The 105,579-nt window shown below is 36.8% G+C and overlaps 12 protein-coding genes across 12 annotated transcripts; 8 read left to right on the top strand and 4 right to left on the bottom strand.

Annotated features, from left to right (window-relative positions):
• Positions 1–8,519: 8,519 nt before the first annotated feature.
• Positions 8,520–9,350, bottom strand: LOC145596137 (uncharacterized). The gene is made up of 2 exons (XM_081652561.1): positions 8,688–9,350; positions 8,520–8,588 (listed from the first exon to the last, which is right to left on the bottom strand). Exons 1-2 carry the CDS (start codon positions 9,348–9,350, stop codon positions 8,520–8,522), a joined length of 732 nt encoding a protein of 243 aa, XP_081508687.1.
• A 4,186-nt stretch (positions 9,351–13,536) lies between these two features.
• On the top strand, positions 13,537–17,391 carry LOC145596135 (uncharacterized). Its single transcript, XM_081652560.1, has one exon. It carries the CDS (start codon positions 13,537–13,539, stop codon positions 17,389–17,391), a length of 3,855 nt encoding a protein of 1,284 aa, XP_081508686.1.
• A 528-nt stretch (positions 17,392–17,919) lies between these two features.
• Positions 17,920–19,560, bottom strand: LOC145596134 (uncharacterized). Its single transcript, XM_081652559.1, has 2 exons — positions 18,988–19,560; positions 17,920–18,057 (listed from the first exon to the last, which is right to left on the bottom strand). Exons 1-2 carry the CDS (start codon positions 19,558–19,560, stop codon positions 17,920–17,922), a joined length of 711 nt encoding a protein of 236 aa, XP_081508685.1.
• A 2,599-nt stretch (positions 19,561–22,159) lies between these two features.
• Positions 22,160–33,750, top strand: LOC145596133 (putative sugar phosphate/phosphate translocator At3g11320). Its single transcript, XM_081652558.1, has 8 exons — positions 22,160–22,317; positions 22,432–22,660; positions 22,772–22,811; positions 27,687–28,020; positions 29,790–30,264; positions 30,792–30,895; positions 31,013–31,241; positions 33,186–33,750. The coding sequence occupies exons 1-8, from the start codon at positions 22,250–22,252 to the stop codon at positions 33,330–33,332; spliced, it is 1,626 nt and encodes a 541-aa protein (XP_081508684.1). The 5' UTR covers positions 22,160–22,249; the 3' UTR covers positions 33,333–33,750.
• An 811-nt stretch (positions 33,751–34,561) lies between these two features.
• Positions 34,562–37,069, bottom strand: LOC145594762 (DNA sliding clamp PCNA-like). The gene is made up of 4 exons (XM_081651097.1): positions 36,751–37,069; positions 35,767–35,919; positions 35,566–35,663; positions 34,562–35,448 (listed from the first exon to the last, which is right to left on the bottom strand). Exons 1-4 carry the CDS (start codon positions 37,067–37,069, stop codon positions 34,792–34,794), a joined length of 1,227 nt encoding a protein of 408 aa, XP_081507223.1. The 3' UTR covers positions 34,562–34,791.
• A 2,383-nt stretch (positions 37,070–39,452) lies between these two features.
• On the top strand, positions 39,453–40,349 carry LOC145596132 (protein FAR-RED IMPAIRED RESPONSE 1-like). Its single transcript, XM_081652557.1, has one exon. The coding sequence runs from the start codon at positions 39,453–39,455 to the stop codon at positions 40,347–40,349; it is 897 nt and encodes a 298-aa protein (XP_081508683.1).
• Positions 40,350–40,382: 33 nt separating this feature from the next.
• Positions 40,383–41,252, top strand: LOC145596131 (protein FAR1-RELATED SEQUENCE 6-like). Its single transcript, XM_081652556.1, has 2 exons — positions 40,383–40,584; positions 40,738–41,252. The coding sequence occupies exons 1-2, from the start codon at positions 40,383–40,385 to the stop codon at positions 41,250–41,252; spliced, it is 717 nt and encodes a 238-aa protein (XP_081508682.1).
• Positions 41,253–58,353: 17,101 nt separating this feature from the next.
• Positions 58,354–67,350, top strand: LOC145596128 (leucine-rich repeat receptor protein kinase HPCA1-like). The gene is made up of 19 exons (XM_081652551.1): positions 58,354–58,435; positions 59,411–59,531; positions 59,640–59,711; positions 60,316–60,390; positions 60,500–60,571; positions 60,730–60,891; positions 60,973–61,047; positions 61,856–61,927; positions 62,016–62,087; positions 62,213–62,281; positions 62,435–62,509; positions 63,684–63,755; positions 63,870–64,001; positions 64,146–64,606; positions 64,685–64,825; positions 64,929–65,053; positions 65,724–65,943; positions 66,222–66,454; positions 66,592–67,350. Exons 1-19 carry the CDS (start codon positions 58,354–58,356, stop codon positions 67,072–67,074), a joined length of 2,814 nt encoding a protein of 937 aa, XP_081508677.1. The 3' UTR covers positions 67,075–67,350.
• Positions 67,351–68,373: 1,023 nt separating this feature from the next.
• On the top strand, positions 68,374–69,948 carry LOC145596127 (ubiquitin-ribosomal protein eL40z fusion protein-like). Its single transcript, XM_081652550.1, has 5 exons — positions 68,374–68,524; positions 68,793–68,879; positions 69,491–69,611; positions 69,733–69,799; positions 69,898–69,948. Exons 1-5 carry the CDS (start codon positions 68,422–68,424, stop codon positions 69,946–69,948), a joined length of 429 nt encoding a protein of 142 aa, XP_081508676.1. The 5' UTR covers positions 68,374–68,421.
• A 2,573-nt stretch (positions 69,949–72,521) lies between these two features.
• On the top strand, positions 72,522–73,246 carry LOC145593809 (18.1 kDa class I heat shock protein-like). The gene has a single exon (XM_081650176.1). It carries the CDS (start codon positions 72,557–72,559, stop codon positions 73,139–73,141), a length of 585 nt encoding a protein of 194 aa, XP_081506302.1. The 5' UTR covers positions 72,522–72,556; the 3' UTR covers positions 73,142–73,246.
• Positions 73,247–75,311: 2,065 nt separating this feature from the next.
• LOC145596126 (leucine-rich repeat receptor protein kinase HPCA1-like) lies at positions 75,312–89,183 on the top strand. The gene is made up of 18 exons (XM_081652549.1): positions 75,312–75,451; positions 75,565–75,636; positions 76,091–76,165; positions 76,249–76,320; positions 76,597–76,758; positions 76,847–76,921; positions 77,241–77,312; positions 77,387–77,458; positions 77,568–77,636; positions 77,767–77,841; positions 78,647–78,718; positions 78,871–79,002; positions 79,131–79,585; positions 79,703–79,855; positions 79,946–80,070; positions 80,873–81,092; positions 88,133–88,365; positions 88,603–89,183. Exons 1-18 carry the CDS (start codon positions 75,312–75,314, stop codon positions 89,011–89,013), a joined length of 2,685 nt encoding a protein of 894 aa, XP_081508675.1. The 3' UTR covers positions 89,014–89,183.
• An 894-nt stretch (positions 89,184–90,077) lies between these two features.
• Positions 90,078–92,876, bottom strand: LOC145595064 (LIM domain-containing protein WLIM2b-like). The gene is made up of 6 exons (XM_081651419.1): positions 92,720–92,876; positions 92,335–92,587; positions 91,367–91,466; positions 91,196–91,245; positions 91,014–91,103; positions 90,078–90,512 (listed from the first exon to the last, which is right to left on the bottom strand). Exons 2-6 carry the CDS (start codon positions 92,467–92,469, stop codon positions 90,273–90,275), a joined length of 615 nt encoding a protein of 204 aa, XP_081507545.1. The 5' UTR covers positions 92,470–92,587; positions 92,720–92,876; the 3' UTR covers positions 90,078–90,272.
• Positions 92,877–105,579: the final 12,703 nt, after the last annotated feature.

Below are 105,579 nucleotides of genomic sequence, written 5' to 3'. Positions count from 1 at the left end.
TTACAAATAAATGATGAGAAATGCATTAAAAGACCGACTGATGATTTACTTATGGCAGTTAAGATCATCTTTTTGCTAGTCATTTGAAGAGGCCACCATATACTCCCTCCGTCCCCAAATGATAGTCCCTTATGGCCTATTTTTAGTCCCAAATTGATAGTCCCATTTGCTTTTTTCAAGTACCATTAATATCATTTTTTTATCAAAATTTCCTCTAATTACAACAATATTTGTGCAAATTTAAGTTTCCCATGTAAATTTTGTTTTTCAATGTACTTTTATTATTTTCTCTCTCTACTATTTTACATTCTCAATGTAAATTTATCCTTTCAATGTAATTTTACTATTTTTATTTAAGTTTCTTAATTCCCGTGATTTTTGCCCATAAGGGACTATCATTTGGGGACGGAGGGAGTATGTATAATAGTAACACTCCTATGCAGGTAAATGAGGTCGTGCGGAACAAACCATATTTTTCTCAACAAGAGAAATTTTAATTTACTCGTACAATACTATCTAATGAATATGAACAAAAACTAGTTAAATGGTCATACTTAATTTTCGTTTTTTTTTTTTTAAAAAAAAAGGTCAAAAGGGTAAAAAAAGGGTCAAAAGTTAAATACTCGTACAATACTATCTTATTATTTTCTATAACTTATGTAATGTAAGTGTGTAACCAACTAGATCACCGGTAGTAGCGGATGTTAGATTTTCGAACTTGTAAAGTTGTAAGTAGAGCTGTCAAAAACTAACTCGACCCAAGAACTCGTCATGAACCGGCAATAATCTGAACCCAACCTGTACTCGGATAATGGGGTGAAACTAGTGACCTGTAACCCGACCTGAACCTGACCATATGTTAACCGACAACCGATTTGATCCAATACTTTTTGACCTGAACCCGAACCTGCTCCCGACCTGAGAGTAACCGTCAACCGATTTAATCCGACCCAACAACAATTTGAACCCAAACTAGTACCCAACCCAATTAGAACCTGTACTCGAGTCATGGAAGGCTTAATAAAATTTATATGCCTTTTGTTCAACTTATATACAGATACAAATCTGTAAACTCATAATCCGATTCAGCTTGTATATCTTTTGTTCTCTATTACTCATACATAGGTTTAATAAAATCTTGATAAAGCTGATCAAATTATAGAAGGCATAATTATATAGGTTCAACTTGAGCACATCAATATTTATTAGAATTGAACTTGAACTAAAACCTTACTCAACACAGCAACACTAACTCGAACCTGAATGTACCATCTATTAACCCACTCAAACCTGACTCACACACAACCTGAACCTGAAATTGAATCCGATCTGAATTTGGTTGGAATTGAACCTGACATATATCCGAAAAAGTTGAACGTTCTAGAATAAACTGAACTGAAATTGACCCAACCCGAACTTGAACCTGATAGAGGCTAGATTGACCCGACATAACCGTATCCTAATTTAACCCGAGACATAATTTGGCCTAACCCAAATCCGACTTGAATACCTGAATCGACAACTCTACTATAATACACGAAATCGGAGCGATTTAGGAGGTGTCGGGAGCTGGTATTGGAATTTTACGGAACACTACGAGATGAATCCCGAGATAATAAAATATTTGTGGACCTATATATGACCATTATCAGACGACGTAAAGGCCCCGTGAAAACTTATAGCCAATACAAGAGGCATGTACGAAAACGGGTAAAATGACCATCTAAAAGTAAATTGGATGGTTCCACCTACCCAACTAAACTCTTGGAGGGTATTAAGGACCATGGTAAACATCTCGACAATTTTTATTTCAGGACGAAAAAAGGTCAAAATATTACAAAATTGAAAGCTATGTAATCCACATTTTTGAGAAATTTTTTAGGTTTCGGGGCCCGGTGGCAAAAAGTGTTGAGAACCCTAAAGTTGTCAAAAACTGACCCGACCCGAAGATCAGACCTTAACCAACAATGATCTGAACCCAGCCTGTACTCGAACAATGGGGTGGATTATAGCCTTCAATTTTGCCACTTTTCGCCACAAGGCCCCAAAACCTTAAAATTTCCTTAGAAAGCGTGGATTATAGCCTTCAATTTTGTAATTATTTGACCTTATTTTCACCTGAAATACAAATTGCTGAGATATTTACCATGGTCCCTAATACCCTCCAAGAGTCCAATTGGGTTGGTGGAACCATCCATTATGCCCTTAAACGGTCATTTTACCCGTTCACAACTTGTAATGATTTCGTAAACTCAAGTCTACCACGGACGTTTAGGACAATATATAATGATCATATGTGGTTTCAAACGGAATTATACGACCCCGAAATGAATCCCTTAGGATCTCAATGCCTTTTGCCACTGGGCCCCGAAACCTCAAAATTCCTCAAAAAGCGTGGATTATAGCCTTCGATTTTGTAATTTTTTGACCTTTTTTCTCCCAAAAATAAAAATAGCCGAGATGTTTACCATGGTCCCTAATATCCTCCAAAAGTCAAATTGGGACGGTAGAACCATCCAATATGCCCTTAAATGGTCATTTTACCCGTTCACAAATTGCAGTGATTTCGTAAACTCAAGCCTACCACGGACGTTTATGACAACATATAATGATCATATAGGGTTTAAACGACATTATTTAACCCCGAGATGTATCTCTTAGGGTTTCAAGGCTTTTCGCCACCGGTCCCCGAAAACTCAAAATTTCCTTAAATAAACGTGGATTATAACCTTCTATTTTGTAATTTTTTTTACCTTTTTTCGCTCGGAAATAAAATTGCCGAGATGTTTACCATGGTCCCTAATATCCTAAGGGAGTCAAATTAGGTCGGTATAACCGTCCAATGTGCCCTTAAATGGTCATTTACTCGTTCACAACTTTAAGTGATTTCAAAAACTCAAGCCTATCACGTACGTTTATGATGACATATAATGATCATATATGGTTTCAAACGGCATTATAAGACACCGAGATATATCCCTAGGGTCTCAACACTTTTCGCCATCAGGCCCCGAAACTTCAAAATTTCCTCAAAAAGCGTGGATTATAGCCTTCGATTTTGTAATTTTTTGACCTTTTTTCGCCCGGAAATTAAAATTGCCGAGATGTTTACTGTGGTCTGTAATAGCCTCCGAGAGTCCAATTGGGTTGGTAGAACCATCCAATATGTCTTGAAATAGTCATTTTACCCGTTCGCAACTTGCAACGATTTCGTAAACTCAAGCCTACCACGGACGTTTATGACAACATATAATGATCATATGTGGTTTCCAACGACATTATATGACCCTGAGATGTATCCCTTTGGTTCTCAAGGCTGTTTTCCACCGGACCCCGAAACCTCAAAATTTCCTCAAAAAGTGTGGATTATAGTTTTCAATTTTGTAATTTTTTGACCATTTTTCGCCGGAAAATGAAAATTGCCGAGATGTTTACCATGGTCCATAATATCCTCGTGGAGTCAAAATGGGTCAGTGGAACCATCCAATATGCCCTTAAATGGTCATTTTACCCGTTCACAACTTGCAGTGATTTCGTTAACTCTAGCCTACCACGGACGTTATGACAACATATAATGATCATATGAATTTAAACGGCATTATTTAACCCCGAGATGTATCTCTTAGACAATGCTTTTCGCCACCGGGTCTCGAAAACTCAAATTTTTCTCAAAAAGAATGGATTATATAACCTTATATTTTGTAATTTTTTGACCTTTTTTCGTCCGGAAATAAAAATTGCCGATATGTTTACCATGGTCCCTAATATCCTACGAGAGTCAAAATTGGTCGGTGGAACAGTCCAATATGCCCTTAAATGGTCATTTTATCTGTTCACAACTTTAAGTGATTTCATCAACTCAAGTCTATCACGTACGTCTACGACAACATATAATGATCACATTTGGTTTCAAATGGCAATATATGACACCGAGATATATCCCATAGGGTCTCAAAACTTTTCACCACCAGGCCGCAAAACCTCAAAATTTCCTCAAAAAGCGTGGATTATAACCTTCGATTTTGTAATTTTTTGACCCTTTTTTGGTCGGAAATTATAATTGTCGAGATATTTACCGTGGTTTGTAATAGCCTCCGAGAGTCCAATTGGGTCGGTGGAACCATTCAATATGTCCTGAAATAGTCATTTTACCCGTTCGCAACTTGCATCAATTTCGTAAACCCAAGTCTACCACGGACGTTTATGACACCGTATTATGTGGTTTCAAACGGCATTATATGAACTTGAGATGTATCCCTTAGGGTCTCAAGGCTGTTTTCCACTGGACCCCGAAACCTCGAATTTTCCTCAAAAAGCGTGGATTATAGCCTTTAATTTTGTAACTTTTTGATCATTTTTTGCCCGGAAATGAAAATTGCCGAGATGTTTACCATGGTCCCTATTATCCTCCGGGAGTCAAACTGGGTCAGTGGAACCATCCAATATGCCCTTAAATGGTCATTTTACCCGTTGACAACTTGCAATGATTTCGCAAACTCAAGCCTACCACGGACGTTTATGACAACATATAATGATCATATAGGGTTTAAACGGCATTATATTACCTAAGATGTATCTCTTAGAGTTTCAAGACTTTTTACCACTGGACCCCGAAAACTCAAAATTTTCACAAAAAACGTGGATTATAACCTTCAATTTTATAATTTTTTACCTTTTTTCGCCGGGAAATAAAAATTGGCGAGATATTTACCATGGTCCTTAATATCCTACGGGAGTCAAATTTGGTCGGTGGAACCGTCCAATATACCCTTAAACGGTCATTCTCGTTCACAGCTTTAAGTGATTTCATAAACTCAAGCCTATCATGTACATTTATGACAATATATAATGATCATATTTAATTTGGTTTTAAACGGCATTATATGACACCGAGATATATCCCCTAGGGTCTCAACACTTTTCGCCACCAGGCCCCGAAACCTCAAAATTTCCTCAAAAAGCGTGGATTATAGCTTTCGATTTTGTAATTTCTTTGACCTTTTTCGCCCGGAAATTAAAATTGTCGGGATGTTTACCGTGGTCCCTAATAGTCTCCGGGAGTTTAATTGGGTCGGTGGAACCATCCAATATGTCCTGGAATAGTCATTTTACCCGTTCGCAACTTGCACCGATTTCGTAAACCCAAGCCTACCACGGACGTTTATGACAACATATAATGATCATATGTGGTTTCAAACGGGATTATATGATCCTGAGATGTATCTCTTAGGGTCTCAAGGTTGTTTGCTACCGGACCCCGAAGCCTCGAAATTTCCTCAAAAAGCGTGGATTATAACCTTCAATTTTGTAATTTTTTGACCATTTTTCGCCCGGAAATGAAATTTCCAGGATGTATACCATGGTCCCTAATATCCTTTGGGAGTCAAACTGGATTGTGGAACCATCCAATATGCCCTTGAACGGTCATTTTACCCGTTCACAACTTGTAGTGATTTCGTAAACTCAAGCCTACCACGGACGCTTATGACAACATATAATGATCATATATGGTTTAAACGGCATTATATAACCCCAAGATGTATCTCTTAGGGTTTCAAGGCTTTTCGCCACCAAGCCCCGGAAACTCAAAATTTCCTCAAAAATCGTGGATTATAACCTTCAATTTTGTAATTTTTTGACGGGAAATAAAAATTGCCGAGATGTTTACCATGGTCCCTAATATCCTACGGGAGTCAAATTTGGTCGGTGGAACCGTCCAATATGCCCTTAAACGGTCATTTTACCTGTTCACAACTTGCATTGATTTCGTAAACTCAAGCCTACCATGTTCGTTTATGACAACATATAATGATCATATATGGTTTCAAACGGCATTATATGACCTTGAGATATATCCCCTAGCGTCTCAACACATTTTGCCACGAGGACCTGAAACTTCAAAATTTCCTCAAAAAGTGTGGATTATAGTTAGAGGTGTCAAAAACTGTCAATTTGTTTTTGATCTACTCTAAATTGTCAATTTGTCACCATGTTAATTTCAATGAAAATGTGATTGATTAATGTCTTGTAAATTACTTAAATATATGTACAATATACTTTCATATCTTCCTCAAAATCATCTAGCTATTTATCTAAAATTAGGTAAAACAAAACCTCATGGCTCATGCTCTATGCCACTATATGGATATGGGATTTGTTAATATTAGTACCATTGATCGAATGACTAAATTAAAATATTACAATGGACAAGCTCATTCTTATTACATGGTCCAATGGCCTATTATATTACCAATCAACTATACAAGCTAAGTATATGAGTGTGATCCTTGATTTGAGTTGCGACAATGCTCATTGCATTAGCCTCGACTCTGTTAGTTGATTGTCAAATATACAAGTGCATGTACTGCATTATAGAATGATACATGATATAGCAAAACACCATAAAAAAAAAAAAAAAGCTGATTTTATTCCATCCAGGTAAATCCTTGCAAACCCAAATTTCAAACTCATAAAAAAAAATAAAAAGAGATGATATTGTCATCCTAGACATATTATACTAGTAGTATGAAATAGCCAACATCGAAAACTAGTTCTTTGACTTCTTTCCGAGGAATACAGTGGTCAGCACAGCTTGGGTTTCCAGGGCCGCTTTCAAGATTGCTACCCCCTGCATACATAAAATGTAATATATAGCAAACAAGTCACAATAATATAATGATAACAACTTAATAATTAAATTTCTTGAATGAAATCAAGCAAAAGCATGCGGTTGATTACCTCTTGAAGATTAAGTTGAACCTCTTTTTCAGCAACAGAAGCAATATCACTGATATCGAACTTGTTAAGGAGAGTGATACTAGAAATGGTAGACATAGGCTTAACTTCTAAATTATCCATCACCATGTATGTAACCACCTTCTTAACATATCCATCAGTTTTGCTACTCCAAGCCACTGGCTCCGATGATATTTCCGGGGCAACATAGCTTACCTCAGTAGACATTTTGTTGTTACATTTCGGACAAGTTGCTCCAGGATCGTCAGTAACATACTCACGATGACACTGATTCGGATAAGCAAACCGAGATGAATAACCGTAACTATCACAACGAGAGCAGTAGTTAGCATTAGGTGAGCAGCACCTGTAGTAGTAGTGCTTTCTGGAATAAGTTGTTGGTGCATCATTGAGCGACAAGAAAGGGGCACTGGCAGCAGTTTTTGGGTTAAGAACAGAATTTATATCGAAATTAGGCTGTAAGTAGTCACTACTTAGGCCCTGTTTGGTTTGATGTAAAATGTTTTCATGGAAAATGAATTTTCCATTTTTTCCCATTTTCCTTTGTTTGGTTTGTTAAGGAGTGGAAAACAATTTTTCAAGGGTGGAAAATTCCATCATTTAATGATGGAAAACATTTTCCTTCCAAAAACAAGGGAAGCCACATTTTCCTCTCTCCTCCTTACCTTTTTTTTTTACTTCCCTCTCATTCATCCTTACATTTCCACTCTTATTTTTTATTTTTCTTGGACTTTTCTTGTATGCAACCAAACAAAGGAAAACTAATTTGCAATTGTGTTTTTCCTTGAAAATATGTTTTCCATGAAAACTAGTTTTCCATTGAAAATGTTTTACATTAAACCAAACGGGGCCTTAAAGACCCGATGCTTTCATAAAGCGATCCAAGGCCACCAACCATGACTTTTACACCAAGGAGTTTGACAATGGTTCCTACAGGTAATGACATAATGTGGTACAAAAAATCCACAAAATCCTTATTGGCTTCAGCAAATAAAACTTTGTTTGCATTTTTGTCTATGAGGAGCTTCAAACTTACCTGGCTCTTTGTTGCCATACTAATTTCGAATTTTCGAAGATACAGCTAGATCAGATGGACAATTTATAAAAGGTTTGAGATCATATTTATACACTCGTACTTAATAGAGACATAATACAGGGAATTATTCATGATTCATCTACCCTTGAGATATGTAAAGTCTGGAAATAATAATTATAGGCAGTTTCATCTGCAATATGCCAACCATTTGAAGAGTATGCATTAAGTCGCACTACATATTCATAACTTACGTTGTTTGAGTTTCACTTCATAATTACATGTACACGAAAAGGCACCACCCAATTTCATAACTAGGTCACTTCATACTTAAAATAAATACTCTGTAGTACCGCACTTAACTACTTTATTTGTACTGAATTAGTTGAATCAGAGTAGTAATTAATCCAGTAATTAGAGGTTGGAAATATTATTGTGATACAGAATAAACGCAGCATAAAATGGAAAATTTGCGTGTCAAATATTATGAAAATAGCAGAGAGACCAAAGATTTATTGTGATGATACAAATATACAATAATCCAACATATTATCAAAAGAAGGTCATGGATTCATTCATACTAATGATTCACCAAACAAGAAAACATAAACAAACATAAACATCAGGAGATAACCAAAAGGCAAGTTCTTAGCTAAGCCAAAAAAATTAACAAAACAGTCCTGCTTCGAGTGACGTCATCAACAGTGGCTAATTGAAGTTGGTACATCTTCTATGCATTAAGGAAGACAGTGGTGAGCACTGTGTTAGTCTCCAAGGAAGCTTTCAGCATAGCTAACCCCTGTAAAAAATAATTAAAACACAACAAAATCAACTTTCAAATTTCAACCTTTTCTACCAAACAAAATTACAACAGTATACAATTTTCATTTTTACATACCTCATTAAGGCCAACTCGGACCTCTTTCTCCTCCAATGCAGAAACATCCTTAACACGAAACTTAGAAATAAGAGTTATACCAGAAATGGTAGACATCGGCGTAACCTGCAAATCATCCATTACCATATATGTCACCACTCCCTTCACATAACCACCACTTCCATTGCTTGACGACGGTGTACTTTTCTCTGAACCCATGTTCCGGAAATACTTCAGCTTAATGCTCATCGTATCGCCACACTTTGGACACACTGCACCTTTGCAATCAGTAACATAGCCACTAATACCATCCCTATAACATGAGTTACACAGAAAATATTTTATACTACTAATACCAGCTGCTGATGGTGCAGCAACATTATCATTTGGTAACAATAGTAACGGAACATCAGTAGCAGCTGTCTCTGCCTGTAGAACAGAGTCTTTGTCAAAATTCGGTTGAAGGTAGTCGTCATTTAAGGACTCGATGCTCTTGTAAAGCGATCCTAGACAACCAACCATGCCAACTTTACCGTTTAAAAGCTTAATGACAGTACCAACAGGCAAAGACATAATATGGAACAGAAAATCCACAAAGTCTTTGCCTGCTTCAGCAAACAGAACTTTTTTTGATTTTGTGTCTACTAATAGTTTTATGCTTATTTTGCTCTTCTCATTTTTCATTTCACTCTGGTTAGTCTTAACACTTCTCCTTCTTTTTAATTTTTTCATTTTGAGTAAGAGATGCAATGCTCTAATTTCATGTTGATTAAGGTTTATGGTGTGAATTTATATATGGATTATTGGTATATTACAATGGCAGATGAGTAATTAATGTTGCATAGCATGCATGCGCAATAGTAGATTTGAGTTCCAATACTTTCCCACCTATAAACTTAAAAGTTTTTTTAGGGAATTTCAATAGCCTGTTTGCTTTTTTTATAATTTTCTTTTTAATTATAATACATTTACTAGTGTTACAAATAGAGTACTCACTCCGTCCCTAAATTACATTCCTCTTTGGAAATTTACACAGGAATTAAGGAGGGAAGAATAAGACAAATAACAATAATTAGATAATGCAATGGGAAGTACAAAGATAGATTAGTTATTACTCATGACAAGTCATCAATCCTTTGCAAAAAAAAAGGACCAATCACATGCTCCTAATTAAAAAAATTTAACCAATCATATTCATTGTAATTTGGCACAAGGATTATAAGTGAGATTAGGTAAGGATGAGTAAGAAAGCATTAAATATAAAACAAAAAAGATAGTTAATTTACTAAAAAAACTTACCAAAAATAAAAAGGAGGAATGTAATTTTGGAATACCAAAAATAGAAAGGAGAAATGTAATTTAGGGACGGAGGGAGTAGATTATTTTTGTTATAGATAGCTCTATAGGTCGAAAGTGTTTGATATTGTGGTTATTAAATTAAGTCAAAAGAATAAGGAAGAAATAAATAAGTGTGTTTGATAAGGTATAGTTTGGAAAGTTTTTCTCAAAGGTTTTTTTTTTCTCTCTCTAGGAAACTAGAGCATCTCCTTGGCACCTTCAATCTCTAGACAAATTAAACTTTCCTTACTTCTACCCTAGAGTATAATCACTGATGAGTAGAGGTATGAACTTAGAACCTTCAGTTTTCTTAAATCCTAGAAAAATGGGACCTGTTTTCAGACCAACTCAGGAGGAGGAGTCCAAAGCACTGAATGATAAGAGAATTATGGTTATTGGAAAATTCAAAGATTGGAGAGGGGTGAAATTCACGGCAGAGGAAATACAGAGTTGGATTTATTCGTATTGGAGGTTTAGAGGATTGATTGTGGTAGAGAAGCTGGATGGGCTATTCCTCTTAAAGTTCACAAGGGAAGATGATTGTTCAGCATTACTGAGATATGGTCATGGCAACTACAAAGGAGCTTTAATCATCTTTAAAAAGTGTCTAATAGGGCATTCGCTACGCTCGATGAATTTTGATGGGGCATATCTTTGGGTACAAGTGGAAGGACTACCAGTACATTACAGCTCTGTGTCTGTTGCAAGTAGGGTCTTAGCAAGAATTGGACGTGTTCTATGTTTTGATAAAGAATCCCTTACACCACCAGTAAGGGGCGCTTTCAGAGCTAAGGTTTGGCTCAGTCTTAATAGGCCTCTAGTGCCTGGATTTTATTTCGAATTCGATCAAGGGAGCTTTGAGTGGGTGGATTTTCGATATGAGGGAGTATTTGTCTTCTGCAGAACGTGTGGTGTAATTGGTCATAAGGAGAAGTGCTGCAGGATCTGCCCTCAGCGAAGGTGTAGAGAATTGCAAGCGGCAATGTATGCTGCGTGTGACAATAATGGGGAGATTAGAGTGGATCCTACTTACTTACCATTATACACGAATAAAATAATAGGGCTGAAGAGAGTGGAGAAAAACAGAACTTCGAAGATTAACTTGATTGAAGTGCAGAGTTCAAGGGATCAAAAAGGGGATAGTGAATCAGAGGAAGATTGGGTTCCAGAATCTCCAGATGAGGTGGAAAGCGGTTCGTCTGAGAACTCCAAAGAGGAAGACATTGGCAGTGAGGAGGAGGATAGCTCTAGTTCATCAAACATGAAAGATGGGGATGATGATGATGATGGGAATGATGATGGGGATGAGGGGAATGACGATGGTAAGGATGATGGGGATGAAGATGATGGCGACAACCAGAATGGAGGAGATAGGAGTGGAGCAGGCGGAGGGAAGGGTAACCAGGAAAGTCAGGAAGACAGAAAGAGAAAGAGAGACGATGATGAGGGTGGCCGGAAAACGCTTTTTGAGAGACGGGGGATAAAGATTTCTTGTATAATATGCCCGAATAAGAAAATTCAAGGTGGCGCGTTGTATGAGAGCGGTGGCGAGTGGAGTAGACCATTTCTGAAGAAGGTCAGATTGTCGACCCATGTCATAAGTGTGGGAGACCAAGTTGGTTTGAACGCGGCCGACTGGAACCCGGTTGGTTTGAACCCGGTTTGTTTGGGTAATCCCTTGCATTGCTCATCGAACAAAAGAAGCAGAGGGGACATGGATATTAATGGTGAAGCAGAGGGAGACTTTTGTATGGTTGAAAACAGAGGAAAGAGAAGGAGAGTAATGGAGAGCAGAACATTTATTGGGCAAGCTGTGAATATACAATATCTCACCTAGGTACCTACTCACCCGTGTTATATGGGGGTTTTTAATCAATCTGGGTACTACTTCAGGTTAGATTTATCTTGTTTTCTATTGGTGGACTCCTTTTATTCTCTTGTTTATTCGAAATGGACCCCTACTTCACTCGAAGTTATACCCATTTATCCGTTTAAGTTCAAGCTATTATTCCTTATTCTGAATATTCTATCAACGAATAGTCCCACTTCCTTCTTTTATAGCGCTGACTTTCTATTTATAAACAACTACCCCCTTTCTTTATTTATCATTTCTCTTTATACTCTTGTCCTTTTCAACTTACTTTTCTGGTACCTTTTCACTTTAAAAAATAAAAACACTCGTGCTTCACACTTCTCTTATTATCCTATTATGGATAATTACCAATCTTTAGCCGACATTCTAGATGGTGAGGATTCATCCCCAGATTTCCTCTCTGTCGCATCTTCACCGTCGGTTTTTGAAGATGTGGTAAATCCATCTGACTCTTGTTTGGAAGGGGTGGAGCCTTTTTCCTCGCTAAGCCCAACTGATCATGCATGGGGACCCATGCCAGACTCACCCTTGTTGAGTTTTGCACAAGCCTTGCTAGACTTGGGCCTATCCAGTGATAGTGGAAGTGATACTCAAGAAGTTGGTAAGCAATATGGTAAGGATGATTTGGACAAGGAGGTAAGTGAAGATAAGCATCAACTTGGGCCATGTGACGAGTTGGGGAAAATTTGTGCGCCTTACTTAAAGTCAGATATTGGGCCTAGGGAAACCCATAACCAAAGCCCAACAGAAAAACCCCCAAACCCAACCAAACTATTTCCCACTATAAACCTTATCGCTGAAGAAATTCCGAACCCACCAAACTCTCCCAGTTCACCCATTGCACCTGCTTCGGTCGAATCACCACCCGTTTCTCCTCTTTCGGATCTTGTGGTAGCCCAAATGAAGAAATTGCAAGATTTAAACACAGATCCAGCCCAATGGGAAAGCGAAGAGGCCCGAATTTCCAAATCTGCAAAGGAGGTGAATGCGGATAAAGGCAAGCAAGTAATGTTGTGTCCAAGCCCAATTCAATCTAGGCCCGCTTTCAAAGTTTCATTCAGCCCAGAGATTGTGGAATTGAGCTCGGATTCTGAAAGGACAATAGAGGACTTCGATTTAAATCAATCACCGAAAGAGAAAGATTTGGAGATCTCAAGCGCACTCAAGGTGATTGGGAAGAAAAGGAAGAAAAACACGACAGTAGACAAGGGGAAGAGAGTGAAGCTTGGCCTATCAGATGGTGATAGTGGGGAGTCCTCAGAAGATACGGGTGAAGGAAGACCTCAAGCGAAAAGAATGCTAAAGCAGGCAAGGAAGGGACCGAAGGCAACAAGGAAGAAGTTCCAAATTCCGAGGGGGTGTCGATGTTTCTGTGGCTGTGTTCGAGGCTCAGTGGCTGGCCCTGAAAAGCCACACGAAGACAAATGAAGCTTTGGAGCTGGAATTGCAGAGGCTTGAATAATAAGGATCACTCTGCAATTCCTTTTATTAGTAATATGAGTAGTAAATTAAATGTAGATGTTGTTTTCCTTTCTGAAACCAAGTGTTATGTTAGGAACTTAGTCCCAATCTTTAGTAAGATTGGGTTTAGAGAATGCTTTGGAGTGGATGTCTCTGTAGAAGGGTCGGGGGGGGTTATTTCTTTATTGGTCTTGTAGGATGGAAGTAGTATCATCATCACCCAATGCTATCTGCTGTAAAGCTTGGGATGAGTTTAATGATGTTATATTTATTTCGTTTGTGTATGGTTCGCCTTACTTAGAATTTAGAATGGGGGTATGGGATGATTTGAGTGTGTTTATTCGAAGTTCTGAAGGGAACCACCTTCTAATTGGGGATTTCAATCAAGTAGAGTGGAGCTCTCAGAAAAAAGGGGGGGTGTTACCTATTAGAGGAGCTGCAACTTTTACAAGGTGGAGAATCAACCATGATTTAATTGAAGTGCCATACAAAGGGATGGATTTCACTTGGACGAATAATAGAAGTGGAGAGGATAACATTATGGAAAGATTAGACCGGGCCTATTGCAACTCGTCCTTTAAAGATGCTTACTCGGAAGCGCTAGTTTGGAACTTCTCATTCTTTGTTTCTGATCATGGACCAATCCTGTTTGACTCTCTACCAAGAAAGCTGGAACGGAAGAACAGGCCATATAGAGTGGAAGCTTGGGCTTTAAACTATTTGGAGGCGTGTCAACTCATTTATGAGGCCTGGAAGGAGGAATCAAGAGGATCAAGGATGTACTGCCTTCAACAAAAAATTAAAGCAACAAGGCGAAGTTTGAAAGCCTGGTGTCTGAATTTCAGAGATGAGCGCAAAGTGAACTGGGAGAAGATTAATGTCTCTTTAGCAAGCTTACAAACAGCAGACATGACAGAGGAGGAATGCGTTCGAGAAAAGGACTTGAGAAGTCAATTTGAGGAAGAGGTGAAGATTAAAAATTCCTTCTGGAAACAGAGAACTCGGGGGAAATGGGAGATTCTAGGAGATAAACCAACCTCTTTCTTTTTTAGGGCAGTCAAGGGGAGAAAATTGAAGAATGAAATAAGAGTGCTGCAGCTTGAAGATGAAATTTGGTGTTCCGACCAAGATCAGATTAAACAAGAATTTGTTAGGTTCTTCAAAACAATCTACTGCAGTGATAAAGTGGACGAGCCAAGGTCATTGGATGAGTCCATTGCTTTAACTGGGGAATGGCTCCGTCACCTCCCTCAACTGACAGATTCGCATATTGATCACTTGAATAGGGACTTCTCAAGAGAGGAGGTAAAGAAAGCAGTGTTTGGCATGAAACCGTTGAAAGCCCCAAGTCCGGATGGTTGTCCTCCAGTACTTTTTCAGAAATGCTGGGATATTATGGGAGAAGATCTTTTTCAGGCGGTGAATAGCTTCTTCTCTGGGGGATATATTCTGAAAGAATGGAATAAGACATTTATATGTCTAATCCCAAAGGAGGAGAATGCTAAGAAAGTGGATTTGTTTAGGCCAATCAGGTTATGCAACACAGTCTACAAGGTGATTGCAAAATGCTTAGTGAATAGATTGAAACTGATCCTGCAAGAGTTAGTAGGAGAAAATCAGAATGCGTTTGTTCCAGGAAGGCTGATGAGCGACAGCACACTTATAGGACATGAACTTATTAGCTTTGTGAAAGGAAAGAGGAAGAAGGATGGGAATTTTGCAGGAGTAATGAAAGTGGATCTTAACAAAGCGTATGATAGAGTGCGCTGGGACTTTATCTTTGACATTCTGAAGACCATGAGGTTCCCGGAAAAATGGATAAAGTGGATAGAACAGTGTGTTACAATGGTCAGTTATGCAGTCTTGGTAAATGGTGACCAGTCGGAGTGGTTTACCCCGAAAGCAGGCTTGCGACAAGGAGACCCTTTATCTCCTTACTTATTCATCCTATGCATGGAGGTTCTTTCCCGGAGATTAACCTGGCTTCAGCAGCAGGGAAGACTTAGGGGAATCAAGGCAGGCAAGAAATGTCCTACTATTTCTCATCTTTTTTTTGCAGATGACGCCCTGCTGTTCTTCAGGCCAAGCTTGGAAGTATGTAGAGAATTGAAGAGAGCCCTGGATGAGTTCTGTGAGATCTCGGGTGAAATAGTTAGTGTAAAAAAATCCTTTGTCATGTTCAGCCCTAATACGCCGTCGACCTTTGTGAAGATTTTTAGGAAATCACTGGGCATGTCGAGTAAGAACTATTTTGGAACATATCTAGGGTGCCCGATGGATGTGGATGGCAGAAACCTTTCCCAGTTTGATCATTTGGTAGAAAAAATCTCGCGAAAATTGCTCTCATGGAAGTTTACAGCGTTATCCCAAGCAGGAAGATTATTACTGGTCAACTCAGTACTAGTTGCCTCACTATGCCATATCTTATCGGTATTTTTGCTGCCTAAGAAAACCCTGGGGAAGATTGGATCACTGTGTTTAAAATTCTTCTGGGCGGGGGTGAAGGATAAAAGGCCGATATACTGGAAACGAAGGGAGGTACTGGAAAAGCATAAAGTGGAGGGGGGCTTAGGATTGAGAAATGTAATGAGGCTTAATCAGGCTATGATCCTCAAACAAGCTTGGAGGGTACACAATAACAAGAGTAGTCTAGTGGGAAGACTTCTTACAGGGAAGTATGGAGGTTCTCCTATAGAAAGAGGAATGGAGAGCAAGATTCCGAATAGATGCTCCTGGGCGTTTCGAGGAATGACAAAGACTGCAGTCCTCATGAGGGAGGGATTCTGGTACAGAATAGGGAAGGGGAACAGGGTGCGACTTGAGGACCATAGGTGGACAAAAGCTGGACCAGTACGTATGAAACCAGGAATTTCAGAGGAAGATAGGAGAACGTTCACCAAAGTCTCTGACTTAATTTCTGAGAGAGGAGAATGGAAGAATGGGATTATCTGGAGACTCTTTCATGCTGAGACAGTGAATCAAATTCTATCCTTATCCCTGAAGCCGGAATTAGAAGATGAGATTCTCTGGGGAGAAACACAAAATGGGGAATACACAATCAAATCGGGATACAGATGGCTGCAGGGGCAACTCATGGAAAGGCGAGGTGACTGGTTCTGGAAACGCTTCTGGAAACTGGGAGTCCCGACAAAATGGTTACTGCTGGGATGGAAAATCATAAATAATGCGATCAGCTGTAGTGCAGAGCTTGCCAAAAGAGGAATTGGTGTACCCATGAATTGTGCCCTGTGTGACAAAAAGCATGAAACAGCTGACCACCTCTTTAGAGATTGTGAGATGGTTAAGAGAATCTGGGCATGTAGCAATCTGGGAATAAGGTCTGACAGGGAGTTAATTGGAGTGGATGCGTGGGTGAAGAATTTCCTGACTTATGCTTTTAAAAGGGAGAATGAAATTCCATACTTCCCTGAACACTTTCTGGCCACCCTATGGTGTGTATGGAAACACAGGAATGAAGTCCTCTTCAAAAAGGACAAAGCTTCTCCAGATCGAATAATGAGCCTGATAGGAACTGCATTGGACACGTTGTCAAATGAAGAAAGGAAGAAGATCACAGTCAAAGACAATCAGGATCCCCTGGAACAGGTTAATGGAGGGTTAAATTACTGGCATCGAGGCACACCCATTTCCCAGGAGGTGGCAATTGTAACAGTTGATGGGGCATGGAAAAAGGCATCAGGGAAACTAGACTCAGCAGGCATTGGGTGGGTCATCACTAAGGATGGTTCATGTACGCAGAAAGGGTATAAGCGAGTGATAAGTGGGTCGGCCTTGCAAAGTGAACTACTAGCGATCAAGGAAGGTATCAGTAGAGCAAGTCGGCATCACAACCAAATAGAAGTCAGAACGGATAGCCAAATATGTGTGAAGGTTATCAGGAAACCATCACAAGCACCTAAGGAACTACAGAGATTGGCGTCGGATATCCTTAATATTAGTTTGATTTTTTCATATTTTTGCTGTTGTCATGTTCCCAGAACTGCTACTGCTATAGCCCATGATCTGGCCGTTCAGGCCAGGAAACAGGGCTAGCTTTTAGCAGTCAGTTTATTCTTGTTTCCCAGCTGTCAAAAAAAAAAAAAAAGGTTTTTTTTTTTGGCATTTTAAAGGTAGCGAGTAGCACGTGTTTGCGTGGTTTTACAACTTTTGGTTACTTTAGTTTAGACAATACTCTCTTTTAATTCAAATTTAAGGTAAGTTTAGGCAAAAACACTCAGCGTTTTAGCTTATTGCGAAGTGTACCACCATGTGACAATTATGCATTGATATGACGCATATGATGACAACAAGCAAAATTAAAATAAATTTTTTAGGATGAAAAATATTATTGAAGTTTTATATAATTTTTGATAAATTTCAATATTTCATTCATATATATTGTATGATTTTCAATTCTTATAATTTTGTTGTTTTTGCATAAAATAATTTGAATTGTTTTAAAACGTACATTAAAACAAGATACATATATGATAGATTGCGGGAAATTCCACGTGGCAAGTGCAGAGGAAGACCCCGTTTTTGAGGTTATACCGACATGTACAATAATGCATGTTGTCACTTTTATTTGAATAAATGCCATCTGGATCTTCCTTTAGATCCACTTCCTCTAGATGTACTCGGGTGCAAGTCAATACATTCGAGGAATACATTGGTCAAAACAGCTCGAGTCTCCAAGGATGCCTTCAAAATTGCTACTCCCTGCGAGCATAATTAATTAATAAATACTTTAGATACTCATTCCTTAAATCTTCCATTTTTCATTTGCCATAAAATTAAAAACTCTTTAGCACATACTCATACTTCGTGTTCTAGAAATCACCTCATACAGAGTAAATATTAAGTATATCCCCTATTGTAGTTATGAACTTTTTACTAACGTGACAAATCAGAAGGGTAGTATTTAGAATGACATTGTAACTAGAGTAATATTGGATCGTGCATTGTACAGTTTTAAACGATACGAATATTTAACAAATTAAATTTGATACAGATCAAGGTTTGTGGAACAAAAATGTAGGTTTAGTACTTAAAATATTTAACAAAAATATACTGTAACTCAAGTACTCCCTCCGTCTCAAAAAGAACGACCCATTTGGGTTGATTACGCGGGTATTAAGGAAGTTAAGTAAAAAGAAGTAAAAGTATATTGGAAAGATGAATTTACATGGGGTTTGTAAAAAAATAAAGAGAGAAAGTAATAAAATAACATGGAAAATCAAATTTTTATATGGGGAAGCTAATTTTGCACAAATATTGTAGTAAATTGGTGGGTGTTTTAATGCATATGGGTCATTCTTTTTGAGACAAAGTTTTGGCCAAAAGGGTCGTTCTTTTTGGGATGGAGGGAGTATCAATCAAATAAGCACAATCAATTTAGAGTATCTAGAAATTAAAAGTTTTGCAGTAAATGTGTGTGGAAAATTAGTGTAGAATCATATTATCGTGATTCATAGTATATACGAGTATTTAATATAGATTTATTTAAATGGTGAATGAAGAATTCATGAAAAGTTTCCATGTGGAAATCAATGATAAGGTTAGTGACTTTTGTTTTAGTACTCCGTATTAGTTATAGATAGATAGATCGTAATTGTAATCAAAATTTGAAGTATATATATGGATGAGTACCTGATTAAGACCAACTCGAACATTCCTCTCGATCAATGAAGAAGCATCCTTGACATGAAACTTTTTCATAAGAGTAACAACAGAAGAGGTAGACATAGGTTTAACTTCCAAATTGTCCATTACCATATAAGTTAATACTCCTCCCATCACATATCCAGCACCAGTTTTATTGCATGGTTTTTCAACATCCTCAGAATTAACCGGGGCATCATTATTATTTATTGACAATGAAGGAACACTAACATTGCTTAGATTTTCAACCTCATCCTCTGAATTAACTAGGGCATCATTATTATTTATGGACAACAAAGGAACACTAACAGAACCTCTTGGCTTCAACACCACGTCTCTATCAACATTTTCTTGCAAGTACTCACCATTGAGAGACTCGATACTCGTATAAAGTTCGCCTAGGCAACCCGCCATGTTATCTTTCGATTTGATGAGCTTCATAAGGGTGCCTAATGGAAGTGACATGACGTTGAAGAGGAAATCTACGAAGTCTTTACCAGCTTCCGCATAAAGAACCTTTGCCTTATCCCCCTCCATGTTTACCAACAGCTTCAAAGGCATTGTTACCTCCATTTCTTCTTTCATTCTATGCATTCTAGCCACATTTAAAAGGTTAAGCCAGGCCAATGATGAGTACTACATCTACAAAGCTAAATAGTACGTAACATATTTAATAATGTTTATACGTCTTGACTCTTCATTATCATCCGGTATTTGTCTAGGCCTAGAATAAAAAACTCCAGCCAATTAACTATCTTTCGTAGTTTCTTTCTAGGGTTTGGTAATATGATTTTACTTCATATAATTTATATATTGATGGCAATATACAGATTATGACTTCTCATTCTCATTGGAATCGATTGCAATTAAATCGATCTTTAATAAATATTTTTGGCTAAGTGCTTTTTTTTTTTTTTTTGGTCATGTTATATAATTATTCTTCGCGTAGCACCACATTTTCTCGTTTGATATTTCTCGTGACTAGGGTTTTGCATTTTATACTTTTCTTTTATCAAACTATAATATACATATAAAAAAAGAGAATTTTCAATATTCCATTCCATGAAGCTAGGGTTTTAATTTCCATTGTATAATTTTCTTTATCAAACAATAATATATAATTAGTGAATTTCCATGAAGCAAAACCGCAAAAGATGATTAACATTTATGATTATCTTCTTAAACAATGATCATTATTAGATTTTATACAACTATAAAGTTAAATGAACATGCATGAATTTTTTAGTATTATTTTCTCCGATCCGTTTGTATCAGTTCAAAGTTCAATAACGTAGTGTAAAGGCTCACAAAAGTAAAGTAATCAAACACCCTACACGTAGATGATACATTGATACTAAAAGTTAATAGATTAGAGGAAGATGATGTTGCATTAATAATATTACTCTTCATAATCTAAAACAACTAAATTAGATCAAATTTATTTTCTTGGTTGACTTTAAAATTGGAAATCCATTATATGTGCTAGTCATGCTAGAAAACAATGTACCAAATACCAATAGACCCTCAATAGTCAATACTCCTTGATCATCCATTAAAATAAAAATACCTCAAGTCTTCAACCACGTACAGGAATGCGGTGCTGCAAATTAAGACTTCGTATTCACGTTCTCCCCTTCTATCCCTACCAATTAAGAACAATGACACAACTTTTTAGCCTTCAAACCACAATTGATTTGAGATCCCCCAATACAAGTATATATTATAAAAGATAAAAATGAACCTATAATGTTTGAAACAAAAAATCAATACAGAATATGATTTACAATTATAAGAAATAAAATTATAAACCAGTAAAAAAAAAAAAAAAAAAAAAAAAAAATTCACCAACTAATCCCTCAATTTTAACAAATGAAATTCAATCAATTTAATTCACAACATGGTATAATAGCTTGCAATATATTTTACACAATTAATTAATCATTTGATTTTTTTTTTTTTTAAAAAAAAACCCAAAATATGAAAACCCAAAATACTTTGAATAAAACTTAGACAAAGAATGATTGAAATTAAAAAAAAAAAAAATAGAGCACATATAGATAGTTTTAATGGAAAAAATGGAATACAACTAAATCACCAACCAAAACATCAATAAATCAACACGGTAGAAAGAACAATGGATAGAAGGGTGCAGGTGGTGATTTCGAAGGAAATTAAAAGAAAAAAGAGAGGAGAAGCCTTCATACCAACGATACGAGCATTATTTTTGGCTTCTATTTTTTTAAAAACAAAATCTTTAAAACTACTTTAAGAGGTTTTAGTCTTTAAATTTTTCCGAAAAAGTTGTAAAGATGTTTTTTAAAGCTATTTTGCCACATTGTTTTGTTCTATTTTGAGGAAAAACTAAAACAAAAGTCTAAAAATGACAAAGATGCGCTTTGAATAAAAAAAATTGACAATAATGCCTAAAGCGGTAAAGCCCCTTATGTTAGTTGGCATCCACGGTTATCTTGACAATTAGAGCTATTGATACAAATATGTAATATGAGTACAAAGTATGGATGTACATCAATACATGGAAGTCAACCAATCAAGGGACTAATTATCTAGACAGTAAAAACACAATGTAGTTGATAAAAATGACTTTCACATTTTTCTTATGAAATACTTGTGGTATAAAGGTTATAATGCATTCATCCTAATCTATTGTCTATACTTTTTTCATAGAGTAAACTAAGAATTTAAATTTAATTGCGTGATAAAATTACTATGTAATAATGCTTCTAAAATAACTACATTAGTGGTTAGTCATACACAAAATGGATTACATCAAATTGATAGTCGCCAAAAATGAATGTCTAACATCGAGCATGAAATGAAAATTTTGAATGGAAATGAATGTGGAGAAGGACCTGCCTGACTCCATTTGTTTTGAAAATGTAATTTCTTCTACTCATGCAATTTGTATGTAGATCCTCTATCAATGATTCTACAAAATAACTCAAAATGGTTAGACTCTATATGTAACCGAAAAAAATATTACCAAATAGGAGTATTGTTTTTTGTTAAAAACCCGAACCTGGCTCGAAAAAAAAAAAACCCGAAAAGTCCGGTTACGCCCTATGTAACTCGCACACCCAAATAGGCCAAATGTATAAAACCTACCTAATAGGCCCAAATCAAAGTCCAATACCCTAATTAAACCCTAGCTTCGTCACCTCTTAACCTTTCACCCCCCTGCCTCTTTCCCCTTCCCCTGCAATCTCAAGCTCAACTGCCAGAAAACTCAAAAATGGTGAAGGGTCGTCAAGGCGAGCGCGTCAGGCTCTATGTCCGCGGATCAATCCTCGGCTACAAGAGGTAATAACCCAGATTTCTCTCTTCAAATCTTCAACTGGGTATTCTTTGATTTTCTCAATTCATGAAAATTTGATCTGGGTTTTGATTGTTGTGTTACTTGTGTACTGTAATTAGGTCAAAGTCGAACCAGTACCCAAACACTTCTTTGGTTCAGATTGAAGGAGTTAACACTCAAGAAGAAGTAGCCTGGTATTTGGGTAAGAGATTGGCTTACATTTACAAGGCTGAGACTAAGAAGAATGGGTCCCACTATCGTTGTATTTGGGGCAAGGTTTGCAGACCTCATGGTAACAGCGGTGTTGTTCGTGCTAAGTTCACCTCCAATCTTCCTCCTAAATCCATGGTATATATATTTTTATTTGTTTTCTTTGCTTTTTGATTCAAAGTTTTTTGAAAAGTTGATTTTTTTTTTTTTTTTTTTTTGCTGATTTAGTGATTTATATTATTGTTTCAGGGTGACAAGATTAGGGTTATGATGTACCCCAGCAACATCTAAGGTATTTGTTACTGTTAATTACATTTAGTACTTTGTATAATATTGCAGTTTTATCCATTTTGATTGTAATTTATATTGGCGTGATATAGAATGTATAGTTGTATACATGCTATGTGAATGAAGTTATAGCCTAATTTTTTGAAAGAATGTGGTTAGAGATACTTTGGTTGTGAGTTTGTGACTGTGGTGGTTAGGGGGAATCAATAGCAAATTGCTGTTTAGGGTAATGAAGCGTATAGATTGTTGATTTTTTTGGTGTAATTGGCCATAGCAGGTTTTCTCTAGAGATATTAGGGGTATTAGGGGGTGTTTGGTTCAAGCATATTAGGTATAAGGTATGGGTTTGGAATGACCAAAACCCATACCTTGTGTTTGTTTCTTGAAATTTCATTTTTCAAACCCATACCTCAAACCCCCAAGGTATGGGTTTTTGAAACCCAAGGGGGGAGGTGGGTATGGCTCATACCCATACCTTTAGTTTAAAATTAAAAGGAAAACTATCATTCCTAGATAAAAACCAAACACATGAAATCAAGTATCAAGTTCCAACCCCATACCACCCAGGTTTCATTCCTCATTCCAAACCCATACCATTGTTTGAACCAAACGCCCCCTTAGTAGGGTAGTGCCAATAAGGTGATAATGCTTATAGTTTTTGGTGTGGTTGGAGCTTGGAGAGATTAGTGCAGTTCAGGATTGAAATTGTTTGAGACTGATAGAGTGCTAAGCTTGCATTAAGTACTTGGATATATGAGGTGTACCATATAAATCTGTTTGAGATACACTGAGATGCCATATAATATCTTAGATTCTTAGTAGAAAACTCGATGTCGTATATTAGGACTTGGGAGCTTAATATGTTTATGTAACTAGGCTCTAAGTAATGGGAGTGTCATTGATTTAAATTACACTATTACAGAATGTTAATTCTATTTTATTTGATTTTAAGTAGAATGGGAATAGTGAGCTGTTTTGCCCTCCAATTGTAATTGTTGTTTATAGTTAGGAACTCAAACATTCCTAAGCCAGGATGGTTGTAACAAGGATTGTAATGATAATTATCATTTTGGTTGATGAGCTAAGTAACCTATGTTGTGCTTATGGATAGTAGTAATAAAGAGGGTAATATGTCATTGTGTCTATGTTCTCTTTTAGGGTATTGAAGCTCTATTTTTTGTTTATTGGTTAAGTACATAGAAAGAAGTTGTGGCAGTAACGTGATTTTTGTTACAAACCTTTGTTCATTGTTTTAGAAATGCCAATGGACTTTCTAAAACACACTTCCAAAAGTCATGGAATGCTGATTTAATCCTTTGCGATTGTCAAGTAATGATAATAAACAGAGGTGTTTTTGAAATGCTATTGTTGTGCGAGCTGGAAACCAAACTTTCCTGTTGTAATAAGAACTATAATGTGTGACTAGTTATTTTTGGTATTATGCTAAGCTTCTTTGTTCTTCAGAGGATGACTGTTTGTGAAACCCGGGCTTGCTTTCTACTTCCATCTTTCTTGACCTGTACCTACTTGAAAATTTTTACATCATTGTTGAATTTTTAAGCCTTCTCTGTTAACATGATATTCCCGCTTATTATTTGTAAGTAGATGAACAAACTATTGTGTGGTATGATCTTTTGGTAGATTCATTTCAGCTGATAAACATCACAATTCTATAGGCTAACTACTTGTTTACTACTGTCTTGCAGGAATTAGCAATGAGAGATGAAGTGTGGAATTGTTGGAGGAAAGCTATTCTGTGAAATTCCAAGAAGAGCCATTTTCTTGACATTTCTAACTTGTAGTAAGATGGTGTTATTATCTGGTCATCTTTTTTTGCATTAGAATGTATTGAATATTTACATGACACCTGAAATTTTGGATCTAATCTGATTTGTTTAGTATACTACTGCTGGTTGTCTGGTGTTAAAAGAAGTTACTTGCTCATTCATGATCGCGTCCTCTGGCATTACAATATTCATGATTGTTCATTTTGTTATGATCTACATAGTCTCTCTTTGATACTTGCTGTTTTATGTGCTGAAGCTACTGGTTTTGGTTGATTACTGCTAAACTGTAAGTTGGGTGTATGTGTCAATGTGTGTAGCAATTAAGCGCTGTAGAACTTTAGAGCACTCGTTTACAGGTCTGATTTGAGAATGATCCGACCAAGTTACATGAACTTATGTCTGATCTTTACGAATATATTGACATGGCATTAGTCGCATTACCCAAATGTTGAAGTGATGACCTAAACTCCAGCAGCATACCTTATTTTGTTGACTCATCTAACTGGAGAAACTAGAGTCATGAAAGTTGAACATGGCCTCTGAGAGCATTCTGTAAGCCTTGTAAGCTGTATCCAGAGTACTCCTATGGCTGTAACCTTTGTATCTAGTTTGTAATTATGTTATGCGTTTCATGTTAAAAATAAACTTGCTCGTTTCCATGGTGTGTCAATTGTTTTTCAATGGCACTATAATCGTTAGCATGTGTATTTGAGTGACATGTAAAACAGAGTTTGGTTATAACTAAGTCTGTAGTTTTAACGCTTTCAAAACTGGTTGTCACACTTCTCACTACATAAAAGAGCAACTGAAATGACTAACTGAAGTTGAATGGGAATAGTCTCACTACAAAGAAAGAGCAGCAATCAGCATTATTATATGGGGGAGTGAGGGCTAAACTGTCAGGTGTGAAAATATACTACTACCCTTTTTGTTTACCCCAAATTCCTCTTTGGGTGTCCTAAGATTGTTCAATTGCCTTGTTAGTAGATCCCTCAATGGAGCAATAAGAGAAGATTGAGGGAGTATATGATTCCTGCAAATTGAGTGAGCATGTCTAGCCAGCTTGATAGTCTGGTACTCTGGTATAACGTGCAATTCATGCATGCATGTTACAATCAACAAGTATAATGTGTGCACCAATTTCAATTTGTGTAGATTGCATGCCTCTTTTAACAAGTTCACGTCAAACAATGGCATGTTCACATCATTATTTTTTCTAAATTTTTTAAAAAAAAAACCAAGGACTATATGAGAACTTACGTATATGACATTTATATATTATGAATTATGATCATATGATTAAAAACTCCAAAAGTGAAAGAAAACGTACGTGATTCACAACATGACGATGCGCATGTGTTCCTTGTATCGAATTTCTGTTTTTTCTTGATTTAATTTTAAGAAGGGTCAAGTTGCATCTTTGTAAATATAAATTCTATATTCCTATACCTTCGTACTAACTATACCCCCTTATGCGAATTTGACCTTTCAAAAAGGCTATATTGATATATATTTAAAAGTTAGTTGATGGGTATCTTTCATGACAAACAATATAGAAACTAAGAAAAGCTTAGGTAGGTAATTAGTTAATTTATATATTGTAGTAAGTAGTTAGATCTTAGATTTAATAGATTATACTCCCTTTGTTCCAACTTTCAAGGTTTCAATATACTTGTCATTATCATTGCTTTTACTACTCACCAAACGAATTGAAATGAAGCGATTTGTTTAACATACTTCAAAAGTTTAAATCTAATCCTTTTGCCTATCTTGTGCAATTGTGATTTGATGCATTCATGGGTGATGGTGTAACGTAATTGAACATTCACCATCGAAATCACAAAGTGGAAATAAAAGCAATCATTAGTTGCAAAATGTAATGATGAATCGGAGGTAGTACTTAATATGTCATTTTTGGTAGGAGTTTCAAGTAGCTATAAATTTGTTAGTATTTGAATTTCTTAGAATTATGCTCTTTTTTAAACTGAGTAATATTTTATACTTCTTTAAAATTGATGTCTCTTTAATTTTTAAAATAAAAGGTTATGACAAGAAAATATTAGACCCTCATTATATATTTTATTTGGAAGTAAAAAAATAATTGGGTGCTTGTCATGAGCCAAAAAATCTAGAATAGTTTACAGTATTTCTTGGACATACACCTAAGCAATTTGAATGAATTATAATTCATGAAGATCGGACTTGTTGAATTGTTCGAAACTGATTTCCCTCTTTATGGTACATGTAGTGTGCATATGACTTTGAGTGGATCATCATCTTCAATCACATGATTTTTGTAAACAATAAGGTAAATTATCACTAAAGCAAAAAATTAGTTGTAAATCCACATGGTTGTAGACCCATAAATTGATAGTGGAAGAATAGTAGAAAACTTAAAAAATTAAGGCGACTACTTTTTTAGTCATGGTACCTTCTTAGATAAGACTCCAAAAATTGTTAATTTTCCACATTTGCTTGGTCCTCTCTAAATCTCTAATTCCTTAGTTGGGTGAGTCACTCAAATAATGTTCAGGATTAAAATAATAAATGAATGATGAGATAATTACCTTTACATTTTTCAATGAGTTGGAGTATAATACTATTAAATCCAATATAAAGACATATATTAGACCATATGTTGACATGTCTTAGCTATTTCCTCCGTTAACAGTTATTTGCAACATTTACTAAAAAAGGATGCTACCTATTATTTGCAACAAACTTATTTCTTTCCTATTTTAGTAACTTTTTTCTGTCAAAATGACTAAAATACCCTCACTTAAAAATTATTAGCACATAATACTACACATAATTATAAAACATTATAACCTTAATTCAAATTACTTATCTTACCCTTCCCACCCTAATAGTCAGAATAATCTGTATTTGTCAAAAAAAAAAAAAAAAATCAGATTATTCATCTCCCCATTATCTTTCTCTCTCCTCCTTCATCTCTCAATTCATCTTCTTCATCTCTAATCTCTTTTCGAATTCTAATCCATCCTTATTTGTGGGTTTCAGATCTGGTTTTTTGTGGGTGGTTTGATTGATTTGTGGTTGGATTTGGTGGCTTGTGGGTGGATTTGCAGGTTGTTCGTGGGTAGGTAATTGGTTTTTGGTTCGTCGTTCTTGGTGGTTCGTCGAAGGGTTTAAGTGGTTCTTGGTGGTAATCGAAGGTTTTCCGGTGTTCGTGGTGGACTGGTGGTTTTCGGTGGTTTTGTTTCGTGGTGGTTGTGGGTTTTCGGTTTTGATTCGTGGTGGTTCTGGTGGTTCGTTGGGTTTTGCGGTTCGTTGGGTTTTGCGGTTGGGTTCGTGGTTGGGTGTCGATGGTTTTGGTGGTGGTTTTGGGTCATGGGTTTTGGAGGGTTTGGTGGTTCCGGTGGTTTTGGTGGTGGTTTTGGGTCATGGGTTTCGGTGGTTCCGGTGGGTTTGTTGGTGGTTCTGGGTTTTGTTTAATTTTTTTTTTCTTTTTTTTTTTCATGTAGGATTAATACTTAATCACATACCCCTATTTTTCATTAATCATGCTTAAAAACTTTTGCCTAGGAGTCCGCGCATGTCGCTTTCGTTGCAAATAACCGTTAACGGAGGTAGTATTAAAGTTCAATATTTTAGATATAGTCAAATTATATTTGGTAGGTCATGGTGGATTGGTGGAAGTTCATTCATTCTTATTGTGCACACCCAAAAAATAAAAAATGTATCGAGGAGAATAATTGCAAGGTGTTAATTTCTAAAAAAATTATTGAGAAAGTATTTTATTAGGTTACTACTTATTTATTTATTTATTTATTTTTTTGACAATACTACGTATTGATATTTAAAATAAGTAGATGTCGATATGAATGATAGTTTTATAATCTTCATGAATAAAGAATCAAATTATCGACTTGATGATCTATCTTTCTATTACCATGAGACTATGTATTGTTTGTTGGCAAGTTAAGATCAATCATTTAGTTGAAATTTATATGAGCATGTAATTTTGTATTTTAATTTTTATAAGTTAATTATGTATCATTGGAGAAAATGAGGCGCATGTTGCTTAGAGCACGGTTAGAAGTTGCTTTTCAAATAATCAAATGCTAAATCTCTTTTAAAATCCATACTTGTTCCCTTACCCAAATGCTGAATTGCATAAGTACCTTATCCATCCATTACTCATCTCACTCATTTGCTTCTAACACCCACCAAATTCAATTATGCAACACCAAATCAACATTTGTAATTAGGATTAGCTCTAAAGTGATATTACAAAATTATACCTATAGTTTACCCAAAAGACACATTTGAAGCCCGCTTACCCTACTTTACCAATCTTCCTTTTATCATAGTGGTGAATCACATGTAAACAACAACTTAAAAGATCATTTATAAACAAAAATACGAGTAGTTGTATTCAAATACTTGAATATGCTGGGTAAAAGTGTAAAACGCATGAGTTGATGAGTGTGGGAAAACTGCACAATTTTTTACTCACCCCCACTCATATTCGATTCTCTACCTTAATTAAAACAAACGTGGGGCACAATATCCACAAACTCGCCCCATTTCACACCATTTAATCCTTAGAGAACACAAACTAAACTTCACTATCTCAAGTGTTTTAAAAATTTATAAATTTTCAATTTTCATGACCAATAATTTTCCAAAAATTAAAGGTAGAGTAATTGAGTAAAGGACAAATAAAATAAGCAAAAATTAGAAACAGAAAACGACTCTACTATTAAATCTTTTCCTTTTTTTTTAAAAAAATCTCTTTAATAGAAACGACCGACGACTCACCCATCATCCGCCATTGCTAATATCTTCAATCTCTCTCCTCTTTCTCTCTCTTCAAACACACAATCAACGTGTTTTCACCTTCGAACTTTCTCTCTCTTCCCTCACCTTCTTCTCACATTCCCATTTCACAAACCCTAAATTCGTCGTCTTCTTCAACCTACGAAATTCCAAATCCTCCATTTTCAATTCCTCCAATTTTCTCTCTCCTCTGATTTTCGACTTCATTGATTGGTTGATTAATGTGATTCGTACAATTACAGCAATTAAACCTCTGTATTGTTCGATTCACTTTTCGAATTTTCGATTCCCTCAAAAATGTCAGATCTCTAGCAAAAATTGAAGATCCACATTCAATTTCTAGGGTTTTGAATTTGTTCGTCGTTTTTCTGGGCCTTAATTAATCAATAATACGAGGTTTCGAAAATTCAGAGGAAAACTAAGATGAAAACGACGAGCAGATTCTTCACAATAGGGCTGGTAACAGCATGGTATTCATCGAATATTGGGGTATTATTGCTGAACAAGTATTTGTTAAGCAATTACGGGTTCAAGTACCCGATCTTCCTTACTATGTGTCATATGACTGCTTGTTCATTGCTGAGCTACATTGCTATAGCTTGGATGAAGATGGTGCCAATGCAAACTATCCGATCTCGAGTTCAATTCTTCAAGATCGCAGCTCTTAGTCTTATTTTCTGTGCTTCTGTTGTTAGTGGCAATATTTCATTGAAATATCTTCCTGTTTCATTTAATCAAGCAATTGGGGCAACTACACCTTTCTTCACTGCTGTTTTTGCTTATCTTATGACGTTTAAGAGGGAGGCTTGGCTTACTTATGCTACCCTTATTCCTGTTGTTACTGGAGTTATTATTGCTAGTGGGGTAATCTCTTATTTCCTTATTTTAACTTCAATTTCTGTTTATTGCGAATTGTTGTTGATTTTTTGGAATTGGGTTTTTTTTGGGGTTGTGTTTTGATTTGTTTTGTCCTGTAAAGATTGTGGCTTTCGGTTATATGTGGATTTTGGGAGATTACATAAATTTGTTATTGAACAACAAAAATAGGATGTGTAAGGTTGATTTTCCTTTCATGACTAGAGGAAGTTAATGTATTTGTTTAGGGGTCCTTATTGTTTTATTTGAATATCAATGAATCTTATATGGGAGGTTGAAGGAGGCATTAGCTGTAGCTTTACTGATTTAGTGGTAATTTTGCAAAATTTTGTCAGGTATTAAGTGAAATAGATTTATAGATGTTAGTTTTTTGATTGATCTGATGAAGTTTCTATAACAGTTTTTGCTTTTGGGGTTGCCTTTCAATGTTTAGATGTTCTAATTGCTGTTTATTGATGACACTGTGTATTTTTGTAGTGTTTGATGTATTTTTTTGTTGCTGTTGACTTTTGTAGAGTGAACCGAGTTTCCACCTTTTCGGGTTTTTAATGTGTGTTGCTGCAACTGCTGCCAGAGCTCTTAAGTCAGTGGTTCAGGGAATTTTGCTGTCCTCTGAAGGGTAATGATCATATCCTATTCATTGTTTTGTAGTTTATTCTTTCTCATTTTGATGAGTTGCTCATTTGCTCCACATTTGTTCGTTGGAGACTAATTATAATTTCTCATGCTTACTTAGGGAGAAGCTCAATTCTATGAACCTCCTCCTTTATATGGCTCCAATAGCTGTTGTTTTCCTTCTCCCTGCAACACTGTTCATGGAAGAAAATGTGGTTGGTATAACACTGGCACTTGCAAGGGAAGACGTCAAGATTGTCTGGTACCTATTGTTCAATTCTTCTCTGGCATACTTTGTGAATCTGACCAACTTCCTGGTCACCAAACATACCAGTGCTTTGACCCTCCAGGTATGCAAATGAGATTTTATTGCCATTGTTTGGTAGGAGTGTTGTATGGTGTGTTTTGCATGCTTCTATGAAGTGACTCCTTGTGTTGTTGCTTGTTTATGAATTCCATGTTGTGTTTCTGGACGAAGATTCTCTCATGTTTAGTATGGTAAAATCCCCCCTTTCCTCTTTCTGAAAACCACTCCCTGGAGATCTGAACCAACAGTAGCTAAACATGCCCTTTCATGCATTCATATGTTTTAATGTACCTGAGCTGCAAACAAATTGGGTGTCTTATTTGCAGTTATGTTAAGAACATGATAGTTTGGGACGGTGTTCAGCTTACTTTCATCTACAGATGATGAGAAAACTTACATACTTAGCTTATTAGATTTGAGAATGAACATTGTTGGAGGTGCCCGCCTATTCTTATAGCCGTATAGGTGTTCTTGTGATACTTGTCAATGCATGGATAATTATGAATCATTAAGTTTTTCATTTAGGAGTTCTCTTTGTTGTATGTTCTTGATAATCTCACTGCAACCATGCCACTTTAATTCTGACATGTTTACTCATTTATAAGTTGGTTAAGATTGTAAACAAGTGCTATAACGGATACGAGTAGAATATCTAATTTAGCAGAATAGTAAAATCCATTAATCCTTTTTCATTTAGCAGTTGACGAAGCTGTTTCTGTTTATAATATCTAATTTTAAAGCTTCATTTTTGATACTTTATCTAGATTATGCAATTCACTGTAGCCTGAAACTTTGAGTTGGTCTTACTGTTGGACTATCAGTTTGCTTCTTTGAGTCCTATACTCCTCCATTCATCCTGAAGTCATTATTGAGATGATGTTAATGATAATGCTGAATACTTATGAGGCATTTACCTGTTTGAATTTCAGTTTTATCAAGTCATTTATAGCCAGTCTCACTAGAGTCAAACCGACCCACTCCTCCTTTTATTTCTTTTTCTCTAATAGAAGTTCATAAGAGAGGCCAAGAGGGAGATATGTTGGGATTAGACTTTAGGGGCAGTATACAAACTACAAAGATGCTCAGTGATCTTTCGTAGCTTTTAGTTATTTGCAAGTTGACACATTGAGGCCTGAAAATTGAAGTGAATCACTTTACTGCAACATTTCTGATATGAGGACATGAAGTTATGCTGCTACTTCCAATTAAAATGTTATATACCTGTGCATTTTACAAATCTACTTCTGTGTGAATTCTGGATCGATCACTGCAGCTGTGATCTATACATGTTATTTGTGAATACCTTTCTTTCTTTCCTCCGTGTATTGGCTATTCTTTTGTTTTAAATCATGATATTGGCGGATAATTGGTTATTCCATCATCAGATGAAAGGAGGGCATTAACCTTGACCCTAAAGTCAATTCTTAAGCTTTGCTTGATATTTTTATTTTGTAAGTGGATGTATAAGAGGTTTGATTGGTAGATATAGTTATTGGAGCTTGGAAGTGGGTGGAGGAGCTAAGAAAATATTTTGATGGCAAATTACAATGTACTGATCAGTTGATCTGCTCACGAAATGCAATATGGTTCATAAAAATGAAAGTGTTTGGTGATCATATTACCAAATTTGAATTGTGGTGCTTGTCTACTGTTTGCTATCTTGTAATCCAGTATTTACTTTGGCAATTGGTGATTGTTGTGTTTGGATATCACTTAATCTGCACTTTCATTCTGTGTTGGAACTTGGAAGTAGAAAGCTTCCCTAACCTCTTAAATACCTTGTCATCCATAAAACATCCTGTTCTGTTAGAATATATGAATGTCATTAGTTAGCAATTTAGCATATTGTCAATATCTCATAAGCTTCTGTTGTGTTAATCTGCAGTTATGTTTGTAGTTGTGGTTTTTTTTTTTTTTTTGTTTGTCTACGTTTATTATACGGTTATACCAGTACAAGTCAATAATAGGATTTTATTCATTATGCCAGGTCCTTGGAAATGCAAAGGGAGCAGTTGCTGTTGTCGTCTCAATTTTGATCTTTAAAAACCCTGTCTCAATTACCGGGATGCTTGGTTATTCCCTCACTGTCCTTGGGGTCATTCTTTATAGTGAAGCAAAGAAAAGAAGCAAATGAACGAGTTGAGATAAATGATAGGACATAGCTTTGCTCTTATTATTCCTACCTCCGAGGAACATAATTGACATCATGAAGCGAAGGGTTGACAATACACTTGAAATTGGAGCCAAAGGTTCAGCATTTGTATTTCAGATTCTCCCCTGTAAGTCAATGGGGATGGATTTTTGCTTGTAATATCAACACCACAGATGAGTTAGTCAACTAAATATGTAGGGGTTAAAAAGAGAAAGGAAATTGAAAGGCAATTAGCATCTGCTGTTTCTTTATTCTTTGCTTATATTGGGTTCTGAGGGGGGAATATTTTGTATTCTTTTAGCAAAAAGTTGTAGAATTGCATTCTCTATACAGTCTGTCCTTTTAACAGTTCAAAATTGAGTAATTAATTAAATACATTCATCGGTTAAATTTCTTAAAATTTGCTGGTATATCTGCTAGTGTGGTGTGATTCTATCAAGAATATACTCATTGAGTCATTGTAATAGGTTACTTAATCCAGATCTCCAGGTTTGTTATGTCTGATCGCTGGGATATGTCTGCCTGCCTTTCGCTTGTGTTTTGGTCCATGATTATTGGTTCTTCCGTTGCTTGGTTCAGATGTAAATTCCATACAATAACGAAGGACGTGCTATTATAATCAAGGCAAGAAACAGTTTGCTGCTTCACAAATTTTCAACAAGAAAGCAGACAATTTAATCAATTATCCAGACAGGAACAGTTTGCTGCTTCACAAATTTTCAACAAGAAAGCAGACAATTTAATCAATTATCCAGACAGGAAATGTTTTCACTTCATAAAAAAAAAAACGTAGAAAATGGTTTGATTCATCTTGCTCTTCTTATCTTACAGGTACTAATTTTATGGTTTGTTTGATTCATATCTTTAGATGGACAACCCGTTCCAAGGTAGGCAAAACGGTATTCTATAATTTTATGGTTTGTTTGATTCATATCTTTAGATGGACAACCCGTTCCAAGGTAGGCAAAACGGTATTCTATAGTTTTGTTAATCATAAATTCATTGGTAGAATTCAGAAATACTACCTCCGTTACACATTATTTGCAACGATTTGACATAAAGTAGAGAGGAAAAATGTCTAATCGTTGCAAATAATGTGTAATGGAGATAGTAGGTAAACAAATAAGAATAGTACTAGTAAAAAGACCATTTAATACAAAAACCCTTTGCACCAATTTCTTGTTTTTCTGGTAGCGCACAGCAACTACAAAAGTGAAGGGAACTCTTGGAGGAAAGCCCTAAGTTTCTACTTCTAACCAACCAATTACCGATTTACATCAAAATGGTTTCAGGACCAAGAATTATCAAATCAAATCAAATGCCAAAACGGTCCTAAGAACCTACCTAGCCAGATAAAATGCTGCCGAAAATCTCTACTAAGTCTACTATGAACACGTTTTAAGAGATCAAAGATAAAGGTAGGTGATTCAGCTCAAAGAGATCACTCCACTTCCATAACTTCAACTTCCGCCTTTGTTTGGGTTGCTTCTGCCATAGGCTTTATCTCAGCCTCAGAATCAGTTTCCATCTTGAAGTCTTGCTCCATAGCTAATTCTGCCTTCACTGGCTTTTTCTCCACTTTAGGTTTCACTTCAGCTCCACTTTCAGTTTCCATCTTAACCTGAGAATCTTCTACAATTTCATCATCAGCTCCATTTTCTTGCTTGGTGCCCGTTAAAGTCAGAGGCACAGCTTCTTGAGCTTCGGTTTTAGCTCCACCTTCAGTTTCCATCTTAACCTGGGAATCTTCCGCAATTTCATCATCAGCTCCATTTTCTTGCTTGGTGCCTGTTATGGTCAGAGGCACAGCTTCTTGAGCCTCGGTTTTAGTGTGGTTTTCTGCAGCAGGCTGTGTTCTAGGCCTGGTTTCAGGCTGAGGGTTGGTCTCTAACTCTTCTTCTTCAATCTTAGGAGCCAGGTAGTACCTGACATGGCCCATTTCAGCAATCTTATATTCCACCACCACTGGCATATCTGAGGATAAGCTAATGGTCACTTGGCTGGACAGTGAGGTTGCTTTGGTGAAGGTAGTGATATACTTGAGAGCAAATGTCAAACAAACTGGTTCCTTCATCTCAATGATGGTGGCTTCCTCTGGCTGCCAAAACAACAACCAAATAATGAAATCCTATAAGCGAGAACACTTTCCTCATTGACCTAGATAATGCCTAAAGGCTAAAGCACAATAATATTTGCAAATGAAGTAAGGACCAACCTTCTCTGTTGAGGAATTCTGTCTGCAGGTAATGTTCCCAGATCCAATGTCACCTTTAGTAGAGAAAGTTACACCTTGCTTTGACACAGTGATAGTAACTGCAACCATAAGTGGGTACAAGTTAGCTAACCTTCCTCTGTTGAGAAGGGCAGTAGGAGAAAGCAACACTATTAATATAAAAATGCAACTAGTCCATCTTACCGGTATCACCAATCGAGGAAAGACTTGAACAAATACTAGAAAACTCCGATGATGGCATTCGAACAATTGCATCATATTCGGCATCTGGGATGCCCAGGTGATCGCTGTCAATGTCCATCAGCTTCATTTCGATATCTGATATCTTATCTTGTGCTGCACATCAAAGGGTTGATCACCAAAGTCAATACTTTTCAGATAGCAGTTTGAGCAAGACAAAAACTTTTACATTTAATGTAGTCACAGCAACAAATAGCAAGTGGAGATACTTTGGTAGTTAAAGTCACATTCATCACATTGCTAGCATATGATAATTAGAATTTATAGTGCAAATTGTTACAAGACAACAAGAAAGAAAATCAAATTACATCCTACTTAAAACACATGCAAAACAATTGATAAATCAACATTGTGGTGATAACACAATCAAACGAAAGCAACTGAATTCAGACAAAGATCAAAGATACACACTCGAGGAACTAATTCAAACATAATGACTTTGTAAACTACATTAGTAGATGAATCGACCGATAACTTAAGACAATGAACTAGTGTAGCAATGGTTGGTAACAACAAAATTAGAGATTAACCCCCAAAGCTATAATCATTCAAGCAGAAGATTTTTATTAAACTTGACATAAGATTCTTCCCACACTTATAAGAAAATCTAATAAAGGCCAACGATATTATCTCACTATACATTATCATACAATCAACGAAAAACTATTTTTCAAGAAATGAATGAAAGAGGCAACAAAACCCTAAAAGAGTACAATTTGCCATTATTAATTAAAAATTACAATTGCAAATTAAGTCATTTCCCTTATATCAATCGCCAAAATGTAATCCAAGAAAAACCCTGAATCAATTCATCATTCCCAAAACCCTAATCCAATTTAAACCCAATTGAGCCCAAAAAAATAACTATATTAACACCCAAAATTGAAACAAAAAGAAGCTGAATTTAGAAAAAGAAGCAACACTTACAAGGGCTCTCGAACATGAAGGTGACGGTATCAGTGCCGTCATCAGCCTTGATGGTAATAATATCATCATTAGAAGCACATCTGAGCATCTTAGCCATATTAGCAATGCTCATACCCATGGAAAAGGTTCGGTCACACCGGAAATGCTCGAACCCCTCGGACCGAAGAAGGAGAGCAACAAGAGCGACATGGCTAGAATCCATGGCTTGAAGAGAGAATCCGGTGGAAGAGCAGTCGAAATTGGCGTCATTGACAAGATCTTTAATGGCGTCAATTACCCTCTTCAGCAAACTGCCTTGTACCAGCCTTAATTCAAACATTTTTCTAGGGTTTTAGTAGAGGAATTGGGGATTTTCTTGAAGGTTGAAGAGAGAGAAAGAGGAAAATGTGGGAACCCTGGAAAAGTAGTGTGCTTTATATTTGTGAGGGGAGTGGGGTGAATTTGGCGGGAAATGGTTCCCGCCAAAATTGATAACAGTGTCAACGGTTCAACGGTGTCGTATTGGGTAAGCTTTGGATTTTGTTCTTATTTCTCACGGTAATTTTGGTGTTTCATTTTTTTTTTTTTTGTCAATTTTGGTGTTTCATTGATGATATTGGGAAATCGGCATAATTTTTGTTTTAATAAATTGTTAATTTTATATTTTAATACTTTTTTTTTTTAATTTTGTTTTAATAAATACCTTCATAAAGTAGTAAATTTGTAGGTCTTAAAAAAAATGTACAGTTGTAAATTTGTGATAAATCAACATAAAAAATCTCAATTAGTATTCTACATGACATTGAAAAGTTGTTGATTTATATACTAAATTGTCATTTGCTAACTTTTTTTCATCAACTAGATAACCTTGTAAATGAGGTTTGATTGTACACGTTTTTATACCATTTTGTAAAAGTGTAAAACTGTAAAACTACAACCATTAACCAACATACGTACTTCTTGATTTGACAACTTATTGTATACCCTTTCTACTAATTTATTCATCATCTACGATGGTGAGTGATGATTAATCAACTCTTTTATCATTCTTAATTTGAAAATTGTTTTCCTTGTGATCGTATACTCCGTACTGCTTTAAAATTGACGTACTAATTTTTTTTGAAGCCACAAAGGCCTATTGACATACTACTTGATATAATAGTACGGAGTATTTTATAAAGAAAATACAAGTTAATCACAATATTAAAAATTCAAAAAGTTTGCGACAATTTCTAAATTAACATTTTTTTATTTGATTTTCAAAACGTCATAACGACGGGATAAATTGTTGATTTATCCATAAAAATATCATTTGATCCTGCTATAGACGGGGCTTCATAAATTGGGGCCTCCTCTCTCATCTAGATGCCTAGTGCCTTAATTCTATAATTGAACAAAACGAAAAGCATTAGGAGAAAGAGTCAAGGGGCTCAAGCTCGATTAACCCTTGTCGCATAGCTTCTATATGTTTCTAAACATATAGGATGGCAATGCTGTGATTATTGTGAAGTTGGTGTAAAGTAGTGGGCCCAATATTGCCAACATGTATGCTTACATGTATAACGGAGCTATTCTTAGAACGGGAAACGAAATATTGAGCGGGAAAAACAATAGGCAAGAAATAATTTCCTCAGTGTGTTTGTTTATTTTTTTATTTTTTCTAGTTTTGTTCGAATAATTCAGAAAAGGGGGTGGAGTCAATTGAGGAAGGTGAAACCAGTATTGAATTCGGTCGTTGGTGAAGTTGAAGTTGATTTGGCGGCGATCAATTAATTTTATACTCTAATTGAGAAGATGCGAAATCGTTTAGTGGATATATTGGGTGTCGATTTAGCTGAAGCCATGCATGAGGAAGGTGGTCAGGGCTGCGCGAGGGAGCTACGGTTTGATACTGAAAATGTGAGTATTTGTAATTGTTGTTGACTATCTTTGTCATATGCTGTTATTTATCAATTGAATGAACGAATTTGTCGCTAGGGTTTGTCGTGTGTTCATATTGTTGGTGGATCTGTTGTTAAAGAGTAATGGGTGTATAATTGTGGTCATTGTGTGTTGAATGTAGCTGTATTAATGTAACAAATTGCTGTTAATATGATGAATTTGTATAATTAATTATGGTAATTTGAAAGTTATTGGTTTTAATAAAAATATTGGATATGGGAGCTGCTTCTGTGTATTTATAGGGGCTTGAAATATCAAACACATTAGAATTGGTTCATGATCTGGTATGTTATAGTTTCAATCTGATTCATATGCTTAATATCAAAGACTGTAGAATTGATTTTGTGATTTTGTTTGTTAATGGTGGTATGTGCAATAATATGTGATCAGTGTGGTCGATTTGTCAATGTGTATTTATGTATAGTTTGGTTTATTGATATGTAGGGTGTATGTGTTGGACTTGACTTTGAAGATTATGAAGAAGAAGAAGGTGTTGTTGGTATAGGAGTTGAGCGGGAATTGAGCAGTAGTGATGAAGAAGGTGAAGGAGTATTTGAGTATGTAGATGAGGTTGAGAGCGAGGGAGATGCTCAGGGATTAGACCACGACGAGTTTGAAGAAGCAGAAGAGGTTGTAGGGGATGTAGGTGCAAGTGGATCAGGGTTTACAACTCCCAAAAGGACGGGGATGGTTCAGACTGTTTTTGGGGAGGAGGAGGAGGAAATACCACCCCCTGCGGTGGGCATGGTATTTGGAAGTTGGGAAGAGGTAGATACCTATTTATGAGATATGGTAGACAGAGGGGGTTTGGTATTGTTAGGGTAGCAGCTGGGTGGGGGAAGGTGAAGAAGGAATTGGGAGAAGGAAGGTGTTGTAAGCAGAAAAAGAATGCAAAGTGGACATGTGAGTGCTACGGGAAACCCTCAAGGAAGTGTAAAGTAGATATGTTAAAGGAAGGTTTGGCACATGATGAGGAAACAGCTGTGAAGCGGAAATCCAGAAAATGTGGTTGTCCAGTTGAGATATATGCTAGTGTGAATGAGGATGGGAACTGGGTAATTAGAAAGCAGAATTTGGAGTATGATGGTCATATTGTTACACCTAGAAAAGCGAAGGATGTATCGATGTTTCGGAAGCATGAGTTGCTGGAGAAGAACAATCACTTGGTGAAGCAGGTTCAAAATGCGAACAAGTCTAGGGTTAAAACATCCCATATGTATAGTTCTTTTGCACGTGAACGCAATGGAGTGGAGGAGATGGGTTTTACTCAGAAGGACTTGGAGAATGCAGTGGCGGAGAAGAAGAAACTTCAGCTTACGGAGGGCGATGCTAATGGGATGATTGAGTACTTTAACAAAATGAGTTCAGACAATCAAAATTTTTTTCATCTTTGTAGATTTGGGAAGGATGGTGCGTTGCAGGATGTTGTATGGGTAGATGCGCGTAGCAGGGCAGCATATGAGGAGTTTTGCGATGTAGTGTGTTTTGATAGCACCTACTTGACTAATAAATTTCATCTTCCTTTTGCGGTATTCCTTGGGGTCAACCACCATGGGCAAAGTATATTGTTTGGGTGTGCCTTAATCTCTCGGGAGACTGCGAAGACGTATGCGTGGGTTTTCAGAACATGGTTGCACTGCATGGGGGGTAAAGCTCCTTTGGCTATCCTTACCGATTAGGATCCTGCTATTTCAAAAGCTTTACGCGCGACAATGCCTGATACGTGCCACAGGTGGTGCATATGGCACATTCTTCACAAGTTTGGGAAGTACCTAGGGAAGGTTGAGGATTATGACGCAATAAAGGATGAGTTGGAAAATATAATCTATGGGAGTTTGGAAGTTGATGAGTTTGTTGATCGTTGGGAGGAAGCAATTTTGTACTACGAGTTGGAAGACAATGAGTGGCTTGAAGGTATGTGGTGCAAATTGTATGCTACATGTTATTGTTTCAGCTTGTGTGACAATACGTTATCATAGTCTCACTCACACACATAGTCACAGTCAGATTCACCACTTGAGATTGTATGTGATTGATACTCGGATACACCATTGTTTGTGACAACAGGGCTGTATGAGGAGAGGCACATGTGGATCCCTGCGTACTTGAAGCATTTCTTTTGGGCAGGAATAAAAACAACGCAACGATCCGAGAGTTTCAACCATTTTTTTAAAGGATATGTTGACAGTCACACGACCTTGTCTGAGTTTGTTGTTCGGTACTGTGATGCTATGTCGATTAGAGCGGAAGCTGAAAGAATAGCCGACTCAAACACACTGCGTTATGTCAGGCCAGTAATCACTGATTTCCCAGCGGAGTTATTGTTCCAAAAGTGTTATACGGACGCCAAATTCAAAGAAGTGCAACGGGAGTGCACTAAGATTTTGTATTTGCGCTACTTGGATCAAATCGAAATAGGGACTACTATGGTTGAGTTTGTTATTGAGGATCGTATTTGGATCAAGCCTAAGTATGCAAGGAAAGAGGAAGTGACGAAAGCACGGAGATGCTATAGGGTGTGTTTTGACAGGATCACATATGAAGCTGTATGTGATGTAAACACTTCAAGTGTCGTGGGATAATTTGTAGGCACATGATCCTAGTGTATGACCTCAGTGGAGTGACCATTGTTCCTGAGAAGTACGTTTTGCGTCGTTGGCGGAAGGACGTGCAACGGAAGCACACACGAGTTAAAGTGGCATACCACGATCCATTGAAGACAGATGAAGTGAGACAGTATCACAAACTTATGGGTACTTATGAACCCATTTGCTCCAAGGCTTCCACTTGTAAGGAAGTTGTTGAGGCTGTGGCAGAGCTTTTGCAATTGATGGATGTCAGAGTTGATGAGGTTTTAGCAATGGTAGCCAAAAAGCGTGAAGAAGCAGCAAAAGCAGCAAGGGAGAGTACTAATGCTGCCGAAACTGAAACAGCAGCTGCTACTGACCGCACACCCTCATCAGTTGGACAAAATAGTAGAGGTGAGGGCTTACACAGACCTGGGGTACAAGGTTCAGGATTGCCAAACACTAGCACACCTGGTAGTGCTTATGTAGGCAATTGTGAAGGTTCAGCCCCCGGTGTGATTAAAGACCCACCCTTGTCGAAAAAGAAGTCACATCGAACCACGACTGTAAGGTATCCCTCTTGCACAGAGAAAAAGGGAAAAGAAAAGGCTGCAACCAGAGAAAAAAATGCAGCAAGGGCAAGAGCAAAGAAGGCGGCAGCTGTTGCAGCTGCCCAAACACCTATGTCTTTGTCACGAAATGAATACATTAGATCGGGCGGAGGAATTCAAATGAGGGATGTTGATGGGTCATTAGGGTACTTCACTAGTAGGAGTGGTAACTCTGGTGGGGTTTTTGCTAGTCTGCTTGGAGTAAGTCCTCCTTACAACAGTATGGGTACCCCAAGTTCCCATCCCCTCTTGTAATTGTGTCTCAAATAATGACTGGATACGTATTTTTTCAGAAAAATTGAACCCCAGAATTCTGTTATTTAGATATATCTATTTCTCCTGATATAAGGAATGAGGATTTGTAATTTACTCTTTCTTAATATGTTGTTTGAAGGGATTGCTAGAAAAAGGGGGTATGTAGTAGTACTTTATGTATATCAATATTGTACCACTCATCCTCAAATGGCACAATTGTTTTTGATACATAGTACCAAGTATACTAGTTTGAAGTAACGAGTTCTGCTACTCCATATGAATGGTATCAATTTAATTTAAAACCCAATAATAAAGAAAACAAAAATGAGTAATGGGATTAATTGACAACAATCAAAATATGACTTAATTTGAGTATATTACATCAGAGTTAAAACATAAACAACTTGTTCAACAGTACCATACTGAAACTAATAGAATGTTCAAACTTGTTACCAACAAACACTAGATGATAGTATTTGCAACATAAATCAAAAGGCATATACACTAGATGATTAAGGGCTATCAGTCGAATTTTTCTATGGTGGAAGTTGAGTGACCGTAATCACCAGATCCTTGGGCAGATACCTCTGGCGACCAACGATCACGCACATGATAAGGAGCATAGGGTAGGACGTCTTTGGGGCTGTCGGGGCTCCTCTGGCGTACTTGCCATTGTCTTGGCCTCGGCTTGTTTGGTGGCACGTCCTCCACCGGTGGCTGCACTCCTCTGCCAGTTGCACCACCAACCTCTGTGGGTCCCTGTCCGGCAACCGTAGCCCCTCGTCCAGCACCTCTTCCACGGCCTGCTGCACCACTACGCTGAGACACCCTCTTTGTCGCTGCAGACTTAGCAACCTGGATGGGTCTTTTTGTTCCCCCCAACCCGAGAGGGCTTTTGTTGACGCTTCCGGTCTGTGCGACGGGGATCTCTGCCTTCGCCTTCTCAATTCTAGCAATGGCCGTCTTAACATCGTTCAACTGAGCCTGCAATGCACTACATATGAACTGATGATCGTTTAATTGGTCTGTTAGCAACTTCTCCTTAAGTTGGAGGAATTGTAACTCTGTGTATTTTGGGGTTTCAGACTCTACCATTGGTTCTTTGCCTTTGTTATTCTTCACCATTGTTGAGAAGAAAAGAAAGTGTTTTGACACTGAAAAAAAAAACAAAGACAAACGAAGAGAAGAAATTTGAAAGACCTTTGAAGAAGAGGAGGGAAACAGACAAAGAACACAGAGAAAACTAATGGGAAATAGATTGTTGAAATGGGAAATTGGAAGTTAAATAAATAGAGTGGGATGAGGAAGTTATTGGATGATGTCATAAACTCTTCAACTTCCTTTTTTCAGTTTTCCCTATGTCTGTCTTCGCGCCATTTGATGTGAGGCAATTAAATACGTACCATTAATGTACCCAATTTCAAGATGGCACATTATTTCGTAAGTTAAGTACCACTACAATTTTTTTTAAAAAATAGGCTACATACATTGTTGACGTGGTTCATCAAATGGACGGTTGATTTTCCAAAATAATCACATATTAAGTGTCCCTATTACTATGTGTTACATGTTGTTTTTGTACATCATTTTAAGATACCCTGTTACAGTAGGGGAAAAAAGAAAAATGTTTACAAAATTAAAAAAAAAGGACCATGACATAATAAACCAATCAGTCAACTTCCCCCAAGGACAAGCGTGCGTCACTCATATATCGTTCATCCGTTTGTCGTACATCATAGACGTAAAACGCGCAATGATTCATTACTAATCCGCAATGTCGATTGAATGTTCTGATAGGGATGTACTCCATGTCAACTTTGTGCTTAAAAACTCATCTACAAGTACTTAACTTACTTGCAATTGATCAAAGTCTAACTTGTGAAATTGATGAACGGGCTCTTTAGTATTTAATTTCCCAAATAAAGTACCACTAATTATCTAATGGGATATTACTTTATTAACTAACGTACCACTGTTTTGGATATACTCTAGGGTACCACTGCGCAATTTATTACTATTGTAGGGTACCACTAGAGGAAATTACTAACAAATTAGGGTACCACTGCGTTGTTATGGTACTGATTAAGATTAAGTCACTTGAGCTCGCCATTTTTTGAATTTTTTTTTTTGTTTTTTTGAAAGGAAGGGATTAAGATTAAGTGGTACATCTTTCTATGGGCCTAGGGTACTTATTATAGAGAACTTCCACCATATTTCTTCTCCATCTGTGGTGTCTAGGTGAAGATGACATGGTTGAGAAGTTTTGAAGATTGCATGTGTTTAAATAAGAACTTCAGTAATAATAGAGTAATAATACGCTAATTTTTATTAATTTCAACATTATAAGGGACCATTACATTACTTAAAAAAAAAAAAAAAAAACAACCACAAACAAATTAAAAAAAAAAAGGCCCCAATAACAACTGCTGCAAGGACAACATCCAACAACACCACCCCATACACTAAAAAGAGGGGGGAGGGGGGTTGAAGGTGCTCTCGTTGACCTGTAAAAAATTCTCCAGGGCCAAGTGTGCTGCCCTCACCTTCACTGGCCGCTTATCGGAGCCGTAAGCAATGCCGTGTGCATGTTGGAGAAGAGACACGTACGTGTAGTACCTGATCTTCTTGCCCAAGCAGAAAGGGCACCTGAACCCCGCCGCGGTCTGACGCAACTTGGTGGTGCCGTGGACAAGAGCAATGTATGGTTTCTCCGAGCACTCCTCGAGCTTGGAGTCGCTGTACACAGATGAGTCACTTGAGCTCGACATTTTTTGATTTTTTTTTTTGAAAGGAAGGGATGAAAGGATACTTGTTTTTCTTTTGTTTGGTTTCTCTTTGTTGATACGTTCTGAGTTTGTGAATGTTCACTCCCTACTTGATGTGTATTTATAGTAGGGTAAGGGTGGGTCAAAGTCTCGTCTGAATTAATTGGGTCAAATATTGTACCACTGAATGCTGTTCTGTTTTCCAGTGGAAGTTCTAAAGGTGCATCATAATTTTTTGGAATACACTGTTCACACACACCTAGGTTTGACCATGATTTCCAAAGTCATTGGTAACCCGCTATTCCGAATAAATGTACAACTACGTACACAAATGTACCACTAGAAGCTCAATAGTATATGTTACTTGCCTGATTTGTACTACTAAGAATAAAAGTGGTGAACAATACATTGCATAGCTTAATGGGATTCCCATGCATTGAACGGTACAATATCTTTTTCAGTACTTTGACCTTTTGTATGACTCATGTTATTTAAATTTTTTTTTTTTTGGAAAACGTATCACTGAAATCTGAAATGACATGTTCACACGCATTGAACGGTCTACTCTAACCTACAAAAAAGTCTAGTCTACGCTGTTCGCTGTTCACACTTTGGTTAGAGTGGAGTGCAGGGGAGTGGTCAAATCGTTAACAGTGGTATAATATCTTGTAAACTTGAACAATAAATCTGTAGATGGTACATTCATTAAGAAGACATTGTACCACTGCATGATAGGTGGTAAATTAATCTTATGATGTGTGTTTTCGGAGACCCCAAAAACATCATTCATGGGTCCAATCAAGGTCAAGTGTGGGAAATAGCATGCATGGGTCTTAGTCAACCACAGGAACATAGAAAATAGGCCTATTTAAATCCCAAATTGGACATTACTCGGACATTGATCTTCCATAGATAGAAACGCTTACTCGTTGTGCTTATTTCATCTTACAAGACTGTAGTATTCATAATTGAAGAAGATGGCATACGAACATTGTGTTTGCACGACTATTACTTTCAAAAACCATATGAGGACGCATCTGGTAAGATATACTGTCATTCGTTCACGGTCTATTATTTCCTTTAACAATGAAACGAAATATAACATTATTTTGGTAATTCTAATCGTTGTTATTGTACAGCATCTCCCTGCGGAATGGAGGCCGTTACTAAAGCGAACTGCCGACACCGTTCGGATAATGCGTGGGAATCACGGTCGATCCTGGAATGTAACCGTACTTGGTCACAATCTCCCATATTGTCAAACTGTCACTCTACATGAAGGGTGGGAGACGTTTGTAACGGATAACGAAATAGTTGCTGGTGAGCTGTTGAAGGTGTACTATGCTGGATGTGGAGTGTTTTATGTTCAAGTTTACACACCGGAAAACCAGGAAAGACTTCCACATGGTGGTGCACCGTGATGGTGAAAGAGCTACCTACATGTTTAATTTTATTCCTATTGTGCTAAGTTGTATGTTATTGTCAAACTAACCGGTATTATGACAAGAGCTTCCTTTAATTTTATTCCTATTGTGCTAAGTTGTGCTCCATTTTATTGTCAATGTTAACGTTATTATGTCAAGATTCAAATTAAAGTGCTTGAAATGTATCCACCACGTTTCTATTTGCGGCACTAGTATTGACTTTTTTAGGGTACCACTGTTAGTGTAGGGTACCACTCCACAGCGGTAGTGATCCTGCCATATCAATATATGTACCGTTGTGAGTTAATAAGTACCACTAAACTTAAGATGGTACATACGAATAACACTTTATGTACTGCTGCAGGCCATATGGTGCATAATCTCATATTCAATACAATGACCTATAAAGAGGCATGTATTCAAGGACCATTAGACATTCTTCACTAGTTGTGGTGTCCCAAAAGTAAAATAGGGTACCTTAAAAGAATTTCGGTTTTCGGATTCAGTAATGGACTGCTAGAATTATATAACGTAGAATTGTGCTCTACCACACTGAGTGGAGTGTTAGTGTTTATAAGTCAATCTACATGTGCTTATATTTGTCGCAATGCGTTTGCTATAGTGTTGTGGTATTGAAAGCATGTCGTTATTTGTATGGGATTCATTGTAATTATATTAAGCAAACTTAAAACTTATTACTAGTCCATGATAACGATTTTGTTAAATTGATTGGAACATGTTAACTACAAAGCATAGACAATAACATGTGATTAGCAGTCCAAAATTCAGTGGTACCTTCTTATTTGTATACATGTACCATTGGACAGCAAAATGTTACCCCGTCACTATTTGCGGCACTAATATTGGCTTTTTTAGGGTACCACTGTTAGTGTAGGGTACCACTCCACAGCGGTAGTGATCCTACCATATCAATATATGTACCGTTGGGAGAGAAGAAGTACCACTACACTTATGATGGTACAAACGGATAACAGTTTATGTACTGCTGCAGGCCATATGGTGCATAATCTAATATTCAATACAATGACCTATAAAGAGACATGTATTCAAGGACCATTACACAATCTTCACTAGTTGTGGTGTCCCAAAAGTAAAATAGGGTACCTTAAAAGAATTTCGGTTTTCGGATTCAGTAATGGACTGCTAGAATTGCTATAACGTAGAATTGTGCTCTCCCACATAGACTTAGTGAGTGCAGTGTTAGTGTTTATAAGTCAATCTACATGTGCTTATATATGTCGCAATGAGTTTGCTACAGTGTTGTGGTATTGAAATCATGTCCTTACGTGTATGTGGTTCATTGTAATTATATAAAACTTATTACTAGTCCATGATAACCATTTTCTTGAATTGATTGGAACATGTTAACTACAAAGTATAGATTATAACATGTCATTAGGTGACCAAAATTCAGTGGTACCTTCTTATATGTATAAGTGTACCACTGGTTTTTAGTGGTATTTTCTACGTACCGCTGGTTGTTATTATTATGTAGTGGTTCATTTGTGTGTAACATGGTTTATTACTATGTAGTTGCTCAAGTACGGGGCCCCTTCGGAAATTGTGGCGCGTAAACTGCACTAAATTTCCTGCCATACAAACACATGGACTCCACGTTGCTCACCCTTATATATAACCCTAACAAGATGTGTTTAGTGAGTATTCCAAACAACACTAACACCTTACCAATCTTACGGGAATGTCAACTATGTCTTCCGCCTCGTCTGGTAGTAGATTAATTCGACGTGCGTATGCTTCTCCGGATGTCTCTTGGATATCAGCCAAGATTTGCAACTGCTTGGGGGATGATTCTACCCTCGTCGAATTTCGAATCTCCATGTCCGAAATGAATCCGAAGTGGCCGTATTATAAATGTCGACATTGCGGGTACTGGGAATGGGCACTGGAATCAGACCTCGTCAAGGACGGCCCACCAAACAACATCGGCGCCGTTGTGCAAAGGGTAGGCATGTTAGAGAAACAAAACGTGAACATTGTTAAGATTGGGCTTACAATCTTCGTTGTTGTTGTGTTCCTTTTTATGAAATTTTAGGTAACTCTTGCTAAATATATGAAATGACTCCTTCAACGAGTAGCCCTGTATTCAATTTCAAATTAGTACAGTTTATGAAATATGTATTCTGTTTTTATTGTGGGTCAGATTCAGGATTATAGCCAATATGACCTTTTGGTGTACTTAGGTTTTTTGGGTTTTTTGTAATGGTACAAAGATAATGGGGAAAAAGTCCCACTAAAATGATAAAATTACTTAATATAACAAAGGGTGGTTCAACAATGTACCACCACATAATGGATGGTACATGCAATTATGTACCTAAACAAATACTAACGTTACTACTTGACGAACAGTAATTAATAGTTACAAACATAATAGGCATATCAATAACTGAAACAGAATTATAAATCAGTAGGAGCAATATGGAGCAGATTAGAGCATACACGAAGACATTTAGTCATTGTCTAGACCGAAATCATGGTATCCTGCCCACGGATCCACGTATGGGTCATTGTAATCGGGCTCATGCCCATCCCAAAAATCACCGGAATCTGGATTGCACTTATCCTCAAACCTTTGCTTAGCCTCGTTCAAGCGATTGACATACCATGATGGGTAGTCGTCGTACTCAAACGGCTCCCTGGTGATGAGATCCAAGTGTTGCATCTCGTCATACCCATTTTCCGCCAACATCTTGCTCTTAAAATACATGCATTGCTCCTCACTAGAATGGATCATATCAAAAGGATCTTCTCGAGAGAGATTCATCCACTCGACCGTCACATGAACCACGTCTTTGTCGTAGTCAGACGTGAAATCATGGCCAAGTAGCAAAAGTGCATATTCCTCACCATCCTTACATTGGTGTTCTAGCACGTATTCCACATTTGCGATCCAATCATAGTTGCACATAAAAAGCTCCCAAAAACGCAACCAATGCCTACAATACCACCCTGATCGCATACAATCTATAATTGTTTCACGGAATTCCCGAAGGTTAACACTAATAGCAATCTTGTGAGCATCAACAAGGTAGTGCATAAAACAATATGCCTCTTTCCTAAAGTGCCCGGGACCACCCATTTTAAACGGCATAAGGAATGGGTAATCGGGGTGGAAATCAATCCCGCTTATGGGATTTTCAACCCCCCCACGAGCTATTGTGGCTGATTGGTGCGAGAACATCAACTCTCTACCTCTTTTAGGGAGGTAAAAGTCTCGAATGACTCCATTCACATCATGGTAACCATTTTTCTTCATAAACTCTAAGTGCTTCATAATTCCCCTAGGAGTCTTTTTTTAACCACCTTGTTTTCATCCACCACTCTCTTTCCGGCCATCACCCTCTTGCTTCTTTGGCCTGCCATTTTTTTTAAATTTTTTTTTAATTTTTTTTAATTTTGGGTGTGGCTAATTTAATTGGAACACAATGCAATATGAAGTTATTTAAGAGGGATTTGTCTCGTCTACAAGTATTGGTTCACCTTATAAATGATCTCCCCAACTACTTTGTGTTTGTGTCTGTATGACAGATTCCTCGGTGGTATATCAGGAATACCATTGATGTATACATATGTGTAAATGGAACATGTATTGTACCACTTGATCCAAACCTTTGATGCTCTAAAGCGTATTGAATTGTTTCCTGTTTAACGTAGGAGTAAGTCATATTTAGTTTCTTGGGATATTAAAGAAGAAAATAAATAAAACGTATGAGTAAAATGTTACATACCCTTCAGTGGCACTTTAAAAGAACTGTTGTACTTAAATTTTTCGTAGTGGTACATATAAATACCTTTCAGATCTACTTGTGTTTGTTATGACGGGACATCTCTGTGAGCTAGTGATAGTAGCTGAAAGAACCACTGCAACGTAGGGGTAGGTTCCAAAACCTAGGTGATGGTAAAACACTGTAACATGGTAAATGGAAAAATTTCAAAAGTGAAATTTTTCCCTCCCAATGAACTAGTTGGAACTAGTTGTATTCTATTTTGCTATTATCTGAGCTCACCCTCAATCACCTCCAATTGCTATATTAAAATCATCCATGCTCTGAATATTCTTCCATATTTGAGCTTTCTTCAACACAATGGAAAACCTTCATCCACTACTCGTGTCATATGTTCGTGTGGTACCCCACCCACCGTTGCCTATAATGTACTTCCAGAAATCAGAGCGGGAATACAATGAGGTAAACTTAAATGTTGTGCATTTTTTCAAGTCCACTAACCAATTAGTAACTGGTTCTTTCCACCCCATCCAAAACTTGAGGGCTCGTCTTCTACAAGGAATGTCCTCCCCAACTCAATTTATGCTGCTTGCAGATGGCAGTCCTGTTCTTGGCCATTTACCCCTTATAGAGGATTTAGTGGGGTGCTACAATGAAGGAGCAGTTGTTCTGATATTTTGGCTGCTACAAGCATTTTATTCCTCTTCTTCGACGTGCACGATACCCTCCGAATTGGCTGAAGCTATTGATTTGGAGCCCGTTCTTGACATATTCGAGGCTCCAATTTATGCATTCCCTATGATGTGGCGTCATATATTTGTTGGGTCATACACGGATACGCTCCATGTGTTGAAGATTGTTGATGGACATACCCACATGAGGCTCAATATAGCGGCTTGCATGATTAAGCCCAAGATTCACCACATTCTGCCTATCAGAAAGAGATACCACTGTGTTAGTTACACAGGGGAGTATCAGGCCTCAAGCCGCGGCAACCAGACTACCATAAGGATTGGGGCCTTCGCTTTGTGTTGGAATGCAAGAGGATGCACAAGGCCTTCTTTTGTTCGTAACTTCACAACCATGCATCAACATTATAACCCCATTTTACTAATCATTTTGGAAGGTCGTGTAGGCAATAACTTTGACAAGGACGGGCTGTTGGGTGATCTCCCAGGTGACTATGAAGTCGAGACAGCTGGTCCAGACAGCAACCCGGGGGGAGTATTGGTTTTTTGGAGGCCAACGGCACTTACTGCTAATTTCTTCTACACATTAACACGGCCAGAGGGACTGCTTTTGGATGCCGTTTCTCGGGTATGTCCTGTTCTTTTAATCACACATGAAATTACACCACTTCTTACATTTACTTAAAACATTTTGTTTATGGTGTAGTAATAAAATTTTTTATTGATTTGAAGCCCCCACCTCCTACATGGAATTACATCCCACCCCCTCAGCAACCGCAGCTCAACAACGACCCATGCAGCTCAGACGAGGAGCCTGACATAAACAGCCACTGGTTCGCATCGGGCTTGGCTTTTGATGGGTCACACCACGAACAATTCGGGAAGGACCTTTGATGCTGGTGTCGTCGCGGTATTGGTTCTGTGATATTGGGAAGGATCTTTATTTCTTCAGATATATGTTAACTTAATCCTTGTGTTGTTCATCTATTTTAATCTCATGTATTTCTTTTGTTAAGACTAAGATCAAATGTTGGGAACAATCAAGCTATTGCAGTACGAGGGTATTGCTTTGTTTAATGAAGTTTATACCACATGATTCTTAGTGGTGCGAAATTATTTGTTTGGCACTTACATTGTGCCACTCATGCCTACTTATTACGTTTGGCAGTTATAATGTACCACTAGTAGCTTGTTTCTGGAATGGCAAAAAAAAACACCAGTGATTGTTTAATTGTACCATTAGTTTATATTCAAAAAAATTAGCTGTTAAATTGTACCACTGCGTTTTAATATGCACCTAAGCAGCGGCGTCAGTGTAGGCAACCTACCTGTTTCAATATGTACACTTACTATAGACATTGCAAAAAGGCCAACTATATACATGGACACCACTGTTTCAAACCACAAAGACTAGCAAAAATAAAAGAACTACTGTTTTCTCACAACTTATAGAAACCACCCAACTAATGTTTTGGTCAAAGCTATTGATGTTGTCGAGTCTTCCTCCCGGCAGGCACTATTTCCTCGAGCTTGTCCTTCAAATCATTTGCATCGCACTGTGCATCATCCAGAAATAAGTTGGCCCTAGCCATGTGTATCTTGCCCTACATTTGCATCGAGGCAGAGTAGTTAGGTCAGCATGTAAAAATGGTTGAATGCCAAACTAAGAGAAACAAACTCCTTCAGAGATAAGGCAACACTTACCACACCAAACTTTGTTGTGAATCTTCTTGCACAAAACTTGATTGCAGCAAGCATGAACACCCCACAGTATAACCTAAAGACAAATAACAGGGACACAATAAGTCAAAGTTGATAAATGGCAAGGCTCAAACAGGATAGACATTTGTACAAATAAACTCATGCGTCCCTAGGGCCTTTTGGCTCAACGATACACTTTTCCCAGCCATGTATCTCCCCATCCTTCCAGGACTGATCACGCATAGTAAAGAGCACATCAATCCCTTTGAGCTGGACACCAAGTTAATGATTAACATAGGTAAACAACAAACAACATTAAAAAAGAAAGCCTCTAAGGTACTGACTAATTCAATTCACATACCACAGTCCTAAGTACTTGTGCATGCTTTTGGAAAGGATCAGGGTATACTGAGTCAATCATCCACAGCTTTCTGGCCTTCAGATCCAGTGCAATGCAAAACCAATGTGCATCATCTGGCGACTCCCGAGGAACAATTAGCACAGGGACAAAGATCTGCATTAAGTTCATAAAGATTACCATCAGCTGCGCAGGAAATAAAGACAGTCCATTAAATCATCAGTACTCCAAGGCCACACTTACTGTTTTCACAAGACGCATTCTGTAACTAAGAAACAACTGCCCATACTTCTCAGCCACATGCGCTTCATTGTCCTCTTTCAACAACAGCCGGCTCTGTGGAATCAAAGTACCTTGTCATACTCATAAAGCACCATTGCATACTCAGACAACATTAAACAGGGTGAAAATATAATACTCACAGCAAAGCTCGGATCGAACATAATGCGCTTGCTGCGGTCTAAAAACTCCGTGGTAGCCCAGAGTTTTGTATAAAGCTTGCTAGCCATCCTTATGTACTGATCTCCAACCCTTGCTCTTGGGTGCACAACTGTAAAAGCATCCCTCTGAGTTGTTGTCATGTCACCACAGGATATTAACACCAGAGCAGGACTGCACCAATGAGCATTAAAACCCACAATTAGCATTAAAAACACAGTCATGGAAAAAACCAAATCATGAAATAAAATAAGAAGTCTACCACAAAGGATCATTAAGCTCCTTCCACGAACGGACATACTGTAGCATACGACTCTCAAACGTAGTATGCCTTCTTGTGTCAGACGCTTTATGGGAGCACGCGGCCTCAGTCGGTTTTACCGCACGCTTGTCGGCGGTTCCGGCCCCATCTTCACCTTCCTCCTGTTCCCCATCAGAGGAATCATCACTTACTCCCTTATCAACGTACACCGTCGTGCCCCTGGTACCTACCAAACCAAGCACAAAGCCACTACTGGCTTCATCATCCTCTTCCTCCAACTCATCCCTACTGGCACCTAACTCCTGAGGACCTCTCCGATCTGCTTCATCCACAACACCTAAATCCTGAGCAGCATTCACATCTGCTTCCTCCCTCTTAGCCCCAGAACCAACCAAACCCTCCTTCTCCAGGTCACCTAGTACATCCACACCCCCCGTGTAATCAGTCACTGTCATTGATGGGTTCTCACCTAAAGCATCAGCATCTAAACCAGCCTGCAACCTATCGCCTTCGTTCAACGACCCCGCCTGGATGGGGTTTTCTGGAGTCAAGGTGTCACACTGATTCAGACACTCACTTGGTGTAGGATCAGCCACAACCAACTTCTCACACTCTGACTCAGTTGGAGTAGGCACACCTAAACCCTGGCTCCCACATGCAAATGCATCAACTACAGCTGAATCCTGCAGAGATTCCCAACCAACTCTCTATTTTTTTTTCGCCGTAGCGACGCCCTGTGCGAACAAATCAGTCACCCCTAGATAAATAGAGTTCGTTCTTTTATCCAAAGCAGTCAACAACTGCGGGGTAACCCGATCCAGTACGGACTGCACCACCTACAACAACAACAAATGAAATAAATACCAATACCCTCGACAAAATTTATACAAGTTTAAATACTACCTGACTACTCTATTTCACAAGGGTACTACCTTCTCAGTCATTCCTTCCACGTCTACAACGGGTTGGGAATTCAAACGGGGATTCACCCGATCCATCACCTTCTCAACAACCTACACAAGATGTAAACACAATTACAACAACAATTGACAAAGACACACAAATGCCTACTCACCATCATACTTGTAAAATAGAGTCAAGTTCAGACCTTTTCCATGATTCCCTCGATATCCACTACAGGTGCAGGACTAATCTGAGGAGTCACGCGCTCCACCACCTACCAACAACAACGTTCACATATATCAAATAACCCTTAACAGAGATATACATCAAAATAAATCGATACCTTTAACACAAAAAAATCACTACCTTATCCATAATTTCTTCATCATCCATCACAGACTCAGACCTTGAAACAGGCATTTCTGTTACAACCTTATCTACAACAGCATTCTTTGATCCACCCGTTTGATCTAAATCACGGGGACCTAACGGATGCTCCTCACCATAGGCGATATTCAACGACTAAAGAACAACACAACATAATCAGAAGAAGCAACACCCAAATATATTCACACATTTATCCCCAACACAAAACGCAAATTAATCTTACCGGAGTACGCCCATAGTCACCCGAATCAAATTTATCATCTGCAACAACTTTGCTTATTACATCCTGAGACCATGCCTTCAACCTCGGTGTCAAGCCCCAAGACATAGGCACACGATGAAGGTGATCAAGATAAAATATCTGCATATATAAAATAATAGGCATCGTGTAAAGGTTCAAACTCCTCAACCAAAATTTACAACGACACAAAATACAAATATACACTTACCCAAGCAAACAGAATACAGCCACCAGATCCTGCAGCATACCCTTGATCGTCTAATTTCTTTTGGAACCTCCTTGATGCAGAACACATCCAGTTGTGCACCAATGTGCACCAGTCATAGTTGGCAGCATCATCGTACGTCAAAAGAGCTCCATTCAAAGCTACTGCCAGATTAGTTGAGTTTGTTGTTGCACACAATATGTACCCCAAAGCAACAACCAAAAACCCAATCTTGAAGTCAGTCTTCTCCGCCTCCGTGGTAAGAGGCAACACCTTCCCTTTTGGATCTGCTCGAACCAATGAGCCAGCAGCATTTGCCAGATTAATGCTATCACCCTTTGCAAACAACGACTTAATTCTGCTGAACTCAGCTTGCTTCTCTTCTGGTATTGATGATGGCACTGCCTTCGACCCCCTGGGTATACCGAGGACATACTCTACCTGGACAGCAGTCAACGGTAGCACAAAATCATCACCAAAAACCATGGACCCATCAGCTAACACCCTAGACATAATCCAGTAAGCAAATTTCCAGGGAAGATAGGACAGTGGTGAAAAAAGCAGGCCTCCAAACCCCATTTCTTCTACCAACTTTCTCCTGCCATCATCGAACTTCTGAACCAAGGTACCAAACGCCCTCACACCATTCATGTTTGGTGCCTGCACAACACCAAAATATCAAACATCAAATATAATCCCAAAACACATGCATCTAACCATGGAAAGCTTCTAATTGAAATATCAAAATGTAATAGCTAATCATCAGATACAACAGCACCAACACTGACAACTTTACCTTCTGAGTTGTTCTGGACTGGGTCTTTACAACAATCCCTCTCTCCCTAACCCTATCACCTTGTGTCTTCTTAACACCAACCTGCAGAGTACAAACCATGTTAATCATCTAGTCACAAATTAATACAGTACTTAATCATAACTAAATACCATTCCAAACTATTACCTTTGCCCTTTTTGCTTTGCTCTTCACTTGTTTACCTCCCTTCCTCTTCCCAGATGTCATCTTCTCCTGCATCAACTTCAATGCTAGTGCCTTCCACCCTTCTTTTACCTCATCATACTCCTCATCATCCTCATCCTCCTCCTCATCAGGATCTGACTCATCCTCCTCATTTCCACTTGCATCATACTCTAAACAATCTTCATCAGAAACATTAGTGGTTTCCTGACTAGTGTCCTCCAACTCCTCTCTTTCAAACACCACTGGATCAGTAGGTTTTAATTTCTTCTTCCCTTTGCTTTTAGCACCATCATTCACCCCATCCCTCTTCACACTACCACTAACAGAACTCTTCTTCTTCATTACTCTGTAGGATAATCTGTAGGATAAATGAACATAGATATAAACTAACCCTTCACAAACAAACCACCAAATAACAAACCACAACTGAACAACCAATTATTTCACTGCTCAATCCTATTACTCACGATTTTATCACATATCACAAATTAACCCCCAAGTAAACAATAAAAATCATACATAAAACACAAATAAATCAATGTACTGCTCAATACTATCTATGGATGTCTATTATGCAAGTTTAAGTCATACTACAATCACCCCTAACCTAGTAACCACACATTACACAGCAACTCCCCAAATTCAGTTCTACCAAAATACACAAATAACCTTCTTACTCTAGCAACAACTCAGCAAATTCAATTCAACCAAACCAGAATAAACCAGCAATTTCCTATAAACTACACACAAAAGGACCACAATTCATTGGTTATTGGTTTCTTTTGCCGTCATTTAACCAAACAACAATCTAACTTCCTAAGAATTGTTCATGCAATTGCCCGCACAAACAAACCCTAATTACCCAATTTCAAACAATTCCGCAAAATTTACCTTCAACATAGCAAACAACAACTCAAAATCATAAAACCAAACCTATAATTCCATACGCGATAACCCTAATTCAATTTGAAGGTTACCAATTCGCGACTTCACTAAATTTAGCTAACTTAACAGCATGCAAATAAACAAAATAAACCAACAACAAATCAGAATCGCAACATCAAATCATGAATCCGTAGTCCATTTCATCATCACAACACAAAATAAAATTGATTAAACAACTAAGCCTTACCTTTAAACTCAATTGTACTCAACAACAACGAACGAACGTAGCAGCCGCACCACCACTACCGTCAGCAAACGACCACTTAACAGATGGAGACGAAGAGAAGCTTAAACACCGAGGAAAGAAGACGAAGACGAAGAGTACAGAAGAAGACTCAAATGCAGTACAGAGAGAGAAGGAGAGAAGGAAAGTAGAGAGAGAAGCAATTTAATTTTCTCGAAGAAATGAAATGAATTGAATTTTCATTTCACTCAACCAACACCCCGTTACATTTCAAATTCAAAACGGGATTGACATGTCATCAAGTAAAAAAAAAAAAAGCAAAAACACTCATATGCTGACTAATGCACCATAAATTACCACCCTGCCCTCCTATATGCAAATTTTGCAAATAGGAGCTATGCGCTAAGGAGGACTCCTCAAGCTCAAGGCAGCTGACATAATGTCTTTCTTCATCTTCTTCCCTTTTCCTTTTCCTTTTCCCGTACTTCAGATTTTCAGGTATATTTCTACAATTTCAACCCACGCTTCACCCACGATTTACCCACTTTTCCATGTTCTCATTTTAATGTTAACCTTGAGTAGATAGTTGTCAAATTATCTCGTCGTTCATTTCCATAAAATAATTAAAAATTAAATTGAATATATGAGATGATTTGACTATGTTTATTGGGTTATCAAATATTACATCACCTTCATAGTTTTTTATAATCTGAGTAAAACCCATTTGGTATTGAACAATTCTGGATATGGGTTTTGACTTTGACAAAGTCAGTTCTTTTCTTTTGTTCATGTTCTTTTCTGTAATTTCTTTAGGGTGGTTGGCATTGGATAATAAATAATAAGTAAATTACTAATAAAATAAAGAAAGAATTATCATTAGTTTGCCTTCTTCTTTTTTACTGATTATTTCGAGCGCCATTTAAAGTACTAATTGGCATTAGAAATTTGTTGTGTGTGTTGATTGTTGAGAGGATAAAGTGGAGCAAATAGCAACCTGGAGTTATGAATTCAGGCATATTGGTGTATTTGCTGCTTTTATTCTCATGTTGTTGTGTTGTTCTAGCAAAAACAGATCTTGCTGACTGTAAGTTTTGGTTGCAAACTTGTGATTTTGTACCCTTTGCTTGCTCTTTACATGGTATTGAGAATAATAAGTGGTGTCTCTCCATTATGATAAGTTGTCATTGTTGTGATCTCGTTCCTGGCTTTTCCGTCTTTTGATAATTTACATGCTTGAAGAGTTAAGGTTTGAGTTGCTCATTATTAAGGTTGCTGAGTGGGTTATCTGGAAGGAGGGTTCAAAGCATGCTTCACCTTGTGTAGTTTCATGCGCGGTTAAATGGTTAATGCATCTATTGTTGTCATGATCGCCTTTGCTTTCTGGAGCTGTGTTTTGATATGATCATGTTTGTGGAATAAAATGCATCTATTGTTGTCATGATCGCCTTTGCTTTCTGGAGCTGTGTTTTGATATGATCATGTTTGTGGAATAATTTACTTGCACAACCTGATATAGATGGTCCTGCTTAGGTTATGGGGCCTTTCAACTTTCTTTCTTGGTTGGTAGTTGATTATTGTTGATTCAGTTCTATTGGTGCTACTAATAGTTGAATAGAACTGAAATGTAATAGCTTTGGATCTTCTTCTTGAAACCGTCATATAGCAGAAATCCTAGTCAATTCATTGCTAGATTATTTGGAAAAGTTTGCAGAATTGAGTTGAACTCTATTAGCAGCTCTTAAGATTACAAATTCTGGCTAATAGAGTACAAAGTAATAATTTAATAAATCTACAACAGCAATTTTATCGATCAGCTTAACTCTACACTTTACTATGCTAGATACATATCCATTCCTTTAAAGCCGAAGTTAATCTGTGACACTTGTATTTCATACTGGACTACCTCAGCTTTCATTGAATTGGTATTTGAAGACACTTTTGAATGTTGCACATGAGAGGATATCTTCTCAGCAAAGTTTTATAAAGTTTCTTTTACATGGTTCATGTTATCATCTTTCTTACTGTTTCGATATAAATACTTATTCGATATCTTATGCAGTGGATGCTTTGAGATCTGTCAAGAAACAATGGCAAAACACACCTCCCAATTGGGTCAAAGGTGATCCATGTGGTCGGAAATGGGAGGGAATTTACTGTAATGATTCACGGGTGATTAGCATGTGAGTATTGTTCTTGACTTCTTATAAACTGTGAATCAGGTGTTATAAGTATGCTGCTTGATAAATATGGCTCATTTACCTACTAATTCAATTTGTATAACATTGCAGTATACTATCAGGCATAGATTTAGCAGGTCCTTTTCCTGAAGATATCTTGTCATTATCTGAACTACAGACTTTGTAAGTTGTATTAATCTATGCAACTATACTTATTCTCTATCTTGCAGCAATATTTTGAGTAATTCTTGATTGTAAAATAATTAGTGATTTGCTTGGAAAGATTACTTAAGGCAGTTACGTAACAAATGGAAAAATCATGATTCATATTGATGTTTTCAAACTGTTCTAGTATGAGATTGTTATGAATGGTGGGTATTAGGTATTCTCTGTTAGCTATTCTGAAAACAAGTAAAATGATAATTTATCAAAGATTATTGTTGTATATGCAACTGAAGACCAGCAGCTTTTAGGTTATTTCATTTTACTGCTGATGTGTTTTATTCTGATTCTATTTCTGTATTCTCGATATTTCTCATTGCCTATCTAGATGAGGCAAAATTATTGGGAATTTGGCCTCAAGAATCCATGTATGGCTATTTTCTCACTTTTGCCTCTCAGTCCCTGTGTGCATCACAGTTTTAAATTCCCTTCCACATATTTGGCTATGAGAACTCTATGTTACATTAGCATCCCTTTCTTTCTGGTCTTATTCTTCATCACCCTTCAAGAGTTTCGACTTCCCAAAACTGATCTCTTTATTAAATGTTAAATCCTTCTTATATAGGGATCTATCAAATAACAGAGGTCTGACAGGCCCCCTTCCGTCAAATATTGGGAATCTGCAAAATTTAGTACACCTGTAAGGATTATTGTCTTCATTCTTGTAAATAATAATGTCTGACTTTTTTTTTCTTCAAAAATTAGAAAAAACTAAGTATGATTTATATCATTGCCTTCTTTTATTGCAGTGTACTTGTGGGCTGTAATTTTTCTGGCCCGATTCCAGAGTCTTTAGTAACTCTTCAGAAACTTACTCGTTTGTAAGTGTCTCCACATCCCTTCCCCTCCTTTCTGATTTTGTTTTTTTTTTTCCCCCCCAATATTCCTGTATATCCCATTATAAAAATGATTGACTAGCTTACTATGAGCAACCCTACTTTATCTCCTATCTAACCCTGGTTATGTGAAACCTGCACAGGTTTCTGAATATGAATCACTTCAGTGGAAACATACCACGTTCCATTGGTAACCTCACAAATCTTGTCTGGCTTGATCTTAGTGAAAACCAGCTTGATGGAACATTACCAGTTTCCAACACGACTACAAGTGGCCTCGATAAGCTGCTTAAGGCCAAGCACTTGTATGCTTTCTTTTGCAGCAGAGTCTACTTATTATCAATTTTCTCTCCTTCCGTAGCAATAACTATATGTTCTCTGTGCAGTCATCTTGGACGAAATAAGTTCTCAGGTGAAATTCCACGCGAACTTTTCAGCTCAGGGATGTCTCTGATACATGTGTAAGTTCTGAAATTGATATCTGAATTTTACTGTATAACTAAATGCAATATGTGCAATCAGGGACCTCTTCCACAAGTAGATTTTTCTTGTAAAATAACTTGCTTAGAAGCACTTTGTTGAATAAGAAATAGCATACTGCAAAGGATTTATATAGAAATATTGAGAGCAAAAAGATTACTGTAAAACTGAAGAGAGCATTTTGGGGCACTCCAAAATGGAATGTGAAAATTGCCTTGACGCAGCTAAAGCAAAGAGTACTGTGGGGAATGGCTTGTAGAGGAAGCTGAGGATTAGTTAGAGGTGAGAGAGGGAAAGGAAGTCAGACTTATATGTATAGAGAGGAGAGTAGATCAAAATAAATCATGGAGCAAATTAGTTTGTAATTTGGGTGTGTATCAAGCCTCTTGAATGCTTGAAGATTGCATCAGATTTTTGTGATCAATCTTATTATTGCCCTTTTCTGCTCTCAGTTCTTTTATCTCAAATTCTAATCTGTTACACAACTGATGCAAGTCCCCGATTTCAGTCTATGTAGACAAGACTAATCTTATAAAGCATGTGGAATGGTATTTCCAAATTACATTTCCAAATTACAATTCCACATGATTTACCCATTAGTAATGAGTTATTACATAGATGTCCTTATGAACTTTACATTATTACAGAGAAGCTGGCGTTAAGTCCATTATGAACTGGCAGCCTTATTAAAGTCAATAATTTGCTTAATTATAGATTTATGGAGAAAACCATTTCAACTTCTTGCTCTCACACTTCTCAATTTATTGACTATCTTGATGACTTAAACAGCATTTTGAATGAAAACCAGCTCAATGGAAGTATTCCAGAAACATTGGGGCTTGTACGGAATTTAAGTGTAATGTGAGTACATGTTAGATCTTTTTTTAGTGTAGCTTACTGGAAAGAATTAACACCATTTCAGGGTAACTTACTTTTCTCTGGTTTGCAGTCGTTTGGACAGGAACTCCTTGAGCGGATCTGTGCCCCGAAATTTGAGCGTGCTCACTGATGTGAGTGAGCTGTAAGTAGTTCAAGATTTTTTTTTTGTTACTCTCTTTATGTCATAATTCACGAGTTCAAATGCATATTGATTATGTCCATAATTTTATTTATTTATTTATTTTTTTGGTTGGTACTGTATTACAGCTACCTGGCAAATAACAATTTGAGTGGGCCAATCCCTGACCTTACAAGAATGACTCTCCTTACATTTGTGTGAGTAGCAGCAATATCCGAACTGTTGGTAGCTTGACATATTTTTGTTAGCATCATCATTAAGATATAGCTTATTACAAATAATTATTTCTGAAGCTATCCTCTAGAATTCTGCCTTGTGAATTTTAGTTGATTGCCCTCTATGTTTTGCAGAGACTTGAGTAATAATAATTTTGATGCAACGTCTGTTCCTCAGTGGGTTGAGGAGCTACCAAATTTAACTACATTGTGAGTTTCTATCCCTTTTTCATTTCTCTGTGTTTTGATTTAATTTTAAGTTAAGCAAGTGGAACACTGATAAGATACATTAATTAGCGAGAGACATGTTTACACGGGTAGAAATAATGGGTGTAAGTAGGTTTAATAGATGTTGAAAACACAAAACTCGTATCTTAATTGGGTGGTCCTAACTTCTAAGTTTCATCTGACCCCCTCTTCTTTTCCATGAGAAGGAAAAGCTTTAGTAGAGATACTGGAATCATTTTGATGTTGAAGATACATAAGGAATGATCATATGATTGGGCGCATCATGATCGTATAACTTTTTGCCCAAATAAATTATATGACTGGAGAGAAAACTTTTTAGTTTTGAATACTGCTGTCTAAACAATCATGTTATTGAGCTATCAATAGTTTCTCGATTCTTGTGCATCAACTAACCAATATGTATACACCTTGCCACCGAGGTCCGAAGGTCTAGTTGCAAACACACCCTTAGCATTGCAGCTCGTAAAGTTGCGTAGAATTAAACGTGCACCAATCTTAAACACAAGCAGAATCAGAGGCACTAGGTATGGTATGGGTAAAGTTTTGATTTATAGAGATGAATGATGCTAGAATTGTCATTGTTGACAGCTGAGAAAAATATGAGTTGGGAATAGATGACGGGATTATGTGTGTACCCCATTAGAGCAGGTGTTTCTTATATATCATGGTGTTTCTTATTCATAGAAAATTACTAAGTAGAACTGTTCAGCAAAAGGAAGGCCTTAAAGCAGCAAAGAAAAAGCTGTATTTTCCTTCAAAAGACTGAATAATCTTCTTGTCTTTTGGTTCCTTTGTAATCAATCAGTTTGAATGGGATACAAATTTCTTCGTTGTAAGGCCATGAGAGATACAATCAGATTTGAGGATTCTAAGGCCTTTGGATACAAAGAAATGGCAGCTTAATAGTATGTATGGAGACTCAACCTCATTTCTTTTCTAGATTTTTTGCAATATAAAGAATTTACTCTGATCTGGAGTACTAATTGGTGGACCCTTTTATCTTCCTGCATTATATCTCCAAGGATGTTGTGACCATGGATGCAAGATCAGTATAATATTTGGCAAGATATCTACATTTTCAGTGGCAAATTGTCAGTTTTCCCTGCATTTTAATCTATCGGCTATGATTTTGCAGATTGATGACAAACACTAGTCTTGAAGGGAATATATCAACAACACTGTTCAGCTTACCTCAAATACAGACTTTGTACGATTTGCCTTTCCTTTCTTTCTTCTTTTGGATTTTCTCTTTTTCCAAAAGTACTTTGTTTTATTGGCTCTTAAATTATTTTGGCTTATGAACTTTCATATTGGACCATAGGGTACTAAATAACAACCAGCTAAATGGCACTGTAGAAATTCCAGCTAATGTCAGCATGAATCTCCGCCTTTTGGATTTGCGGAATAATTCCATTGATGGCTTCAGTTCCGGAGTATACAACAAGAGCATTCTGTAAGCATTTTGTCTCTACTCCTTCCATCCTTTATATGGTTCGCTTTTACCTTAGAATTCTGATCCTTTTGTTACAAGATAGACATTACAGAGTACACTCTTTTTTGTCCTAAGATTTAATTGAACATTGCACGCTTTCTCCAGGCTTGATGAAAATCCTTTTTGTCTGAGGCCAGAAGCTGAAGGAAACTGCACTACTGTCCAGCCTTCAAAATATTTAAACTTTATACCACTACTTAAATGTTCTCCTCCAACTTGTTTTTCAGACCCAATACTTCCATCTGATTGCAAACGTCCTTACCTTGGTAACTTGGTATTCAGATCATTCAACTTTTCTGATCTGGCAAACATGCGCTACTATGACTTTCTAAAAGACACTTTGCAACCTCTTCTATCATCCCAAGTTTCAATAGATAGAGTGTGTTTGGTGAGTTCAATGATAGATACAAACGGGTACCTTGTATTGAACATATCTTTCTTTCCTCCTGGTGATGAGTACTTCAATCGAACAGGAATTTCTCTAGTTGGGAATGTCCTCAATAATCATGTTTTTGACTCACCATATGGACCATATTACTATATTGATAAGGCTTATAACTTTCCAGGTAATTTTAAATTTTACTATTTTTTGTAGGATATTCTTTTAGAATTTTAGTTTCCTTGCTCAAATGAAAATTTTGCAGGACGAACCAAGAACACTGCTCTTATTATAGGAGTAACAGTTAGTGGCTTTGTGCTTTTGGTGCTCACAATTGCTGCTGGAGTTTATGCCTATCGCCAAATGAAAATAGCCCAGAGAGCTGCTAAATTAAACAATCCTTTCTGTAAGATTAGCCATCAATGTTAAGCTGTCAAGTTAATCCCTGTGTCTTGTTTTTGCATTCATGTGTTTGTACTAATAAATCTTGCTTCTTTATGTTAACGCAGTATCCTGGAAGAAAGGTAACATCCCTCAAGTGAAGGGAGCCAGATGGTTCTCATTTGAAGATGTAAGACAATGCACCAGTGATTTTTCTTCTGAAAGTGAGATTGGAGTTGGGGGTTATGGGAAGGTAAATTTCGCCATCCCCCATTTTTTTTCATTTTTGGCTGTGTTGAGAATTGTCATCTTCATGTACTTTAGACAACCCTCATATGGACTGGCATAGCCTGTGATAAAATGACTGTCTATGTGTTATGCTGGTCTATCAGGTTAGTTCTTCACAGCATTGAGAATGTCTATCTATTAGGAGTTCATAGATTTCTTGTAACAATTATTGAACCTATAATACTATCTCAAAAGGAAGAATAGAGTCTTTCCACACAGCTTCAAGAGTTCATATGTTGTTGTATCTCCTTTTGCATTATAGTTTTGAAATCTTCATGTACTAATGAAGTGTTTCAACATATTAAAAAATAAATAATAAATGGGATACTTTATAATGAACATATGAATTGGTTAGACCGCATCAATTAATACTCAGCAATCTTAGAACTTCTATTACACTATGGATTAAGGATGCACCCAAAGCATAGGAAATAGAACCGAACATCTTGCTACGTGCAAGTACTCAAGTACTACGTATAGGCATCACACCAGTAGAATCTTAGATGATTCTATAATTTTTATTTTCTTTTGGGAAGAGGATTCTATATTTTCTTGATCATGCATTTTTCCTTTACTTTGTTGATATGTATCAATTTGAAACTTTCTAGATATAATCATTGATATACTTTGGGCAGGTTTACAAGGGGAAACTCATCACTGGAGAAGTAGTAGCGATCAAAAGAGCTCAGAAGGGATCAATGCAGGGGGCATTGGAGTTCAAAACCGAGATTGAACTCTTATCAAGGGTTCACCACAAGAATGTTGTCAATCTAGTTGGCTTCTGTTATGATAAGGGTGAGCAGATGCTGATTTATGAATATGTTCCGAATGGGAGCCTGAGGGCAGCTCTTTCAGGTACAATTTCACTTTACCTAAGACAGAGATAAACTGCAAATAGTTGCATGTGTATGATGCAAATCCTAAATTAAACAACAAAAGTATATTCTCGTTACATATATGAAGTATGAACCTCTATCCCAACCAATTTAGTACTCAAATCACTTAATTATAAATTGTCAGCCTTTGAATGTTATGAACAGTCATTCTGATTTCCGAGTACTCATTAAAGACAGTGATGCGTGCCTTTATATTATCCTGGGTGAAGCTTTAAAATCCTGATGATCCAATTGCAGGGAAATCTGGAGTTAGATTGGATTGGACACGGAGGCTAAATATAGCCCTTGGTGCAGCTAGAGGTCTGGCATACTTGCATGAGCTTGCTGACCCACCCATCATACACAGGGACATTAAATCAGACAATATCTTGCTGACTGATCACTTGAATGCAAAAGTGGCAGATTTTGGTCTGTCAATACCTTTCAGTGATGATAAGGGTCAGGTAGCCACCCAAGTTAAAGGAACATTGGTTAGTCCTTGATGCCTATATTATCTTTGTTATATAATATGAGATGAATGAGAGAGCGAAGATGGGTGAGGAGTGAAAATTACAATCATGTATATGTCTCACCAGTTGTTTTGATCATTTGTTACAATGTAATGCAGGGTTACTTGGATCCTGAATACTATATGACCCAAATATTAACTGAGAAGAGTGATGTCTATAGTTTTGGAGTGGTGATGCTGGAGCTGGTTACTGGAAAGTTACCATTGGAGAAACACACGTACATTGTCAGAGTAGTAAGGGATTCATTGAAGGAGACGGGGAGCGTATACAACCTTGTGGACCCTGCCCTTCGTTCAGACATTCTGATTGACACGGATGATTTTGTGAATTTAGCTATGAAGTGTCTTCAAGACACAGGAGATGAGCGACCTTCGATGAATGAAGTGGTGAAAGAGATCGAGAGTATAATTGAAGCAAGTAATATGAACTATGATGTTGAATCGACTACCACCTCTGCCAGCTTCGATGTCACAAGAGATAGTAGTTATCCTTATAACAGCTATGGTTCAAGAGATAGTGGCTATCCTTATAACAGCTATGGCTCCATGGATAGCAGAATGAGCAGCCCTTTTATAAAATGAGAGAAATAGAGAATTCTCTGTACAAATTCTCTATATGTACTCTGCTTCACTCTGATTGATCTTTGTATTGGAGTGTGGTAGACTTTTCTGACTATATTATTTTTTTTGAATTTTGATAGGTTATTATTGTGTACATAAAATGAGGTGCTACTGTTTTTTTTTTTTTTGTACATATACACATATAAATACACAATAAAGCAGCATTTACAGGACTTATAGCACATGTATCAAGTCTGATTTCCCATTCACTTTGTAAGAACATATTTTAGACAGAAAATTAACTCGCTGTAAGCATCGAGTGATGTTGGCCTCATTAGCCGAGCCGAGCCGAAGCAATGGCATGGAAATGGACTCGTCTCCAAACACATATTTCCATTTACCTATTTTTACCCCCTTTTTTTAGTGCGAACCTATTTTTACCCCTAAAACAACACCAAACACATGAATTAAAGCATGTTTATACCACATAATTCATTTTAGAAATTTGCTTTCAAAAAATAATTTCACTCCAAGTACTTACGTACTACCTCCATTTCATATTATTTGCAACAATTAGATATTTTTCCTCTCTATTTTATGTTAAATCGTTACAAATAATATGAAACGGAGGTAGTATAGTTTTCAAAAAAAAAAAACGGAGGTAGTATATGAGTATATCGGTATATGAGATTATTGATAATGTAAAGACCATAGTATCCTTGCAAAAGAAAAAATACCTTCATAAAAATAAAACAAAAACTTTTGTATACACCCGGTTTACACTAATATTACTGTACATCCAGCAGTATAAGGGTAACTTTTACCTAATTTTAGGGTAACTTTTTGTCTTTTTTTTGGGTAACTTTAAACATAATACAATTTTTATATAAATAGGCAACAAGAAAAGTTTTATAATGGTAATTTAATTACATTCAATCACTAATAATTGATTTTTAGTCATTTAAAATGTGATTTGTTACTAATAATTTTTATTTGTATTGGATTAATTTTATGCATATTATGGTAACTTTTATTCATTTCAGGGGTAACTTTTGATCACTTTAGTCTATCTTTATAATGAATGTACAATAATTATTGTATACCCGATTTTTTTAAAAGTTTGTGAAAATAAAATCCAAAAAATGGTGGGAAATAAAAAGCAAATGACTTGGGGAGAGGTTTTACCTCAATTTAAATTTTTGGACAGGTGTCAACGTGTCATTACCCCTCCCTTGATTCAGAAAGGAAAAAACCTAGGGATCTTCACTATAAATACAACCCATTATCCCTCTCTCTAAAACTTACAGTTTCCATAATTTCACTACAAAGTTTCTTCAACAAACCAAGCCAAAAACAGAGATAACAAAAATGCAGATATTTGTGAAAACACTCACTGGTAACACTACCACTCTTGAGGTCGAACCCAGCGACTCCATTACCACTCTCAAGTCCAAGATCCACCTCAAACAAGGTTTCTCCTCCCTTTTTTGAAGCTATTACTCATTTCAACTTTTCTTTCTCTGTTTTTTTAGCTGATTTCACAGTTTTTTTGAGATTAAAACTTGTATTTTACTTGAAATTATGAGTTTTCAAATGTTATTTTTGAAGTTTTTACTCCTACTGATTTTGATACATTTCACTGATTTTACTCTGTTCTTTAAGATTTTATACCGTTTTTCAGTTTTCAGCCGCAAAAAAATGTGTTATAATCTTTGCATTTTTTGTGTTTGTTTTTGAAGGAATAATACCAGAGCAGCAGCGTCTGATTTTTGGTGGGAAGCAGCTTCAAGATGACCGTACTGTTGCTGACTACAACATTCTCAAAGGTTTACCTCCTCTTTTACTCTGTTTTTCTCTCTCTTTCCAGAATATCGTTCTTCCTTGCTGATTTTTGCGTCGATGATGATATTTGAGTTATTTATGCTTCATTTTATTATTTTTTGGATGAAATCTGCATCTATTATTGTGTTGCTCTATTTACTCTGTTTTAAAGCCATTTCTCATTTTCCTGAAACTTCATATTTGTTGTTGATTCTTTATTTCTTTCTTCCCTTCCTTTTTACATGTTTTCATAATATATTAATAATAATCGCATCACTTTAGTATCTCTCTGTTTTATTTGTTTATTTACTCCGTATTATAAATGGATTTTTCTTAAATTAATCTCGAAATTCTCTGTTTTTCGTTTTAGTTTTTGAAATCCAGTTTCTGTTGTTTATTTTGAAGCACTTTCTGGTTTAGTCGCAAAATTTATGTTGGCTATTTTTACAATAACAAACTCGTTCCTCTTTTATCAGTGTTGATTGTTAACTCGATTTTTGTTAAATCTTATCTGCGAAATTTCTGACTTGCTCCGTTACAAATAATCGTATATTTGTTATTGTTGTGGTTCATAATAATAATGATTTTGAACTTTTTTTTTTTTTTTTTTGGTTAGAATCAACACTTCACTTGTTGCTGAGGTTGAGGGGAGGAGGCTACGGAAACTTCCACAAATACAATCCAAGTATGGTGGTGTTGGCTCGTCAGTATAATCAAGACAAGAAGATCTGCCGCAAGTAATCATCCATCTATCTTTAATAATTTTATTAATTCAATCTCTTTGTTTGATTAAATTCGAGTACGAAAGTATAATATAAGTAACAAATTGCATTTAATTTGTTAAACGACAATCTTCAGGTGCTATGCTCGTCTGCCATTGAGGGCTACAAACTGTCGCAAGAAGAAGTGTGGACACTCCAATGAGGTACAAAAATAGTGTCACTAATTTTCATAATTATTATTCGAATTATTTGCTTTATTTTTATTAATTTTAATGGTGTGTGTATTAATTTTATGTTACAGCTGAGGGCTAAGAAGGTTTTCTTGGCAAAGGGAGCCAATCGGGTCACTTAAATGAAAGGAGAAGGGCAATGGTTGCTGCGACTTTGGTTGAGTTTTTAGCATAATAGTAATTAATGAAGTTTTACTAGAGGACACTACTACTAATACTCTGGTTTAAACCTAATTTCTGTAGAACTATTAGTTTTGGTGGAGTTTATGGCATGAAACATTTAATATGTTGCTAAATCAACACTGCTTCTACTATTATTATGGTTTATGTATAAATTTGGACAAGTATGTTTTAAAATTGGATGATGTTATGGTTTTGCCTTGCATTTGAAGTTGCCTAAAAGTGTGTCATAAAGTTGAATGTTTCTCTTGAGTAAACTTGGTAAAACAATGACTATTTGTGGAATTGATTTTGCTGAATTATTTTCACCTAGTTCCTTATGTACAGCATGTTAGAATTTTAACTTTAAATTGCTTCAATAGGAAAAGGGGTTTTTCTCTAAAAAATAAAAGGCCTATTATTTAATGGATTATATTTAAATCTGTTGTTAAAAGTTTTTTGCATTTTTCACAAGAGGGAACAATGAAAAATAAAGGCTTAAATAGAAATTGTAATTGATTGACTATATTGGTAAATAGTGGTGATTAATAGTTTGATAAATGACTAAAACATTGGTGATAATTGGGTGATTTAAAATAATCATACGGAGTAAAATATTTGACCAATGTCTAAATTAGATCGCACATATAAATACTCATAAGGGGAAAAAAAAAAGGGGGATAGAGGGGTTAAACTTCTTGTTTAATGGAAGGAAATTGGTCAATAAATTTGAGAAAAGTAAATGAAAATACTACGAGTAAAAGAGTTGAAGGTTATGCATGTGTGACATTCAACATTACTTGAACCAATTTTTTTGGCTAAAATGTCACTATGGGCTCGTGACTTTTTTTTAACTAAGTAACCAAATTCCCTTCGGAGTTTTTATTTTAGAGTAATTATAATCATTCAATTTACTCATATCATTTTGGTTAATTATCTTATGATGTACGGAGTATTTCGTATAAATTTGAGGGTGAATATTAAAACAAGTTGTATTACGCTTAGGGCCTGTTCACATTTACTTAATTTCAGTTCAGTTCAGTTCAGTTCAGCTCCAATCAGTTCAGTTCAGTTCAGTTCAGTTCCAATCAGTTCAGTTCAGTTCAGTTCAGTTCAACTCTTAATTTCCCTCTCACATAAAATATTCATTTTAGCTCAATTCAGTTCAGTTCAGTTCAGCTCCAATCAGTTCAATTCAGTTCAGTTCAGCTCAATTCAGTTAATATGAACAGGCCCTTAGCTCGTGTTCATAACATAAAATATAGAAGCATGAACCCTAGCTTTGAAAAACGAGTTATGCATAATCGAGCTTTATTTGCACATTTGTTTATCGAGGCATATATGCTAATAAACTGGTGCTGTATACGGGTTTATCTGTTTGTAGGGAGTAGGGACAGCTGCCAAATCTGTTATTTTGTCTTTTAGTGATGTCAGAACTCAGAAGTTAGTGGAGGAGTAACCTGAGGTGTAGTGGATGCATGGCATAGAGCTACCACTGCACACACAGACAATTTAATCTGACGTTGAATCATTATTACTTTCTCTTTCTATCTCAATATATCATTATATTGCTTGATTTGATTCTAATCTTCCATTTTACTGTCCTCACAAAATTAGCTATTCCTATCTCGATAATAGTCTGTAACCTTATGATTTTATCCTAGGTGTTAGTAATTAGTCCATTATAATTATAATTTTATCCTTGTTATAATAATTAATGATCGATATTAAGGTAGTGTTCAAATTGCTGATGATAATCATATGACTAAGCTATATGAGTACATGAATTTTCCAATATGAAATACGAAGTATATACTACTCCGTAATAATATTTCGCCATCATAGTATCATATATTGGGTACCTAATTAACCTTAATGACATCCAAGTGTGCAATGTGCTAAGGTTTAATTGTGACATTAAAAAAAAGTACTAGTCAACGTACTTAAATAACGTACTTAAGTAATCTTACTTAAGGATCGGAGAACTACGGTGTTTTGATAAATGATTACATATAGCCTAAAAAAAACAATGACATTTTAAAATTTTTTCCATATTTTTGGGTATAGCAAGTTCTGAGATGATATCGTATTACACATCACAATAAAATTTTATTCAAATAAAATAATAAATTAGCCCTAAAAATAAATGTACAAGTACACCATATTGATTCACAATACATTATTATGGAGTATTATATTGTCATGTTATCATTGTAATATAATTATATATAGTTAAAGATAATCAAAATAATTTGGCAATTAGCCACGACTAATACCATATTTTATCAAGTTTTAATTAAATTAATTACTCTCACTAATCAGCTTGCAAACATAATCCATGTTATCCATCTAAGTAGCTAGCTAAAAGCCCAAAAAAGATGTGCATATCCTTACTGAAATTTGATTAGTGAGTGAGTACAACTTCTCGTTTAGCTTGCTCTCCAAGCCAAACCCTAAAAACCTACCATCCTTATCCTATAAATAGGACCCCTCCCTCTCTCCATTTGCACCACAACTCACAAACACACTTCTTCCATTTTCTACCCTTTCTGCAACTCCAAAGCTCCAAAAATGGCGACCCAAGCTTTTTCTTTCCAACTCAGCCCTAACTCCAGTCTTCTCCCCGAAATCCTTCCCATCCACATTCCTGTGTCCTTGACCTCTGACTCTCTCTCCAAGAAGAAGAAGGCGGCTTCGTCGTCTTCTTCGTCGGCCCCCATTGACGGAGATAAGCTTGCGAGCTCACTCTTGTCTTCCTTGGGAATTATGGCCCTCTCTTCTGGAAACTTCCAGGTGGCGACGGACTGGAAGGAGACCTCTGACTCTCATCTCATCAAGGTCGAGCTTCCTGGGATGAAGAAGGAGGAAGTTAAGATTGAAATGGAGGATGAAGATGGTAACAACGTGCTTGTCATCTCCGGTGAGAAGAAGGAGAAAGAGAAATCGAAGAAGAAGCAGAATGATGAACAAGAGGGTGACAAGTGGATCTTTGCTGAGATAAGGTCTGGAAAGTTCTGTCGTCGTTTCAAGCTCCCTGAGAATGCTAAGGCTGATGAGATCCAGGCTACTATGGTGGATGGTGTTCTTACTGTTACTTTTCCCAAGGTTCAACCTCCTAAGAAGACTGTTAAGTCTATTCAGATTTCTTCTGCTTGAAATTTCAAGTGTTGGTTCGTTTGATTTTCTGGGTTTTATGATGGTTTTAAGTTTTTTCTGGGTTTTGATGATGGTTTTAAGTTTTCTGGGTTTTATGATGGTTTTAGTTTTCTGGTGATGTTTAATGTTCTATCTGGGTTTTTTCTTTTTAGGTTTTCTTATGATGAAGAGAGAGTGGTAGTAGTATTAAGTACATATAGTAGTAATGATGTAATGAAAGAAGGCTAGATGCCATGAAAATGAAATGATGATCATCAGGTTTTGTGAATATAATCAAATCTGGGTTAAGTTTACAGTATGTTTATGGCATGCATGACTTCATTTTTTTTCATTTTCACAGTACATTACATGTTATTTTAATGTTTTTGAATCTTATGAAAAAATGGTGCATGGTTTATTTCGGTGAATTAGTAATTTAGTATTATTAATTTATTAACGTATTAACTATTAAGTACTCGTACAGCAGCTGAAACTTGAAAGGAGTAAAAATGTTAGGCAGGCCTAAAAAATAATGTCCCAATTGGAAATTGATGCTCATTAGAGTATAAGGGTTAATTCTAGTTAAATTTCTAAATTTCGTAAAAATTTCTAAATTTCGTAAAAATTGATTTTTGTAATGCGTAGTTCCTAACCAAAATTCTACAAGTTAAATTATAAATTAGGGACAATATGGAAATGTTTGTTAAGATACCCCATATATATAATTAGAAATATAGAATCAAAGAAAATCATACCATGATGTGTTGGTCTATTGGATATTTTTTTAGATGGTGTATTGGATACTTGAATGTTCCTCTTTTGACACTTTTTATTCATGGTCAAACTAAACTACGAAAACGGATTAATAGAAGCAATTTTCCAAAATCAAATGAGATGTTTTATGGGAAGATTCTTAAGGTATGAGTACTCTTTCGTCAAAGTGATACATTATTTGTGATGCTATTCTCTAAGACCTCATAAATTTCAATGTGTCTGATAGAGATAATTAGTACTTGATAATTAGTACGCTATTCAATCATATCAGCCCTAGAACTTTAATTAATTGACAATCGACTGTATATTTCGGATAAAGATTAACACTAGTAAGGAATAAGGATCGATCTAGTCGAAATACTTCATACTCCGTATTAATTAACCCTAGCTATATAACCTAATACGAGGCCTTAGCCCAAAAGATAGAGAGTATGTCCAAAATCCAACGTGTTAACATATCACCCGTGAAAGCCCCCCGCACATAGAACTTGAAGACTCAGACAGTGAGACTTGATCAACAATGGGAGTGGATGTCAAAAGAATGTTTCTGCCACTTTACTGGTAAAATTTCAGTTTCTCTAATTATTAATTCCTAGTAAACCCATTTCTTAATTTGAATAGTGCAATTTGATTATTAATTAATTGAGTGATGCCATTTTCTTCGAATTTTATAAACTGCATCTTCTACAAGTTTATTTGTTCTTCACATTAATTTTTCTGCAAATGAATTGACACTCCTTAGTCTATTTGTTTATCACATTGATTTTTCTGCAAATGAATTGGCACCCAGTAATTTAATTTAAATTCTATGTAAACTACTTGTATATTTTTAAATTGAATGATTCTGATAATTGGGGTGCCCAGATTGTTGAATTGATTACCATTGTCAATTTCTTTCTAAAAATTCAGTCATGAATTACAGAATTCTGGTCTATCTTCTGCTCATATTCTTACAATGCTGGGTTTTATCAGCAAAAACAAATTCAAGAGATTGTAAGTAGCTCTTGAATCATGTTGCCTAGTTTTATTTTGTGGCTAATGTTGCATTGTTCTTTAACATTGATGTGGTTGATTCAATTCGAGACGACTTCTTGTGTTTCCATGAACTATAATGGAGTTGATTTACATCTAGCCATAATTTGAAGGATTCCATTCATTGTATGCTGTGTCATTTCAATGATAATTAGATATCTGGCTCTTAAGATTATGTATTAAGACAGTGCCATCTGCTGACAATCCCAATTTAGGCCCTTAGTATTGTGGATCCTTTTATGTGATGATCCTCTATATCGGTTGGACCGTGTGCATGTCTACATTCAAGACTTTCTGTTTTCTTTTACAAGTAGTAGTTTAATGTGATGTTTTCATTGCTTTCATGTTTGAAACTTGGCTCTTGTCAAATCCAATTTCTGACTTCATGAACTGTGCTGATGCAGTGTCTGTGTTGGAACATCTCAAGAGCCAATGGAAAAATATGCCTCCCAACTGGGTTGGGCATGATCCATGTGGTAAAAGATGGGATGGTATTTTCTGCAATGGTTCGCGTGTGATTGCTATGTTAGTCTGCTAATGAAGTGTTCTTCTACAACTTTCAATTTGTTATTTTTGCTCAATTTCTGGATGAACACTAGCTTTGCCAACTGAGCTTTTATTCATACTTAATATTGCAGCTTATTATCTGGTACAAATTTGACTGGTCCATTGCCTGAAGATATTGTTTCGTTGTCTGAGCTGCAGAGACTGTAAGTCGTAATTATATAATGCTGATAATGCTCGCACTCTCATTCTTGCTGTCTTATGAATAATTCCATGGGTAATTATTCGGCATGTCTTGATTTTCCAGAAACTCATCATATTCTAGTACAACCAATCTATAGAGCACCTTGACATATGACTACTTGGCAAATTCAACATCGTTTTTTTTTATTATAAAGGGGAGTTTTTGGCTTTAGATAGTGTAGGTTAAATTAGACAACAATTACCTTCTACTGTCTAAAACTTCAGTTTACCATCTACTATCTAGCAAATTTAAGTTTTTTTGTTATTTTCTTAATCAAAATGATAATGTGCTCAATACCCCAAAGACACTTGGTGCTGCAATACATACGTCATTTTCCTCATGGCTTTCTTCTAATCTTCTATAATGCTTATAGTTCTGTACCATGTTGAAGTTTACTCTTTAATTTCTGTATGTAGAGATCTATCCGACAACAGAGGTCTAAATGGCCTGCTTCCATCAAATATTGGCAGTCTGAAGAAATTAGAACGGCTGTAAGAAATTTCATCTATTAACATTGTAAAAATCATTTGCTAAGATTTAAACAGATTAACCTTACTGTGTTTTCTTGATGTAGTGTTCTTTCAGGCTGTAATTTTTCTGGCCCAATTCCTGAATCAATTGGATCCCTCCTACATCTCCAGCGTTTGTAAGGCTTTTCTCTGTTGTCTGTATTGTTCCCCTCACCCACCTCCCCCAATTTGGTGGAGAAAATCAGCTCACCTCTTCTTTCAACATAAATTGAGGATGATGTCTATCATTTATCTTAAAATTGTTGTTGCCTCAGTGGAATACAGCTTCATGCTCCATATGTTGGCTATTGCCCTTCTTCATCGCTGAATACCAAAATCTACAAGAAATCATTGTTAGTCAATTCATTAATATTACATCTGCTTCTGACTCACATTTAATTGATCTTCACTAGGTTTCTCAATTCCAATCACTTCAGTGGACCAATACCACATTCCATCGGTAATCTTGAGAAACTTGTTTGGCTTGATCTAACTGGCAACCAGCTGGATGGAAACCTACCAGTTTCCAACAAGACTACGCCTGGCCTGGATAACCTGTTAAAGGCTGAGCACTTGTACGAGTCTTTGGTGCAGATTTTCTGATGCTTCCTTTCCTTACTATTTATTGATGGTAGATCTAACGGTATTTTGATCTGCATGCAGTCATCTTGGGGAGAATAAGTTCTCTGGTGAAATTCCTCTTGGGTTTTTCCGCTCAGGCATGGCTCTTAAGCATCTGTAAGATATTTCAGTCTCTTGTAGACTGATGAGATACATCATAAATAGATTGCATCAATTTGACTGAAAAAGTAGCCCACCTTTTTTCTTGTGTGGTGGCTTCACTGATCATTTTTATTTTAATAAGGAATAATGATTAGTTGAATTTTATTAGACAAACTGCGAACGTTTGAAATATGATCTACATTAACCTTGCTTTCTGAGCTAAAACTATAAAGCTAATTCAGCTAGTTTTTATGAACCTACTTTCGTGATTTTTTTTTTTCCTAACATGAATTGATGTATGCAAGATTGATGTTCTACTATATCATTTTTACAGAATTTTGAATGACAATCAGATAGAAGGAACCATCCCAAAAACAATAGGGCTTGTGCTGGATCTAGAGGTCATGTGAGTATACCTTTGAATTATATTGTGATGAAGTGAATTTAGTTTAACCACTGACCCTTTCACACTGGCTGCAGACGCTTGGACAGGAACTCCCTTAGTGGCATGGTTCCCCAGCATCTGAATGACCTCATAAACATGAGTGAGCTGTAAGTAAAACAACGTATAATTCTCTTCCACTTCACAGTAAGCTATAGAGTGGATGTCTATTTTACTCTTGTCTGCCCCAAGTCCTACACTGATGGCTTATGTTTCCAGGTACTTAGCAAACAATGACTTGAGTGGTCCAATACCTGAGCTTTCTGGAATGAATCGCCTTACATATATGTGAGTAGCTTGACTATCCAATTTAAAATTTACCGCGCATTTACACTGATATTTCCATAATTATTATGTTTGGTTGCGAGCTATCACAGATCTTTCTAATGAATTTACATTACCAACCTTTGTTTTGCAGAGATCTGAGTAATAACAGTTTTTTTGCGTCAGATGTCCCTCTGTGGTTCAACACTTTGCCACTTTTGACTACATTGTATGTTCCTGTAATCCTGTCCATTTTATGTACTCCATCTAGACACAATTTGTTATAAAAGAAAAAAAAAGAAAAAAAAAGTGGAATAAGAGATGATCAGCAGAGAGAAGACACTGCCATAGATATATGTTTGCAATTAATGTTGACCAGTGACAATGGTGGATATAAGATCCTTGGGACAGACTAGCTTGAGTCTATCCTTGTTGTTAGTGAATTTACCTGTCTCTGGATTTGAGCTTTCTTAGGTTAACACCTCTGTACTATGATACGGAGTACCTATAATATTTGCATATTAGAAATTCTTTTTCTGGAATGCTTGGCACACACTCCTTTCTAGAAGTTTTTACGAAACACAGCATCTTCCTTTTAAAAGTCAAGTGGCATTATAATTATAAACTCTTAATTCAGTTAATTGGGTTTGATTTTAAAATCAAACAGACAAGAAACTTTTCATGATTTCATCCAATAAATGTTTGACCAGATGGTGTTTATAGGATTTGCACACAGGTCGCCTTTTTGCAACTTCAGTCTGAAGAAGGTGAAATTATGAGCTTCAAAGAGAATTGATTGATTTTCCAAGGATAAATACTGAATAAGTTCATATGCATTAGAACTATCAATCGATTGATTAAGTGTTCATTGCAAGCTTATGCTAATTATGAATTGCATTTCTCATTTTTTTTCTCGTTTCACAAGAATCAAGAATATCATTATCGACAAGATATGTAGATTGTATTGTGTATATTGTTTCTGTTTCTTTATCGCCCTTTTGCGTAGATTTAATTTATTGGTTGAGCTTGCACAGAAGGATGGAAAACTCTAGCTTATATGGGCAACTACCTGCAGTTTTGTTCAACCAATCCAATCTGCAAACTGTGTATGATTTTCCTTCTATTTTTTTTTTCCCCTCTTGCTTCTTTTTTTGACCTTACTTTGGGGAGTTTGTGCATGCTCAGAAGATGAATGTGAAATAAATTAACAAATGATTGTAATTTTATTAATAAATTAATTCTATGTGTCTGACAACAGGTTACTAAGAAACAACCTACTAAATGGCACTGTCGATATTGGGACCGGCTTCGGTAGTGAGCTTCGCCTTATAGATTTGCGAAATAATTTCATTGAAGAATTTATTTTAGAAGGATACAGTCACAGCATTCTGTAAGTACTACTGTATAATGTATATTGCTTCTGGTCTGTCTTAATCTTGAACTAATTTAGCTGTTTGTTGGTATCTATATGATCATTTTATTTCTGGAATAAGTAATAACCTGTGTAATTTGTGGCAGACTTGATGACAACCCGTTCTGCAAAAGTCAAGAAGCAATAGGCTGCAAGAATAGCAAACCAATGAATGCTTCAAAGTTTGTACCTGAAGTGCATTGTGTTTCTCTATCTTGCTTTACAGATTTAGCAGGATCTGATTGTAGACGTCCCTATCTTGCTCGTCTGGTCTTTCTATCTTTTAACTTTTCAAATCTAGAAAATTTGATTTACTACGACTTTTTGGATGGAAATCTGAAGACTGCTATTGGTTCCTTTGTTACAAAAATATGCTTGGTTAGTTCAATGATAGAAACTGAATTTGATTATCTTGTGTTGGAAATAGCATTGTTTCCTCCTTCCGGCGTTCATTTTGATCGAACAGATATATCTAGAATCGGGAATGTCCTTAATGAACATCTTTTCCAAACACCATATGGACCTTATCACTTCAAATTTGTTGTGCCTTACACTTTCCCAGGTGATAATAAATCTGTTTTCATTGAATAATTATCTTATGTTTTGAACTAGATTTCACCTTCTACTTTATTACTTTTAATTGATTTTTTTTTCCCTCCTAATTCTGCTCATGCCGCAGAGAAACCTGCAGAACGAAGCAAAAAAATTACCCTCATTATTGGGCTCTCTATATCTGGATTCGTGCTTATGCTGCTTACAATATTTGCTGGAGCTTATGCCTATCGTCAAAGAAAGATTGCTCAAAGAGCCTATAAATTAAACAATCCTTTCTGTAAGATCATATGTCAATGTTGAATTGCTCTTATTTGATACTAATTTAATGTTCTTGAATATTTATGGTTGCTTTTTTGTGTAAGTGCAGCATCCTGGAGTGATGGTGACATTCCTCAATTAAAGGGAGTTAGGTGCATCTCATTAGAAGATGTCATGCACTACACAAATACATTTTCTCACAAAAATGAGATTGGAATTGGTGGCTATGGGAAAGTAAGTTCTTATATTTTCTATGGCATAACATATGTCAAAGAATGGATTGTAACTCATCAAGAATCAACTTAGATTGGTGTGTTTACCCCTAGATTTCTCCCTCTTTCTTACTTGTTCTATTAGCACAATAGAAACTTTTGAGATCTGCTGCTGAAGCCAACCTCAATATTGTTACCAGAACTTAAAGCATTTCAACTCATACTCTATGTTGCCAAGTCTATTCACAACGCTTGTCATAATACTGTACACTTTCTTTTAGAATATTATATCACGAATGACTTGAGACGCTTTATCATTGCCCGAGTAACAAAACAATAATTGCTCCTGGTTCTTCTAATAGCTTATGCTTCACAAAGTGCATCAGGTTTTTTGTAGTAGGGAATTTATGTTGCTCAATACATGATTTCAAAAATGTCTTAGGTTCTGTTCTCTTCAACTTAATTTCAGTTCAGTTCAGCTCCAATCAGTTCAATTCAATTCTCAATACCCTTCTCTCATAAACAATTCATTTCAGCTCTATTCAATTCAATTCAGTTCAGTTCAGCTCAGATCAGCTCAGTAAATCAGAAGAGACCCTTAGTCAGCAAGCTTTGCTCATAGTTCTAATAAGTAATAACTATAGGTTCTATTTTATTTAACTATTTTCACATTGAAAATTTTCATTTCAGATGATTTAATCACATCTTATGAATTTCTGTATAAAAAGATAATTGTATTTTGTCTATAAAAGGACTCATTTAGCAATTTACCGTCTGATCTTGTATTTCTTATATAAAGGCGTTTTGTTGAATATTTGGATCAGGTTTATAAGGGAAATCTTCACAATGGACAACTAGTTGCAATCAAAAGAGCTCAAGTTGGGTCATTGCAGGGTGCTCTAGAGTTTAAAACTGAGATTGAGCTTTTATCAAGGGTTCACCACAAAAATGTTGTCAGTTTAGTAGGCTTCTGTTATGATAGAGGTGAACAGATGCTGATTTATGAATATGTCCCAAATGGAAGCCTAAGGGCAAGTCTTTCAGGTACTTCTTTGCTTATATAAACACTAATGTTAGGATTTGATGCTAGTAAAAAAGACTGTTAATGCTAATTCAGGTTCATAATCTGTGGCGTTAAATTAACTATGTTTCCAATTATGCAAAGTAGTCACGCAAGCCTCTCAATGCTTCTAGCTGCATCTACTAAGCAAACCATCTGTTCTTGATGCTAAAATAAGAACAAGGGTGTAGAGAAGAAGAATTCTCTATATTTTTGTATATCCCCTTACAGAGAAGCTATACACATTTATATATGGAATGAGGTTACTTGTAAGCCTATATTAAAGAAGGAAACTCAAGGAACATAACAGTAACATTCTATTAACATTCTATGACTCCTCAAATACCAATGGCTTCTCAAATTCCGCCGATACTCCCCCTCAAGTCGGAGCATGAAGATCTCGAATGCCCAACTTGCGAAGGAGGAACATAAACTGTGATTTACCAAGAGCTTTGATAAATATGTCGGCCAGCTTGTGACTCGTACGAACATACGTTGTTGCTATGTTTCCAGATCGAATTTCATCTCGAATGAAATGACAGTCCATTTCAATGTGTTTGGTCCGTTCATGAAACACGGGATTGGCAGATATATGAAGTGCCGCTTCACTGTCACAATAAAGCTGCATGGGTCGATCATGATGAACTCCAAGGCAAAACAAAAGTGATTTTAACCACTTTAACTCGCAAGTAGTTGTTGCCATAGATCTGTATTCTGCCTCTGCGGACGAACGAGAAACTGTAGGTTGTTTCTTAGTCTTCCAAGAAATCGGTGAAGACCCAAGTAAGATGAAATAACCTGTCAAAGATCGTCTAGTCATAGGACAACTTGCCCAATCACTATCACAAAACCCGTAAATCTGCAAATTACAACCTCGTCGTAACAAAATACCTTGACCGGGACACCCTTTAAGATATCGAAGAACACGCAACGCTGCCTCCCAATGATCAACCAAAGGGGCACTCATGAATTGAGCCAAAATATGAACTGAGTAACACAACTCAGGACGTGTAATAGTCAAATAGATCAACCGTCCTACAAGTCGCCGATACTTTTCTGGTTCAGGAAATAACTCCCCCTGACTTCGAGTAAGAGTATGGTTTTGTTCCATTGGAGTTGCTGCAGGCTTAGCACCTAATAGTCCGGCTTCGCTGATGATATCCAACGTGTATTTACGTTGGCAAATGAACAGACCATCATTGCCCCGAGCCACCTCAAGCCCAAGAAAGTATTTTAAAATGCCTAGATCTTTCATGTGAAAGCACTCACTTAAATACTTCTTGAATTTCACCACTTCATCATGGGATGACCCCGCAATGATTAAATCATCCACATAAATAAGCACATGTATTGAAACTGCCCCCTTCATATAGCAAAACAGAGAATAGTCGGGATAGGATTGCTTGAAGCCAAAACGCTTCAAAGCCGTAGAGAGCTTTGCAAACCATTGTCGTGGTGCTTGTCGAAGACCATATAAAGACTTTCGAAGCCGACACACCTTACCAGGAATAGGTGAATTGAACCCAGGAGGAAGTTTCATATACACTTCTTCCTCAAGATCGCCATGGAGGAAAGCATTGTGGACATCCATTTGATGCAATTCCCAATTTCGTGCAACCGCAACCGCTAGAAACAATCGAACGGTCACCATCTTTGCCACCGGAGCAAATGTCTCATTAAAGTCAATCCCTTCAACCTGTCGATTACCATAGACAACCAACCGGCCTTTAAGGCGTTCAATAGAGCCGTCATCTTTGTACTTAGTTTTGTATACCCATTTGCAACCCAAAGCCTTCTTTCCCGGTGGCAAGTCCTCTATAGTCCATGTACCATTTCTCTCAAGAGCATCTATTTCTTCTCTCATGGCTAATCGCCATTGTGGACTCTTATTCGCTTCTAAGAACGACAAGGGGTCATTTCCTGCAGTAATGGCTGCTAAAAACTGTTTGTGTCTCAAAGAAAATTTGTCACAATTTACAAAATAAGCTATAGGAAATGGCATACCTGAGGATCTCGAAGGAGTTAGTGAACAAGGAGTGACGGGTTTATCTATGCGAACAGTGTTGGTGATGAAGCCTTTGAGACGAGTAGAAGGTGTCCGAACACGATGTCCTCTACCAAGAAGTGGTTGCGTGGGATCAAGATTATTGTCCGTAGCTACCGAAGAAGATTCACAAGGTACATTTTCAGGTTGTGTAAGGTCTACAAGCGGAGCGGTTGTTGGCAGAAGAGCAACCTGGGGTACATCAGGTTGCCACGGGTGGGCTGTAGTAGAGCCACGGTCAGCCTGTGGTGTCTCCTGTATTGGTAATGAAGAAGAGGTGTAGTTCATGGGTGGTATTTGTGAAAAAGGGATTGCTTGGTAATTATTAGTGGGTGGGGCTTCAACCGCCAAATGGGTATTTTCTATTAAAATACTACCTCCCTTTTTGCTCAAATGCTCACTACCAACATCAGACTCATATTCAAGGTTTGAGAATTCATTTGTTTTCAAAATAGGAACAGCCTTTGTATCAATAGATGTAGCAAAAGGAAATTTATTCTCAACAAATAAAACATCTCTAGACACAAAATACACCTTTTTCTCCAAATCATAAAGGCGCCAACCCTTTTGTCCAAATGGATATCCCACAAATACACATTTTCGAGATCGTGGACCAAATTTATCCTTCACCCGTGGTCTATTGTTTGCATAGCAAAGACAACCAAAGACACGAATAAGAGAGTAATTAGGAGATTTTCCAAAGAGTATGTCATAAGGGGATTTATTTTGTAGCATAGGTGAGGGAGTCCTATTTATCAAATATGCCGCTGTAATAGCACACTCACCCCAAAAAGTAATTGGTAGATTTGCTTGAAAACGGAGAGCTCGAGCGACATTAAGAATATGTTGATATTTTCTTTCTACCCTACCATTTTGTTGAGGTGTATCTACACAAGAGGTTTGGTGTAAAATGCCATTCTCTGCATAAAATCGGTGTAGACATGTAAATTCACGGCCATTATCACTTCTCAAAATTTTCACTCTTTTATTAAATTGAGTTTGGACCATTGCACAAAAATCTCTAATGTGTTGTCCAACCTCACTTTTCACACTCATCAAGTATACCCATACAGCTCTTGAATAGTCATCAACAATTGTGAGGAAATAATATGCACCACAACTAGAAGCTACTTTGTAATCACCCCAAATATCACAATGAATTAAAGCAAATAAGTCATCAGCTTTATTATCACTCAAAGGAAAAACACTTCTAGTTTGATGGGCACTCAAACATATTTCACAATCACAAAATTCTTTGCTCAATTTCTGAGGTTTATTATCACTATTTGAAAGAAAAGGTAAAAGAGACACAACTTTTCTCGAGGGGTGTCCAAGTCGTTGATGCCACAATTCATGCTTCCCTAAAACACTCATCTGATTAGCTTGATTAACTGGAGATCGTTGCTTCGGCTTGAACCAATAAACCCCGTCACTTTGTTCACCCGCTCCAATCAGGATCCTCGAATTGCGGTCCTGTATGACACATAGCTTATCAGTAAATGTGATATTATAATAAGAAGTAGCAAGTAATTGTGAGACAGAAATCAGATTGCAGGTTAATTCGGGAACATATAAAACATCATGTAACACTAAGTTGTCACCCAATGTGACTGTCCCTTCCTTTGTGGCCATGGCCTGTTTGCCATTTGGTAAGCCCACGGGTAATGGTGAAGTGTCACCCAATGTTGCAAACAAGGATTTATTTCCACTCATATGATTCGAACAACCAGAGTCAACTATCCACCTAGTGGAAAGGCTCTTACCATCCAGTTTAGCAGTGGAAGAGTTATTTTTAGGCATCCCCAAAAGTTGTTGCCATTGCTCATTTGATAATATTGGAACACTAGAACGATCACCCTCACCAAGAGGAGGTGGGGCTGATGTAGAACCTACACTTGCAGCATTTGCTACTATAGTACCACGACCTCGATTTTTTCCTTGTTTTCCTCCACGACCACCACGACCTCTTCCTCTTGCAGCTGCCCTATTTTCAGAGTACCACCAATCAGGGTACCCAAGTATTTCGAAACAATTTCCTTGCTTGTGGCCAGATTTGTTGCAATGGGAGCAAGTGACATTAACTCGTGGTTTGTCCCCGCGTCCAGTAGCTAGCCCACGACTAGGACTAATTCCTTGTGAGGCAAAACCAACAACCTCGCTTTTCCTCTCATTGGCACGAGTGAGGGTGTTTTGGCGTTCCTCCGTAATTGCTTTAGAGAAGACTGTGCTCAAAGAAGGCAGAGGGTCTTGCATAAGCATATTTGACTGAACATTAGCAAAAGAGCTGGAGTCTAGTCCTATAAGAAATTGATGGACACGTTCATCCTCCCTTTCCCGTACCAATGCTGCCTTTGAACCGCAAGCACAGGTGCATGAGCAAGGAGGAGTCAAATATGCTGCTAATTCGTCCCACAACTTGCGTAGGCGACCATAGTAAGTGACCACCGAGTCACCCTTTTGCTCACAAGTTGAGATTTGTCGTTTTAATTCGTTGATACGAGGACCGTTTCCAATCGAGAAACGTTGCTTGATGTCATCCCACATGTCTTTGACATTATCCATGAGAGGAATGGTGGCCCGAATGGATTCGTCTAGTGTGTTATGCACCCAAGCACCAAGCATGGAATTCACTTGTACCCAATGAGGCAAGTCGTCGGATTCCGTCGTTGGTGGCTAAATTGTGCCATCAATGAATCCAATTTTATTATTTGCTTTGAAAGCATTGCGGACCGATCGAGCCCATTCACCATAGTTATCTCCGCGCAGCACCACAGGAGAGATAACTAAGGTTGTGTTAGATGCGGGATGAAGGTAGTAGGGTGATGTTGAATCAATTCCCTTGTTCGATTTTTCGTCAACCATTGCAATAGAAACAGAGTAATGCGGAAGCTTTGAGTAAAAAAAAATTCAAGTCTAATTGACCTGCTCCGATACCATGCTAAAATAAGAACAAGGGTGTAGAGAAGAAGAAGAATTCTCTATATTTTTGTATATCCCCTTACAGAGAAGCTATACACATTTATATATGGAATGAGGTTACTTGTAAGCCTATATTAAAGAAGGAAACTCAAGGAACATAACAGTAACATTCTATTAACATTCTATGACTCCTCAAATACCAATGGCTTCTCAAATTCCGCCGATACTTGACGGCATAAGTCTTGGTTAGCTGTACCGTACCAAACATGCTGTTAGACATTGTTTCTTTGAGATATGTCAGGATTGGTGTGTTTGGAACTTTAAATACCCACCAGTCGGTCACATAATGGTGGCCTTGAATTTATTGAATGAGCGTTGTATATAACCGGCCAATTGATAATGTAAAGGCAAAGTGCGTGGTTCCAACCACCCATAGCTACCTGGGGTCTTGTGGGGTCCTTAGAAATCCCCTTAACCTTTTCTCTATTCAGGCCTAGAAAAAATCGAAAATTATCCAAAACAAAAGGCTATAATACACGCTTTGGGACTCTTTTCAGGAATTTTTTTTCAACAGTGGATGTGGGGCATGCCCCCCGGTGTCATCAACTCATCAAAGATAGTTTGGAATCATAAAAGGCCTTAAAGAGTTAAAGTCCCAAAAGTGATTTTGTTGACTATTTCGAAATTATACTGTAGTGGTAGTCAAGAGCTCAGTGTGTAGCTCATCACTTATGCAACCCTCATGTCTGATTCTTACTAGTCATAGAATGTTGTGAGGGAATGCATAGAGCCATTAATATTAGGATAAAGCCAAGGCACGGGGCAGGGGCATGAGCCAAGGATAGGCATGGGGCATGAGCACAAGGGACAAAAACACCTAACTCTTAAAATGCTCCTTATTATTTGCAATAGGGTTATTAGGTTAGCATCTTGACGTTGCCTTAGGGCCAAGGATAAGCTAAGCCCAAGCCAATGCAAGACATCTTAAAACATGATAATGAGGTGGGGTTGGTGGCCCAAGGCATGAATAAGATGGTTTTGGGCACCAAGTAGGTCTCCTTAGACCCTTAGGGAACCCTAGCAAACTCCTCAATGCCTAACCTTTCCTGATATTAAAGTGTATATCATATGCTAAATCTAACGGATATAGTACAAGAAATCACACTATTTTCGGAGGTTTTTAAATCCGATGTCAAAAACTCAAGTGATGGTAGGGGATGCATCCCATATTCACATAATGTAGTTTGGAACCTTAAATATCCACTAGTCATTCACAATTTGTCAATTTCACATAAATGCTTGTAGTGTAGAGACCTTGAATTTAATAAAGGGAGTTGTGTATGTAACCTCCTAACTTGACAATTTAAATGCAAAGTGGATGATTTAAACCACCAAAATAGGTTCTTAGAGTTCCATGGGGTCCATAAAAACAGTTTGACCTCTTTTCTTTTTGGCCTTGAAAAAGTCTAAAAATTGTCCATAATTGAAGCCTATAACTCACGTTTTCAGACCAATTTTGTGAAATATTTTTAAAATTGAAAGGGATGTGGCAAGTGTTCCAAGGTTAAATTAAAGATGGTTTGGAGCCATAAAAGGCCGTCTATAAAGTCCCAAAATGAGTTTAGTGCAATAAGATGACTATTTTGGAATTATGTTGGAATGGTAGTCAAGATCTATAAGAGATGGTTCCAATCACCAACTTGCACTCCTCAGGTTCAGATTCCTACTAGTTTGCTCCCTGAGAGGGGGTTGATTTGTGAAGGAATTCATAGATCTATATTAGGATTAAGCAAAGGCAGGGGGCATGTGTGTTGCTGCCTAAGCCAAGGGCCCAAGGCTCAGCACATGAGCATGAGCAAAAGTTAGTTTTTCCCATTTCCTCCTTAAGGGTTAAGGGGGGCTCATGTGTGCTGTTGTCAATTAAGGAGTGCTACTTGGTCGATCTTGTTAGTTATTGACTGTATATTTGTATTTGACATCTACTTGTGAATGCTGTCACTTGAAATTTGCGTTTACACTATATTAGATGATGGTACTAATTATTCTGATGTGTCATTGTAGGGAGGTCAGGAGTTACATTAAAGTGGACAAAAAGATTAAAGGTGGCTCTTGGGGCAGCAAGAGGTCTGGCATATTTGCATGAGCTTGCTGAGCCCCCCATCATACACAGGGACATTAAGTCAGAAAATATACTTCTTGATGATCATTTAAATGCAAAAGTGGCTGATTTTGGTTTATCCAAGCTGTTAAGTAATGATGGAGATCATGTTAGTTCCCAAGTTAAGGGAACAATGGTTAGTCATCCATGCCTAAACTTATATGGTATTTCAATTACTATGATTTATGGGGAAAGGGGGTGGGCTTGTGGATGGTTCAAGTAGAATTATCGTTCCATCAAAATCAATTGCCAAAGGATCCAATTTAGTTCCTATTTGAAGCTGTTTGTGCATATAACAATTTGTTTATTCATTTTTCTATCACCTTAGATGTTTATTTCTTCCTTTGCATTCAAATATGTCCTCCTTTTCCAGGGGTACTTAGATCCTGAATACTTGACCACCCAACAGTTGACTGAGAAGAGTGATGTCTATAGCTTTGGTGTGGTGATGCTGGAGCTGGTAAGTGGTAGGTTGCCGATAGAGAACAACAAGGAGTACATTGTCAAAGAGGCTAAGGTCACAATGAATGAGACAGGGTACATATACAACCTTGTTGACCCTGTCATTCGTTCTGGCAATCTGATTGGTATGGAGGAATTCGTGGAACTGGCTTTGAAGTGCGTCGAGTACTCAGGAGACAAGCGGCCTTCAATGGGTAAAGTGGTGAAAGAAATAGAGAGTATCATTCAGGCAAGCGAAAAGAGCCTGAAAGCTGTTTTAAGCTCCTATGCAGGAACAAGTGATGGCTCTGATTCCAGAATTAGCGATCGTTTTCCAAGATGACAGAGCATGATTTGATGTAATGTTTGTGGACTTCTCAGTTCTACTCTGGCTTTTTGTTTGGGCATGTCTTGTTCTCTGGTGACCGGAACTATCTTTCTTAACCTATGCACAAAATAATTGAATTCAATTGCTGGGGATGGACGGAATGCATTTCTCTCACATTAATGAAGATGAATAACTAGGGGGTGATATTCTGATATTAAGCATTGTTAACAGAACAAGATTAATCTAATTTCACACATTTGAATCACTTGTCATCTTAATTTGATACATACGGAGTATTTGTTGTGTTGCTGATTTGGATTGTTGAATCGTGAAAGTATAGAATAGTGCTAGTTGTTGTTGAAGATCATGAAATCCTATTATCATACAGATTCTACTTCGGATAGGTAACTTAACAACCATGATTCATGGTTATGTAGACAACGTGAGTCTGCACCGAATTACACACTTTATGTATCTGCTTCTTGGTGGCTATTTCTTTCTCAAATTACTACCGAAAGTGACATGGGTTGAATTTAAGGTGGTCCAGTAGTCCTTGTTACCTTATCCATCCAATTGATCCAATGATTAATTATAGACTGTTTGGAAGTTAAAATGTTAGTGTCCTGTAGTTACTGCTCCATTCCTAATGGTGCATTCTTTTGGAACAAACAAAGTTTCTCCTTGCCTAAAAACAACATAAAAAGGACAACTCTTACATAATTGGGTTACTGCTCCAGATTTCCTACTTGATAAATTCATTACTCCGTATGAACTTGAAAAAATTTGTTATTTGAACTTATTCCTTATCAAAACTTGTTTCGTTGTGATTTGAACATGAGTAATCATAACCAAGCTGAACTTGCAATATCCATATCTCAACCAATTTGAGATTAAAGCACAATGCTCTTATTTAACCAAAGGCCTTTCCCAACGAAAAGTTTTATTTTAGGGGAAGGACAATATGCAGTATAATTTTAAGAATACTATTACCAGCTAAGGCCAAACATCATGGGATATTAAGAGTTTCGTTACTTGGTTTTAGTTTCTCTTCTTGATGCAATGGTTAATAGAGAACTATATGAGAAAATTCATCCTCCAAGCGTTACAAAGAGCACGAAGCTCACTTTAAGCATACACCAGAGTCAATATGAACGATAAATACACAACAAAACAGAGAAGCACAAGTCTTTTGTTAACTTCTTATCACGGTAGTCACACAGGAAGAAGGCAACACTATCCAAATAATTCATTTTTTTAGAAAAAAAATCAGGCACTTAAGATTCAGGAGCTGGAACAGCAGCTGCAACGCCTTCAGGAACCAGAGCTGCTGCTCGCTTGATCGAAGCAGACTTCATAATATGAGCATAGCTTCCTTTCTCTCTGAAAAGCTGTGAGAAATGATGTTTGCAGTAGAGAATTCCATCAAGGGCAGCATAGTTTGAAGGGGTAATTGAGCAGCCACCATGGGAGCACTTAAAACAAGACTTGTGATAGAATTGGTTTTCCACTGTCACCTGATGGGTATTTGCATGTAGAATCAATGACCGAGGAAAAATTAATCATACACAGACACTAGAAACCCAATGACGGCATATTAAGCAGTATAATAGATGTTTTACTCAGACATTGATTCTAATGTTGGACACAGCTATGCATTCCAAGCAATGACTAAACCACATGGAAAGAGTTCAAGTCATGTCAGAGTTTTAAAAATCAAACATGTTCTTAAGGTAGGTTCCATGAAGAGTCCAATTAAAATAGAAATGGCATCAACTACCTAGCTTACAAATTGGCTAACATTTTTCACCTGTAAGTTTGTTCATCTTGACTACAAAACTTAAAAAAAGTAAACAATGACAATCCAGTGAAATGAGATTGATGACTTCCTCTTTTACTTTTCTTCCCGGTCATTGTGGTGAGAAGGGAGGAGGGGGTGTTACACCATCAAACTCTAAGATAAATAAACAATTGCTACCTGACCAATTGAAGTGCAAATTTAGTAACAAAGACAATACCTTTTCAATGGGATACACAGTTTTGGAACAAGTTGTACATTTTTCTTGAGTCCCTGAAAACATGCTCGCGGCTTTGCTTGGCGACCTTGTCTGAGACCAAATTGCATTATTGGATATCAGAGAAGAAACAACTAGGTCGCCCATTTTTATCAAAGAAGCATGATTATGGAGGAGAATTTTACCAGCTCAGGCTTCAGATCAGGTGACTTTTCAGCTAGTAGTCTTGTAGGCGCTGTTGAAATAACATATACAGATCAGTTAAGTAGTACAAGAAAATACTCCATTATTCAGTTAAATGGTCAGAAACTATAAAGATCTTAATATCAGATTTATGGAATTGAAAGAACTCATACGGGACTGAAAGTTTTTGTTGAAGTTCCCTGACTCTTTGAACAATTGCTCAAAGTGAGGCTTGCAGTATAAAACACCCTCCATTGAAGAAAAACTGTGCAGCTGCAAGCAAGATGGAAGATACATTAGCCATCATTACAGACCACCTCAACCATATACTGCTGTACAAACCCAAATAACAAGAAGACTAATTACTCGGTACACAAATAGCAATGCTAAAATCTTCACTTTCCATTAATACAGTATACGACTCTTTCATCTATACCAAGACATTAACGGCATACATAAACATGTACATTTAAAGACTCGTCGAAGAACAAGCTTACCAACCTAAGTACCTAACAAAAATGGCTAAGACTCACATCAATGAAATTCATTAATGTTAAAAGTATTAATACAACAACATTAATGCTTCTTTTAAGGTTAAAAAGAATATCCTGATCCTTGACTCCTCCATCTACTTTCTCCTATATAATGCGTACCAAAGTACGCATGTCGAATCCTTCTGTTCTAAAAATACATTTGAGACACTATGTCGAATCCTTCTGTTCTAAAAATACATTTGAGACACTAGATTGAGTCATATGAGCTACATTACAGACTACATTCAAATGGCTCAATAACAAGTCACCAAACCAACCTACACAGAAGCAAATTATTCTTCTTTTTTGGTCCAAAGAAGGCACAATTACACAAAAAGATCAATTGAACATTCTAGCTAGCTGACATCTAAATGACAAAAATGCCCTCTTACAATAACATAAACCAGATAAACATAATTGAACAACAAAATCAAATTACCCACATGCACAACAAAACAAAGAGCTTAAATTCTTTAAAACCCAGAAAAGCTAAATTATTATGAACAAAAAATTCCAACTCCCCACATTGTCAATTACAATTTACAATACAAAATTGGAAATTTGCAACAAAAATTAATTAAAATAGCAATAAAAGTAAAAGGGATTACCTGAAGCCTGCTTTTGCAATGGTTGCATTTGAAGCAAGACTTGTGATAAGCAACACCATCAGCAGAAAGCTGATCCATCACATAAACAGTCTTATCACAAACCTTGCATTTCTGCTGAGTTCCTGTAAACGACATCGTTTCCTTTCCTCCTCCCTCTTCTTAACAGATCTAACAAACTCCTTCCTCCTATCAATCTCCAAAACCCAAAACCTCTCCCTGATTTTCTCTCTCCTCCAGCAACAATCAAGCTGATCTGAACACCAAAATCAAAAGTGGGTCAACTCAAAAATCAAAAATTCAATCAAAAAACAAACAATTAAAGGGAAATAAAAGGTAAAAGTACTCAAAATTTAATGGGGTTTAAAATTAGGGAAGAAATAGAAACCTTAGAAAAAAGGGATCTGGAAAGAAGAAATGGTGAAGAGGAGAGAGAAAGGGAAGAACAGAAGCAGGTGGGTGTAGAGAAGAAGGATGATAATGATGGAAGGTGGAAGAAGAGAGAGAAAGTAAGAAGGAAGGAAGGAAGGAAGGAAGGAGAAAGAGTCGAAAAAGACGGGATAAATAAAAAAATCTGGCAAAGTTAACACCAAACCTTGCCTGGCTCCACTACTACTTGAATATCAATATAATCAAATGTTTATGCGCGGCTTTTTAGATTTTTTTTTATTTATTTTTTTTTAAATTTTGTTAGTTCAAAAAAATCATGATTTTCATGAAAGTTCAATTATTCATGGAGTGTTATCTTGTCTATTTATCATGGTATAAGACATTTACAAAGAGTTGAAACTTGAAAACATGTTTGATGTTTATGGTGACTATGGATATGGTCATATGGACATTATGTTATGTTTCATTATAGGTGTAATTTAGCGATTTGTATCTATTCAAGTAACTAGTTTTATCAGTATTGTCTCGATAAAGCAATCAAGATGTGATTATATTACGTCTTATTGCTTATGGAGTAAATCATTTGTTAATATTAGTAAGTAAAGATGTCATTTTGTCTGGATGGATCACTAGATCAATATTAATATATAGATTGACCCTGAAGTTATCTATTACAGTACTCTATATATGTACTCGTTGATGTTTGTATCTTGGTTTCACTACTTTCACATTAACCAAACGAATAATTTTCTTACTTCATACTTAAGAAAAATGTCTACCTCGAAAATCACGATAATAAATGGATATGTAAATGTGTGCATTTGTGTTACATTTATGGCATTGATATCTTTGATTGGTATGATATCTTCACTGTTTATAGTTATATATATAGCTATAGCTATATTGCCTATATTAATTAAGGTTTGTTCTCTTCAGCTTATAAGTTCATTTCAGTTCAGTTCCTAACATCCTCCTCTCATAAAATATTCAGTCCCAATTAGTTCAGTTCAGCTCAATTGAGTAAATCAGAACATACTCTTAGTCCAACAACTAAAGATTCACTTTAAAATTAGACTCTTCACTTTTACATTGCCTACATTTTATGGGCATCACAGTTACAGCCGAGGATTATAGTAGCAATCAAGCATATTGGATATATTCATGTCTAGTCATAACACTATTTCACATGCAATTATCAGCTGGAGCAATGTACTAGGACCAAAGTTAAAGTGCCAATGAATCATTTCTTCACGGTTAAAACAAGCTTTCTAGTCAATCAAAATGCACGATTCCACCAAAATTAACGGCTTTTAACATGGAATAAAGTAATTTACCAACTGTTAAAACAATTTAACCACCTAGTTGAGTACATGAATTGAATATCAATGGACCAAGCGAGGTTTGTCCCATATCTTTGGGGCTCTTACCGCTCTTTGGAGATGGAAATTCCCGTATCCCTATCTTAATTTTTAAGGAGTCTGAGGCCCCGTTCTTTAGAGCTACTCTGCTCTGCTCTGCTTCAATCTGCTCTGCTCTGCCCTACTCTGCTTGAAAATAATACTTAACATTGAATTATTATAATAATTAATATTTAATAATAAATAATAATTAATATTGAATTATAATAATAATAATAATAAATAAATAAATAATATTTAATAATGATTTATTTTCAAAAATTAATATTTAATAATAATAAAGAATTAATTATATATTGAGACTCAAGGGGATATATCTCGTGGTCATATAATGTCGTTTGGAACCATATATGATCATTATATGTTGTCATAAACATCCGTGGTAAGCATGAGTTAACGAAATCGGTGCAAGTTGTAAACGGGTAAATTAGCCGTTTAAAGGCAAATTGGATGGTTCCACCCACACGATTGGACTCCAAGAGAGTATTAGGGAATTATTCACGCTTAAAAGCAATTTTTATTTCCAAAGCGAAAAAAGGCCAAAAAATTACAAACTTAAAAGCAATTATTCACGCTTTTTGAAGGTTTCGGAGCCTTATGTCGAAAAGTCTTGAGATACTAGGGGATACATCTAAGAGTCATATAATGTCGTTAGAGAGAATATATGACCATTATATGTTGTCACAATGTCCGTGGTAGACACGAGTTAACGAAATCGGTGAAAGTTGTAAACGGGTAAATTGACCATTTGAAGGCAAATTAGATGGTTCCACCCACCCGATTGGACTCCCGTAGTGTACTAAGACCATGGTAAACATCTCGGCAAATTTTATTTACGAGCGAAAAAAGGTAAAAAAAAAAATCCAAAATTGAAGGCTATTATCCACGTTTTTTAAGGAATTTTGGAGGTTTCGGAGCCCGGTGACGAAAATTCTTGAGACCCAAGGGGATACATCTCAGGGTCATATAATGCCGTTTGGAAACATATATGATCATTATATGATGTCATAAACGTCCGTGGTAGGCATGAGTTAACAAAATCGATGCAAGTTATAAACGGGTAAATTGACGGTTTAAAGACAAATTGGATGGTTTCAGCACCCTGATTGGACTCCTGGAGGGTATTAGGCACCTTGGTAAACATCTCGACAATTTTTATTTTCGAGCGAAAAAAAGGTCAAAAAATTCCAAAATTGAAAGCTATCCACGCTTTTGGGGGAATTTAGGAGGTTTCGTGGCCCGGTGGCGAAAAGTCTTGAGACCCAAGGGTATATATCTCGGGGTCATATAATGCCGTTTGGAAACATATATGATCATTATATGTTGCCATAAAGGTCTGTGGTAGGCATGAGTTAACGAAATCGGTAAAAGTTGTAAACGGGTAAATTGACCGTTTAAAGACAAATTGGATGGTTCCACCCACCTGACTGGACTCCTGGAGGGTATTAGGGACCTTGGAAAACATCTCAGCAATTTTTATTTTTGAGTGAAAAAAAGGTCAAAAAATTCCAAAATTGAAGGCTATTATCCACGCTTTTTGGGGAATTTTGGATGTTTCGAGGCCCGGTGACGAAAAGCCTTGAGACCCAATGAGATACATCTTGGGGTCATATAATGCCGTTTGGAAACATATATGATCATTATATGTTGTCATAAAGGTTCGTGGTAGGCATGAGTTAACGAAATCGGTGCAAGTTGTAAACGGGTAAATTGACCGTTTAAAGACAAATTGGATGGTTCCACCCACCTGATTGGATTCCTAGAGTGTATTAGTGGCCATGGTAAACATCTCGACAAATTTTATTTTCGAGTGAAAAAAGGTTAAAAAATTCCAAAATTGAAGGCTATTATGCACGCTTTTTGAGGAATTTTGGAAGTTTCAAGACCCGATGGCGAAAAGTCTTGAGACCTAAGGGGATACGTTTCGGGGTCATATAATGTCGTTTGGAACCATATATGATCATTATATGTTGTTATAAATGTCCGTGGTAGGCATGAGTTAACAAAATCGATGCAAGTTGTAAACGGGTAAATTGACCGTTTAAAGACAAATTAGATGGTTCCACCCACCTAATTGGACTCCTAGAGGGTATTAGGGACCTTGGTAAACATCTCGACAATTTTTATTTTTGAGCGAAAAAGGTCAAAAAATTCCAAAATTGAAGGCTATTATCTACGCTTTTGGGAATTTTGGAGGTTTCAAGGCCCGGTGGCAAAAAGTCTTGAGACCCAATGGGATACATCTCGGGGTCATATAATGCCGTTTCGAACCATATATGATCATTATATGTTGTCATAAACGTCCGTGGTAGGCACGTGTAACACCCCCGATTTACTAACTAATAATAAACAATAAATAGAGGAAAAATAGACAACCTTTAAATAAAATTGCGGAAGCATACACCTAAATCAGAGGTATTACCGCCACACTCGACAACCTGTCAAGTGTTAAGGCTTACAAAATCCCAATAATTACAACCCAATAAATCTAAGAGAGCTATTTGTACAACTTTATAAACTCGTTATAACAAACTAATCGAAACACTTGAGCTCCTTTAGCTACGATCACTTGATCAACCTGTTTAAACAATCTTTTCTGCTCACCATTAAGGACAAATTCCAAAATAGATCGTCGCAGGGCCACCATAAGAAAAAGACATGGCCGCAAACACAAGTAGCACAACAAAATAACACACACACGTCAGCAAAAAGCTGAGTAATCACCACATATCAGAATACAGAGTATAGCAAAATAATCAACATTATTAGCTCAATTAAACAATGTAGTTCAAACTACATTACACATTGTACTCTGAGAAAAGTAACCATTGATCAACTCAACCTCGAATAATAATACGAACCTTTACTCAATCATCAACTCATATAACCCATAAGTGTGCCATGCTCATTGTTCTATACCTAGCCTTGGACATGGGTAATTCGAATAAAACCAACAAGTATAAAAACTTGAATACTCCCAATAACTAGAAAATACCTTAAACCAGACCACATACGGGCCAATTCCCACTGTAGGGGACCATAGAAAAATAATTAATAAAGATTGTACCTCATTCTTAACTTATGATCATTATCTCATTACCAACATGTCAAGGACTAAGGTCTATAACGCCGAGCCTCAAACCAATAATAAAATATAGTAATTCTCAACCTTTTGATCTCACACGTCGATCAAATAATTATTCATAAACAATCTCAACAATGGCACATGTTCCCAAATAAATAACAAACAATTCGGTTCATAATATCTCAACTCTTAAAACACATACTAATAACCCAAATATAATCATATCTCAACCCAAAAATAATACTCTGCATTAATAACCCTAAAACCTCAATAAAACAATACTCCCTATAGCAACAACATTAAAACCCTAGAAATAACAAATCATAAACAGTAAAAGTAATACGATACTCATATCCAATCAAATCATATAATACCACGCACTTATACATATATATATATATATGTAAATGTTGATCATACGAATAACAAAATTATAAATTTACACATCAAAATACAAACAATACAACAATAATTAATTATTAAATAACTTCGTCAATATGCGTGTGATTACCTTGCCAAACTTATGAATTGTGTGGGTAGCAATTCAAGACATCATACGTAGAGCTCGGAATTACTTTGCATATAAAAGTATTTGGTCTCACATGTAGTGATAATTGTATACCCATAATAAAAGGGATGGAGGTGGTGAATTGATTTTCACGCACCAACAAAATAACAATGTCAACAAGAAGTTAACAACTTATGAAAGAAAAAACACGGCTGCACCTTATATTAATAGGGTTAAAATAGTTTTTATACGCTTAAAAATTGTAGAGTCCTATTTAAATTAAAATAGGGTTTCAAACCTTTCCGAACTCTAAAATAAAAAAAAATGAGATTAGAAAAGAATCTTAATAAATAAAAATAACTATTTTTTTTTAAAAAAAATATAATATAAAATGATAAATTATTCGGGTATTACAATCTACCCTCCTTAAAACAAGTTTCGTCCCGAAACTTCATATAAATAACTTATTGTAAATTTGAAAGAAAGTAAAAACTAATAAACCAAACTTTTCTGTATAAAATATATAGTAGATTACTAAAATAATAGGGGTATTACATACTATCCCCCTTAAACAGGAGTTCGTCCTCAAACTCAAAACTAGTCATATAAAAAGAAACACATAGCAAACACAAATTAACAAACACAACTGAAACAGCTCAGCCTATGTCAATTTTAATCCTAGTTCTTTATTAATAGGTTCATTCCTAAACCAAAAGACGCTGGGATATGAAGATCCCTACGTAAATCCCACGAGCGGTTAGGCTCTGGATACCATTTTGTAACACCCCCGATTTACTAACTAATAATAAACAATAAATAGAGGAAAAATAGACAATCTTTAAATAAAATTGCGGAAGCATACACCTAAATCAGAGGTATTACCGCCACACTCGACAACCTGTCAAGTGTTAAGGCTTACAAAATCCCAATAATTACAACCCAATAAATCTAAGAGAGCTATTTGTACAACTTTATAAACTCGTTATAACAAACTAATCGAAACACTTGAGCTCCTTTAGCTACGATCACTTGATCAACCTGTTTAAACAATCTTTTCTGCTCACCATTAAGGACAAATTCCTAAATAGATCGTCGCAGGGCCACCATAAGAAAAAGACATGGCCGCAAACACAAGTAGCACAACAAAATAACACACACACGTCAGCAAAAAGCTGAGTAATCACCACATATCAGAATACAGAGTATAGCAAAATAATCAACATTATTAGCTCAATTAAACAATGTAGTTCAAACTACATTACACATTGTACTCTGAGAAAAGTAACCATTGATCAACTCAACCTCGAATAATAATACGAACCTTTACTCAATCATCAACTCATATAACCCATAAGTGTGCCATGCTCATTGTTCTATACCTAGCCTTGGACATGGGTAATTCGAATAAAACCAACAAGTATAAAAACTTGAATACTCCCAATAACTAGAAAATACCTTAAACCAGACCACATACGGGCCAATTCCCACTGTAGGGGACCATAGAAAAATAATTAATAAAGATTGTACCTCATTCTTAACTTATGATCATTATCTCATTACCAACATGTCAAGGACTAAGGTCTATAACGCCGAGCCTCAAACCAATAATAAAATATAGTAATTCTCAACCTTTTGATCTCACACGTCGATCAAATAATTATTCATAAACAATCTCAACAATGGCACATGTTCCCAAATAAATAACAAACAATTCGGTTCATAATATCTCAACTCTTAAAACACATACTAATAACCCAAATATAATCATATCTCAACCCAAAAATAATACTCTGCATTAATAACCCTAAAACCTCAATAAAACAATACTCCCTATAGCAACAACATTAAAACCCTAGATATAACAAATCATAAACAGTAAAAGTAATACGATACTCATATCCAATCAAATCATATAATACCACGCACTTATATATATATATATATGTAAATGTTGATCATACGAATAACAAAATTATAAATTTACACATCAAAATACAAACAATACAACAATAATTAATTATTAAATAACTTCGTCAATATGCGTGTGATTACCTTGCCAAACTTATGAATTGTGTGGGTAGCAATTCAAGACATCATACGTAGAGCTCGGAATTACTTTGCATATAAAAGTATTTGGTCTCACATGTAGTGATAATTGTATACCCATAATAAAAGGGATGGAGGTGGAGAATTGATTTTCACGCACCAACAAAATAACAATGTCAACAAGAACTTAACAACTTATGAAAGAAAAAACACGGCTGCACCTTATATTAATAGGGTTAAAATAGTTTTTATACGCTTAAAAATTGTAGAGTCCTAAAATAGTTTTCAATCCTTTCCGAACTCTAAAATAAAAAAAAAAATGAGATTAGAAAAGAATCTTAATAAATAAAGATAACTATTTTTTTTAAAAAAAAATATAATATAAAATTATAAATTATTCGGGTATTACAGCACGTGTTAACGAAATCGGTGCAAGTTGTAAACGGGTAAATTGACCGTTTAAAGACAAATTGAATGGTTCCACCCACCTGATTGGACTCTTAAAGGGTATTAGTGACCATGGTAAACATCTCGGCAATTTTTATTTCCTAGTGAAAAAAGGTCCAAAAATTCCAAAATTGAAGGCTATTATCCACGCATTTTGAGGAATTTTGGAAGTTTCAAGACCTGATGGCGAAAAGTCTTGAGACCAAGGGGATACATCTCGGGGACATATAATACAGATTGGAACCATATATGATCATTGTATGTTGTCATAAACGTCCGTGGTATGCATGAGTTAATGAAATCGGTTCAAGTTGTAAACGGGTAAATTGACCGTTTAAAGACAAATTGGATGGTTCCACCCACCCGATTGGACTCCCGGAAGGCATTAGGGACCATGGCAAATATCTCGGTAATTTTTATTTTCGAGCGACAAAAGGTCAAAAAATTCCAAAATTGAAGGCTATTATCCACGCTTTTTTGGGGAATTTTGGTGGTTTCGAGGCCCGGTGGCGAAAAGTCTTAAGACCCAAGGGGATATGTCTCGGGGTCATATAATGCCGTTTGGAACCATATATGATCATTATATGTTGTCATAAACGTCCGTGGTAGGCATGAGTTAACGAAATCGGTGTATGTTGTAAACGGGTAAATTGACCATTTAAAGACAAATTGGATGGTTCCACCTACTTGATTGCACTCTTGGAGGGTATTAGGGACCTTGGTAAACATCTCGGCAATTTTTATTTCCGAGCGAAAAAAGGTCAAAAAATTCCAAAATTGAAGGCTATTATCCACGCTATTTGGGGAATTTTGGATGTTTCGAGGCTCGATGGCGAAAAGTCTTGAGACCCAAGGGGATACATCTCGGGGTCATATTATGCCGTGTCGAACCGTATATGATCATTATATGTTGTCATAAACGTTCGTGGTAGGCATGAGTTAACGAAATCGGTGAAAGTTGTAAACGGGTAAATTGACCGTTTAAAGACAAATTAGATGGTTCCACCTGCCTGATCGGACTCCTGGAGGGTATTAGTGACCATGGTAAACATCTCGGCAATTTTTATTTCCGAGTGAAAAAGGTAAAAAAAATTCCAAAATTGAAGGCTATTATCCACGCATTTTGATTAATTTTGGAAGTTTCAAGAACCGATGGCGAAAAGTCTTGAGACCAATGGGATACATCTCGAGGTCATATAATGCAGATTGGAACCATATATGATCATTGTATGTTGTCATAAACGTCCGTGGTAGGCATGAGTTAATGAAATCGGTGCAAGTTGTAAATGGGTAAATTGACCATTTAAAGACAAATTGGATGGTTCCACCCACCTGATTGGACTCTTAGAGGGTATTAGGGACCTTGGTAAACATCTCAGTAATTTTTATTTTCGAGCGGAAAAAGGTCAAAAAATTCCAAAATTGAAGGCTATATTAACGCTGTTTAGGGAATTTTTGAGGTTTCGAGGCCCGGTGGCAAAAAGTCTTGAGTCCCAAGGGGATATATATTTCGGGGTCTTATAATGCCGTTTCGAACCATATATGTGTAGGCACGAAAAGTTTATATAAGTGTCACATTGGATGTTATATGGGTCAAAAGTCAATTTATTGACTTGATGCTAATTTGACTATTAATTAAAATTAATTAAATTGGGTGAATAAATTAAATCGGCCCATTTTAGTTATTTTAATTAAATTGTTTATTTAATTGGTAAAACCCATTAAAAATGGGTTATAATAATCATGTAGGCCCACCTTCATTGTACACCAAACCCTAACCCTAAGAGTTGCTCACTCTATAAATAGACACTACTAGAAAACAAGCCATTTCCGACGGAATTTTTCCGTTGGAAACACCCTTAAATCCGTCGGAAAAGCCCTTTCCGACGGAATTCCGTCGGAACTGGTTGTCGGAAAATCCTTCGTAGGAAAAATGGCATATTCCGACGGAATTTCCGTCGGAAACCTTTTTACGACGGAATTTCCGACGGAATTCCGTTGTCGGAACAGAAATTCTGGGTCCAGCAAGGTCCGTCGCAACTTTCCGACGAAACGTGTCCGTCGGAATTTCCGTCGGAAAGTATTCCAATTAAAATAAAAAAAAAACACGCCGCACCACCCAAGGGCACGACGTGTCACGCACCACCCTAGCCCCAACAGCAAACCACCACCGCCACTACCCCCACATCACCCACAACCAGCCTCTACCCCTCACCCACCGCCACTCTAGACCAGATCTAAACCATCCCCAACCAGACCCACCAACCCTAACCCGAACCAGACCCACCCACCCTTACCCGAACCAGACCCACCCACAAATCCGAACCAGACCCACCCACAAATCCGAACCAGACCCACCCACGACCATTTTCACCACCCTAACCCATCCAAATCAACCTCTACCACCGAGACAAACCCAGATCTACAACCCTAATACTACCAACACCCATCCAAATTCCACCACCACCGCCAAAATCCACCAAAATCCTAACCCACACCCTAACCGAACCCACACCCAATTTGACCCACCTAAAACCATCATCATGAACGACTAAACCAAACACCACAACACAAAAATTTAATAAAAAATTCAAAACATTAAAACGTACCTTAAAAATCGAATTAGCTTCAAATTTAACCTCGAACTTGGTTTACAAAGGCCAAATTCGACCATGAAAATTCTAGATCTAGCATTTTCATGGTCGAATTTGACCTTAAAACCATTAAAGTTATATAAAAACTCACCATTTTAAGCTTTTACCCACCATAGAAAAATCAGAGAGGAGAAGAACACTAGGGGGTGTGAGAAGATCGAGAGAAAGGAGAGGAGAGAGAAAGAGAAGGCGTGAGATGAGAAGAGAATTAGAGGGAAGAGAAGAGAAGGGCGTGAGAGGAGAAGAGGGAAGAGAAGAGAAGGGCGTGTCTGAGAGGAGAGGAAGGAGAGAGGAGAGGAAGAGGAGGCGGTGAGAGAGGAGAGAGAAATGAGAAATGAAAGGGGGATGAATCTGATTTAATTAGGGTTTTGTGGTTTTTTTTTTTTTTTTTTTTTTTTTTTTAATTCATAATCCGTCGGAAAGGGTTAAAATTCCGTCGGAAATTTCCGACGGAATTAATTTCCGTCGGAAATTTGCGACGGAATTTTTTTCCGTTGGAAAATGTACCATTTCCGACGGAAATTCCGTCGTAAATAAAGAATTTTCCAACGGATTAAAATTCCGTCGGAAAATTCCGACGGACGTTCGATGGAAATAAAATCCGTCGGAAATTTAGCATTTTCCGACGAATTTTCATGTCCGTCGGAACCATTCCGTCGGAATTTGACTGTTTTCTAGTAGTGAGAGGCTCCTAACTTCATTTGGAGGAGAGAAAAAAGGGAGAAAAATCTGTAGAGAAAAACCTAGAGAAAAACCAAACCTAGAGAAAACAAGGAGAATCAAATACAGAAAAAGCCTCTCAAATAGTCTAAACCTCTCCAAAGAAGATCTCTCATCAAATACTCTAAATCTCTCCAAAGAAAACCCCTCATCAAATACTCTAAATCATTTTAGAGAAAACATCACAGAGCTTAGAAGAAGAACAACAAGCATTCGACGTGCCGTTCTACTCTAGAAGATCATCCGTGGAAGAGATCAAACCTCGACGGCCCTCAACACGAAGGAAAGAAGAAATTCAAATCATCGACAACACCAGTTCAACCTCTACATCAAATAATCATTGATCGAGATCAAGCCTCATCGGTCCTCAATCAAGAATTCAAGACAAAGGTCTACATCAACAACAAATCAAAGGTCTACATCAACATAAGTCAAAGTTCTGCATCAAATCTTCGATCGAGATCAAGCCTCGACGATCCTCGTTCGACAATCAAGTCAATTTGTGAATTACGTTAAAGTCAGAGTGGAGATCGAATCAGAGGAGCAAATTAGAGATTGTACCCAAAATTATCAAATTAATAAAATTAACTCTTTGTTGCATTTGTTTTGAATCTATTATTTTACAGATTTAAAATTTGTGTTTACAATATGATCATTATATGTTGTCATAATACGTTTGTGGTAGGCATGAGTTAACGAAATCGGTGCAAGTTGTAAACGGGTAAATTGACCGTTTAAAGACAAATTGGATGGTTCCACCCACCTGATTGGACTCCTGGAGGGTATTAGTGACCATGGTAAAAATCTCGGCAATTTTTATTTCCAAGTGAAAAAAGTTCAAAAAATTCCAAAATTAAAGGCTATTATCCACGCTTTTTGAGGAATTTTTGAAGGTTCGGGGCCCGGTGGTGAAAACTCTTGAGACCCAAGGGGATACATCTAGAGGTCATATAATGCCATTTGGAACCATATATGATCATTATATGTTGTCATAAATGTCCATTGTAGGCATGAGTTAACGAAATCGGTGCAAGTTGTGAACGGGTAAATTGACCGTTTAAAGGCAAATTGGATGGTTCCACCCACCCGATTGGACTCTCGGAGGGTATTGGGGACCATGGTAAACATCTCGGCAATTTTTATTTTTGAGCGAAAAAAGGTCAAAAAATTCCATAATTGAAGGTATTTTGGAGGTTTCGGGGCCCGGTGACGAAAACTCTTGAGATACCAGGGGATACATCTCGGGGTCAAATAATAATAATAATAATAATAATAATAATAATAATAATAATAAATTAATAATAATAATAATGGAATCTGATCTGCCCTGCCCTGCCTAGAAGCTCAAAAGAACAGGGCCTTACTTGCTAATTTCAGTTGAGTTGACATAATTTAGATTTCATAATGGAAGATGTTATACATAGCCCTTAGGGCTACATTTAAACTTTAAATATACTCTAGAAGATTGTTTAAATTTAGGAAATCACGACAAAAATACACTAATTATATTGATTTGCGCGTGTTTTTATCATGAATTCCTAATTTTATACAATTTTCAAGTGTGTATTTAAGATTTATATGTACACCTAAGGGCTATGTATAACATTACCCTCGATTAATTTATTTATAAATTAAGCGATGAAAGAAGTATCCAAAGTCAAAGATATTTACAGGCGAAGATCTAGAGGAATGTTTGACGACTTTGCCGCTCGGAATCAATTGGCCGCTTACATGCCACAGCAGAAATTGACTGTTAGAGAATTTTCTATGTACATAGGAAGGACTGCATCGTCATTTTATGTCGTTAATAAAACGATCATCTAATCCATAGATTGGGACATAATCAATGACTTCACCCGTTCAAATTTACTTGTCATAATGTTAGTATAATTTAAATTAATAATGTGACGATGTCTATCGAAAGAGGTAGGTATTTGATTAAATATATACCGATATATGGAGTAACGAACATCATTCAGC

Source organism: Chenopodium album, chromosome 19, assembly GCF_948465745.1.
Source record: "Chenopodium album chromosome 19, dcCheAlbu1.1, whole genome shotgun sequence".
In the NCBI taxonomy this organism is placed as follows: domain Eukaryota; kingdom Viridiplantae; phylum Streptophyta; class Magnoliopsida; order Caryophyllales; family Amaranthaceae; genus Chenopodium; species Chenopodium album.
Note: the sequence above shows the minus strand (reverse complement) of the source record. Positions and strands in the feature narration are given on the sequence as shown.

Excerpts from the sequence above, each read along its gene's own strand:
- LOC145596127 (XM_081652550.1), top strand. The coding sequence starts at position 68,422 with ATGCAGATATTTGTGAAAACACTCACTGGTAACACTACCACTCTTGAG. Across the intron at positions 68,525-68,792 it reads CAAGATCCACCTCAAACAAG|GAATAATACCAGAGCAGCAG; the intron begins GTTTCTCCTCCC and ends TTGTTTTTGAAG. Across the intron at positions 68,880-69,490 it reads TGACTACAACATTCTCAAAG|AATCAACACTTCACTTGTTG; the intron begins GTTTACCTCCTC and ends TTTTTTGGTTAG.
- LOC145596131 (XM_081652556.1), top strand. The coding sequence starts at position 40,383 with ATGCCTGATACGTGCCACAGGTGGTGCATATGGCACATTCTTCACAAG. Across the intron at positions 40,585-40,737 it reads AGACAATGAGTGGCTTGAAG|GGCTGTATGAGGAGAGGCAC; the intron begins GTATGTGGTGCA and ends TTGTGACAACAG.
- LOC145594762 (XM_081651097.1), bottom strand. The coding sequence starts at position 37,069 with ATGTTTGAATTAAGGCTGGTACAAGGCAGTTTGCTGAAGAGGGTAATT. Across the intron at positions 35,920-36,750 it reads CTTCATGTTCGAGAGCCCTT|CACAAGATAAGATATCAGAT; the intron begins GTAAGTGTTGCT and ends TTTGATGTGCAG. Across the intron at positions 35,449-35,565 it reads AGAATTCCTCAACAGAGAAG|CCAGAGGAAGCCACCATCAT; the intron begins GTTGGTCCTTAC and ends TTGTTTTGGCAG.
- LOC145596137 (XM_081652561.1), bottom strand. The coding sequence starts at position 9,350 with ATGAAAAATGAGAAGAGCAAAATAAGCATAAAACTATTAGTAGACACA. Across the intron at positions 8,589-8,687 it reads TCCGAGTTGGCCTTAATGAG|GGGTTAGCTATGCTGAAAGC; the intron begins GTATGTAAAAAT and ends TATTTTTTACAG.
- LOC145593809 (XM_081650176.1), top strand. The coding sequence starts at position 72,557 with ATGGCGACCCAAGCTTTTTCTTTCCAACTCAGCCCTAACTCCAGTCTT.
- LOC145596132 (XM_081652557.1), top strand. The coding sequence starts at position 39,453 with ATGAGATATGGTAGACAGAGGGGGTTTGGTATTGTTAGGGTAGCAGCT.
- LOC145595064 (XM_081651419.1), bottom strand. The coding sequence starts at position 92,469 with ATGTCGTTTACAGGAACTCAGCAGAAATGCAAGGTTTGTGATAAGACT. Across the intron at positions 91,104-91,195 it reads CTGATCTGAAGCCTGAGCTG|ACAAGGTCGCCAAGCAAAGC; the intron begins GTAAAATTCTCC and ends ATTTGGTCTCAG. Across the intron at positions 90,513-91,013 it reads CTGTGTATCCCATTGAAAAG|GTGACAGTGGAAAACCAATT; the intron begins GTATTGTCTTTG and ends AATACCCATCAG.
- LOC145596135 (XM_081652560.1), top strand. The coding sequence starts at position 13,537 with ATGGAAGTAGTATCATCATCACCCAATGCTATCTGCTGTAAAGCTTGG.
- LOC145596133 (XM_081652558.1), top strand. The coding sequence starts at position 22,250 with ATGGTGAAGGGTCGTCAAGGCGAGCGCGTCAGGCTCTATGTCCGCGGA. Across the intron at positions 22,661-22,771 it reads ATCTTCCTCCTAAATCCATG|GGTGACAAGATTAGGGTTAT; the intron begins GTATATATATTT and ends TTATTGTTTCAG. Across the intron at positions 31,242-33,185 it reads CCAGTGCTTTGACCCTCCAG|GTCCTTGGAAATGCAAAGGG; the intron begins GTATGCAAATGA and ends TCATTATGCCAG.
- LOC145596134 (XM_081652559.1), bottom strand. The coding sequence starts at position 19,560 with ATGCCTTTGAAGCTGTTGGTAAACATGGAGGGGGATAAGGCAAAGGTT. Across the intron at positions 18,058-18,987 it reads TTCGAGTTGGTCTTAATCAG|GGAGTAGCAATTTTGAAGGC; the intron begins GTACTCATCCAT and ends TTATGCTCGCAG.
- LOC145596126 (XM_081652549.1), top strand. The coding sequence starts at position 75,312 with ATGAACTGTGCTGATGCAGTGTCTGTGTTGGAACATCTCAAGAGCCAA. Across the intron at positions 75,452-75,564 it reads GGTTCGCGTGTGATTGCTAT|CTTATTATCTGGTACAAATT; the intron begins GTTAGTCTGCTA and ends TTAATATTGCAG. Across the intron at positions 77,842-78,646 it reads TTGCCACTTTTGACTACATT|AAGGATGGAAAACTCTAGCT; the intron begins GTATGTTCCTGT and ends GAGCTTGCACAG.
- LOC145596128 (XM_081652551.1), top strand. The coding sequence starts at position 58,354 with ATGAATTCAGGCATATTGGTGTATTTGCTGCTTTTATTCTCATGTTGT. Across the intron at positions 62,510-63,683 it reads CTACCAAATTTAACTACATT|ATTGATGACAAACACTAGTC; the intron begins GTGAGTTTCTAT and ends ATGATTTTGCAG. Across the intron at positions 64,607-64,684 it reads TAAGGCTTATAACTTTCCAG|GACGAACCAAGAACACTGCT; the intron begins GTAATTTTAAAT and ends AAAATTTTGCAG.